General features: G+C 43.6%; 2 protein-coding genes and 1 long non-coding RNA gene across 12 annotated transcripts; 1 reads left to right on the forward strand and 2 right to left on the reverse strand.

The window, feature by feature from the left end:
- Positions 1-42,131: 42,131 nt before the first annotated feature.
- PCBP1 (poly(rC) binding protein 1) lies at positions 42,132-43,778 on the reverse strand. Its single transcript, XM_079940996.1, has one exon. It carries the CDS (start codon positions 43,543-43,545, stop codon positions 42,475-42,477), a length of 1,071 nt encoding a protein of 356 aa, XP_079797122.1. The 5' UTR covers positions 43,546-43,778; the 3' UTR covers positions 42,132-42,474.
- A 507-nt stretch (positions 43,779-44,285) lies between these two features.
- Positions 44,286-121,689, forward strand: LOC307195983. Of its 10 annotated transcripts, none has more exons than XR_013831005.1 (11): positions 44,286-45,766; positions 51,061-51,174; positions 65,701-65,761; positions 69,125-69,306; positions 80,076-80,182; positions 83,984-84,062; positions 85,189-85,322; positions 99,707-99,828; positions 117,240-117,363; positions 117,940-117,993; positions 119,287-121,689. It is a non-coding gene; the product is annotated as an uncharacterized lncRNA (long non-coding RNA). The 10 variants fall into 10 exon arrangements; XR_013831012.1 differs by lacking the exon at positions 117,240-117,363 and having other exon boundaries at positions 44,286-45,262; positions 45,680-45,766; XR_013831004.1 differs by lacking the exon at positions 117,240-117,363 and having other exon boundaries at positions 51,043-51,174.
- On the reverse strand, positions 114,796-116,717 carry LOC307195982 (histone deacetylase complex subunit SAP25-like). Its single transcript, XM_079940687.1, is given in 2 exon segments — positions 114,796-116,355; positions 116,358-116,717. Coding segments are annotated over 2 exon segments (600 nt in total). The 5' UTR covers positions 116,524-116,717; the 3' UTR covers positions 114,796-115,921.
- Positions 121,690-121,896: the final 207 nt, after the last annotated feature.

Genomic DNA, 121,896 nt, shown 5'->3' on the forward strand with positions numbered 1-121,896 from the left:
TCTTTTCTTTTTTTCTTTTTACCTTTTTGACTGCGTCCGGTCTTAGTTGCAGCACACAGGATCTTTGTTGAGGCGTGTGGGATCTTTTGTTGTGGTACACAGGCTTCTCTCTAGTTGTGGCATGTGGGCTTCAGGACGTGTGGGCCCAGTAGTTGTGGCGCTTGGGCTTGGTTTCCCCGCAGCATGTGGGATCTTATTTCCCCAACCAAGGATCAAACCCACATCCCCTGCATTGGAAGGCGGATTCTTTACCACTGGACCACCAGGGAAGTCCCTGAGTTTGTCAAATATTATTGTAAATTTGGTCCAAGGCTGTTTAAGTCAGGGCCCTGGGAATTCCCTGGTGGTTCAGTAGTTGGGACTCTGTGCTTCCACTGCAGGGGACGCAGGTTCGATCCCTGGTCGGGGAACTAAGATCCCAGAAGCCTTGAGGCACAGCCAAAAAAAAAAAAAACCGACAGGGCCCTGCTGCTCAGGATCCATACATGGAACCTTCCCCAAGCCATATTCCTTGAATCAATTCATACCCCCCATGTTCCCATGTTCTTCTTTACCTGGAAGAAAATCTACCTGTTATTAATGGAAATGGGTGATTTTCATACGTGCTTTTGAGCTGTCTTTTGCAAGCTGACAGATTTCTGAGATTCTCAAGGACACAATCTGGCAGTTTCCCATCTGTCGATTAGCTTATATTTTTCAGTGACAAACTGTGTTTCAAGCCAGGATGTCCTGACAGGAAACCTGAGAAACACAACACTCCTTCCTGCCAGTGTGTTTTGTATGTATCTGTGGAAGCCACAGTGGTGCAGTAGCTTCTGGCTGCTGCTTTCGGTCTGTGGCGTTCCTTATTCTCAATCTGGTTGGGGTTTTCCTCTGAGAATAAGCCAGCACAGAATGAATCTCATGGTAGCATTCGTGGTGATGCTGTACACCGTGTAATAGGGAGCAGTCCTGCAGTCTCCGTAGGGCCTTCTGCCCCGTGTTCCCAGCAAATTTAGCATCACTCGCTCGATGGCAGCGTTCTGGCCCAGCACCCTCAGGGGAGGTATATGGTATGGTTCTAGACACCTGACTCCCTGCCAAGCTCAGTGTCACTGAGAATGACTTGCTTTTAGACTCACATTTGATTTGAGCAGAACCTTTCATTGAATGCACCTGACATATGTCTCAAATTTCCTGCATATGAGCCAAGGAATTATAGCTAATGAAAGCTGAACGCTCTGACACTGTTACAACTAATTAACACCCTAAAAGGTTAGAGAATCTTGTGTGGAGTACATTACCTAGAGTTTGAACTCTGACTCTGATCTTTGTAATGTAAAAGCTATTTCCCCAAAATCTTAAAAAAGGGAGAGGCTGGAGAAAGCCATTCTTGTACATCATATTTCTGACACACAGCTAACCATGAAAATGTCCACAACTTCGTGGTATACTCGTTACCTTGCAAATGGATTTAAAGAACAAAACGAACGAGTCCAGACACATTAATGAACTGAAGGTGCCCTAACAGGGTTATTAGAGATTGAGGGCTGGAGCTGAGTGTCATGTTTGTTTTTGTCCCCAGCCCAGGGCCTCGGACAGCCATGGATACATATTAGGTGTCGATTGACAGTCACTGAATTACTAAATGGAAATTTACTGGGGCCCTCTGCTCTGCTAAACTCCACACACAAATAGACCTGCCCCGTGGGATTCTTAGCAAGAGCAGATATTTTATGAGAGCTGTCGCTCCGAGTTGATTGGATAGACAAAGTGGAACCAAGGGATTGTGTTTTTAAAACCAAATACATTTACTCTGCTAAATTTTACAACTGGGATGTTCTACTTTGGATGAAGTTGAACATAATGACCTCTAACTTGAGGTTTGTAGGTTCAGGAAAATATAGTTGGGTTTTTTTTTGGTTTTGTTTTTTTTTTTAAGACACTGAAATGAACCCAGCAGGCGAACTGGCAGGAAGTCAGACTGCAGCCCTTGCCTGAGAGGATGACACAGGCCAAAGGAGAGAAGGAAAACAACAAGGCAGCCAGAGCTAGTAAGTCCTTTTACAAAGTTTTGCAGAGCTTTCCAGGTTTTTCTGGAAAAAGGAAGAAAAGAAAGAGTAAAGGGCAGGAAGAGGATTGGTTAACAGCTGGCTACAGAAATGCTGATGAGAGGATTTGTGTATTGGTTTTGTTTTTCTAAGTCAGGGATAAGGAAAGAGGTTGTGCTTGGCTTGGCGCAGTTTGCTGGCCAGGCGGTCTTCCTGGTCTGTGTGCTGACGCTGTTGTTCTAGCCACCGGAGGAGTGCAGAGGCCTGCTGCCCTGCGTGTCTCATTGAAAAGCGGATGCAGACTGCCTTCCAAAGATGTCTAAGGCATGTGGAAGAGCAGAAAGGACAGGAGTTTTTTTAAATTTTATTCTGCTTTTAAAATGTTTATATGTATTTACTTTTTTGGATTGGTAATTCATATACATGGCTCAAAACTAAAATAGTATAAAAAGGTAAATAGTGAAAAGTCTCTCTCCTGTTCCTGTGCCCCATCTGTCCATTTCCCCCATCCCAAATAGATAACTCTGTTACTAGGTTTTTGTTGATCCCTCTAATGATGTTTTTATGCATATACAATCTAAAACAGGCATATACTCTTCTTTACTCCATTCTAACATAAATGGTGCCATGCTGTGCACACCTCCTGCACCTTGCTGGGTTTTCCCCTGACTTAACACTTATGTCTCGGAAACATTTCCTTATAAGTGTATAGAGAGCGTTCGCATTTTTATTTTTATGGCTGCAGAGTTTTACATTGTATGAATGTACTGTAATTTAACTGGTTCACCTGATGGACAGTTAGGTTATTTCCAGTCTTTTGGTATTACAAATGACGGCATGGACCTTAAAAACAGACGTACCGGGCTTCCCTGGTGGCACAGTGGTTAAGAATCAGCCTGCCAATTCAGGGGAAACGGGTTTGAGCCCTAGTCCAGGAAGATCCCACAAGCTGCGGAGCAACTAAGCCCGTGCGCCACAACTACTGAGCCTGCGCTCTAGAGCCCACGAGACACAACTACTGAGCTCGCATGCCACAACTACTGAAGCCTGCACACCTAGAGCCTGTGCTCCGCTACAAGAGAAGCCACCACAATAAGAAGCTGCGCACCGCAACGAAGAGTAGCCCCTGCTCTCCGCAACTAGAGAAAGCCCGTGAGCAGCAACGAAGACCCAACGCAGGCAAAAATTAATTAATTAATTTTTTAAAAGCAAAAAAAACAGATGTGCCTTCAAATCCTAGTCTGATGCTTGATTTTAGGCCTTCAATGCCTCATCCATAAAATGGGGATTATTTTATATTTTTATTACCTGTCCCATAACATTATTGTGAAAGATTAAATAATATACAAAGAACTTGAGAGATAGTAGGTGCTCAGTGAAAAAATATACCTTACAACTGGGCATATTAGAATTTAATCTTGAAAAAGAAGATACTTTGATTGTTCCTAATTAAATAATCACATAAATTTAAATACTGTTTTTCAGAACCAATGCACGTTTATTGTTTAAAAAAAATCCAGATGAGTAAAAAGAAGAAAATATAGATAGCCTATAATTGTACCACTGAAACAAATTACTGCTAACTTTTGATCTGTCTTTCAAGTTATTTCTCTAACCAAATGTGCATATAACATACAATTCTGAATGGAATGGTACCGTACATGCTTTTTTGTTGCAATCATCTCTCCGTGTCATAAAATATTTTTCTCATTGTTTTAAATGACTGCCTAGTATGTCATCCTTTGGATTTACAATAATTTATTAAAAATTCTCTCTGGGTAGATATTTTTACACATAAATATTTAGTCTTTCTGGAATTAATGGTGATACATGGTATGAGGTAAGTAATCTAAATTATTATTTTTTTTTTACAAATGGGTAGTTAGCAAATTGCCCAGCATCACATCCTTTACTGAACAAGCCACACTTACCCCACCAGTTTGAAATGCTGTCTTCATCATATTCTGAATCCTTATATATGTATAGATGGATTTGACTTTAGACTTTATTCTGTTCTGCAGATTGGCTTCTCTATTCTCATGTAGTAATCACAATTTCATTAACGTACACTTAAATATCTACTGGTATAAGTCCTTCTTCATTACAGTTCTTTTTTCAAGAATGTATTGGCCATTTTGATTTTCTTATTCTCTCAGAATGTTAGAATAATTTTTCCAGATTCCAGAAAAATGGAATTGGATGAAAAATTGAATTATATTTAATTTATACATCCATTTGAGGATGTATTTGTTTCCTATGGCTGCTATAACAAATTACCACAGACTTTATGGCTTAACAACAACGATGAGAAATTAATTCTCATCGTTCTGGAGGCCAGAAGTCTGAAATCAGTGTCACTGGGTAGAACTGAAGGTGTCAACAATACCACACTCCATCTGGAGGCTGTAGAGGAGAATCAGTCCATTCATTGCCTCTTGTTTCTGGTGGCTACTGGCCTTCCTTGACTTTGAAGATACTTTGATTGCTCCTAATTAAATAGAATAATCACATAAATTTAAATACTTTTTTTTAGAACCAATGCATGTTTATTGTTTTTAAAAAAAATCCAGGTAAGTAAAAAGAAGAAAATATAGATAGCCCATACTCGTCCCACTGCAAAAAATTACTGCTAACTTTTGATCTGTCTTTCAAGTTATTTCTCTAACCAGATGTACATATAACATAAAATTCTGCATCACCCTGATCTCCGTGGTCACATCATCCCCTCCTCAGTGTGTGTCAAATCTCCCTCTGCCTCTATGTCATAAGGGCACCTGCGATGGCATTTGGGGCTCACTTGGATAATCCAGGACAGTCCCCTCATCTCAAAATCCTTAATTTAATCACATCTGCAAGGACTGTTTTTCCAAATAAGGTAACATTTACAAGTTCCAGAGATTAGGACGTGTATATCCTTTGAGGGCACCATTTCTCAGTTTACCACAGAGAAAAATTGACATCTTTGTAATTGGGTTATTGTGATTTATAATAAAAAAATATATTTGTCTTCATCCCATTTCTAAAATGCTTGGAATTTTTTTCTAAATGATAAGAGCAAAAAAGTGTCTTGTCATTCATAACAATCCCCTTTGAACCACACTGGAGTTTATGTGTATTTGTTTTTTTTTTTTAAGATTTTTTTGATGTAGACCATTTTTAAAGTCTTTATTGAGTTTGTTACAATATTGCTTCTGTTTTATGTTTCGGTTGGTTTGTTTGTTTTTTTTGGCTGTGAGGCATGCGGGATCTTAGCTCCCCGACAGGGGATCGAACCCACACCCCCTGCATTGGAAGGAGAAGTCTTAACCACTGGACTACTAGGGAAGTCCCCTGGAGTTTATGTTAATGAGGTGACTTTTGGAAGCATCTAAGGATGAGGGCTGGTTGCCAGGGGAACCAACCGAGTTATTAGAAGGTTGGAACTTTCAGTCCCACCCACCAGGAAGGGGAGAGGGGCTGGAGGTTAAGTCAATCACCAATGGCCAATGATTTAATCAGTCATACCTATGTAATGAAACCTCCATAAAAAGTCCAAAAGGATGAGATTTAGAGAGCTTCCAATTTGCTTAATCAGAATGTATCTATTTGCCAGGAGGGTGGCATATGCCAAACTCCACGGGCACAGAAGTTTCTGTGTTCTGGACCCTTCCAAACCTTGCCCCATGCATCTCTTCATCTGACTGTTCATTCCTATCCTTTAATATCCTTTGTAATAAACTAGTAATCTAGTAAGTGAATTGTTTTCCTGCATTCTGTGACCCACTGTAGCAAACTAATTGAACCCAAGGAGGGGGTCATGAGAGCCTCCCAATTTATAGCTGGTCACTCAGAAGCGCAGGTAGCAACCTGGACTTGCAATTGGTGTCTGAAGTGGGAGCAGTCTTGTGGGACTGAGCCCTTAACCTGAGGGATCTGATACCACCTCCAGGAAGATAGTGTCAGAATTGAGTTAAATTGTAGTCAGTGTCCACTAAGAATTAGAGAAGTATTTGGTGGTATTGGAAACACACACATTGGAATAATATTTAGTTTTTCCATGCAAATCAGAATGTTTCTCTAGTTATTCTTTTAAGTCTTTAGGTAATGTTTGATAGTTTTCTTCACATAGGCTCTGCATGTTTCTGAGGGTTTTGGGTTTTTTTTTACCATTATATTTTCTAACTATATTATTGGCATATAGAAAATCTATCACTTGTGTATGTTTATTTTGTAGATATTTTGTAATTGGGATATACATAATCAAGAATTTGCCTATTAATGCTAGTGGTTTTTCAGAAATTTTTCTAATATTTTCAGGTAAAGTAGCATATCATCTGAAAATATTGACACTTCTGTCTTCTTTCAAATATCTTATTTCTTTTTCTTACTGCAGTGGCTAGAATTTCTAGAACAGTGTTTTAAAATAGTGAGCATTCTTTCCTTGTTCTAGCCTTTAAAGGAATAACTCTAGAATTACTCCATTGAGTATCATCAAACTATTGGTTTGCAAACTTTTACAAGACAATTCTATGATCTTTCAGGCATAAAAAAAGAGGTCTTCTGTCAATGCCTTTGCTTCTAGATTTGAAATTAATTAGACCAGTGCTAAACAAACAAACAAACAAAACCCAACTAATTCACTCTTTCCTGCTTTGTTACTGAATTGTAACAAATTGTTACTTTTAGAGCTTAGACTAAAGCAAGAAGTGCCTACTCTGTAACCTATACTTTAGAGGACCCCATGTATCACAAACACATAAAATAATAAATTATTTAAAGAACTCACAGGAATCTCTGTCACTCAGGATCCTGTATTCAGTTCCAGTCCAGTCCCTCTCATAACCCTAAACACCTACTCTTATGACTAACTGTATTCAGGCCTTTGGAAACACTCTTCTCCACCTGTTAACCTGTGTCCTCAACACAAAAGGGGATTGCATCCAGATGCTCTGAAGGTTGTGGGTTGTGTGCCTCTGTGTTGGAAGATTGCTTTGGGGTTCAGGGAAGATATGAGGAACAGACCACTTTATTATGAGAAAAAACAAATTAATTGTTGGATCCTTCTCAGCTAGCAGGAGTATTAGTTTCCTATTGCGGCTGTAACAAATTACCGCAAATTTAATGGCTTAAAACAACACAAGTTTATTATCCTACAGTTCTGGAGATCAGAAGTCCTGAAACTGAGGTGTCAGCTGGTCTCGGTTCCTTCTGGAAGCTCTAGAGGAGAATCTGTTTCCTTGCCTTTTCTAGCTTCTAAAGGCCACTTGTATTTCTTGGCTTATGGCCCCATCCTCCATATTCAAAGCCAGTGATGTATAATCTTCCAATCTATCTTTCTCTCTCTGACCTTCCTGCCTTCTCCTCATAAGGACCCTTGTGATTACATTGGGCCCACAAAGATGATCCCCCCACTCAGGATCCTTACCTTAGCCACACTTGTAAAGTTTCTCTTGCCATAAAAGACAACATATTCACAAATTCTGGGGATTAGGATAAGGCCTTCTCTACCATCAACATACCATAGCAGAGATACAACAGATTCTTGCAAAATAAAGTACGGTTTCCCAGTAGTGCAGATTATCAATTTTCTTTCTTTGTGTTCTAGTTCATGGTTACAGACATAGTCATGACTTACCAAATATTCACAGCATTGCATATGACACCTTAGGAAATGAACTTTTGCAATATTAAAAGACTCATATTACTCTTAAATTTACATAAATGTATTTGTAACATGCATAATTCTTTGTAAGTCAATATATATATATTCCTAGAATTATAAATAGTTCTGGTTTTATAGAAATATGTCATTATGTTTAAACTTTTAAAAAATTAAATAAAATTTTGAATTCATTTAAATAATTTTGACTTCAGTGTTTGATATTCATTAATTATAATTTATATTTTTCCTTTTAATTTTAATATTTTTCAATATCTTAGAAGAAATATTTGTAAAAACATGAAAAATAATTTTTTAATATTTTACATTAGTTTAAAATTTTATGAATTATTCAAATTTTATACACTTCAAATACATTTTAATTTCTAATCCTTAGGTCAGCACTATGCAACAGAAATATAACACAAGCTAAAAACATAACTTTAAATTTTCTGTAGCACATCTTAAAAAGTAAAAGATATAGGTGAAATTAATTTTAATAATATATTTTATTTAACCCAGTGTATCCAAAATATTATCATTTCAATATGTAAACAATACAAAAATTATCAATGCGATATTTTGCTTTTTTTTTTTGTAAATGAGTCTTCAAAATCCATGTGTATATTTTACACTTATAACACATCTTTAGAGGTTTTGCCAAAATGAGTACAAGAAAAATAATTTTATGGAACGTATGATAATTTAAGAATTAAGTTTCTGTTTATTACTTTATATTACCAGTCTATCAAAGTATACTCCAATATATGTAAAAGTAATTAAATTCAGTCGACTTTGGTGAGACTTTCAATTGTATAAAACCATAGTTTCACTCATATTTTGCAACTTTGTTGTCATGAAGGTATGTGGCATATGCTATATGGGCCTCCATTTACATGCTTGTCCCAAGCCCCACACATGCTAGGAGTGGGCCTGATGACTTTGTCTCCACCGTGTGACCAGGTGCAATCGGAGGGGAGAATCTTTAGGCAACTTAGTAGAAGCCCTCTATGATAATGCTTACCACTGTGCTTTCTTATTCCTGAATTATCTTCCCATGTTCCCTTAACCTTTTCCCTTTCAATGAAATAAATATTGATATTATTGACGAAATAAATTCATGTAGGTTATTTTTGCTATCTAGAAAGCCTTTCACATATATATCTACTTGATGTACAGTAAACCCCATGAGGTAGGAAATAGCAGATAAGGAAACAGGCTGAGAAAGATTAGGTGACGTGACCTAAGTTTAACGGTTAGTAACCAGGCCTTCTCATTCTAAGCTCCTGCTCTTTCTACTTCATTTTTTTTGCTACTCTATATAAGGCTCTGTGCTAGGCCCTGGAAGATGCAGCCATGGGAAATCAACTCTTCTTGCCTCAAGATTCTGCTTCATTAGGAGAGGTAAGACAAAACAAGATGAGTGGCTCAGGTACACATTGAGGGCTGTGATTCTTTAGAGAAGAAAAAACAATTCAACTATTTGGGAGAAAAGAAAGTCTTCATGGAATAGGAAGGATCTGAGTTGGGCTTTGATTTAGACTGGGAGAAATAGGAGTTAGGAAAGCATGTTAAGTGGAACAAACAGTATGAGCCAAAAAAGAGAAAATAGTGGTTCATTTTGGCTGAAGCTCAGGGCCTGTGTTGAGGAAAAGTAGGATATGTGGGAAAGGACAGGGCTGTTTTGATGAGGCCTTGGATGTCAGGTTTGGGATTCTGCATTTTATTCTGGTGATAGTGGTGAACCCCTGAAGACTTTGCAGATAAGAAAAAGGCATGCTGGGAGCTCTGCATTAAAAAGAGGAAACGCCAGAAGCATGGAAACCAGATAGAAGGCCTTTTAGCAGTCCAGGAGAGACTCAGCCAGGGTGGAGGTGGGAATGAAAATAAAGAGACATCTGTGGGACACAGCCTGGCTGTAGAATCTATAGAAACTGACCACTGATTGGCTATGGAAAGGCAGGGCCATGGGTAATGAGTCAAACAAACCATACTTTTTATCCTGGGAAAGAGTGTTTATGCTCACATAAGCATTCAAGTCAGGAGGATAAGGTGGTCAGGAGGCATGAGGCAGGATGGGGTGGGAGTGATGGAAAGTTAGAGAATTGTTTTCTTGGACCATATTAATTGAGTTACTGTAGGACATCCAGGATAACTGGTCAGTTGTTGGAAAATCAATTATGTAAGCCAGGAGAGAGTTTTAAACTGGGGGTAGGATTTCAGAGACTTTTGCACTGTGGTGGCATTGGACTTATGGGAGTGAAGGAAGGCACGCAGGAGAAAAGAAGAGGACCAAAGGAAAAAGCCTCAGGAGATGTCATCTTTAAGCACTGAGAGGAGGAAGAGGAGGAAGTGGGGAGGTGGAAAAGTAGCCAGGGAAAGGGGAGATCCTTTGTGAGTGATGAACCTGAAGACAGACACCAGGAGTCTTACCTTTTGTCCCCATATCCATTACTATGCCTGGCATACAACAGGCACGATTGAGTGAATAAACAAATGAATGAACCAGAATACAGATAATATATCCTCACCCCCTGAAAAAGAGGAAAAAGGCTTTTCAGAAGATGGTTAATAATGTAAATGCTGCCAACAGGAAAAGAGTGATGTTGACTAATAAGCAGCCCTCAACTTTCTCACTCTTTTTCTCAAAGCTCAAGTGGTCACAGGAACATGGTCCAGGTGGGGCAGAGGGTCACCATAACGACCAGACAGGAGGGAGCTCTTCCAGGGAAGAGTTGAACCCTAAGAACACTGCAGGGGTCGGGGAAGTTGTCAGAAAGGACACCAAATGAGGTCAGCTTCGTGCTTTCCCGCCCCCCCGCCCCCGCCGGCTTCCTCTTTGGTTCATGTAGTTGCCAGTGTTGGGGTGTTAGGCCCATCCCTCTGAGTCAGGAAAGAATCATTTCTTATCCTTTGGCTGACTAACGTGAGAGACCTGCATTGGTTTCTTTTAATGCTGGACTTCCAGGGAGTGGGGGAGGCAGGGAACACACATGTGTAGAAACTGGCTTTACAGGAAGTGGGAGCAACGTGTCCCACTGAACTGTAACTGAAGGCATCCTCCGCCCTGGCTTCCTACATAACTATCTTTTACTGAATGTACAGAAGGCTTTTCCCTCCAAAGTAGGGGCCTGGAAGTGCCTGAAGAGAGGCCTCTTGTGATGCAATAAAACAGGATTTTAGCTAACTGTCCTCTCTCCTATTTGAGCCCCTGAACAGTCTAGGAACTTCCTAGAAGTGTGTGAAGGGAGGCAGAATGGGGTCACCACTGTAAAGACTGGCCGGCCATCCACAGAGATTCCCCGTGGTGTCAACTCACCTCAGAGCTTAGTCTGACTGGCCCTCAGCCTTGCCTGGCTCAAGACCTGATTTATTAACACGCGAAGAGTAGATCAGCTCTCCGGGGGCTGACTCATTAATCCAACTCTCAGACACTGATGGACGCGCAGGGATAATATTTTGACCTCCTAACCGACATATTTTTTTCTCTGTTTCCTGTTACCCTGTAACCCTCCCTCCCTTTGAGATGACTGCACCATGAGGCACCTTTCACCTCCATGTACGGCTGTAGAGCAGAATGCAGAGAGCAGAAGACCGACTTAGATCAGTCTGAGTTCGTTTCTTCCCCTACCAGAAGATCAAGTTTTCCCAGACTGAGAATGCAGGGCCCCAGGCACCTGTGAGGGTCTGCATTTGCCCCCTGAGTATTCCCATGCCTGAGAGTGCCACAAAAAAAGAGCAAATAAAAAACACAAAATAGCAAAATAAATAGCAAAAAATAGCAAAATAAAAACCTGTTATGACAGGTTGAGAGAGAGACTGCAGAAGAAAGGGAAAAGCATTTTTTCCTTCTTTTATGAAGAAGGGGTCCCACGTTTTCATTTCACACGGGGCCCCACAAATATGTAGCTGAACCTGCTGGCAGATAAAGCATTCCTGAAGGAGTTAGCCGAAGCCTAAGAATATTCTGGGGGTTTTGTGGCTTAAGTAGGAATGTCAGTTAGCCCTGCCCAAATGTGGAATAATGTTGGGGCTATTTCAAGCCACGTGAAATGTCAACAACAGTGGTAAAGGACTATTAGCGAAGCAAATATGAAGTGTGCACATGTGATAAAGAAACATAAATCAAGCTTGCTTGTGTTTGCGGCTGTTCAGTTTCACCTGGAAGAGGGAAAATGTGGGTAGAAAAGGGTGTCTGGCTAGCGCCCCCTTGAAGCCAGAACTCAGCTTGTTTACCCTGGCAATCTAGGATCAGATCTGAGGATGGAAACTTCAGAAAATCTTGATTTGAATAGAGAGTTGATCTCCTCACACCGTCTTCAATGTTAGGTGCCACCAGATTCTGGTTGTTGCCATTTGTTACTGAACAATGGTATTATGTGTTTATTTTCATCCAGTCCCTAGGATAATTGAACTTAACTTCAAATGTGTCTTCCTTTAAAAAACAAAAACAAAAAAACTTCAGATGTTTGTGTCCTTTTTTGTTTTTGTGTGTGTGTATGTTTTGTTTTGTTTGCGGTACACGGGCGTCTCACTGTTGGGGCCTCTCCCGCTGCGGAGCACAGGCTCCGGACGCGCAAGCTCAGCGGCCATGGCTCACGGGCCCAAGCCGCTCTGCGGCATTTGGGATCTTCCCGGACCGGGACACGCACCCGTGTCCCCTGCATCAGCAGGCGGACTCTCAACCACTGCACCACCAGGGAAGCCCTGTGTCCTTTTTTCGAATTCCCCGGTCATATTCCTCATTTTATTTGCAAGCACTTCCTACATATCGAAAATAACATATTGCTTATCATATATGTTGCAAATAAGTTTTCCCAGTTTGTCCATTTCTTTTAACTTTGTCCCTCTGGACTGTCTCCAAAGCACAGCATCTGATGGGAATGAATGAGGTCACGCTAACAGTAACACCAAAATCTCATTAATTCAAATTAATAATCACCTAATTTCCCACTAATAATAATCAACATTTACTGAGCACATACTAAGTGCTTCATGTGCCATTAATCCTCATAATTACCCTGTAGGGTGGGTACTGTTGTTAGTTCCATTTTATAGATGAAGAAACAGCTAAGAGAAAACAAGTAATTTGTGATTACACAACCTTAGTAAGGGGTGGAATATGGGTCTTGATATCTGTCTGACACCCATCCCAGGTTCCAGCCGTGCCCGGTCCAGTACAGTAGCCATATGTGGCTACTGAACACCTGAAATGTGGCCAGCCTAATTTTGAAGCTCAAGTATGAAAGAATGGGAGAGATCTCATGATTAATTTTTAAATCGATTATATGCTGAAATAATAATTTTTAATACATTGGGCTAAGTAAAATGTTTTACTGCTTAAAAAAATTTTTTGATGTGGCTACTAGAAAATTTTATTTTATATTATATTTATTTTTTTTGGCCACGCCACATGGCTTGCAGGATCTTAGTTCCCTGACCAGGGATCGAACCCGTGCCCTCGGCAGCGATAGCATAGAGTCCTAACCACTGGACTTCCAGGGAATTCCCTATTTTATTTTATTGTTTTCCTCTTTTTTTTATTTTTAGAAAATTTTAAATATGAATCACTTTATATTTTTATTGACAGGACAGTTCTAACCATTTTCCTCCACTGCCATCCTTCACTTGGGTGAAGAGTCTTTGTGGTCCCTTGAGTCTTTTCCAGTCACATCACATTGTTGGCTTTTTTTTTTTTTGATGATGTAAACAACAAACTTTTATTTCTCAGTTTTGGAGACTGAGAAATCCAAGATCAAGGTGCTAGCAGATTTACTGTCTAGTGACAACCCTCTTCCTGGCTTGCAGATGGCGAACCATCTTCTTGCTATGTCCTCAGGTGAAGGAAAGGGAGCCTGTTGTTGGCTTTTAAAAAATTTGTTGTTAACGTAAAACCTCCAGGGTTTTGAGGGTTTTTTTAAATGTCTGCCGTCCTTTTATTTATTTATTTTTAAAACATGAATTAAAATCATCCTAGGACCTCACTTTCTTGAATATTCTTAGTTTCCTCTACTCTTTCTTATATATGCTTTCTCCTATGACCAGGTTTTTCATCCTCGTTATCCACATCTGGATATTCTCCAGTGTATGGCTTTGTCCCCCTCAAACCCCCAAAGAAGGAACACGGGCAATTGCAGATACCCCACAAAGGTGATGGATGCCCTAAATTCACAGAGACTAATTAGAATGGTGGTTGCCAGGGGTTGGAGGACTTACTGTTTAATGGGTACATAGTTTCAGTTTGGGATGATGGAAGAGTACTGGAGATGGACAGTGGCGACGGTTGCGCATCCATGTGAATGTACTTAGTGTCACTGAACCGTACACTTAAATTTGGTTAAAATGGTAAATTTCAGGTCCTGTACATTCTACTGCAAAAAATAAAATAAAATAAAAAATAAAAGGAATGAGGGGCTTCCCTGGTGTCGCAGTGGTTAAGACCGCCTGCCAATGCAGGGGATACGGGTTCGAGCCCTGGTCTGGGAAGATCCCACATGCCATGGAGCAACTAAGCCCGCGTGCCACAACTACTGAGCCTGCACGCCGCAACTATTTAAGACTGTGCGCCTAGAGTGCGTGCTCCACGAGAGAAGCCACCGCAATGAAAAACCCGCGCACCATATGGAAGAGTAGTCCCTGCTCGCTGCAACTAGAGAAAGCCCTGGCACAGCAACGAAGACCCAACACAGCCAAAAATAAATAAATTAAATAAATAAATTTTAAAAAATAAAAATAAAAAATAAAAGGAATGAAATCCTCATATACGTTACAATATGAGTGAATCTTGAAAACATTATGCTAAGCAAAATAAATCTGACGCAAAAGGCGAAATATTGTGCGATTCCTTACAGGAGATACCTAGAACGGGCAAATTTGTAGAGATGGAGAGAGTAGATAAGAGGTTACCGGGAGCTGAGGGGCGGAAGGGAGAGATTAAAAAAAGAAAAGGGGGGGAGAGATTTTAAAAAAAGGGGTGCGGAGCAAAGGGCCGGTCGGAGGGAAGCGGGGCGGCGGGCGGCGGGCGGCGGCAGGAAGAGGGGGACAGAGGGCCGGCGGGGGTGCATGCGGGGCCCCGGGGCTCCGCGCCCGGCGCAGGCATCTTTGTCTGAGCAGGAGGCGGCAGCTGCCCGGCGGCGGCGGGGCGCGGGGCGGCCCAGGCAGGGGAGCGCCGCCCGCGGGGAAACGCTAAACCGGGCACAGGGCCCGGCCGACGGACAGCGGGGCGAGGCCCGGCAGGGTCCCGGACTCCGCCCGCGCACCCTCCCCTGCCCTTCCCCGGGCGCAGGCGGCGCGGCACGCCCTCCCCTCTTCACGTCCTCCTTAACAAAGAGCAGGGAGGAAGCCGGCACAGCCGCCCACGAATTGGAAACGACGCTGCCGGGCGCTTCCACTGCTCTGGTGCTCCTCTGACTGCGCCCCGACCCTTGGCCTCAGGGTCTTTATCGCCGATCTCGGGTCCTCGGTAGTTTCTGCTTTTGTTTTGCACTTGCTTCTTTTACTGTGTAAGTTGGAAGGATTTTCCCCCTCTCCCTTCCTCATCTTCCACTATCCCAATTTTAATCTATATACTTACGTGATTTTTCCCCATGACCACGTAAAATCAGACGCGCGCGGGCGCGCGCGCGCGCACACACACACACACACACACACACACACACACACACTCTCTACTTCCTTTTGTTTTCCAAAATGGCTTCATATAATCTACACTACTCTGCGTCTTGCTTTTCTAGTACCTCATGGAAACCCCAAATCCCAGTTGGGATTCACTCTAATAATGGCTGAATATTAATCCACGGTATGAAAGCACCTCGGTTTGCTTAATAATTCTGTTGTTTATGCTCTTCCCTTTGTTTCCTGTGTTTTACCACCATAAACGGTGCTGTCTTGAATATCCAGCCCCCAGAGCCGGAGCAATTCCCGTTTTCACCAGTGAGGTCTGAGAGGTCGTTCTCCCCAGGCCCATGAACGTTTTGCCGGCCCGCCGGGTGTCAGTGTCACCTCATCACGCCTGCTTTCTGAGATGGAATCCGCCGGCAACGTTCCTTCCATTTCCCTCCCTTCCACCCTGCTCGTCCTGAAGGTCTTTTCTCGTCCCTGCCAAGACTGACTTCCTCCTGGGCCTCGGAGCTCTCTCCCCCCACTCCACTCCCGGGCCCTTGTTCACCTCCCCCTCCCCCTCCCATTTTCAATTTCATCTTCCAAAGGTGCTCAAGTCTCCCTTTCCTTCGGAAAAAAGAAGCTGTTACTCCTTTGTGTTATCGTCCTACTTCTTTCCTTCCATTTTCTACACAACTTGAAAACCTTTTTCTAATTTATTTTGCTGTTAGATATTACATGCCCATGGCTCATTGTCCAACGGTATAATCTAAAAGGGACAGACTACAGACCCCTGTCTGTTAACCACCCATTTTTCTCCCAAGGCCCCGAGTGATACCACTTCCTTGCGTATTTTTCCAGAAGAATTATAGCAACATATCTATCTTTCACAAACAGTAGCCAGAGGCACAGACTGCTCGACAATGCTGCAGGATTTCTTGGCAGTCTACCTCTTCTCTCTGGCTTCTCACCTGACTTCTCACCCCCTCTCCGCTTCTGGTCTCCTCACACCACCGAAGCTTCCTTCTCTGAGGGGCTGGAAACTCAGGTCTAGTCCCTTGCTCTGGATTGCCTCCCTTATCAGATTAGGTGCTGGGTCCTGGCAGCGTGACCTTTGCAATATTTATTTCTCTGATCCCTCCTCTTTGTTCCTCTAACTCCTCCTTCTTCGGGCCTCATCTGTCACCCTGCCAGGCCACTGCAGTAGCCTCCTGGCCGTCTCCTCCCGAGCTCTGGTGCTGTGTTCCCTCATCCTGCTGCGGGCCGTTGATCCATCGCAAAGACTATGCCATGGAAACGACCCCTTAGTTTCTGGAGATTGATAAACGTCTCTTGCATGGAAGGAGCACTGGCCTGGGTGACCAGAGACCAGGGTAGAAGCGAGACCCTGCCCTTTCCTTGCCTGTTACTGCCTTCAGCAAATTCCTCCCCATCTCTGATTTGCTCACCAGATGAGCTCCAAGGCCTTTCTGTCTCTAGCCTCTGTGAGGCTACAATTACCATTCCATTCCTCCATCCCCACCCCATCTTCCACTCCCTGTGCTGGTCCTTTCCGCAATCAGCCACACTTTCCTTTCCCTCTCACTGTGCCCCTAGAAAGCCCCCTTCTTATTCTAAATATCCAGATCCTAATCATCCTTGAAGACCTGACTTTTAGTCGTTTTTCTCTAAAGGCCTCTATAATGTCCCCCAGTGAGAGGAACCGCTTTGTCCTTGCAAGGCCGCAGTTGGTAGCACTTTATCTGTATCTCATCAATGGCACTGACCACTCTGTTTTGTACAGTTGTGCCATGCCTGTCCTTCTTGTACTGCTGTCTACCTCTCCCCCACGACCCCCAGCATAATACTTTGTATATCGTAGAGGATATGGTTTTAGGAGTCCCAAGACCTGGACCCAAGTCTCAGCTCTGACACTCAATAATTGTTATCTTCAACAGGTCACATAGCGTTTCCGAGCGTCAATTTCTCCAAATGTAAAGTGGGAGTAACAACCTGTTTCATAGTGTTGGTGCGTCGATTAGATGACGTGTGAAAAAGTGCTTTGTGAACCGTAAAGCTATATACAGATCTAAATAATAATAGTAAAGATGATATTACTCGGATGCTGGCAAGAGTGATTGCCTTTCTAAAGCAGAAAAAAAAAAGTGGGGAAATCTTTGGAAAATGAAAGAGCTTCGTTGCAGTCTGCTCTCGGTTGCAGTCTCAAAATTTGGGGACGGCATTCTAATTCTTCCTTTTAGATCAAATATATGGTATTAAATATTGTAGTAAAAGCTAGAAATAATCTAAATTTTATTTCTTTTTTTTTATTTCTTTTTCATTTCTTTTTTATTTCCCCCCCTCCCAGAATAACCTAAATTTTAAACAATGGGGGAATGACTAAAGGATGGTTAGGTAGTGGGAATAATATGTAGTCATCAAAATTATATTTCTGAAGAATGTTTAATGACATGGGAAACTAGTCATAATTTGACATGAAAGTTTAAAAAGCAGGATACTAAATAGTGCATGTGGAGAAGAGGTGTAAGAGGGTAAGAGGCTTTCCCTACCTCTTTTCTAGGCCTCCAAATTGGGCGCCTGGTGCCGGAGAACTTGGGATACATTCCAGGGCCAGAGTCTTACACAAATAGCTCACTCCCTGCCTCCCCAGAGTTAGGGATTCAGGACAGATGAACCTGGAGCCAAGTGCCTCAGGGGAGGCCACAGCCTGTCCCAGATCCAGGGCCGGCCTTCAGCCTGCCTGTGTCCCCCTGCTGATATTCCAGGTCATCTCTCCACCACTTCTTCCAGTTGGATGGTGGCCTTCAGACAAATAGAACCCCTCAGGGCCTGCTTTCACAGCTTCCAGACTGGGTTTACAAGACCACTCCCTCTAGCCAAAACGCAGACTCCCGCGCACAAACACTAGTGAACTAAGCTCCAAGAGGAAGGGCCACGGGCCACAGGAATGGGCAAAATTAGCCGTCACAGGGGATTGGGGAAGCTCAAGGGACTCCAGAGAGAAGGTAGCATTTATGTTGGTCGTGGAAGGGTGGTAGCAATTTGGCAAATGGAGATATCATTAAAATAAAGCCCTATGGTTGTTATTTTACCCACATTTTATATCCCAGAGTGGGGGAAGAGAGATGTTTCGTTTAAAATCTCTTACCCCCTTATTACAACTTTTATTGTAGAAAATAAAGGTTAAAAAAGAACAAAAGTCTCCTATTACCTATACCAACTTAGAGCAGTGGTTTTCAACCCTGGTTAGAATCTCCTGGGGAACTTTCAGGAAATATCATGAACTATCTGCATGCAGACGATCTGATTCACTTGAGATGAGGGGCGGTCCCAATGTAGACACACACACGCACACACAGACACACATAAGCCCACATGTCTCACCTCATCCATTAGCAAATCCTGCCAGTCTACCTTCAAAATATATCTAGGATATGAATACTTCTTACCACCTCCTCTGCCGTCACCCTGGTCCAAGCCACTGCCTTCTGCCTGGGTTATTGCTGTAGCCTTCTAACTAGTTTTCAGCTTCTATCTTTAGCCCTCACACCTGACCCCTAAGTCTATTATCTACATTGCATTCTCTAGAGCGATCCTTTAAAAGCGTAAGTCAGGTCATGACCCTTCTCTACCCAAAATCCCACCGTAGCTCCCCAACTCACTCAGAGTAAAAGGCAAATCCTTAGAATAGCTACAATGTCCTACTCTCTCACTCTCCCCTTGGCTCACTGCACTCCAGCCATACTGCCTCTTTGCTGGTCCTCAAATACAGCAAGTGTGTTGCTGCCTCAGGGACTTTGCACTTGCTGTTCCCTCTGCCTAGACTCCTTTGGTAGTTCTCACCTTTCCTTCAGGTCTCTGACAAATGTCAATCCATTAGAGGGGTCTTCCCTGACCACCCTAAATAAACCTGCAAAGTCCCGCATCGCCCATACTCCCTATACTCTCTTATCTGCTTTACTTTTTTCCAGAAGAGTTTTCACCACCACACCTATGATATCTTTTTCGTTCATCCCAGGCAACAGTTTAAAGTCTCACAAAGTCCCTCATGAAAACAGCTTTTCTGCTTCTGTCTCAAATCTCTCTTTCCATTGATATTCAACAGTCCCATTGTCTGCCTTTCCTGGCCCCCAATCCTGTGTTCCCCAAACTCCTCCTTCCTCCTGCCTTCACCTGTCAGCTCAGGAAAATGAACTCCCAGAGGAGTTACCAGCCTTCCAGCCCCACAAATGGCCCAAACTCTAAGCCCAGGCTGGGCTTAGCTAGGAGTCTCTGCTATGTGTGTATTTATTTATTTATTTATTCAAGTTTTACACAAGGGAGATCATAACATTCCTATTATTGGATAGTTAGGGTGTTTTCCCAGTTTTTACTATTGTCGGTAACCTTGAACACACCCATGATTGTTTCCTTGAGATAAATTATTTGAAGAGGAATTATTGAGTCAAAGGGTACACGATTTTGAAGGCTTCTGGTGTGGATTGCCAATTTTTCCTCCAGTTTATCTAATTATAGTCCCACCAGCTGTATGTGATGCCTTTTATATTCTTACATCTTTGACAAAACTGGCTATTTAAAAAACACTGGGAGGTGAAAAAATGATATTTTGTTTTAATTAACATTATTGGTGAAGTTGTACATATTTTCATTTATTTCCCTTTTTTAAATGGTTTGCCTCTGCCCTTTTTCCTTCTATTGGGTATTTAGACTTTTTTTTGATTTATAATCATTTTTAAACATTTATTTTATTGAAGTATAGTTGATTTGCAATGTTGTGTTAGTATAGTCATTTTTATATTAAGAACGTTTACTCTGAAATTTGTGTGCAAGTATTTTTTTTCAGTTTGTTTTTTACCTTTCAATTCTGTTTTACACCTTTTAACGTAGAAAATTTAGACATATTTTCAAAACCAAGTTTCTAAATCTTTTCTTTGCAGCTTTTGGTTTTGGTTTCATGCTTCTAGGTGGCAGATTTGAAATAGCCCCCATGATGTTCCCTGACAGCTGAGACCTAGTATTAAGTGGAGAGGATTATAAACCTAGGCATTCCAGCTCAGTCCGCCTAGCCAGTGGCTTTCAAACTTTTTTTTTTAACCGTGACTCGTAAAAAATAAATTCTACATTGCAAGCCACTACCCACAAAAATGTTTATTTTAAAAAATTATTTTAGTGAATTCCCTGACAGTCCAGTGGTTAGGACTTGGTGCTTTCATTGCTGGGGCCCAGGTTGGATCCCTGGTCGGGGAACTAAGATCCCACAAGCCGCAAGCCACAGCCAAAAAAAAAAAAAAAATTTAATTAATTAAAAAAAAAATTGGATTTTAAAAAAAGTATATATTTTAAAGTGTTTCATGAAACATTACTTACCCTGACTACATGTGATATAGTCTATTTCCTGTTTGACTAATTCTATTCTATTTCATTTAAAAAAGGTGTCAGTCTTGACTCAGTAAATTGACTTAACCCATCAGTGGAGCCTGACCTAGAGTTTGCAAAACACAGATCAGAACCATGAAGAGGCTGATTTTCACTCTCCCCAAATCTTACCGACTTCCATGCCACTTTCACTCATCTCCCACACCCAGGGGTGATGGAGAGGCCAGACAATCATCAATCCATAGAGAACACTGAAGACCTTGTGTTTAAGCACTGAAGCTGAACTAAGCTTTGATTGACATCTAACAGGCAAAAGCAAAAACTGGTTTTGGATTTCAATCCTGAGGTTTAGAATAAAGTTCTTTCTAGTTCCATGGTCCTGAAATCCTCACCCTAACGATACTCACTTTAGTCCTAGAAAACTCCTCTTGTCTGCAGTGTAATCCGGGATTTGGCAACAAATGGTCAACAGGATCTGCTCCAGCTCAGCTGTTCTTGCAATTAGAGCCCAAGAAAAGGGTGACACTATTTTCTTGGGCAGAGAAGCTAATCCAATGCATTCTTTAAAGGTACCCTGGCATGGAGAAGCCAGTCCCTCTGTGTAAAGGTGAAGTATCATTAGGTAACATACTCTGGTGTTAGAAGACCTGAATTCAAGTCCTCAGTCTATCTGGGGTTCCCCAATATGCTGTTCTAGGGCCAAGTCAAAACTCCTCTGTGCCTCCTCATTTTTCTCATCCATAAATAGTTGTAATAATAGCTTTCTCAGGATCGCAGAGGCATGAAATTGAACTAGCAGTAAGGTGCTGTGCAATGGTAGTTGCTGCGGCTGTGTATTCACACACAGGCCTTCCTGACTTTGAGAGGCTGGCTGAACTACTGGCCATTTAATGTGGTTACTGGTTTGTGCCTATAAGCTGAACTTGAGTTAGGGCTAATGGTTTTAATAGCCTTAAATGAGTTTTAGAATTTAGGCCAGGCTTGGTTATTGCTTGATGAGACTGTCTGTGTGGGGCAGGTTTCTATGCAATGAGCCCAAACACACAGTTAAATGGAGTCAAAAGCATGACATACATATTAATTGTCTTTTTTAGAGAGCCCTCAGGGGGTCCTGGAGAGTGAGCACAGCCTGCCACCCAGGCAGCTCTGAGCTTTCTGGATTGTAGGCCTTCATTTCTTCCTGCCCTGAACAGCTCTCTGACCCACTAAACCCCCTACGGTTACTTTGGAAGGCAAGCTCCAGGACAGCCACCTTGGCACAGGTAAGATGAATGTTAACACTTTAAATCCGCTGAGGTCAAAATTGCAGATATGCTGCCAAAGTCTGTAACTCCGGATAATGATGAAACTGTGAATGGAATGATATGCAAAGCTTAGGCTAAATTTATAGCTCAGAGCATTTCCACAGGGGCCTCTCGGGGTGCCAGGGTACTCCTGTTGCCTTCTTACCTCCCCCAGGAAATTTCCTTCTGAAGACACACCTCGGGGTCTGCCTGGCCCACAGGGACTCCCCCCGTTCTCTGAGAAGAGCCAACACCCAGGATGAGCCCCAGTGGCCAAGACTGGTGTCCAGTCCTCCACTTCCCTGGGCAGAGCTGATTAATAGGGCTGTAGACACCTAACCCAGGCAGGGAAACCGATTCTCCCTCCTGGGAATTTGAAACCTGAACAGAGAGTCTCTGAGCCCGGCAAGCTCAGGTGTGTGTCACATGAACTGCCACATTCTAGAGAGAAGGTCCCCCAGCTGCCCGGTTCCTGCCAGTCTGGCCCCGTTTGCTAACTGTTCCTTCAGTTCTCTGAGCCCAGTCTCCTTCCAATAAAGTCCCATTTGGAGCGGGTAGTCAAAGTTATTTTGGGAGGACTCAAAACAAAAACAAAAATAAAAACCACACAAACTACTATGTATAAAATAAATAAGCTACAAGGATATATTGTCCAGGGAATGTAGCCAATATTTTATAATAACTTTATTTATTTATTTTATTTTTGGCTGCGTTGGGTCTTCGTTGCTGCAGGCGGGCTTTCTCTAGTTACCGCGAACGGGGGCTACTCTTTGTTGCAGTGCGCGGCCTTCTCATTTCCGTGGCTTCTCTTCTTCCCGGACCAGGGATCGAACCCATGTCCCATGAATTGGCAAGTGGATGCTTAACCACTGCGCCACCAGGGAAGTCCTTATGATAAGTTTAAATGGAATATAATCTGTAAACATTTTGAATCACTATGTTGTACACGTGAAACTAATATAATATTGTAAATCAACTATATCTCAATAAAAACGACACAAAACAAAACAAAAACCAAACCAAGCGAAACAAGAAAGACATTATAAATATTATAGCATCCAAGAAGTAGAGGCATGGTGAAGTAGAAAGAGCATGAACTTGGGGTTTTTTTCTTTTTAAAATCTTTCCACGTCCAGAGTAGTCTTGAATCTTGGTTCTTCAACTGGCCAGCTGTATAAATGTAGGCAAGTTACCCTTTCTAAGCCCCAATTTCCTTGATCATGGAGTGGAGATGATCACCTACCTCATAAAATCGGCTCTTTAATTAGTCTAGTGACGTTTACTGTGGCCGCTCAGAGGCTATTTTTGCTTATTTCTTAGTCCTGGCCTCCGTGATAGATAGTTGAAGCTTCTGGAAATGTGTGATATTAGGGTACTTTGAGTATCACTGTATTTGAACATTTTATTAAACCAGGAATCCTCTCTTTCTCCATTTTCTTTAAGAATAAAGGTTTTAATACCTTTCCTACTCAAAGGGGTTTTTGTTTGATCCCCTTGAAATCTCACTAGACAGAAGGGCTAGGGGCATTGTGGTAGAAACTGAACATTCAGAGAGGTCCTTTTTCAAAGTGGTGGTGAAGAACACGTAACATAAAGTTTACTGTCTTAACCATTTTTAAGTGTACAGTTCAGTGGCATTAAGTACGTTCACGTTGTTAGGCAACCATAGGACTTACTAAAAATTTTTATGATTTACTAAAAATAAACAAAAACTTTTAAACCCTTTGTCAGACCACTTGTCTCTATTTTTCTGGATTGGAAACTGCAGTGACCGTTATTGAGCTCGGCCCTGAGGAACAGTTCTCAGAAGCTAGTGCCAGAAGAGAATTTAGGAATTGTCCAGTACAAGGGCCTTCATTTACATGGTTGCTCATTTAGTTGGTCATTCAGGCATCAAACCTTAACTGAGCCCGTGTCCCAGGAACTGGGATGGGTGCTGGAGGATGGACATGGCCAGAGGGGCCCAGCCACTGCCCTTCCTGGTGGAGCTCATGGCTGTACAGAGGCGGATATGACACACAGGATGGTAGGGCAACAGGTTCAGTGGTCTGGAGAGCAGGAGAAAGGGCGCAGATCTGCAGATGAGATAAAAAATGCATCCTGGGACCAGATTTTGAAGGGCTTCAAAGGACATAGAGAAGAGTTTAGATTTTTTTTTCCTGCTGGTCATGGAGGCCGCAGGGTAGGAGTCGAGCTGGAGACTGATCCTAAACTAGGGAGGAACATGGTCAGATGTGCATTTCAGAGCAAGCACTGGCAGCCGTGCAGACAGATGGTGGGCTGGAGGGACTCAGGGGCTCAGTGAGAGGCCTGTTGCAGTTAGTAGCTTGGAAACTTGAAATGTCTTTTTTTAATGATACAGTGAGAGAGCCAAGTCCATAGCCCAGTCCCAGGTTCTTTCTGAGTGACTGATGTAAAGGATTTTTCAAATCTTTGCATATCAGAACTCACTGATGTTTCCTTTCAAAGAAGACTCCCTCCTACCCTGTCCTTGTTCTTCCGTACATTCCATCACCAGTTTCCCCAGGGCCTTGCTCAAGCAGGAAGGTCCCTTCTCTGAGAATACAGTAGCAGTGAAACTTGCTAGAAGAATGTGAAGCATTCCGAACCATGCCACCTCCACACCAGCATCAGGCTTTGCAATGCTATCTTTGTGCCTTCAGATAAAGAGATCAAAGTTTCTCCAAGATCTGATTCCCCAGGCTGATTTACATGAGGAGGGTGGGAGTGGGGAGGGTGGGGATAAGCAAGATAGGATGCAGAAGAAAATTTCTTTTTCAAAAGTGAAATCTCGGGGCTTCCCTGGTGGCGCAGTGGTTGAGAGTCCGCCTGCCGACGCAGGGGACGCGGGTTCGTGCCCCGGTCCGGGAAGATCCCACATGCCACGGAGCAGCTGGGCCCGTGAGCCATGGCCGCTGAGCCTGCACGTCCGGAGCCTGTGCTCCGCAACGGGAGAGGCCACAACAGTGAGAGGCCTACCAGAAAATAATAATAATAATAAAAAACAAAATAAAATATGCTCAGCCTTTAAGAAGCTCTATGATCTTGCCCCCTTCCTTGTACTGAGCTCTGTTCACCCCAGCAGCCCCTCGTAATGAGTTCGGGACATGAGCACACCTTCAGCTGATCAGGTGGGCAGAATGAATCAGAAGAGAGCAAATGAGGGAGTCTGGGGTTGGGGGATCCAATCTCCATATGGACCAGTTAACGTTTTACTCCAATGATTCTCATCCATGACTGCACATTAGAACCACCCCCTCCCTGGTTTAAAAATCCCCAAACCCAGGCCCCAAACCAGACTAATTACATCAGAATCTCTAAGGATGGGGCCCAGACATCAGCATTTCCCCAAGCTCCCCAGCTGATTACACTGGGTAGCCGAGGTGGAGAACCACTGTTCTCTCCCCAGGTCACATCCTGAACCTCAGAGAAACTGACCAGCATGTCAAAAAAGTTTGGCAATCTTTGTAAAAAAAATTGGGAAAGAGAATGCAGATAGATGGCTGTGTGTTTCAATCATGTTAAAAAAACATTTAAAGTGTATGTGTTCCTGAGGGTTGGTTTTTAACTTGGGTGTTCTCGGCTTCACACAGCCCTTCTATTATGTTGGGGCAGGCATCTGTGATGCACCCCAACTATACCCCAAGGTCTTTGCCACCAGGAAGGCAGTTTGGCCAATTGGTTAATAATGGGGATTTGGGAAGCCAGTGTACTTTCTTAACTAGGGCAAGTTACTAAATCAGTGCAAAGTGCCTGGCAAGTAGTCAGCCTGATAAAAGCTGGAGCCATTATTAATATTATATGGCTTCCTTGGGCAAAGTGGGTGTCCAATAAAAGTTCACTGGGTGAAGGGCATAGGGCAACACTGTCCAACAGAAACATCATGGAAGCCACAGATGTGATTTCAACTTTTCTAATAGCAACAATTTAAAAAGTAAAATGAAACAGATGAAATTAATTTTAATGAAAGAGGTTACTTCATACGTTCAAGTATTATAATTTCAATGTGTAGTCAGTATAAAAAAAAGTATCAATACGTTATTGATGAGCTATTTTACGCTTTTTTCTCCCCCTGTATTATATCTTTGAAATCTGTTGTGCTTTGTACATCTAATTCAGACCAGTCACATTTCACGTGCTCAACAGCCACACGTGGCAAGGGGCTCTGTGTTGAGCAGTTTCCTTCATGTCCCAAAACCTGCACATTGAAAATGTCCATTAAATGTGCTCCTCTAGGGACTTCCCTGGTGGCGCAGTGGTTAAGAATCCGCCTGTCAATGCAGGGGACACGGGTTTGATCCATGGACTGGGAAGATCCCACATGCCGCGGAGCAACTAAGCCCGTGCGCCGCAACTACTGAGCCTGAGCTCTAGAGCCCATGAGCCATAGCTACTGAGCCCACGTGCCACAACTCCTGAAGCCTGCGCACCTCGAGCCCGTGCTCCGCAACAAGAGAAGCCACTGCAATGAGAAGCCCGCGCACGGCAATGAAGAGTAGCCTCTACTCGCCGCAACTAGAGAAAGCCCGCGCACAGCAATGAAGACCCAACGCAGCCAAAAATAGATAAGTAAACAAATTAATTTTTTTAAAAAAAAGGACTCTTCTGGGCCATTTCTACCTCCTGACCCCTCCTCACAGGGGCATCCATGCCCTGCAGCCCTTCTCTTGTTCCAACCTGAGCCTGTTTTGAAAAGGTCACAGTTTTCCGCCTAATATTGTAAACCCGACCCTTGTGTGAACATCCCAGGGCTTTGCAAGATCACTGGCCTCATCCTTGCTTCAGCTTGTCTGCTTGCACCAGAAATTTGTGGCCATAAGCAGAAAGTTACATTTTCTGTCTTAGTTTTTACAAAAATATTTGCTTGACCCAAAAGGCAGCCTGCCCAGGGGCAGGGTGGAAAGTTCACAGGAACTGCTGTACCTGCTGCTCTTCCCACCCAGGCCCCACCCCACTGGGAGTGGCAGCCTCCTGGTCTTTGCAGCCAAGCAGCATGACTCATCCTGGTCACTTGTTCAACCTCCCCTCCAGTCTCAGAGCCGCTTTTGTATTTCAGTTGAATAGGACGCCTGAAACACACACACACATACAGGCACACACACTAGCAGTGAGCCTGGCCGAGGGCTTGGTTCTTAAGTGGGAAAGCGTATTGTTCGCCATAATTACCGTCATATTCCTCAACCTGGCCCTCCACTGCCATTCCAGGGCTCCCTGGGTCTCTCTGTCAGGGAAACTTTCTGTGGTTTAACTTCAGGCAAGAGGTTGGAGAGGAATTCAGATCCTGACCAAAGGGCAGAACAAGTCAGGAATCTGTCCTCTTGTGACTGGGGGGATGCCCGCAGCCCCACAGGACATTGAGGCTTCAGCCAGGGTAGCTGAGCCTCTCCTTGTCCTCCCCGCTAGGTTTGGAGTCTCTATATGCACAAAGGTACATTTTTGGGTTTTTTTGCCATGCCGCGTGGCTTGCAGGATCTTAGTTCCCAGACTAGGCATTGAACCCTTGCCCCCTGCAATGGAAGTGCAGGCTCCTAACCACTGGACTGACAGGGAATTCCCACAAATGTACTTTTTGACCCCAGCATTTCTCAACCATGGTTGCATGTTAAAATCACTGGAGCAGCTTTTCATTTTTAAGTTATTATTTTTCTTTTATTTATAAATTTTTAATTTTTATTCTATTGAAGTATAGTTGATTTACAATGTGCTAATTTCTGCTGTTCGGCAAAGTGACTCAATTATATATATATATATAATTTAAATTTTTTTTTAAATTTATTTTTGGCTGCATTGGGTCTTCGTTGCTGCGCACGGGCTTTCTCTAGTTGCAGCAAGCGGGGACTACTCTTTGCTGTGGTGTGCAGGCTTCTCACTGCGGTGGCTTCTCTTGTTGCAGAGCACAGGCTCTAGGCACGCAGGCTTCAGTAGTTGTGGTGCTCGGGCTCAGTAGTTATGGCTCGCGGGCTCTAGAGCACAGGCTTAGTAGCTGTGGTGCACGGGCTTAGTTGTCCCATGGCATGTGGGATCTTTCCGGGCCAGGGATCGAACCCATGTCCCCTGAATTGGCAGGCAGATTCTTAACCACTGCGCCACCAGGGAAGTCTCTATACTTTCTTTTTTATATTGTTTTCCATTATGGTTTATCTCAGGATATTGAATATAGCTCCCTGTGCTGTACAGTAGGACCTTGTTGTTTAACCGGGGCAGCCTTTTAAATTCCGATGCCCAGGCCCAAAACCAGACCAATTAAACTGGAATTTCTTGAAGCTTTTACTCTGTGACCAGGTGGGTTTATGATTTCCAGTTTGAGCTGGAACCCTAAGTTCTGCCCAGCAGCCCCTCAGGCCTCCCTAGTCAGCAGGCCCAGGCTATGATTCCACACCTCCACTGCCCTCTGGACTCCCATTCTCCTTCCTCTGCCAGTCTAAGTGGGAAAGGACAGAGGTGGGAAGTTACTGTCTCGGGAGGCACCAATCCTCACCCATCTTATGTCCTTCCCACTTCAGAGAAAGCAGAGACCGAGGCTAACAGGGTCCCCACCACGGGAGTCCAGCCCTTCCACACCCTCTGCGTTTTGCTCACCTTTATTTTTCCTCTGTCTCTTTCTCAGACTTTTAGTCTGCTTCACTGTCTTTTCATTTTCAGCTTATAAACATCCTCGTGTCACTACCACCTGAAAAATTGGAATCCCTTCCTCAATTCTGCCTCTCTTTCAATTTAGTACTCTATCTCTTTGTTCCTCTTCCTCGCTAAGCTTCTTGAAGGAGTCCTCTTCCTCATGGTGGTCTGCACTCTCTCACTTCTCCCCAACCCCCCACAGGTGAGCTCAGCTCCATCACAATGCTGACACTCGCTAAGGTCACAGGTGACCTCCTAGACACTAAATCCTTGGCCTATTTTCCATCTTCCCCTTCTCACTCTTTGGCTGTGTTGATCACCTCCTCTCCCTTGAAATTCATCTTTGGTCTCCTGTGACTCCTTTACTGATTTCCTCTCATCTCTTTGATGGTTTCCTGTTCCTCTACCCAGCCTTGAGATTGGTGTTCCCCAGTTCTATCCTTGACCTTCTCTCTATGTGACTTTATCTATCCCAAGGCTTCAGCTCCTACCTATATGATGTTAACTCCCAAATCTTTGTCTCTAGCCCAGATTTCTTTCTTTTTCTAAAAAAAAAAAAAAACCTCTTTATTTTTTGGCCATGCCGCACAGCATGTGGGATCTTAGTTCCCTGACCAGGGATCGAACCCATGTCCCCTGCATTGGAAGGGCAGAGTCTTAACCACTGGATGGCCAGGGAAGTCCCTCTAACCCAGATATCCTTTTTTTTTTTTTTTAATTTAAAAATTTTTTTGGCTGCGTTGGATCTTTGTTGCTGCATGCGGGCTTTCTCTAGTTGCGGTGAGCTGGGGCTACTCTTCGTTGTGGTACGTGGGCTTCTCATTGCGGTGGCTTCTCTTGTTGCAGAGCATGGGCCCTAGAATGTGCAGACTTCCATAGTTGTGGCACGTGGGCTCAGTAGTTGTGGTGCGCGGGCTGTAAGGCATGTGGGCTTCAGTAGTTGTGGCACATGGGTTTAGCTGCTCCGCAGCATGTGGAATATTCCCAGATCAGGGACCGAACCTGTGTCCCCTGCATTGGCAGACAGATTCTTAACCACTGCACCACTAGGGAAGTCCCTAGCCCAGATTTCTTTTCTTTTCTTTTCTTTTCTTTTTTTTTTCTTTTGCGGTGCACGGGCCTCTCACTGTTGTGGCCTCTCCCGTTGCGGAGCACAGGCTCCGGATGCGCAGGCTCAGCAGCCGTGGCTCACGGGCCCAGCAGCTCCGCGGCATGTGGGATCTTCCCAGACCGGGGCACGAACCTGCATCCCCTGCATTGGCAGGAGGACTCTCAACCACTGTGCCACCAGGGAAGCCCCCAGATTTCTTATATGTCCAGCTGTCTACTGGGCATCTCCACACTAATACACCTCTGAACACGTCCAGAATGGGACTCATTATATTCTTTCCATCAAATTTGCTTTTACTCTAGTAGTCATACTTAACAGTGAAATACTAGAAGTATTACCATAAAAGTTAGGAACACGAAAAAGGTGCCCACCGCCATCACTATTATTTAGGATTGTTCTGAAAGAACAATAGAAACCTGAATAGAAAGATCTGTTCAGTTCAATAAGTCTTAGAAGAAAAGTCAATAAGAACAATACAGGTTGGAAAGAAAACAATTATCAATATTTGCAAATGTGGAAAATTCCAGAGAATCACTTGGAAAACAAAGCTAATCAATAATTCAGCAAAGTTCCTGTTACAAATTAATGACACACTAAGACAATAGCATTGCTTTATGTTCACTTACTTAGAAACGTATAGGGCCTACGATGTGGAGCCACTGTTTCTTAAGCTGTAGCGCTACAGTTATGAATGAAAGATATGTAGTCTCTGCTCCCATGAGGTTTTCATTCAGGTAATGAGAAGTTAGATATTGTATTAGAAAAAAGGTCTCACCACAAATATAAAATATCTAGGAATAAACTTAATCAGTAATGTGTAGGACTTAGAATAAAACTATTCAGAAACATAAAGGGAGTCTTTAAAAATGGAAAGAAATACTATGTATCTAGATTGGAAAATCTAACATGAATTTTAAGTTTTAATTAATTTATTTTGGAGGTACTTTGATTCAATAAACTTGCAAGTTTAAATGAGAGAAAATATTCAAGAATGTGTTGCAAAGGGTGTAAGCCTTGTGCTACCAGTTATTACCGTTTAGTGCATAGAAGTAATAAGCAAAGAGGGTGGAGAAGGCACAGGAAAAGACAGGCATATAGATAAGGCAGAAAGGAAAGTCTAGAATAAAAAAGAATGTATTTTCTAATAAAGGCCTCTCACGTCAATGGGGAAGAGGAAGGATTAGTCTAGAGAATGATAGAGTTTCATCTCGATACTAAATGTCACAGGTAGGAGTAGGAGGTGGCTGCCTGAAGTTCTAGGAGGGCTGTGAGGCCTAGTCTAGGCTTAGCCAGGAGTTCTGCGTTTGATTAGAAATGTCTTCTAGGGGCCCAGGAACAGAAGACTACACTCAGGCCACATATTTGTCATTCCTGGATTATTCAAGAAATATCATTGGGACAACTAGCCAGCAATTTTGGGGAAAAAAATCATTAGCTTTTCCTACCATATATACCAAAATAAATTTCAGATGGATTAGATTTAAATGTAAAAAATGAAAACATAAAATACTAGAAGAAAAAAGAGGATTTTTTTTTTTTATAATTGTGGTGAGGAAAGGACTTCCGAAGCGTGACGCTAAAGACAGAAACCATAAAGTTAAAGATTGATAGATTTAGCTTCTTAGTCATTAGAAACTTCTGCAGAGCAGAAGCTGAAAGGAAACTGACAAACTGAGGGAAAAAATGCAGTATATATGATGAAGTGTTAATATTTTACCATATAATGAGCTCCTCAGTCAATAAGAAAAATACGAACACCCCAACAGAAAAAGGTGAAAAATGTGTTTAATAGGTAATTCACCAAAGGAGAAATGCAAACAGCTGAGAAATGTATAATTTTTTTTTTTTTTTTTTTACTCACCAGTAATCTAAGGAATGAAAATTAACACAATGCCATGACATTTGTTTTCACCTGCCAGATTGGCAAAGAAAAATCTCTAGTGTGCTTAAGAACATGGGAAACAATCCTGGGAAAATCCCTGCTCACTGGGCTTAGTCATCTTGGATGCAAAAATCCACTTTGTAATGGTTTCTGATTACTTTTTTCAGAGAGCAGTCAAGCTCTAGAAGGTAGCATTTACTGGAGAGATTTGCAAAAAGTTGCGAAAGGAGATCTCTGTAGCTAAGCTATAATTCTGTAAATTTGTGGTTAGCTAGAATATCCTGTCAGACTGTTAAGTTCTAGTTTCCTTTTCTTATTTTCAAATGGCTCTTCCTAAGAAATGGGTCATGAGTGCTTTAGCTATTGTCCCCTAATAAAGCTTTAACTTCCGGAGACCCGAATCCCTTGCTAAATTTTTGGGTATAAATTGGCCCCATCTCAGGTACGTTGAGACAGCCCCCTGCTGGGCACCACAGCGTTGGCATGAGGCCAGGAGCCCACCCAGATGGGCCACCTCCTCCCCTGGGAGGAACAGGAGACTCACAAGTCTCCAGACTTCTGAGCAGGTGAGACCCACCTTATCAGACACGCAAACAATAAAACTTATTTCTGTCACCTTGTTCTGGGTGAGCAGGAGTTTTCTCCCCAAGGACACTTGGTTGGGAGATGTCCTGGCATGATGACATCAAAGGTCATCTTCGTTCTGGCTCAAATGTGATTTCACGTTCATGGTGTAATACCCACATAATCAATAGAATAAAAATAAGAAGATGCTATTAATACTATAAAAGTGCTAATCTGGTACTTCCTGATGCCTTCCTAGGCCAAACAGGCACATTCACACTGCTGGTGGGAAATTAAATTAGAGGATAATTTATTTGACTTTAGGTAGGGCAAAAGGAGAGGACAAAACCATGAAAAATACTGGTAAGTTTGCCCATATAAAACAAAACAGGGCCATCCCTGGTGGCGCAGTGGTTGAGAGTCCGCCTGCCGATGCAGGGGACACGGGTTCGTGCCCCGGTCCGGGAGGATCCCACGTGCTGCGGAGCGGCTGGGCCCGTGAGCCATGGCCGCTGAGTCTGCGCGTCCGGAGCCTGTGCTCCGCAACGGGAGAGGCCACAACAGTGAGAGGCCCGCGTACCAAAAAAAACAAAACAAAACAAAACAAAACTCAGGCACATCAAAAACACTTCCAACTTTCATGACAAGGGGCTAATATCCTAAATATAGAGAATGCTCTTACAATCATTAAGATAGAAGATGTTCATCTCAGGAAGAAAACGTGCAAAGGATATGAAAAGGCAATCTATAAAAGAAAAATATAAATTATAAAAATCATGAAAAGAGTTTCAACATTATGAGAAATTACAGAGTGCAAATGCAAATCATAAAGACAGCCTGCTTTTTGCTTAACAAATTAGCAAATGTTAAAAAAAATGTGTAAAACAATTATACTCCAATAAAGATATTTTAAAAAATGATGTAAAATAGATAACTAACAAGGACCTACTGTATAGCACAAGGAACTCTACTCAATATTCTGTAATACCCTAAATGGGAAAAGGATTTGAAAAAGAATAGATACATGTGCGTGCATAACTGCATCACTCTGCTGTACACCTGAAACTAACACAAAAAATAAAAATTAAAAAAAGAATAAATAAAAATTTTTAAAAAAAGTGATGATGCCCACTGTTGGTGGAGGTGCAGGGAAAAAGGTACAGTCATAAGAATATACTTGGTAAAATCTTTCCACAGAGCAGCATTTCTCAAAGAGTGGTCAGGGACACCTAGCACTCCTTGAGACTCTTTAGGGATCTAAGAGGTCAAAACTATTTTTATGATATTACTGAGATATTATTTGCCCTTTTCATTATCATTCTCTCATTAGTGTGGAGTGCAGTTTTCCAGAGGCTAGAGGATGTGGGATATCTCAGCCAGCCTGATATAGAAACAGATAATGAGACTCCAGCATATTCTATTAAAACAGATACTAAACGTGTCTGCACAAACGTCAAACAGCCGCTTTTGTCACTAAATGTTTTTTGTTGTGGAAAATGCTATTTTTAATAAAAAAAGTATCATGTATGTTAGCACTTAATGGGTTCATGATAGTTATTTTGCAATGAATATATAAATGTTTAAATCTGTTTAATGTTTTAATTTCTAAGACAGTTAATATGAATAGAATAACCCACACAAACAAAAGCCTGTTGGGAAACGCAATAATTTTTGAGTGTAAAGGGATCCCCAGACCAAAAAGTTTGAGAACTGCTGCTCTAAAGTAAGGTGATGGTATGCATCTAAAGCCTTGAAAATAAAGCTGCCCTTTAATCCTTTCCTCTTTTGAATAATTTATCCTAAGAAAATAATCAGAGATGTATCTCAAGATACTTTTCTAAGTATATTCACCACTTTATTTAAGACAGTAAAATGTAAAAACAATTTAAATGTCTGTAAATAGGAGATTAGTTAAATAAATTACATGAGTGTAATGGAGCACATATGGCTAATAAAAAATGCTACTACAAAATAGTATTTATTGATTTATCACAGTGGAAAATATTCACAGTTTATTAAGTTAAAAAATAGGATATAATGAGAAAGTTTTTCAACCAGTGGTGCTGGGACAACTGGATATCCACACACAAAAGAATGAATTTGGATCCCTACTCAGACCATAAATAAGAATTAGTTCAAAATGGATCAAAGGCTTAAATCTAAGGTCATGAAGATTTATACTTATGTTTTAAGAGTTTTATAGTGTAAGACGTAGAACTATAAAACTCTTAGAAGAAAACATTAGTATAATTCTTTATGACCTTAGATTAAGCAATGGTTTCTTAGATATGACACCCAAAAGCACAACAAAGAAAAAAATAAACTGGACTTCATCAAAATTAAAAACATTTTGGGAATTCCCTGGAGGTCCAGTGGTTAGGACTCGGAGCTTTCACTGCCAGGGCCTGGGTTCGAGCCCTGGAACTAAGATCCCACAAGCCATGTGAGGTGCGGCCTAAAAAAAAAAATTAAACAAAATTAAAAACTTTTATGCTTCAAAGGACACTATCAAGAAAGTTAAGAGACAACCCACAGAATGGGAGAAAATATTTGTGGTCATCTATGAGATAAGAACCTAGTATATAAAATATATAAAGAACTCTTACCGGACTTCCCTGGTGGTGCAGTGGTTAAGAATCTGCCTGCCAATGCAGGGGGCACGGGTTTGTGCCCCGGTCCGGGAAGATCCCACATGCTGTGGAGCAACTAAGCCCGAACACTGCAACTACTGAGCCTGTGCTTTAGAGCCCGCGAGCCACAACTACGGAAGCCCGTGTGCCACAACTACTGAAGCCTGCACGCCTAGAGCCCGTGCTCAGCAACAAGAGAAGCCACCGTAGTGAGAAGCCCGTGCACCACAATGAAGAGTAGCCCCCACTCACCGCAACTAGTGAAAAAGCCCGCACACAGCAACAAAGACCCAACACAGCCAAAAAAAAAAAGAAATCTTACAACTCAACAAGAAGATAACCTAACTTCTTAAATGCACAAAGTATTTGAATAAACATTTCTCCAAAGAAGATATTCAAATGACTGATAAGCACAAGAAAAAATTCTCAGTGAAGGAAATGCAAATCATTAAGGAAATCCAAACCAAAATCACAATGAGGTATCACTTCATGTCCACTAGGATGACTCAAAAAAAAAAAAAAAAATGAAACTAACAAGCATTAGCAAGAAGGTAGAAAAACTGGAACCCTCATACACTGCTGGCAGGAACGTAAAATGGTGCAGCCCCCATGGAAAACTATTTGGCAGTGCCTCAAAAAGTTAAACAGATTTACCACATAACCCACCAGTTCTACTCCTAGGTATATACTCAAGAGGAATGAAAACCTATGTCCACACAAAAACTTATACAGGAATGTTCATGACAGCATTATTAATAATAGCCAAAAAGTGGAAACAACTCAAATGCCTATCAACTGATGAATGGATAAACAACTTGTGCTATAGCCATACAGTGGAATATATTCAGTCATAAAAAGGAACAAAGTTTTTTTTTTTTTTTTTTCCGGTACGCGGGCCTCTCACTGCTGTGGCCTCTCCTGCTTCGGAGCACAGGCTCCGGACGTGCAGGCTCAGCGGCCACGGCTCATGGGCCCAGCTGCTACGCGGCACGCGGGATCCTCCCGGAACCGGGGCACGAACACGTGTCCTCTGCATAGGCAGGCGGACTCTCCACCACTGCGCCACCAGGGAAGCCCAGGAACAAAGTATTGATATGTGTGACAACATGGACGAAGCTTGAAATCATCATGCTAAGTGAAAGAAGCTAGACACAAAAGGTCACATATTATATAATTCTATCTATATGAAATGTCCAGAATAAGCAAATCCATAGAGTCAGAAAGTAGATTACTGGTTGCCCGGGAATGGGGTAGATGGGGTGTGTGAGGAATGAGGAGTGTCTGGTAACAGGTATGGGTTTCTTTTTGAGGTGGTGAGACGTCTGGCATGAGATAGTGGTGATGAATGCACAGCCTTGTGAACATACTAAAACCCACGAAACCGTACACTTTAAAATGGTGAATTTTATGGTATACGAATGATATCTCAATTTAATAAAAAGGAAAATAGCATACAAGTTAGTGTGTAGAGTATATCCATTTTTAAAAGGGTAGTATATATATGCTACTTTATTTTTTTTATTTTTTAAATAAATTTATTTTATTTATTTTTTGGCTGCATTGGGTCGTCACTGCTGTGCACGGGCTTTCTCTGATTGCGGTGCACGGGCTTATTGCGGTGGCTTCTCTTGTTGCGGAGCACGGGCTCTAGGCGCACGGGCTTCAGTAGCTGTGGTTCACAGGCTCTAGAGCGCAGGCTCAGTAGTTGTGGCGCACGGGCTTAGTTGCTCTATGGCATGTGGGATCTTCCTGGACTGGGGCTTGAACCCGTGTCCCCTGCATTGGCAGGCGGATTCTTAACCACTGAGCCACCAGGGAAACCCCATATTTGCTACTTTAAAAGAGTAGTATGTAAAACAGAAGACTAGAGGATGTTAACTTCTAGTTAGCAATATGTAACAATATGGATTTTCATATGTATTATCTATTTATGTATGTTCTACAAAAATATGTATTGCTGTGTTAACTGAAAGATTGGGCAATAAAAGTTATTAAAGACAAAATGAAACAATTAGGTTCTCCCAGGGCAGTTTTTCTGGCCTTGTGGGACAGTCCAGAATGGTGGTTAGAAAGCAGCTTGGGAGCTACATTACTCATGCTCAAATACTGTCTCTGCCTCCCACTGGCTCTGTAAGCTCGGACAAGTCACCTCACTGCAGTGTGCCTCAGTTTTCTCACCTGTAAAGTGGCATCAGAATAACTGTACCTCATAGGGCCCTGTGGATTCAAGGAGTTAATTCATTTAAAGTGCTTAGAACAGTGCTTTGCACATAGCAAGCTCTTGATAAATGTTAGCCAGTCCTGGAGATGTTGCTCGAGTGGCTCAGGTTGCAGGCTGTGGAATGACCACATCTGACCTCACTGACGTCCTGTCAGGAGCCAGTGGGAGAAGGTTCTCTTAAGGGCTCACTGAGCAAGCCCTGAAAATGTTTTCTGAAATAGAGGTAAACTAACAAATGAAGGCACGGGTTTTCATCTACAGGGAGGCAGGTTTAAGAAAGTTCATCTGTCTCCTTGCTATGGTCGAATGGCTCAGGGAGTAAGCAATTTGGGGTCTTCCACCACCTGAGTGACTAACTGGGGAATGTGTTTGCTGTCACTGAAGCAGAGTTAGTTGCCTCAACTCCCCATCAGGGTGGACTCAGCCTCGTGGCAGATGTCTGGAGTCTTAATTGGCTGCTGGGAGGAGAAGGGGGCAGCTATAGTTACCCTCTCCCTACTTTAGTGGACATGGGTCCAGGGGGCACTCAGGGGAGCCAGAGCCATCTCACAGAGCCCTCACTGTTAGGGCCTAAGAGCAGGGGAAGGAGGGGGACAGGGCCTGGGTCTGCTTGGAGGCCTAGCTCCGCCTGCCTGCATGTAACCTTCTCTGGCATGCCCCCTTCACCTTTTCCTCTACTGCCCTCTCCTCTTCCCCAGAAAGTCTAAAGCGGACAGCGCCTTCAGGGATATTCATAGCAAATCTCTCTGGTAGGTTCCTTTCTGCTTCCTCCTCAATCAAGCCCTGGTTGAATAGTTACCCAAAATGCCAAGCTGGGGTTTGCTGTGCCAGTTTTTTGTTAACTTCCGTTTTTCTCTCTTAGAGTGTTTACAGAGGGCCTGTGTGTCAAAAGTCAGCCCTGTCGCAGGAGGCAGAAGCAGGGTTGGGTGCCCACGAAGGCAGTATTTCCCAAGCAGCCATGGATATTATCTTACCCAGTTAGCTCCGAGGGAGGACTGTGACCCGGGAAGGGGGAGCAATTTGTCCCCAGTCACTTAGAGCCAGGACTAGAACTCAGGTCTCTGAACCAAGAACCAGCAGAGTATAACTTTCCTTGCAGAATTTTGATGCTCAAGAGCAGGAACCCCAGAATCCCAGGCAGGTAATGAAGAAGAGGACAGCCAGGGTCAGAATTACGAAGAAACAATGATTTCCCAAATGCAAGGATGCCCAAACAGAATGACTTTGGGGAACTGCAAGAGACTAGCAGTCTTTGCACTGGTGAGGCTGGTGGGAACAGATCCTGAAAGGTCTGGAAACTCTGCTGAGAAGTTTGGATTTTCTTTTGTAGACCACGGGTAGAGGTGAGACTTGATGGCCTTTACGCAGGGGAGTGACGTGGTCAGATTGGAATCCTCAGGTGGCCAGGCCAAGCAAGGTGGCCAGAGGACTCGGCAGTGGACAGCTTCTCCGGTGGTGACTACCTATGTATATGTTTGGCTGGGTGCTGCCTTTTCGCAGATGACAGGCCCAGCGATGCTGGACCGTATGTGGTTCACTACTTGGGGTAGCCAAGAGAAAGGGGAGGAGTCTTGAAGTGCAAGTCCCCATAAGAGAGGGGACAAAGTGAATTTAACTCTAGTAGTCAAACTGGCCTGGCAACTGATAGTCACTGCTCCAATGCCCTCTTCTATTTACAGTCTTCTTAAACCTGTAGCTTTTATTTTTAGCTTTCTATTGCTTCCTTATTACTCTGCCTTTAGTGAGATTCCTTTCAAAAACAGCAAAACAACAAAAAACCTTTCCCCCAGTTCTCCCCCAAGTCACTGTCCTGTCTTTCTCTCCTTTGTACCACGTATTTGAGCCATCTATACTCCTGTCTCCATTCCTCAGCCCCCAGGCCCTCCCCTCCTGCTGCAGTCCGGCTTCTCCCCATATTTCTGAAATTCTGCTCCCTAAGGATACTCAGGACGTTGAAATAGTCTTCTCCGGTATCCCCTTTAATCTCTAAAATGAATGGGGGGAAAGGGAGTAAAAAAAAAACTATTAGAAATTAGATTTCAGTTTGTTTTTATCTTAACTGTTAACATTTAAGTTTTAAGTTTTTTATGTTTTCTAATATACATAATATTTAGAATTATGCTTTATATTATGTATATAGTTTATAAAAAGCATGACTATAGACATATGCGTAATTTATAAATAAATGAGCATGTAATAAGGGTATATGCTAAAGACTTTTTACAGAAGGGGTACACTTTAAGAAAATGTTTGGAGATGACTGGTTTTCAAGATAAAGCTTAAACCCTTATTTTGGCATTCAAAGCTGTTTATAATTTAGCCTCAAATGATTCTGCGGCTTCCTCCCCCTCCCCTTCCCTCCCTTTACCAAGTAACATGCTCTAACTACAATGGACTATTACACATCTCCCAACTGTACCAAAACTTCAAGTTTTCGTTCAAATCTATGTTTGCACATAGATGTTCAATCAAACCTGTTAAATCTCACAATTGCTGCATTATTGTCATTCCACTGGCCTTGAAACCTTCCTCCTTGACTACTCTCAAGGGTGCTATCCTGGTTTTTCTTCTGCTGCTTTGACTATTCCTTCTTCATTGGCTGCTTCCTCTATATTTATTCCACAAATACTTATTGAGCCCCTGCTGTATGCCAGGTATGGTGACAGGCACTACAGATACAGTGAACAATTTGACTAGGTCCCTTTACCCCCAGCTTATACCCCAAAGCTCAATCTCTAGCCCTCTCCTCTTGTTACCTGTCTCCCTGTAGCTCTGATTTCTCTTCAGAGTTTGTCTCCTATTTCAAGCTACTTGTTGAATATTTCTGCCTGCAAATACTCCAGTCACCACGTCTGAATTCACTGCTCCCCTTCCTTACAGCTCTTTCTCTGGCCTCCTCATGCAGTTTCAATCTCTCTTGCATTGGTCCCTTTCTATATGCATTTCTATTGATACCGCTTCCCAACCAATATTAGAACCTACTTACCTGAGGTAGTTTTCTAACTGCTGTTCCTGCCTTTATTCTCTCCAAGTTGCCATTCTTCCCATCCTATCCTATCCATCCTTGCTGCCTAAATCATTATTTTACATACTATTGCCGGCTTTGCCTTTTAAGGGGTGGGGATGGGGTTTGAGGAAAATTTGAGGCCTACTTTTTTTTTTGCGGTACGCAGGCCTCTCACTGTTGTGGCCTCTCCTGTTGCAGAGCACAGGATCCGGACGCGCAGGCCCAGCCGCTCCGCGGCATGTGGGATCTTCCCAGACCAGGGCACGAACCCGTGTCCCCTGCATCGGCAGGCGGACCCTCAACCACTGCTCCACCAGGGAAGCCCTGAGGCCTACTTTTTATAGGGTATTGGAACCACTTCCCCCAGCAAGTTTCAAGGATATCTCACAAACCATTCAACGTGGTGTTTGAGGGTCCAACCTAATTATCCCCTTCTGCTCTACTCTACACAAACTTATTTGTGCTCATTGTTTCCAGAAGACATCAAACCCATTGCTGGGTCTTCACTAGTGTCTCCCTTACCTATCCTGGCTCCTCAAGACAACTGTCTTCTCTCAGCTTATCATTTAGTACACATTGCTTTCTTTCAATATTTCTCTGCCCGAAGACATTGGGGGCAGAAATGGGCCTTTGGCTTTTTGCAATCTAAAGTATATTGAAGTTTACTGTGTTATAAGCACTATTCTGTTTTACACATGCTTTTTTTTTTTCTTTCACAAGCCCAGATGCGTACTTCAACACCTCCATTTTATACAGAACTTAATTTGCCCAAGGCCAAGTGGCAGGATTCAAATTTAAATTCAGGTTTAACTTCAGGACTTGGGCTCCCTTCAGGGACTAACTGCCTGACTCTGCAGTGGGTATAAAGCACATGGTAAGCACCAATCTTACCTCCAGGGACCCTCGGAACTAGGTCTGTACCTCCAAAAAAAGAGCAGATGCCCTGTGGAGAAGAAACCTCAACAAATATTTATGGTGGCTAATACTCCCCTCCCACAGGAATTTCTGCTGTTGGTGATCTCCCACAGTGCCTGGTTTGAACAACACACTCTGGCACCTAATCGTCTATTGTCCTAATCTGCTGTTTCTAGTGTTTTTGCCTAATGGTGGAAAAATTTTCTTCTCTCATCAGTTTCAGCCTAGACCCACTGGCTGACATGAGGCTGCTAGGCCTTTACAGCAAGATCTTCCTACTCCACTGGTGAAGAGAATCAGTGGCACTCACATCTAAGGACCTTTTGGAGTTTTGCTGAAAATGCAGTCTTCTGATTAGATTTGGGGTGAGACCCAGGAATCTGCATTTTTTAACACTGAGGTCATTCTTAGGCGGTTGTCAATGATCAGCCTACATTCCTGCCTGTGTGGACTGCCCCGTTTAGGCAGAATTATTTCCTGGCACAATGATTTCTCTAAACATTGCACACAGCAGGAGAATTAGAAGCTGGCCTCCTTTGTTTCTGGGTAGCCACTTGGCAGGTGTAATAACATCCTCTTGACAGGCCGCTTGCCACAGGTGCATGCGCGACACATGCGCCCCGCTGCTACCATCCCCCATTCAGTCTTGCTGCCCAACCAAGCCCCCTATCCCTACCACCACCCTGTAGCAGCTACCCTCTCCCAAGCCCTTAGACCCACCCAGCCCCTTTCCCTTCCCCTTCCCCCACCTCAGCCCCTCCCTTCCCCCCCAGCCCAGCCCTTCCCTCCCCCACCTCTTCTCTGGGTCCCCCAGGCTCCTCCCACCTCAGAACGTTTTTTGTTCCTGGCTAAGAGTTTTGCACGTGAGATTGAGGGCGGGGCGGGTGGGACTAGAGGACACACTGCCATTCATCAGAGGTCCTACCGAGTGGGCATACTTTTCCCATCTGAGAAACCCCTTATGTTTTCTACCAGAGAAATGGGCAGAGGCCTCTCTCTGGAACCTGGCTGGAGGGATGTCACTCTCCAAGAGACCCCCACAGTCTCTGCAAACGTCCCAAAGCAGGCCCAGCCTGCCGTGTTCCTTTGTTGGGATGGAAAGGGAATGGAATCTTACCAGTAAGGTGAAAAGGGCTGGAGAAAATACCAGGGACGGGCCCACCCTTCTCCCTACAAAAGCCTAACACTAGAAGGGAAGAAAAGAAATGCACCAACAAAGAGTTTAAGATAGTAGTTCCCAGCTTTTTCAAATATGAAGCATTTTTTAACCAATCCACTTTTTAATTTTTAAATTCTTGACATTACAGAACTAAACTGAAATTTATTAACATTCCACTCTTACATTTCTTATCGACAAACAGAAATAAAATTCATGACCCAAAAACCCAAAACTAAAAACAGGGAAAAGCTTATAAAACTAAATATGGATCCCAGCATTAACAGCTGAACAGAGAATGTGATTTTTAAATTCTTAGCGGATGATAAAGTTGTGTAGAAACCGAACACTTACAAATTATTTAAAACCTGGAATCACTGACCAGAAATTACACAGTTGGATCATGGGAAAACAGCAGAAAGGGGTTATGAGGGAACCTACACTGTTCTAGCTGCACCCCATGCCCTTCTCAGAGGAAAGCCTGGCATTGATTAGATATTGGGCCAGACTAATACTGGCAGCAGAACCAGTGATAGTAACCTGCCTACCAGAAGAGCCTTCCACTGGGTTAGCAATTTTGATCTGGGCCCCGGACATCTGGCGGATCTCATTAATGTTGGCGCCTTGGCGCCCGATTATGCAGCCAATTAAGTTATTTGGAATGGTGAGTTCATGGGTAGTTTGAGTAGATGCATCCAAACTTGCCCAATAGCCTTTCACCTCTGGAGAGCTGGAGTCAATTCCGGCGAATCCGGTCCCGCCGTGCATCATGGCAAAGTGAGACTGTTGTCTTGCCACCTGGTTCAGCTTGGCCAGATCGAGCGGAGAAATGGTGTGTTGTCCTTGAATCGAGTAGGCATCTAGAGGTGGTCCCTCCAGGTCATGGGTGGCGTGAGGGTAGCCAGCAGCGTCGCTGCACCGATCTTGACCGCCCGCGCAGATCACTGGAGAGCTGGCCGGCATGGGCTGGTACGGAATGGTCATGACTCTCCCTTGCGGAGACTGGGAGAGCGTCTCCAGCATGACCAGGCAGATCTGCTTGACACACTCGGTGACAGACTGCGGCACGCCAGCAATGGTGATGGCCCGCTCGGTGGAGTTGGGCAGCATATCCCCCGCCACCTGGACCTGGGCCCCGGTACTCTCGCGGATCTCTTTGATCTTACACCCGCCTTTCCCAATCAGGGAGCCGCACTGGGTGGCCGGCACCACCAGCCTCAGGGTGACCGGGGGCCTGCTGGCCGCCGTGCTGTTGGTCATGGAGCTGTTGATATCTTCTTCCAGCTTGTCGATAATCATAGCGAAGGCCTTAAAGATGGCATTGGTGGGGCCGGTCAGAGTGATGATTCTCTCCGGGCAATTCCCCTCCGAGATGTTGATCCGCGCGCCACTCTCCTCGCGGATCCTCTTAACCGACTCCCCTTTCTTCCCAATGATGCTTCCTACTTCCTTTCCGTGCATAAGCAGCCGAATGGTGAGAGTCACATTTAGTCCACTTTCAGTCACACCGGCATCCATGGCGAGCGGCGGGCGGCGTTCGGGGGAGTTGGGCTCGTTACGTGGTCAAGTCTTTGGTGGCTGGCTGGGGGAGGGGAGGTGTAGGCCCAAAACTGCCGGCGCGAGGCGAGCGAGGGCCGCGGGAGCGAGCGGGCGAGGGCGGGAGGCCGCGGCGTCGTCGCAGGGGCGGGCGGCGGCGGCGGAGGGGGCGAGCGGGGCCGGGAGCGGCGGGCGGGCGGGTGGGCGAGGGCGCGGCGGTGGCGACTCCGGCGGCAGCCTCGGCGGTCTGGGCGGGGCGGGAAGCCCGCTTTCAACCCCGCGTACCCTCTGACCCCGGAAGTGCTTGCTGCGCAGGACCCCTTGAAAAAAAATGAGGACCCATCCTTTTTAGGTCACAAGATTGCGCCAACCCCCATAGAGTAGTTTTTAAAATACACTTTTAACAGCCTAGCATTGAAAAGAAAGCCCCGGTAGGCAGAAGCTGTGAGTCCGGCAAAGTTTTAAAACGAACATGTATTTTATTAACCCCAGAGGCGCCGGCAGATGTTTGGAAACGGTAGTGTTCTGCGCGGAGGCGACACATTATTTTCCCGCCCTACAAAAGCGGTTTAAGCGCGGAGCGACACGGGCAGCCCCGGCGATAACTGCAGGCGGATGCTAGGACGCCGCGGATTTAAAACATGCGCTCGAGGCGGCCAGAGCGCGTGCGTGAGGGTGTGGGGAGGACGGGAGGGGCTGCCGCGGTCTTCCGGGGGGGAGGGGCGGCGAGGCGAGGCTTGCGGGGCGGGCGCCCGCCCGGGCGGGCACGTGGGGCCCCTTCATGTTCGGCGTCGGGGCGCCCCACGCCAGCCCCCACCCCCGCCTCGGCCCCGTGGCGGTGGTCGGTTGGGAGAAAGACCAAAACCCACCACGCGCCGCTGTCAAAGTCACGGCTCTGCTCATGGTTTCTGGGAAGTGCTAGAAACATGGCCATAAAGAGAATGGCGTCCATTTACATAATGCTTTGTCTGCATTTTGCAACTCTTTCGTTAAACCTGCAGAACCCCCACCTCCTGCGCGGTGTCGTTTTAGTCGCTGCCGCCTCGTCAGACATTTAACACAATGGCGTGCATTTTGGGGGACCGCATTTACCCCTGCTCTGGGGAGCTCCTGCGGTTTTCCCTGCGCGAGTTACTCTCCCGCTGCTGCTTTTCGGCCCTTTCCCCGCTCGGTGCAGCCACGGCGCCCACGCTCTCCGGGGGCGGCCCCCAACAGGGCCCGCCATCTTGGAGGGCCTTTCTTGCCGTGTGTGGAGCCGCGCGTTCCTCCCGGTAAAGAAAGGTCTCTGGGGCTCTTGGGGCGCCAGTTGTGATTTCTGCCCCTTCTCCTTTCCTTCGGCTGAGCCAGACAGAAAAGGCCGAGTGCACGGGGTGCTTTAGGATCCTTCAGGGAAAGCGGCTAACGTGGCGGTCCTTCCCTCCCCCCCTTTCTTCCCCGTGGGGGTGGCCGCCATGTTTCCTGAACACAAAATGGCGACACGTGGCCTATATTCGTCGCTAACGAGTCGGGCCGAAAGCTCTAGAACGCGGCCGCCCCCCCATTCCCCCCTCCCGTCCGTGAGCCGGGGCCTTCCCCGCGCAGCGAGTGCGCTGACCAGATTGGGATGAAACCCCGCAGGCTGGTCGCAGCCTCAGCGGGGGAATTTTAATACATTTCTCTCGTTAATTTGAAACGGGAACGCAAATAACTGTAAAACATAGTCATCATACCGAGTCTCTCGCTCATTTCGTTTAATAATGGATGGAGGGGGGCAGTACCAATGCATAATTTGGGCACTCAGTACCAAAACATTTAGGAATCACTACTTGTAAAGAATGAGATGGGAAATTATTTCTTTCCTAGACTTCTAGAATAGGCTATTGTGCTAAAGAGGTAAAGAAATGGTATTATAAAGCTTCTTTTAAAAGAAGGCAATTTCCATGAAGCGACTGGGATGCCTATGAGTTGGCCAGTGAACCTCAGTTTGCCGTAGTTGTTGACTTGGAGGCTAGAAGGGACAGACATTTACTGTGCATTTACCAGTGCCAGATCCTGTGTTAGCCATTTTACTGCATAATGTCTTTAATTTTTACAATGACCCTGTGAGGTACGTCTTATCTCTCTTTTTTTTTAGCAGATGAAATCACTTAGGCCAGAGAGATGCAGTGACTAATTCAAGGTCACACAGTGTTGAGGATGGAATCCAGACCTGATACAGTTATTGGTGAGCACATTTCCGAATTTTTCTCTAAGTCAGGGTTTTGAATTTAAATGCTATTTGGACGTTTAGGTGGGCTTGTTATTTCAAGGAATCCCTCAGGTAACTTTTTGTTGCATAGTCACCCCCTGTTTGTATCTTTTTGGGGATTCCCAGTTTTTCCTGGTGTGAGCTATGCCTGTGAGGAGCTCAGAGGCTATTTTTTTTTTTTTTTATGAGTTGCCTGGGTGAGGATAGAGAGAAGTGATTCAGCCCTGCATAAAGGCACAGGTATCTGTCAGTCCAGCCTGGTCTGTGGCGCATTTGAGTCTACCTGGCTCTGTGGGAGTAGGCAATTTCTCTGACTCACTTGCGTCCTTCAGCTACCCATGGGCATGACTTTTGCCTTCCCCATCCCAACCTCCACCCAGGTAAAAATAAATAAATTTACTCTGGCACCATGCCTCTATTTCTCTGCAGATATTGACAGAGCATGACAGAGTGGTAGATAAGTCATGGTCTGTGGACTTTTCAGTTCAATGTAACAAATAACTTGTGGACCAAGCAACAAATATGTGCCGAAACAGGGCTATGCTTGTATGGGTATTAAGAGGTGGAGAGAAGGGCTTTTTGCTTCCTTTAACTTACACTAATATTGTATATTAGACTTTCCAAAGTGCTTTCATATTACCTTAGGTAATCCTACAAACAACTTTAACAGGTAGGTACATAACAGCAGCAACGACAGTCATAGCACTAGGTGCTTACTCTGAGGCAGGCACTGTTTGAACCTTTATTTCGTGTGTTAATTCAGTGGTTCTCACATTTTTAAAAGCAAACCACCATGAGAAGTATATTTTATGTAATTGAAACATATATGCACACATATAGATAAAGGAAACAAAATTTTTGCAAAACAGTACTTATTCATACTACATGCAATGTACTCTGGTAAATTCTGTTGTCTTCTTTACATTAAAAAAAAAAGAGGCACACATCACACTAAAGGATGAAAAACCCATTATTAGGTTGTGACCATTATGATTAATCTACACATTTAAACCTCACAAATCCTCCTGAGTTGGGGGTGATGTTATTTCCATTTAAACAGAGGTACAAAGAGAAGGATTTATCTAAGGTCACACAGCTGTTAAGTGGTAAAACGAAGATTTGGATCGAGGCAATTTGAGCCCAGAGCCTATATACTTAACCACTAAGGTAGACCGTCTGTGGTCTCTTGAGAGGGCCTTATCTTGTAGAGAGACAGTTGATCTTAGTAAATGTTAAAAACTTAGGAGACAATAAAAGGACTAAATTGCATATAATCAAGAATTATCCTGATTCAAAGCATTCTGGTCCTCTAAATCTGTCACCTGTTTCTTTTCCCTAAAGAAAATTTTACCCACTGGGTCTGTCTTCCCAAGACTGCAATTTTAAGCCTTTTTTGGCAGGCATATTTTTTTTTTTTAACATCTTTATTGGAGTATAATTGCTTTGCAATGGTGTGTTAGTTTCTGCTTTATAACAAAGCGTATCAGCCATACATATATCCCTATATCTCCTCCCTCTTGCGTCTCCCTCCCACCCTCCCTATCCCACCCCTCTAGGTGGTCACAAAGCACCGAGCTGATCTCCCTGTGCTATGCGGCTTCTTCCCACTAGCTATTGGTATTACATTTGGTAGTGTATATATGTCCATGTCACTCTCTCTCACTTTGTCCCAGCTTACCCTTCCCCCTCCCCGTGTCCTCAAGTCCCTTCTCTAGTAGGTCTGTGTCTTTATTCCCATCCTGCCTCTAGGTTCTTCATGACCTTTTTTTTTTTTTAGATTCCATATATATGTGTTAGCATACGGTATTTGTTTTTCTCTTTCTGACTTACTTCACTCTGTATGACAGTCTTTAGGTCCATGCACCTCACTACAAATAACTTAGTTTCGTTTCTTTTTATGGGTGAGTAATATTCCATTGTATATATGTGCCACATCGTCTTTATCCATTCATCTGTTGATGGACACATAGGTTGCTTCCATGTCCTGGCTGTTGTAAATAGAGCTGCAGTGAACATTGTGGTACATGACTGTTTTTGAATTATGGTTTTCTCAGGGTATATGCCCAGTAGTGGGATTGCTGGGTAATATGGTAGTTCTATTTTTAGTTCTTTGAGGAACCTCCATACTGTTCTCCATAGTGGCTGTATCAATTTGCATTCCCACCAACAGTGCAAGAGGGTTCCCTTTTCTCCACACCCTCTCCAGCATTTATTGTTTGTAGATTGTTTTTTAATTTTTATTTATTTATTTATTTTATTTTTGGCTGTGTTGGGTCTTCGTTGCTGTGCGCTGGCCTTCTCTAGTTGCAGCGAGTGAGGGCTACTCTTGGTTGCGATGCACGGGCTTCTCATTGCGGTGGCTTCTCTTGTTGCGGAGCACGGGCTCTAGGCTTATGGGCTTCAGTAGTTGAGGCACACGGGATCAGTAGTTGTGGATCACAGGCTCTAGAGCGCAGGCCCAGTAGTTGTGGCACACGGGCATAATTGCTCCGCGGCATGTGGGATCTTCCTGGACCAAGGCCCAAACCTGTGTCCCCTGCATTGGCAGATGGATTCTTAACCACTGCGCCACCAGGGAAGTCTCTAGATTTTTTTGATGATGGCCATTCTGACTGGTGTGAGGTGGTACCTCACTGTAGTTTTGATTTGCATTTCTCTAATGATTAGTGATGTTGAGCATCCTTTCATGTGTTTGTTGGCAATCTGCGTATCTTCTTTGGAGAAATGTCTTTTTAGGTCTTCTGCCCATTTTTGGATTGGGTTGCTTGCTTCTTTAATATTGAGCTGCATGAGCTGCTTGTATATTTTGGAGATTAATCCTTTGTCAGTTGCTTCGTTTGCAAATATTTTCTCCCATTCGGAGGATTGTCTTTTCGTGTTGTTTATGGTTTCCTTTGCTGTGCAAAAGCTTTGAAGTTTCATTAGGTCCCATTTGTTTATTTTTGTTTTTATTTCCATTTCTCTAGGAGGTGGGTCAAAAAGGATCTTGCTGTGATTTATGTCACAGAGTGTTCTGCCTATGTTTTCCTCTAAGAGTTTTATAGTGTCTGGCCTTACATTTAGGTCTTTAATCCATTTTGAGTTTATTTTTGAGTTTATTTTTGTATGGTGTTAGGGAGTGTTCTAATTTCATTCTTTTACGTGGAGCTGTTCAGTTTTCCCAGCACCACTTATTGAAGAGGCTGTCTTTTCTCCATTGTACATTCTTGCCTCCTTTATCAAAGATGAGGTGACCATATGTGCGTGGGTTTATCTCTGGGCTTTCTATCCTGTTCCATTGATCTATATTTATGTTTTTTTGCCAATACCATTCTGTCTTCATTACTGTACCTTTGTAGTATAGTCTGAAGTCCGGGAGCCTGATTCCTCCAGCTCCGTTTTTCTTTCTCAAGATTGCTTTGGTTATTTGGGGTCGTTTTGTGTTTACATACAAATTGTGAAATTTTTTTGTTCTAGTTCTGTGAAAAATGCCATTGGTAGTTTGATCGGGATTGCATTGAATCTGTAGATTGCTTTGGGTAGTATAGTCATTTTCACAATCTTGATTCTTACAATCCAAGAACATGGTATATCTCTCTGTCTGTTTGTATCATCTTTATAATTTCTTTCATCAGTGCCTTATAGTTTTCTGCATACAGGTCTTTTGTCTCCTTAGGTAGGTTTATTCCTAGGTATTTTATTCTTTTTGTTGCAATGGTAAATAGGAGTTTTCCCTTAATTTCTATTTCAGATTTTTCATCATTAGTGTATAGGAAGGCAAGAGATTTCTGTGCATTACTTTTGTATCCTGCTACTTTACCGCATTCATTGATTACCTCTAGTAGTTTTCTGGTAGCATCTTTAGGATTCTCTATGTATAGTATCATGTCATCTGCAAACAGTGACAGTTTTACCTCTTCTTTTCCAACTTGTATTCCTTTTATTTCTTTTTTGTCTCTGATTGCTGTGGCTGAAACTTCCAAAACTATGGTGAATAATAGTGGTGAGAGTGGACAACCTTTTCTTGTTCCTGATCTTGGTGGAAATGGTTTCAGTTTTTCACCATTGAGAATGATGTTTGCTGTGGGTTTGTCATATATGGCCTTTATTTTGTTGAGGTAGGTTCCCTCTATGCCCACTTTCTGGAGAGTTTTTATCAGAAATGGGTGTTGAATTTTGTTGAAAGCTTTCTCTGCATCTATTGAGATGATCATATGGTTTTTCTCCTTCAGTCTGTTAATATGGTGTATCACATTGATTGATTTGTGTATATTGAAGAATCCTTGATTCCCTGGGAAACCCCCCTTGATCATGGTGTATGATCCGTTTAATGTGCTGTTGGATTCTGTTTGCTAGTATTTTGTTGATGATTTTTGCATTTATGTTCATCAGTGATATTGGCCTCTAGTTTTCTTTCTTTGTGGCATCTTTATCTGGTTTTGGTGTCAGGGTGATGGTGGCCTTGTAGAATGAGTTTGGGAGTGTTCCTCCCTCTGCTATATTTTGGAAGAGTTTGAGAAGGATAGGCGTTAGCTCTTCTCTAAATGTTTGATAGAATTCGCCTGTGAAGCCATCTGGTCCTTGGCTTTTGTTTGTTGGAAGATTTTTAGTCACAGTTTCAATTTCAGTGCTTGTGATTGGTCTGTTTATATTTTCTATTTCTTCCTGGTTCAGTCTCGGAAGGTTGTGCTTTTCTAAGAATTTGTCCATTTCTTCCAGGTTGTCCACTTTATTGGCATATAGTTGCTTGTAGCAATCTCTCATAATCCTTTGTAATTCTTCAGCGGACATATTTCTTTAATCTCTCTGTGTCTGAGTATCTCCAGGACTCTTCTCACTTTCCCAATGAAGTCTTCTCTTTCCCAGCTCTCAGCACTGCCTGCATCAGTCTTACAGCCCCTCCCTTGGGTAGCCCACATTTAGGCTGTTGATGAAATTGTAATGTGTCTTGGTGTTGATAATGTGTTGTAAGGGCCTCAGGTGCTTTGGGTGACCCTGAGATCTGGCAAAGAGGGTACTGGACTTGAGAATTGGTGGCTCTGGCCCCTAGCTCCAGCTCTGCCACTAACTAGCTTTGAGAGTTCTACAATTCAGTTCATTTATCTGGGCCTCAGTTTTCCCATCTGTAAAACAAGATTAAATGCTCTCTAAGGCCGTTTCTAATTCTGTCCAGGGAGTGATGCTATTTGATGATCTTGGTTATTTATCCCTGGTAGGGGGGGTTGGGTAAATGTTTTGCTCACTTATGGTAAATTCTCCACTCCCTTCCTCAGACCTACCTTATCTTGCAGATATGTGAGTGAATTCCACACCACCCATTTTACAGATGAAGCCACTGAGATACAGAGCAACTGACTAAATAGTCACCACCCCACTCCTGGATCCTCACATGACACTTCTCCCAGGTTGGTTAAAGGGTTTAACAAGGTTGGGAAGGTGAGTCAGGCTTACACTTTAGAAGTTGAACCACAGTATTTTTGCTTCCTCTTACCACATTGGCATGTTATATAAAACTTTTCAAAGTGTTATTTAATCATCACAGTCAACTTTGCCAGGGAGATATTATTATGCCCATTTTATGAAAGAACCGTCTTTGGATCAGAGTAGTAGAATGACTTGCCCAAGGTTACACAGCTTGTTAGGACCTGAGCTAGGCTTCTTGACTCCTAGTTGTGGATTGTTCCTTTCCTTGGCTTCTGATGTTTGTGGCACTGACTTTAACACATGGAATAACTTTATCTTAAATTCAAAGAGCTTTCTATCCAGTATTTATTTTTCTGTCCCTGAACATCCAATTCACTTATGTTAGGTTACTGACTCTTTTGGTTCAAGAGACTCTCCTCTCTCTGGTTCTTTAATGTTTACATTTATGGGTTTGGGAAGTGGTAGGAATGAGACTAGGTTCCCTGGGGGCAGGAGCCACCTTTTCCCCCCCGCCCCAACCCTACCTGGCCCAGCAATTATCCTGTAGCTTTTGAAATTTGTCCCATCAGCATGCAGCATTTTTCCCCCAAACATGGTTTCTTTTCCTCTTTGCCCTTCATATTTAGCTTCCCATTTCTCTTTTATTTAAAATTATTGTAAATTAAGAGGACCTTTACCCTATTTCCAGGATACTAGAGAGTGAAGTTTAGAAACATGTCTTACCCACTGTGGATAGTAACAATTTGACCTCATATGCTGATAACCCTGTGCTGCTGTTAGGGGGTCGCTACTTGGTTTCCTCAGAAACAGCAGAAATATGTTGGTGTGCTTTACAGAAGTGACCAGGATATACAGCAACATCCTTGGCCTAAGTTCTCCCAGTTGGGCAAAGCATTGCTCATGTATTCCTCAGGGTCATTTTAACTAAAATAAGGCCTGGAGAACAGAGTGCAAAGAAAAGTTAAAAGGAAAATGAGAACAGAATGCAAATGCAAAGTATAAAATGAGAAGAAGTGGGAAAAGGTAAGTAAAGCAAAGAGAGAAAAGGATAGGGCAGAGGGGACTTCCCTGGTGGTCCAGTGGTTAAGAATCCACCTTCCAATGCAGGGGACCAGAGCTCGATCCCTGATCAGGGAACTAAGAGCCTATATACTGCAGGCCAACTAAGCCCATGTACCATAACTGGAGAGCCTGTGTGCTGCAACTACAGAGCCCACACGTTCTGGAACCTGCGTGCCACAATTAGAAGCCTGTGGGCCACAACGAAGTATCCCATGTGCCACAACTAAGACCCGAAGCAGCCAAAAGTAAATAAATAGATATTAAAACAAAACAAACAAAAGAAGAATAGGGCAAAGATGAGAATACAGAATCAGTGGAAGGGAGGTGAAGAGAGCAATCCAGAGGTCCATTAGCTTCTCGTATGGTGTGGGACAAATCAAGGAAGAGCAGCTAGTGTGATAACTCCTCCTGATCTGATTTTGACCAGCACATATCTTTTCTTATCCTCTATTTCCAGTGTCAGGTAGGGGAAATTTCTGTTTCTGCTATCAATTGGGGATGTGAAGAGATGCCAGTAATTTTATTTTATTTTCTTTCTTTTTTTTTTTTTTTTTGTATTTTGGCCATGCTGAATGGCATTGCGGGATGGTTCCCTGGCCAGGGATCAAACCCAGGCCTCTGCAGTGAAAGCACTGAATCCTAACCCCTAGGCCGCCAGGGCACCCCCTGTTTTATTTTTATTGACGTATAGTTGATTTACAATGTTGTGTTAGTAAGAAACTGGTATAAATATGTATACATTCTTTTTTATATTCTTTTTCGTTATGGTTTATCACAGGTTATTGAATATAGTTCCCTGTGCTATACAGTAGGACCTTGTAGTTTACCCATTCTATATGTAATAGTTGGCATCTGCTAACCCCAAACTCCCAATCCATCCCTCCCCCACCCCCACCCCCCCTTGGCAACCACAAGCCTGTTTTCTGTGTCTGTGAGTCTGTTCCTGTTTTGTAGATAGGTTCATTTGTGTCATGTTTTAGATTCCACATATAAGTGATATCATATGGTATTTTTCTTTCTCTTTCTGGCTTACTTCACTTAGTATGATAATCTCTGAGTCCATCCATGTTGCTGCAAATGGCATTATTTCATGCTTTTTTATTGCTGTGTAGTATTCCATTGTGTATATGTACCACGTCTTCTTTATCCATTCAGCTGTCGATGGATAGTGACGTTGTTTCCACGTCTTGGCTATTGTGAGTAGTGCTGTTGTGAACATAGGGGTGCATGTATCGTTTCGAATTACAGTTTTGTGTGTGGATATATGCTCAGGAGTGTGATTGCTGGATCATATAGACGCCAGTAATTTTAATATTAGCTTCAGTTCACCTGATTTATCAAGGAAAATATGCTACAAAAATCACGTAAGGTATTCTGGGTCAAGTTTCATGTTATTCTTTCATTCAGCAGACACTTGATTGTTTGATATGTTTCAGACACTGAGGCTATAAAAATTAATGAGATATTGTCCTTGCCCTCAAGATGTCTATGGTCTGGAGAGGTAGACAGAGAAGTAAACAGATTCACAGTATAATGTGTTAAAGTATTGGGATATGAGTAAGCTGTGGTGCTTACCAACCTGTGGTGTTACGGGTTCAGAGGAGGGCCCTTGATTCAGCCTTGGAAGGGATCTGGGAAGGCCGCCTAGAGAAGTTGTCATTCAGGCTGAGTCCCAAGTTGGCAAATTGCACGGTGGAGGGCAGGGAAGGGTATTCCTCCCAAAGGCAGAGAGCTCAGACCTTTCAGAAGTTGTAGCCATTTCATGAAGACATGAAGGATGTTTGCATGATCCAGTTTTTGGTGATTATTGTTCTGCTTCAGAAGTGTAGATTATTGAGACATGACTCTGTTCGCTAGAGCACTGGTCCCCAACCTTTTTGGCACCAGGGACTGGTCTCGTGGAAGACAGTTTTTCTACGGATGGGGTGGGGGGGAATGGTTTCGGGATGATTCAAAAGCATTACATTTATCATGCACTTTATCTCTATTATTATTATATTGAAATATGTAATGAAATAATTATACAACTCACAATAATGCTGACAGGAGGCAGAGCTCAGGCGGTAATGCGAGCGATAGGGAACAGCTGTAGATACATGTGAAGCTTCGCTCTCTTGCCCGCCACTCACCTCCTGCTGTGCTGCCTGGTTCCTAACCAGTACTGGTCTGTGGCCCGGGGGTTGGGGACCCCTGCGCTAGAGCACGGAAGGTTAAAGTACTTATTTTGTAGCAATAATTCTCTTTTAAGGTGAAGACACTAGAAATCGCACTTCCTATCTAGAGATTTTAAGGACAAAATGTAAACAAAGTACAGCCTATGAATTAGCAAATAATTACTAACCCTTTGTACGGTAAAAGCAGCTACGATAGGCAGCATATCCCTTTCTCATCCAACTTTTGGATTTTATTGTGTTCTGCTTTGTTTATAAGGGGGTGTGTGTGGAAATTTAGGGTCTTTGTTTAGCTGCTTAGGATGTTTGAGTTAGGAAGGAGGAAAATGAGTTGAAGAATAATTGCTACTTTATGGCAGAACAAAAGAAATACATTTAAATAGCTCATTTCTCTGATCCCACCTACTGAACACAAGTAAGACTTGGTCGGGGACATTGTTTCAGAGAGACAGTTACTTCAACCAGATAAAGCATTTACTCAACATTATTCACTGTGTAAAGTCTGCTGTGTCCATATTAAGAGCATTGATTTTGTTTTTTGAGATGCAGATATAGCTGCATTAAACAGAAACCTTATGTGTATTCGTTGGACAATACTGGGATTTTACCTAGATTAAAAGAAAAAGTGTTATGTGTGGATTAGGGAGGAATGCTTAGAAAATAGTACATAGATTCAGTGGTCATTTCTTAGTCATCTTCTTGATCTCTCAGTAGTATTTGACACTTCCTCCTCACACACTAGTTTCACTTGGCTTCCGGGATGCCACTCCCTTGGTTCTCCTTCTACCTCAGGAGCCCCTTCTTCTCAAACTCCCACGTACCGCCCCGCCCTTTTGGCTGTTTTCTTATCTCCTCAGCCTCCAATGATGGAGTACTCAAATCAGTCCTTGGATCACTTCTCTGTCTACACTCATTTACTAAGTGCTCTCTTTTAAGAATTTAAATATCATTTATATCCTGAGAATTCTCAAGTATATATTACCAGCTTGAATGTCTTCCTGTGAACTCAGGACTCTTCTATTCAGCTGCCTACGGGATATCTCCACTTGTGTATGTAATAGCTTCTTTTTTTTAATTAATTAATTTATTTTTGGCTGTGTTGGGTCTTCGTTGCTACATGCGGGCTTTCTCTAGTTGTGGTGAACAGGGGCTCCTCTTCGTTGCAGTGCGTGGGCTTCTCATTGCGGTGGCTTCTCTTGTTGAAGAGCATGGGCTCTAGGCACACGGGCTTCAGTAGTTGTGGCTCGCGAGCTCTAGAGCGCAGGCTTGGTAGTTGTGGCACAAGGGCTTAGTTGCTCTGCGGCCTGGGGGATCTTCCTGGACCAGGGCTCAAACTCGTGTCCCCTGCATTGGCAGGCGGATTCTTAACCACTGCGCCATCAGGGAAGTCCTGTAATAGCTTCTTGAACTTAAAATATTCAAAACATTAATCCTGGAACTTCTCCTCTCAAACCTGTACCTCTGGCAGTTTCTCCCCGTCTCAGTTTCAGTTATATTGAGGACTCTCCCTTGACTCTGTTTTTTCTCTTTCTCTCATCATCCAATCCACCAGCCAGTCCTGTGAGCTCTACCTTAAAATGCACCCAGGGTTTGAACACTTCTTACCCCCTTCCCTGCTACTATTGGAACAGCCTTCTAAATGTTCTTCCTCCTTTTGCTCTTGGTCTCCCCCAGTCTAATCTTTTTTTTTTAACATCTTTATTGGAGTATAATTGCTTTACAATGGTGTGTTAATTTCTGCTTTATAACAAAGCGTATCAGCCATACATATATCCCCATATCTCCTCCCTCTTGCGTCTCCCTCCCACCCTCCCTATCCCACCCCTCTAGGTGGTCACAAAGCACCGAGCTGATCTCCCTGTGCTATGCGGCTTCTTCCCACTAGCTATTGGTATTACATTTGGTAGTGTATATATGTCCATGTCACTCTCTCTCACTTTGTCCCAGCTTACCCTTCCCCCTCCCCGTGTCCTCAAGTCCCTCCTCTAGTAGGTCTGTGTCTTTATTCCCATCCTGCCTCTAGGTTCTTCATGACCTTTTTTTTTTTTTTTTTTAGATTCCATATATATGTGTTAGCATACGGTATTTGTTTTTCTCTTTCTGACTTACTTCACTCTGTATGACAGTCTTTAGGTCCATGCTACACTACACTACCTCACTACAAATAACTTAGTTTCGTTTCTTTTTATGGGTGAGTAATATTCCATTGTATACATGTGCCACATCGTCTTTATCCATTCATCTGTTGATGGACACATAGGTTGCTTCCATGTCCTGGCTATTGTAAATAGAGCTGCAGTGAACATTGTGGTACATGACTCTTTTTGAATTATGGTTTTCTTAGGGCCCCCAGTCTAATCTTAACAGTGACCAGTATAATCTTGTTACGTGTATATCACATCATACCACTCTGCTGAAAACTATCCACAGGGTCCCAATCAGATTAAAAACTAAGGTCCTTCAAGTGATCTACAAGGCTGCATGGGATCTTCAACATCACCCTCTCCCAGCTGCTCTGACCTCATCATCTATCACTTTCCCTTTGTGCTCTGGCCACACTGGTCTCCTTGCAATTGCTCCAACATGCCAAGCCTTGGGACCTTTGTAGTTGTTTTTTCTGGAACACTTATTCCAGATGTCAATGTGGCCTCCTCTGTTACCTCCTTCAGGTTTCTGCCCAACTGTCACCTAATCTAAGCATTCCTTAGCCATACTATTTAAAGTAAAAGCCATCTCCTGCTCTCTGCCTTCCTTGTTTCCCTTCCCTGCTTTATTTTTCTCCACAGAACTTATTACTATTTGACATACTATTCATTCATTCATTCATTCATTCATTATTTAGATATTTTGAGTGCTGCCTACTGTGTGCCAGGCACTGTTCTAGGAACTCTCTACTATAGTTTATTATTTGTCACCCATGACTAGAATGTAAATTTCATCCACTTTGTTTTGCTCATTGCTATATCCCCACCTCCTAGAACAATACCTAGCACATAGGAGTTGAATGAATAAATTTATTCTTTTTTTTAATTTATTTATTTTTTGGCTGTGTTGGGTCTTAGTGGCAGCATGTGGGATCTTTCTTTGTGGCGAGTGGACTCTTCATTGTGGCGCACAGGCTTTTCCCTAGTTGTGGCACATGGGCTCCAGAGCGCGTGGGCTCAGTAGTTGCAGCATGCGGGCTTAGTTGCCCTGTGGCATGTGGGATCTTAGTTCCCCTACCAGAGATTGAACCCACGTCCCCTGCATTGGAAGGCGGATTCTTAACCAGTGGACCACCAGGGAAGTCCCAAATTTATTCATTTTTAAACAAAAATGTATTGAATAAATAGAAGGTTGTGTACCAGTTAATGAGGGAAAGATCTGTATGAACAAGACATTGTTCCTGCCCTCAAGTTGCTCACTCTAAAAAACACTTACTTTGAACTGTGCTCTCTAGCAGGATAAAGTGATACATCATTTTGGAATTGGGGAGGTAAGAACTGGTGTGCAGGGGTATGGTATGGATATCTTCAGAGATGAAGTCCTGCTTTGTTAGGCTTATCAATAATTTGCACTGTTTCTGGGAGGGCAGGATTGATGATAGCTCACTGCATTACTGGCTTTTTGGGTTACAACATCTCTTCTTACCTTGTTAGAGCAAGAGTTTCTTAAAAATCCCATTATCAGTCTTGGTTCTTTTTAACCTTCAAGGAACCATCTGTCATAACCACTTCCTCTCAGGCTTAGAGAAGAAGTTTACTATCTTTACCTTCCTCCATATCTGAAAGTTCTTTTCCAGAGACCCTGGACATCCACTTACCAGCTGTACGGTCGTGAACCTCTCTGAACCTCAGTTTCTGTGCTTGTCAAATGGAGATAATGATGAATGATACCAATCTTACTTCTTGTGAGGATTAAGTGACTAAATAATCTACTGGTTTTGAGAACAGCAGAGTGGAAAGGGGAAGGAGGTAGAGAACAGTTTTTTAAAAATAGTATATATCTGTGCTTTATTTATTTTAAAAAATATTTATTTTTCTTTTTGGCTACGTCAGGTCTTAGTTGCAGCATGCGGGATCTTTGTTGCAGCGTGTGAGCTCTTTAGCTGTGGCGTGTGGGCTCTGTAGTTGTGGCACGTGGGTTCCAGAGCATGTGGGCTCTGTAGTTGGGGCACGTGGGCTCTCTAGTTGTGGCGCGTGGGCTTAGTTGCCCTGCGCCATGTGGGATCTTAGTTCCCCAACCAGGGATCTAACCTGTGTCTCCTGCATTGGAAGGCGGATTCTTTTTTTTTTTTTTGGAAGGCAGGACCACCAGGGAAGTCCGATCTGTGCTTTATTTTGAAAAATACAATAAGCGTGTGTTTCTTTTCTAATGAGAGTAGTGAAGATTCTATTTTTTAAAAACAGACTTTAATATATATTTTTTTATAGAGTAGCAGGTTTATAGAAAATATTTCCTTGCCTCTCCACCCAGATACTTACTGCTGTATTACATGAGGGAAATGAAATACTAGAACCTCACTGCAGGCTGCCCAGTGAGCTGGTTGGTATCTAGGTAGGAAAGCAACCATTTCCCTTTAGGTGAAATTAGAACTCAGGAGGTAGTAGTATTTGAGAGTCTCAAAGGGATTGATGATGATGATAATGACAACAACAGTAATAATGGTAATGGGGAACCTTGATGAACAAGGCCCTGCGCTAAGCACCGTATATGGATTGGCTTATTTTTAACAACGTAACCATATGAAGCTGGTACTATGGAGAAGTAGAGCAGCGTGGGAGGAGGGAGCATAGACTCTGAGGTCAGACCTCCTGTATTGACATCTCAGCTTTGCCAGTAACTAGCCATGTGGCCTTGAATAAGAAGACTGTGCCTCATTTTCCTCATCTGTAAAATGGGGGTACTAAGGTACCAGCCTCATAAGGTGTTTGTGATGATTAAGTAATGTAAGCCATGTAAAGTGCTTAATGTTGCGCTTGGCACATAGAAAGTGCTCACCAGATGTCAGCTGTTATCATAATCAAAATACCTGTTATTCTCATTTAACAGATGGAGAAATAAAGACTTAGAGAGAGGTAAGGTAATTTGCTTAAGTGATACAGCAAATAAATGATGGAACAGGAATTTGCATTTCAGGCCGTCAAACTCCAGAGCTCTTGTTCTTAACCTTTACACTATACCACCCGTCATGGGTTAAGAGGAGGAGACTGGACCCACAAGAATTGCATTTTGGGTTTGGACCTCTCTAGCCTTTATTTGTGATCTTAAATATCTTATCACTATAGCATGTACTTGGTTATTCTCTGAGTTGACTCTTTCCTAGATCCAAAGAAATGAATGAGTGATGGGTTAGTTGTAGTCTTCCCCTGCTAGGGATTGGGTGTTCCTGGCCAGGACAAGGAAATGGAGCTAAACAAATACGCTTGTTCTTCCCAGCGCTCTTTGGACCAGAAGTAGGGGCTTGTCTGGTCTCATTTGTTATTATGATTGTTTCTTCTTAATGCAACTGGTAATGATGAGAAACAGAGGAAGCAGTATACACATCGAGCACTTTCTGTGTGCCATGCATTTTACATGGATTATCTCATCATATCCTTAAAATAACTATAAAGTAGTAACTCTTATCCCTATTTTATAGAAACAGAGAGGTTAGGAAACTTGCTTAAAGTCACGGTAAGTGGTAGAGCTGGGATTTGAATAAGCAGTCTGGCTCCAGAGTCCATGCTCTTAACCTCTGCACTCTACTGCTTCTATTTCTCTTTCACCTGTGTAAAGTACGTAGTGTGGGTCAGTAGCATGGGACTTAGGAGGGCCAGTCCTACTGAAAAATTGGAAAACTTTACTGGGCTAGGAATGAGGAGGCCTGCAATCTTGTCTTGACCCTGCCACCAACTTGCCACATCTAGGACTTCACTTTTCTCAGCCTGTTGTCCTCATTTATTAAACAAAGGGGTCGCTCTACATGGTCTCTGAGATGGTCCTTCTGACTCTGATATTCTGTAATTGATCATATGAAGTGACGAGGATAATACCTGCTCAGCTCCTTGATCTGGAGCATTGGTATTTGTGAGGTTTTAGGGAGCCTGCTTTGTGCAAAGGAAGATGATAGATTTCAGGGCAGAGAATGAGCTGCCTTCCTGAAGAAGGTAGAACTGGGCTTTTTTTTGAGGCTGGTTGCCAAGGGAACCTAGCCTCTGGCCAGCAGCAGCCAGGAATGCTTTGGTTGAGGGTTGGGAACAGATAACTAAAACAAGCAGCACATTTAGGTTTCACTTTCCACCCCCACTCCCATTCACCACAGCTACCTGCTAGTTGTGTACACTTTCTTTGTTAGGCACTGTTTTAAGTACTTTATAAAGTATCATATTATTTAATCTTCATAGTAATCTTATGAGATGGGTACTATTATTGTTCTAAATTTACAGACAATAAGAGTGAGGCAAATAGAGTTAACTAATTTGTCCACATTTACTTAAGTGGAAAGTGGTATCAAACCCACTAAGTTGTACTGGCTTCTTGGTCGGAGCTTGAAAAAAAATGCAGAGGGAAAACTCTTTAGTTATTTATTAGTGGTTTTTGTTTTGTTTATTTGTTTGCATTTTATTTAATAGAATGACAGACACTTGGAATTGGAAAGGGCCTTTGAGGTAATACAATCAATCTCCTTGTCTCCAGACTTCCGTTCAGTTACAGAATTGCTTTATATAGTCCCCTGACAGATGATCATTTAAATCAGGGGTCCCCAACTCCCAGGCTGCGGACTGGTACCAGTCCTCGACCTGTTAGGAACCGGGCTGCACAGCAGGAGGTGAGCAGCGGGCAAGCAAGCGAGCGAACCTTCATCTGCTGCTCACCATCGCTTGCATTACTGCCTGAACTATCCCTCTGCCACCTTCCTTTCGTGGAAAAATTGTCTTCCATGAAACTGGTCCCTGGTGCCAAAAAGGTTGGGGACAGCTGATTTAAGTTATTTTTGAATACTTCCATTGCTGGGAAGCTCATCATTTCTTGAGGAATCCCATTATAGTTGTTTTTCTTTTTCTTTTCCATTATGGTTTATTACAGGATACTGAGTATAGTTCCATGTGCCATACAGTAGGACCGTGTTGTTTATCTGTTTGTTTTTTTGTTTTGTTTTGTTTTTTGCGGTACGTGGGCCTCTCACTGTTGTGGCCTCTCCTGTTGCGGAGCACAGGCTCCGGACGCGCAGGCTCAGTGGCCATGACTCATGGGCCCAGCCATTCCGTGGCATGTGGGATCTTCCCGGACCGGGGCACGAACTCGTGTCCCCTGCATCGGCAGGCGGACTCTCAACCACTGCGCCACCAGGGAAGCCCTGTTTGTTTGTTTTTAAATTTGGCTGCGTCAGGTTTAAGTTGTGGCATGCAGGAGCTTTCGTTGCAGTGAGTGGGCTTTTCATTGTGGCATGCGAGCTTCTCTCTAGTTGTGGCGTGTGGGCTCCAGAGCGCGCGGGCTCAGTAGTTGCACCACACGGCACAGTAGTTTAACCCGCGGCCTCTGGGATATTATTAGTTCCCCAACCAGGGATCGAACCCGTGTCCCCTGCGTTGGAAGGTAGATTCTCAACCACTGGACCACCAGGGAAGTACCCTGTGTATCTGTTTTATATATAGTAGTTTGTATCTGCTAATCCCAAACTCCTTATTTATCCCCCTCCACCACCTTTCCCTTTTGGTAACCATGAATTTGTTTTCTATATCTGTGAGTCTTTTTCTGTTTTGTAAATAAGTTCATTGGTATCATATTTTAGATTCCATGTGTAAGTGATATCATGTGGTATTTGTCTTTCTCTTTTTGACTTCACTTAGTATGATAATCTCTAGGTCCATCCATGTTGCCAAAAATGGCATTATTTCTTTTCTTTTTTTTTACAGCTGAGTAATATTCCATTGTGTGTATATGTACCACATCTTCTTTATCTATTCATCTGTGGATGGACATTTAGGTTGCTCCCATGTCTTCGCTACTGTAAATAATGCTGCTATGAACTTTGGGGTGCCTGTATTTTTTTTTCATTGTCCAGAAAAATTTAACAGGTTTATATATAATTGTTATAAAATTGAACTGCTGAAACTTGTTTACTGAAACATTTTGACTTGCATTAATGCTTTATGTCCCCGCATTTATACGAAAAATTCACACACAAATGAAAATGGAAAAATTGCCAATACCTGATTTCTGCCCCCTATTTTTCCACTTGCAATCATATACTTAGGTACCTTTTGACCCCATGGGGAAAAAAAATCTAATGTTCAGAACTACCAATAACAGGAAGAAGAGAAATTCTTTTTTTGAAGAAAGAAGTATTTCCCATCAGAGTGAATTCTTAAGGGTGTTTTCCACGTATGCGGCGTGCTAGCTGGATGTCGCTTGGCATAATTGTTACACGTTTGGCATGGATAGCACACAGGTTGGTGTCTTCAAAAAGCCCAGCCAGATAGATCTCACTTTCCTCCTGCAAAGCACCAGTAGCTGCACTCTGGAAGCGCAGATCTGTTTTGAAGTCTTGAGCAATTTTCCGTGCCAGATGCTGGAAGGGAAGTTTGTGAATCAGAAGTTCAGTAGACTTCTGACAACGTCTGATTTCGCTGAGTGCCACGGTACCAGGCCTGTAACGCTGAGCTTTCTTCAGCCTTCCAGTAGAGGGCACACTCTTGCAAGCGGCTTTTGTAGCCAGTTTCTTTCTTCCTTGGTGCTTTACCACGGGTCGATTTGTAGGCAGCCCGCTTTGTACAGACCTCCTTACTTACCCCACTTCTCCTTCAGCTGGAGCTTGGCTGCCTGTATCTTTTCAAATTAGAGTTTTCTCCAGATATATACCCAGGAGTGAGATTGCTGAATCATACGGCAACTCTATTTTTAGTTTTTTAAGGAACCTCCATACTGACTTCCATAGTGGCTGCACCAATTTACATTCCCACCAACAATGTAGGAGGGTTCCCATTTCTTCATACCCTCTCCAGCATTTGTTATTTGTAGACCTTATTAGTGATGGCCATTCTGGCTGGTGTGAGGTGATACTTCATCGCAGCTTTGATTTGCGTTTCTCTAAATAATTAGCGACGTTGAGCATCTTTTCATGTGCCTGTTGGCCATCTGTATGTCATCTTTGGAGAAATGTATGTTTAGGTCTTCTGCCCATTTTTTGATTGGGTTGTTTGTTTTTCTGTTATCGAATTGTATGAGCTGTTTGTGTATTTTGGCAATTAAGCCCTTGTTGATTGTATTGTTTGCAAATATTTTCTCCCATTCTGTAGATTGTCTTTTCATTTTGTTTATGGTTTCTCCCATTATACTGTTGAGTAGCTCTCACTAATAGAAAATTATTTCTTGTTTTGAATTGAAATCTAATTGAGGTATCTTCTCATCAGTTATAGGCCTGTCTCCTGGACCCATACAGGGTAAATGTAATCCATCTTCCACATCCAATCTTGTGAATGTTTGGAGATGTTCTTCCTGTTTATAAGGAGTATTTGCAGTTTTCTCATAGCATCTAAACTTGGCTTTCAGTTCAGATTGGTCTGCACAAAAGCATTCTCTGTCTCTCACTATTTGTAAGTGCAGCCTTGCAACAAATTATGCTTCACTTCTTGTGATTAGTTAGCACAAAGTGTGGACCCTTCCCACATCCTTGGAGAATGGATGGTTAGTGAGCTGAATCTATACAGTTCTATATGAGCCTGGAGGGTTTGCAGTTCCCTACTCAGAATCTCTAAGACATCAGGCTGCTGCCCCGTACACACTGTCAGAGATCACAAAATGGCTGGAAGTTTATCCGGGCACTTGATGAAACTGCATTTACTTCATCAGGCCACTAGGTGATGTACAACTCGCAAACCCAGACTGCCAGGGACGGTTGTGTATAGGACAGTTTCTGTTTGTACGTGGAAATGCCATCAGAAGTCACTTGGTACAATTTCACGAAAAGGTTTTCTTAGGGGGAGGGAAAACATGTCTTGCGTATACTTTGTCTTTCTCAGCTTTGTTCCAGTTTTAAATATTAATTTGACTAGGATACTTTGAGTGATTTTCTTAGACAAAGGGACATGGATGGTCCATTTATTTATTTACTTATTTATTTGTGTGTGTGTGTGTGTGTGTGTGTATATCTTCATGTATGAATGATATCTTGGCTGGGTTTAGGATTTTTTCTTTTTTTTCCTTTTTGGCTGTGCCACACGGCTTGTGGGATCTTAGTTCCCCAACCAGGGCTGGAAGCTGGGCCCTCGGCAGTGAAAGCACAGAGTCCTAACCACTGCACCGCCAGGGAATTCCCAAGGATTCTTGAATAGTAGTCCTAGTCTCTACAAAGTATGCAGCCTTGTACTGTCCAGTTTCTAGTAATACAGATGAAAAATCCACTGCCAATAGGTTTCTCTTTCCTCTGTAAGTAATAACCATTTCTCTTTGAAAGTTTGTAAATTTTTTCTTCATGCTTAGTGTTTCATCATGATAGGCTTAGGTTTGATTTAAAAAAAAAACAAAACTCTGCTTGTCACTTGATAAACCTTTTAGACTTAAAAACTTAAGTCTTTTCTCAGTTCAGGGAAGTTTTATTGCTTTCCTTCTGTTTCCAACCTCCTTACTTTATAGATGAGGAAACTGAGCCCAGAAAGATTAAGTGACTTACCTAAGGGTCACTCAGGTAGTTAAAATGAACCTCAAGCAAATAACCTGACTCCTTTAATGAGGTACACTTTCATTGTATTGAATATTGCTCTAGTGAGAGAGCCATTATGAACTAATTAGAAATTTTTTAGTGAGACAGGAATTTTTCCAAGGGGTCATGAATAAATGAAGAAGGAAGAGGAGATGATAGAATTCGTTAGGATTAAAATATGGCCCATATGAAGGACTGCAAAATTCAGAAGTTCACCCCCACCCCCAGTATCCCAGTTATTGGAGATACCCCAAAGCTCTAAAACTTAATAAAGCCAGGAAGTTGATTGAACATTTGGAGAATTAGATATTTAGTTGTCAGAAGTTGGATAAGTGTGGTCATGCCCTGTTATAAATATTGGAAAATATGTGAATGGCATCTGAAGGCTTGGAGACAGATACCATAAACTGTCTTATCAGTGGTCTGGTTTCTGTTCTGAGTTCCAGCTTGGGACCCTTTTCTGCTGGGAACCACCTGTTCCTGGCTCTGTTGATCTTTGGATTTCCCTAGCCCTTCTGTCCCTTTCAGTTTTGAAATGAAACCTACCCCAGAGGGTGAGGTCAGGTACCGAGAGGACTTTGACAGCTCACACCAGATTGTTTTCTTTCCAGAGCCGCCCAGTATGTGACTGTGTGAGGCATGAGGCGCAGCAGGCTGTGATACAGACTGATGGTGAGTCAGCTGTTGGGTAAGACCTCAGCTAGGCAGTGTCATCTCTTTGGGTAACCAGGAAAACATGTAGACCAAATATGTTGTCTTTCAGGCTCAGAAAGTTGAAAGTTAAGAGCACGGTCACCAGAGATCTACCATGATCTCTCTGCCTTTGGTTTACTGAAGAAGGAAAGGCTTTATTTCAGTGTCTTTTCTCCTCTTTTATAGAACCTTCTTTTCAGGAAGAAGCCAGTTTCTAAACTTTTATACTGTGCCTCCTGGAATTGCTGCTTTGATGTGGAGTGATTCCTCTAGATAATCCCTAGACAACCCCCCACCATGCCCCCAACCCCTTCACAGAATGCAGCTTCCCCTCTTCCTTTTGTTGTAAATGTGGTTTCCACCATATTATGGCACTTCACTTGGAATCTTTATAAGTGGAACTGGCTGTTTCTTCAACTTGCCCGTACCACTTCGCCCAGTTTTGCCTGACTGCCCCCCAGCCTTATCCTCCAGCACTGCAGAGCTGCTTCCAGATCTTTAAATACTTTTTCCCCTTTGAGACTGCTGCTGGCTTGTAAGGCCACCTGATCCCTGTCCTTGAAGCTGGCATCTGTACTTATTCTCCCATATTTGTTTAGGACTTTGGTATTTGACCCCCCTTCCTGGGGTTCTGGCCCAGTCTAGGGGATCTGTGGCCAAACTTGGCCTGGGGCCAAGGATTCAGGATGGAGCTTGGAATTAGGGGGCTTGGTGTTAACTTCTCAGACATGGGCAGATGGCAAGCCAGAAGATCTAAACATCAAGCCAGTCGGGGATGGAAGGAACAGAGAAAATTTACTATCTGAAGTAAAGGATGTCCTTTGTAGCCTCCCTCTTTTCCCACTTTTCAAAATTGAGTTATTTTTTAGAACAGTTTTAGGTTCACAGCAAAACTGAGTAGAAGGTACAGAAATTCCCATTATTTTTTCAAAAATTCATCTTTAATTTTACAGAGAATATAGTAATCTAAAAAAATCAAAACACTGTAGTCTTTTTTTTAAAGTTCTTGAATGTATTTTACTTCAGATTGAAAAATGAACAGCTTCCACACTGTTCGTTGCAAGATACACAGTATCTTTTACAATGCTGGCCATTTGAGGAAATGTACACACCTCAGTTTCTCCTTCATGCTTCTCTTTTAGAAAGTACTGTTTACCAAAAAGAAACTTCAGCAGTACAGGAAAAACTATTTTCCCAATGTATGAGAAAACCTAAGATTCCCAACGGAATCAAGATTATCTTCCTGCTACCACTACCTTAATATAATCACATGTTTTTTGGAACACTAATATCTGCACCCTAAGAGTCCATTTACTTTCAGCAGTGAGGGTGATTCTTTTTTTTTAAATAAACTTATTTATTTATTTATTTTTGGCTGCATTGGATCTTCGTTGCTGCGTGCGGGCTTTCTCTAGTTGTGGCAAGCGGGGGTTACTCTTCGTTGCAGGTGCGGGCTTCCCATTGCGATGGCTTCTTTTGTTGTGCAGCGCAGGCTCTAGGCACGCGGGCTTCAGTAATTGTGGCGCAGGGGCTCAGTAGTTGTGGCTCATAGGCTCTAGAGTCAGTAGCTGTGGCTCACGGGCTTAGTTGCTCCACGGCATGTGGGATCTTCCCGGACCAGGGCTCGACCCATGTCCCCTGCATTGGCAGGTGGAGCCTCTTTTTTTTTTTTTTTTTTTTGCAGTACGTGGGCCTCTCACTGTTGTGGCCTCTCCCATTGCGGAGCACAGGCTCTGGACGCGCAGGCTCAGCGGCCATGGCTCACGGGCCCAGCCGCTCTGCGGCATGTGGGATCTTCCCGGACCGGGGCATGAACCCATGTCCCCTGCATCTGCAGGCAGACTCTCAACCACTGCGCCACCAGGGAAGCCCAGCAGGTGGAGTTTTAACCACTGCGCCACCAGGGAAGTCCTGAAGTTTTTTTTTTTTTAAAAGACTCACCCTTGGGACTTCCCTGGTGGTACAGTGGTTAAGAATCCACCTGCCAATACAGGGGACACAGGTTTGATCCCTGGTCCGGGAAGATCCCACACGCCGTGGAGTAACTAAGCCCGTGTGCCACAGCTACGGAACTTTTGCTCTAGAGCCCGCGAGTCACAACTACTGAGCCCGTGTGCCACAACTACTGAAGCCTGTGTACCTAGAGCCCGTGCTCCGCAGCAAGAGAAGCCACCGCAATGAGAAGCCCACGCACCACAACGAAGAGTAGCCCCCACTTGCCACAACTAGAGAAAGCCCGTGCGCAGCAACCAAGACCCAACACAGCCAAATAAATTTAAAAAAAAAGCAAACAACCAAAAACTTCAGTGTAGTAAGTGTAACATGGGTCTCTGCAAGTATTAAGTGTCTGAAATAGGCAGCTAATACTGGATTTAATATTATTTTATAAATAATTGTTCCCATAGCAATAAACATAAGTCTACACATTCACAATAGTCCCAGAAAATAAATACTATGATTATGCACAGTATGTATGACAAACTAGTTTCAAACAAACCAGTTTTAGCATCTTGATAAAAATTCAGATCAGAATAAAATGTGACTCTAAAATTTAAAACATTGTCAAGATAACATCACATTTAATCTTCCACGGTTTACACAAGTATTATGAATTTTCAGTTTTGCAACACATTTTTCTGTTGTGAATTAAAATACGAACATACTGACAACTGTTAATTTCAGAACATTGTAGATACTTTGAATACTCCTGCTCCCCGCTCCCCTGTTTCAATTATTTCTGTATTTCCAGAGGCAACCTGTTAGTGGTTTAGAGTGTACCTCCCACACTCTGTGTGTGTTTGCATACATACGTATGAACCCAGAAATTTTTTTTTTTTTTATTTTGGCCACACCATACGGCATGTGGAACTTCCCCGACCAGGGGTTGAACCTGTGTCCCCTGCAGTGAAAGCGTGGAGTCTTACCACTGGACCACCAGGGAAGTCCCAGAAAATATTTAAAATGCTATTGCCGTGTTTTATTTATTTACACAAATGGGGTCACATTTTATGTATCATTTTTATATTTCTTTCTTTGATTCAGTAATGTGCCTTGACAGTATTCCATGTTGGTACATAAAGATACTTCTCATTCTTTTTGGCTACTGTATAATATTTCATAGACTAGATATACTGTATTTTATTTATCTGTTTTCCTATTGAGGGACATTAAGGTATTTCCAGTTTTTTGTTGTTGTTAATGATTCTTTTTGTGTTAAAAAATTTTTTTAAATTTTCCTTATGTATTTAAAAAATTTATTTGTTTATTCAACTTCCTGTGTTTTAAATATCAGCAGTCTGTTCCTAGGCTTTTTTTTCTTTCTTTTCTTCCTGCTCCCCGTAGGTGATCTCAACTTCTGTGACAGCTTCAGTTACCATCTATACGTGGATGATGACCAAATCTCTCTCCAGACCAGAATATCCAACTGTTCACATGGACAGCTCCACTGGGATGTTTTGAAGACTCAGCAAAATGCAGCCTTCTGCTCTTCCCCTCTTGCTCTTCCTCCAGTGTCCTGTCACGTGGTAAATAGCACCACCACCCATGCAGTTGCTGGGCCCAAGGCCTAGTAGTCATTCTAAGTCCTACCCCTTCCCTTCCCACAGCCGACAACCAGCCTATCATAGGATTTGTCCTCCCCAATATTTCTTGGATCCAGTTGCTTTTTTCTTCTTCTTTTTATTAATTTATTAATTTATTTTTGGCCGTGTTGGGTCTTCCTCTAGTTGTGGCAACTGGGGGCTACTCTTTCTTGCAGTGTGCGGGCTTCTCTTGTTGCGGAGCGCAGGCTTCAGTAGTTGTGGCATGTGGGCTCAGTAGTTATGGCTCTCGGGTTCTAGAGCACAGGCTCAGTAGTTGTGGTGCATGGGCTTAGTTGCCCCGCAGCATGTGGGATCTTCCCGGACTAGGGCTCGAACCATGTCCCCTGCATTGGCAGGTGGATTCCGTGCCACCAGGGAAGTCCCCAGTTGCTTTCTTCTTCATTGCCACTATCCTCTACCTTAGTTTCCTAATTTATAAGATACAGTATTTGTGAGGTTTAAATGAATTAATATATAAAAAATGCTTAGAACAATGGCTCGGCAGCTAGTATGTGCTATGTGAGTATTAGCTATTATCATCATCCTTGTTACTGTCCCCTTCTTCCTCTTCTTCACGTTAGTCTACATAATCCACTCTCATCTCTGTCTCCAGTCTTAATCTTATTCTCCCCTACCTCCATTCTGTTCTCTACATTGTGGCCAGAGTGATCTTTATAAAATGCAAGAACAATCATGATCTAACTCCTCTGCTTAAAAAAGCTTCAGTGATCTTACCATTGGGCTTTTGTATGTGTGTATTGTTAACCCCGCTTAGAATGCTTTTTCCCTTGGTCTTTGAATGGCTGGTTCCTTTTTATTTAGATACCTACTTTTAAATGTCATCTCCTCAGAGAGGCTTTCCCCTGACCACCTAATGATTATAAAGTAACCACCCATATACATATTTTCTAGCATATCACCTATTTTAGTTCTTTGCATAGCACTTATCAATAAGTGATATTTTTCTAGTTTAGTCACATACTTGTTTATAGTCTCCTCCAATTAGAACGGGAATTCTCTGAGAACAGGGATATTGTCTATTTCATTTACTGTTATAAAAACATAGGACAATGCCTGGCATATTGTAAGCACTCAGTGAATACTTGTTAAGTGAATGATAAAACAGCTTCATATCTTATGAGACCCTTCTTGGTCTCTCCAGCATCATCTGTGCTGGTATTCTCTCTACCTTGACCTCCCCAGCTCATCTCATCTCTTCAGATATGCTTTCTTGCTGCAGGGCCTTTACATACGCTGTTTCTTCTGCCTAGAACATGCTTCCTTAAATGCTCTGCCACTGCTTGGGTATCTCCTGTTGATCATTCAAGTTTCATCTTAGGTGTAACTTCACCTGACTGGCCTTCTTAATCTTACAGCTCCGCATGCATTGCCTTTAACTATCATACATGTTGGGATTATTTAATTGTCTTTCTCCTTCATTAAACTGTAAGTTCTATCAGACAAAGGCCTATGTGTTGCTCACCGTGTATTCTTAGTCCTAGCTGCTGTGGGATAGAAGGATCCCTTGAGGTGGAGGTGGTGGGCAGGAGGGATGGAATACTAGGGATATCACCTGAGGGCTAAGAAGGTGTGCCTTAGAATGTCAGGGGGAGGTCTAGACATTTGACCTGGCTCATTGTCATTCTCCTTATTCCACCTTTGGTGATTCCAGTGTTTGCCTGGATGAACCAACTAACATACTTGGGATGAACCATCTAACATGGCTTGTCTCTCTCTGGGACATCTTCATAAAGTAAGGGTAAGCCTGGCAGGGGACTTGGCTATGAAGGGGGCATGAATGCCTAGGATCAAGGTTGAGGATCTGGATAGGCAGATTATTTGTTCCGAGTGGCTGATGGCAGAATAACTGAGTGGAGTGCAGTCCTAAGCAAGGAAGGAAGCAAAAGACCTTAGGGATAAGGTGAGGGAAAGATGAAACAGGAAGCTAAATCATTAGGTCAAAAACCTAGAGAGCCAGGATAGTGGGTGGAGTATAAGAAGGGACAGACAAGCAGTTCAGGATTTTAAGGCCATAAATAATCTTTGGGATTACTAAGATCATCTGCCAGCAGTCTTATTTCTTTAGTGTGGAACCAGCTTTTGGATTATAGGAACAATCAGGTAGTTGACATGTAAGGGTTTGAGCTAAATTTTGTATTGCTTTGTATTTTATGTGCTATTTAAAGTCAAATCCCCAGAAATCCTACCTTACCTCCCCCAATAACCCAATTTAATTTCTGCTCTGAAGAGCCTCCCTTCCCTCCTTTTAAATATACTGGGTTCAACTTGCTCATATTTTTAAAAAGTCTCCCCGTACAGAGGCCTGTAGCAGTCTTGGTGCTCCCTTCAGGTAGGCGGAGGATATTCCCTTCAGGTAGGGTAGGCACTCCTTCAGGTTACCTCCTCCCACCAAACTAGGCATGGGAGCTAGCCTCAGAAGTTCAGGACTCCCTGCCTAACCTGAACTTGTGGAATTTCTCTCTGAATTTTGGGGAGGGACATGGGAGTGTAGAATATAGGTCGAGACTCTCTTGGTGAGGCATAGTAAGGAGTAGTAGAAGACTGGCTGGGTATGCATGATGGTAGGATCTGAAGTTTCTGACCTGGAATTGTCCTAGAGTTTATGGCAGCATTAGGGGTCTCTGATGTGCCAAGCAGAGAATCTTGGTGAGTAGGGCCGGTCATTACCCCTTAGAGGTGTTCTGTATGTTTTTCTACTTAGCCTGGCGCTCTTCTACAGACTGACCAGTAGCTGGCATCATGGTGGATGCTGAAGGGGAATCATTGGGATAGAAACAGTACTCACTGAGGAGGAGTGTCATTCTCTTTTTGATGGTTGGATGGAGTGACTGTGTGCACATACTGGGCAGTCAAAGGCCCGGTAACCTGGCCTGTGTGAGGTGAAGCATCTGCACTCCCTTCCTAGTGCTCCACTGGGGAAACCAACCTAAGGCAGCCGGAGATCATGGCCATTGTTAGTGATTTCCCCAGGAGTGCTCCCTGTCTTTGATTCCTCTGCTCTCTAATCCCCATGCTCTGATGTCCTGCCTTCTATTTTCTGCTTTGGAGGCCTTCAAATTTCATAATCCCTTCGGACTCCTTTTTCTAGTTTATTTCATGCCCAGCTTGACTCTTGGTTCTATGTAGTCCCCTAATTTCGACGTTGCCATTCACCCTTAAGTGAGGGCCTTCCTCTATTAGCCCTATTCCTGGAGCTATGGTTTTGAAGCTTTAATACATCAGAATTACCCATGGGGGCAAGTATTGAGGGGCTCGCTACTTATTTAAAATTCAGATTCCTGGTCTTTACTCCTGCTCTCCTGACTGAGTAGGTATGGGTGGTAACCAGGACTCTGCATTTTGATTGGCCTCCAGGTGACTCTCACACCAGTCATCATCTGCAGACCATATTTGAAGAAACTCTGACTTAGAGGACTGTGTTGACCCCCTGCTCCCCTAGAGGGAAGGAAAGGGTTTTTTTTAAAAAAAATTATTTATTTATTTTTGGCTGCGTTGGGTCTTTGTTGATGTGCACGGCCTTTCTCTAGTTGTGGTGAGTGGGGGCTACTCTTCATTGCAGCGTGCATGCTTATTGTGGTGGCTTCTCTTGTTGCGGAGCACGGGCTCTAGGCTCACGGGCTTCAGTAGTTGTGGCACGCGGGCTCAGTGGTCGTGGCACAGGGGCTTAGTTGCTCTGCGGCATGTGGGATCTTCCTGGACCAGGGCTCGAACCCGTGTCTCCTGCATTGGCAGGTAGATTCATTTTTTTTTTTTTTTTTTTTTGCGGTACACGGGCCTGTCACTGTTGTGGCCTCTCCCGTTGCAGAGCACAGGCTCTGGACGCGCAGGCTCAGCGGCTATGGCTCATGGGCCCAGCCGCTCCGTGGCATGTAGGATCTTCCCGGACCGGGGCACGAACCCATGTCCCCTGCATCGGCAGGTGGACTCTCAACCACTGCGCCACCAGGGAAGCCCAGGAGGCAGATTCTTAACCACTGCACCACCAGGGAAGCCCCAAGGAAAGGGTGTTGAACCCTTTACTTGGATCCTAAGGTCGCAGGAACCTTAATCTGTCACCTGTCTTCCGTTGAGGACAGTGGATAACTGTCCCTATGTACTGACACCTCATCTTCTCATTGCCATAGAAGGCAAAGATCCCAGATGAGGTAGAGGGCCTTAATGATTCCCCCTGGCAGGTCAGTACTTCTGGAGTATACTGCGGACTTTGACTTTGGACTCAGAAAGCAGGCTAGAACACAGTCTTTGAAGGCTGCCAATTGCACTTCAGATTTGCCTCTGGGATGCCTCTTTTTCTGTACACAGTGACCCTGCTCTAAAGTAGGCTGTTTTTTGGTCTCCAAGCTGTCGTCACTCCCTATTGCAGCTGTCCTCTAAACAACTTCCACTATCCTTCTATAAAACAACCCAGCCTTGTCTCTCTCCTTTTCACATCCTCTCTTGTATTCCTGTTACCTGTACAATCAAGTCCAAATGTCTCAGGTTGGAATAAACAGTCTTGCACAATTTGACCCAAATTGTGGCCTACAAGGCCTAGCAAGATCTGGCCCCTGCCTGTATTTTAAGTCTCATTTCAAGCCCCTTTCCTCCTTATCTCCTGCATGCACCCTCACCTGCTTGCAGTTCTTTCAGTTCTCTGGCTTCATGGACTTGGCCTAGAATACTCTCTACCCTGCTCTTCACTTCATTAATTATCACTTGCCTTTAAGTTTCAGTTGAGCATTATCTTGTTTTGGAGGTATTTTCTGGCCTCTCCATACAAAGCAACACCATGTTATTATCTTAGCATCTGTTTGTTTCCGTTAGACCACTTAATGCTTTTTACTGGTTTATCTTTCCCTCTTACTGGATTATAAGCTCCATGAGGGCAAGGACCTTCTTGCTCATAGTTTTGTCTTCAGTGCCTAGTGAGTACATAGAGGTACTCGATAAGGATTTGTTGACTAAATTGCCTTTCACCTTCTTGTCAGTAAGTGTGTTGGTGCTTTGTGGCTCTGCAGAACTCTCACCCTCTGTGCATGTGTTACCTCTGCCAGAGCACCCTTTCTCTCATTGACTGGTCCGATTCCTTCTTGTCCTTTACCACTTCTCTAAGCAGTTCTTTGACTTCCCCAGGCAGTGCTAGTTCAATAGAGATAGCACTTTGGTCCTCTTGAATGGACTTTTCACCCTGTGTGGCGATCTTCCCTATGCAAGAGATAGATGGTATTGCCCTTGGTTTACAGATGACAAGACACAGGCTCTGGGAGATGGACTAACTTGGAAATGGCAGAAACGGGATTCAAACCCTGATTCAGGTGGTCTGTACAGCCCTCACTCATTCTATTTCACTGTGCTTTCTCTAAAAGAAACCAAATAGCAGACCCAGACACATTGGGTGAAAGAGGTGTTTTTTATTTTTGTATTATTATTTTTTTGCGGTACGTGGGCCTCTCACTGCTGTGGCCTCTCCCGTTGCGGAGCACAGGCTCCGGACGCGCAGGCTCAGCGGCCATGGCTCACGGGCCCAGCCGCTCCGCGGTCTTCCCGGACCGGGGCACGAACCCGTGTCCCCTGCATCGGCAGGCGGGCTCTCAACCACTGCACCACCAGGGAAGCCCGAAAAAGGTGTTTTTTTAAAAAAATTTCTTAAATAATGAAAGTATGTGTGTGTGTGTATATATTTTTAATTTTCTCAGAGTTAAACACAGTAAAGGGTAGACAGTAGTTCCTCCTTATCTGAGGTTTTGCTTTCCACAGTTTCAATACTTGAGGTCTGAAAATATTAAATGGAAAATTCCAGGAATAAACAATTCATAAGTTTTAAATTGCACACCGTTCTGAGCAGTGTGATGAAATCTTGTGCCATCCTGCTCCTTCCCATCCAGGACGTGAATCATCCTTTGTTCAGCATACCCATGCTGTGTATGCTATAGGAAAAAACAGTATATATAGGTTTCAGTACTATCCATGGTTCCAGGATTTGGAACGTATCCCACGTGGATAAAGGAGGACGGCTGTACTATTGACAAACCATTTATAAGGATGATGGAGTAAAGGGTGACCATAATATTCAGAGGATGGTGTGTATTTCATGTGCTCCCTTGATCATACTGTTGGTGACTCCTTGTGACAATGACAAATCAACATACAACCTAGTAGAAATGAGCCAAGGCGAAACACTATTAAATTCAAACTAAAGCAAATGTCAGTCATCATTTATAGTTGCTTGGAAGTATTATGAAGAGTGAAATCTAAACATTTTTGTTGAGGGGGAAAAATGTGCAAAATCAGTGTGCAAAGCCTTTAACACATTTTGCTTAAAAATACATCTTACTATATTGATAAGGGACTAGTTGAGTAAATTATGGTGGATAGCACCGTATTAATTCAGCAGTTAAAAAGAATGAGACAGGTACACCCACCCTCACACACACACACTCACACAGTGATATGGAACAATCTCTAAGATCTATTGTTGAGAGAAAACTAAAGCAAGCAAAATAGAGTTTGTGGCATGCTAGTATTAGTATTTGATTGAAAAAAGGGGAGGACTCTATATACTTGTTATACCCAGACTACCCCTGGAGGTTTGTTTTTTTTTTTTTTTTTTTGATATCTTTTTGTGTTGCTGAAATTTTTTTTAACCCATGTGTGCATTGCCTTTTTAAAAAATTGTGATTAAAAAACACATAAAATTTACTGTCTTAACCATTTTTAAGTTCACAGTCCAGTAGTGTTAAGTATATTCATATTGTTGTCCAACAGATCACCAGAACTTTTTCATCTTGGACAGCTGAAACTCTTATACTCATTAAACAGCAATTCCTAATTTTTCCTTCCCCTTTGCCCCTGAACCACTCTTCTACTTTCTGTTTCTAGGAATTTGACTGTTTTAGATACCTCATATAAGTAGAATCATATACTATTTGTCTTCTTGTGTCTAGCTTATTTCACTTAGCAGAAAGTCCTTGAGGTTCTTGTATGTTGTACCATGTGATAGGACTTCCTCCTCTTTTAGGCTAAATAATATTTCATTTTTTGTTTGTACCACATTTTGTTTATATCTGTTCATCTGTCAATATATTGCCTTTTATAATCTATTTTAAAAAGTACTTTGCTTTACCCTGTGAACCTGAAAAGTTGAACGTAAACGTTGTGTGTATATGGGGCAACAGGAACATGTGTTGGGGGCAGGTTAAATGGTATCTCCCTAAACTTGACAGCAAAGAGATCGGTTTTTTCTAGTGAATGATTGCCAACTTTATGTATTGAATTTTTGCATTTGAGATTTTTCTTGAAGTGAAACATATTTCTACTAAGAATAGAACAAAAAAAGAGGAGATTGTGTTGAAATTGAAGATACCTATGTGTACCGTGTGTCTAACATCATTTATCCCTCCATTTGTGTTACTAGCACCACTCTTGCACTAGAAATCTTAGAGCCCCTCCACCTTTATTGAAGTATAGTTGATTTACAATATTATATTAGTTTCAGTGTATAGCAAAGTGATTCAGTGATTTTTGCAGATAATACTCCGTTGTAAGATAGCCATTGTAAGATAATGGCTATAATTCCCTGTGCTATGCAATATATCGTTGTTGCTTATCTATTTTATACATGGTAGTTTGTATCTGTAATCCCTAATTTGTCCCTCTCCTCTTTGGTAATCACTAGTTTGTCTTCTGTATCTGTGAGTCTGTTTCAGTTTTACATATACATTGGAGTCCCCCTTTTCAATAACATGTTTCCTGTGCGTTGATTTTGTCTTCCTAAACAGAGTAAATTCTTGAGGGCAGGAGGCATGTCTTATGATTATATCCTATAGTGATAAGCATAATAGAAGTTGCTCAATAACTACATATTCAAGAAAGACAAGAGAGAAATGGATAAAGAGAGAAAGAGACTTCTCTGCCGAAGAGATGATTGCTTTGGTTTTTCTCTGATTCACCTTGTACTCTTCCCTACTGAAGAATTTCTTCCACTTGCAGACTAAGGGCATTGGAGGATTTGTGTGTGTGTGTGTGTGTGTGTGTGTGTGTGTGTGTGTGTGTGTGTGTCTGTTTGTGTGTGTTTGTGTGTGATGTTCCCTGCTGAAAGCCCAGGAGAGAAAGCAGAAGCTGGAATGGGGCCTTGAGGCTGTGGCCTGATAGTATGCAGTGAGACTTCTGTGTCGTAGCCTCAAGGGAAGTCTTAGATTTCTACCCTCTACCTAATTTCAAGCTTGGGTATTCAGCTGTCAGCAGGGCAGCTGGACCTGTACGTGCCTTAGGTGTCTTAAATTCAGTAGCACATAATAGGAATGTTTGATAAAAGTAATTTGTCTATTTTGGTGTAAGTATATGAAAGCACTTAACACGAGGCCTGGCATATAGTAGGTATCCAAGAGGTGACAGAGAGTGTTTGAGAAATATTTTGACATAGTCAAATCTTTCCCTAGGTCCCCTACCTCTATTTGTGTGCCTCCACTGCTCCCTCAGGCTAAAGAAACAGGGAATAGCAACATGGATTCTACCTTTATGAAGTTGCCAATTTCTTGTGTGTGGCTTTATGCTCAAGCAAGAAGTGTGTTCTGCTCCCACATATTTGAGAGCAAATATATCTGGATCTAGGGATCTACTTGAAACTGCGTCGCAGCTGAAAATGTTTCAGTGTACACTAGCATGGCTGGTCACTTTGGGCAACTTTCTTGGTAGGGACCTAGCCTGAGAATCTTAGTGGGGAAATCCGAATCTCTAGGGTAGTCATGGTATAGCCAAGGACAGCTTGTTGGGTGCAGGCATGGAGGAAGGGATAAGGTAAGGGGCAAAAAGGGCTCATCTCTGTGTCATTTTCTGCTCAAAGGAAGATGTAGGCACTCATGTACCAGGGGTAGTGTTCTGGCCTGCTGTAGCTTGTCACCTCCCTGTGAATGAGTCAGTCTTGCTCCTGGCTGCCCCGTAAGGCATTTGGGGTTTAGTAGGAGATATGATAGGGAATCTAAATCAGATAGCCTTGCTTCAAATCTTACAGATCTGCATGGAGGAAGTATGCCTCCCAGGATGTTTCCCATGTGCTGCAATAAGAGGAATCCCATCCAGATCTGTGGGGGTGTCCCTCCATCCGTCTTATGTCCACTCAGCTTATCACGATCTTAAGCTTTTATCCCTTTCATCCTGTCACTGTCCTGCCTTCTGGGAAGAGCAGGGAAAAGGGTGAGGGAGGATGGGAAGAGTTAAAGAACTTGCGGTGTATGTAGATTTGCTGTCGTTAAATCCTTTCTGGAACAAAGTGTAGATGTGGAGAGGGGGATGAGTGAGCAGGTAGGAGAACAAACACATGCTGCCTGTACCACTTACCTGGCACTCAGCCTGGACCCTTGCTTGGTATTATCAGTCTCTTTCTGTGTTGTTTCTCTTTCCCATGTAAAGCATAAGCATGTATACACATGTAATTTCAAATCAATGGACCCATAACTTAATACTGTTTTTTTAAAAATAAATTTATTTATTTTATTTTTATTTATTTTTGGCTGCGTTGGGTCTTTGTTGCTGCGTGCAGGCTTTCTCTAGTTGCGGCGAGCAGGGGCTGCTGTTTGTTGTGGTGCGTGGGCTTCTCATTGCGGTGGCTCCTCTTGTTGCAGAGCACGGGCTCTAGGAGTGCAGGCTTCAGTAGTTATGGTGTACAGGCTCAGTAGTTGTGGTGCAGGGGCTTAGTTGCTCCGCAGCATGTGGGATCTTCCTGGACCAAGGCTCGAACCTGTGTCCCCTGCATTGGCAGGCAGACTCTTAACTGCTGCGCCACCAGGGAAGCCCTGGTTTTTTCTTTAATACTGTTTTGTAATATTTTTTCACCTTTTTTCCCAGCTTCATTGAGATATAATTGATGTGAACATTGTGTAAGTTTAAGGTGTACAGTGTGATGATTTGATACATATATGTATTGTTAACTGATTACCACAATGTGGTTAACACATCCATTACCTCACATAGTTACCTATTTTTTGTGTGTAGTGAGAATCCTTTTTCATTGGATTGTGTGTTATAGACATCTTTTCAGTAAATACAGAATTAATGGCTGAATTATACTTCCATGTGTGGATATACCATAATGCATTTTATTCTCTTAGTGTATAATCTGTTTATCTCATCTCTAATCAATGATGCCTTCCCCGACCCTTACTTAAAGTTGTGACAACCTTCCTTTCCTATCTTCCTTCTCTCCTTTACTTTTCTTTATAGCATTTAGCCGCACATGCCATACTACATATTTTTCTTATTTGTTTATTGCCTAACACGCTTCATTAGAATGTAGGCTCCATGAAAATAGGGATTTTTTTTTTTTTTTTTTTTACTCTGCTTCTCTGTAACTAGAGCTTAGTACCAGTTCCTGGTACCTAGGTGGTGCTCAATAAATATTTGTTGAATGAATGAATTTGTTGGATTTTTGGTGTGCCTGTTGGGATTTTTATTTGTAACATATTTGTTATTATGTATATTCTATAGTAAATACCTTGGTAAATAATCTTTATACACTTGTCTATGTATCTCCTTAGGATAAGTTTCAAGAAATGGAATGGCTGAGATAAAGGATATATGCACAGTTAGAATGTTGATTCATGAAGCCAAACTACCCTTAAGAATGTTAACTTATACTAACAGTGCATGAGATTGCCTGTTTCTCCATATCATCAGTAACACTGGCTTGTGTGTTTTTTGTGTTCCTCATCTGACAGGTGAAACATTGTCTTGTCACTGTATAACATGGTAGTTGAGAATGTGACTCTGGAGCTAGCCTGATGGGACCTGAATTCTGACTCAGCCACTTACTATGTGACCTTGGGTACGTCATTTAACTTCTCTGTACCTCAGTTTCATCTTTGGTAAAGTAGGGATAATGATAGCACCTATTTCATGAGAAATAAATCAGTTAATCCAAGTAAAATGCTTTGAATAGTAACTGAGACATAGCAATTATGATTTAATTTACATCATATTTAGTCATTAAATATGATTTAATTTACATTTCTTTGAATATTAAAGATTAAACATCTTTTCAAATGTATTTTGGACAGATGTATATATTTTTTGAATCACTTATTCATGTCATGTCCTTTGCACATTTTCCCAGTAATATTTTCTTAATAATTTGTAAGAGCTAAAGTGTTGATGGTTGTATATAGTGCAGAATTGTTCCCAGTTTGTCATTTGTTTTTCACCTTTGTTTATACAATTTTTTATCTGTCTGCAAGTTTGACATTTTTAAGTAGTCAAGATAATCTTTTCCGTTATAGTTTTTGCTACTAGTTCAATGTTTAGAAAAGGCATGCTTCCCTACCTCAAAATTATAAAAATAGTTACCCATTCTTGTTGAGTACTTTGCGTGGGTGTGTATTTTTCAATCTTTAAATTTAAATCTTTGATTCATCTGGAATTTATTTCGATATGAAGATAGCAGTTGAGATCTGGTTCTGTTTCTTTTTAGTATGTCCCAAACCCCTTTATTGAAGGAGCAAGAGCAGGAGCCTTGAATCTATTCTCCCCTCCCCCGATTTGAAAGTAAGCTATCCTAGCTATAGCAAGTAGCAAATCTCCATTTTAGAGAATGAACTTAATATTTGGACTCAGTCAGTAGTCATTCATTTGTTAAACTATGGGATGAATATGCTGTGTAAAGCAGTTTGGGATCAGAACTCACAGTTGATTCTAAATGATGAGGCTGCTGGGCTCACTGGTGCAGCTTCTCTCCTGGCTCTGGAAGCTCCTCCTAAGTGGGTCCTAATTTGAGGACTTCTTTGATGGGGCCATTGTTAGTTTGGAGTGGTAAGTTCTCTGTTGTTCAAAAAACAAATGATGTGACTGTAGCAGATATTTCCTCACTCCAGCCTAGGTGTATTGATAGGGTATTGGTAGAGGGAGTGTTGAATGGTAATAAACCCATTGTGTTCTAGCTCTGTCCTCATCTTCTCTTTTTGGAACTCTAGTCCCACCCAGTTTTTTGCCTCTGACTCAAGATGGAGGGAGGATGATTCTTATACAACAGAGCATCCACATATTTCATGGCAGCTACTATCTGCCAGAGATAATGAAGAAAGGTAGCTAACTCATACATGGCATATATTATCTACCAGGAACTGTTCTAAGCATCTTATATATATCAACTCTTTATGTGGTAGGTGCTCTATACTGGGTTGCATAGTGTCCCCCTAAAAATTCATATCCACCTAGAATCTATGAATGTGATCGTATTTGGAAATAAGGTCTTTGTAAGGTATAATCAAGTTATGATGAAGTCATAACTTGATTGGGCCCTAATCCAATGCCTGGTGTTCTTATAAGAAGGGGGAGACACTCACAGAGGAAAGATGACCATGTAGAGATGGAGGCAGAGATAGGAGATACGCTGCCATATACAAAGAATGGCAGGGATTACTGGCGACCACCAGAAGCTGGAAGAGGCAAGGAAGGGTTCTTTCCTAGAACTTTCAGAGGGAGCATAGCCCTGCTGACACCTTTATTTTTGAATTCTAGCTTCCAGAACTGTGAGAGAGTAAATTTCTGTTGTTTAAAGCCACCTAGTTTGTAGTATTTGCTACAGCAACCCTAGGAAACCAGTGCACGCTATTGATTATCATCTCTGTTTTCAGATAAGGAAACTGAGGCCCAGAGAGGTCAAATACTTGGAAAGCTCTTTAGGCCACTGCTCTGCTGGCTGGGCACTCACTCTGAAGCTCTTGCTATTATTCTTATCAGCTCTTCACCTTTACCACAGCCTTCCCACTTCTGGTAGTGCTGAGGCTGAGCTGCTCAAATAGCTCCTTTCTCTAACACAGCAGGCTGCAGCATTTCCCCGTCCTTGCCCACTTTACACCCTAAAGCAGAAATGCCTCTCAGGAGGCTTCTGGTTGTAGCCCGATCATTTCAGCAGGTCTCTTCCTGACCCCACCCCTCCAGGTGAAATCAGGCGTTTTTTTTCATTCCCTTGTAATGTCAGAAGTGTCAGTGACAATTCAGGGGAGGGTCACCAAGTTTCTTCTGGCGACTGTTTTTATGCTTCCCATTTCTGGCCCACTATATTTCCTAGAATTCCTGTCAGTAGACAGCTCAAGTCTTGTTTTCCTTTGGAGATTTCAGGATCTCACACACAGCTCACATGGCACATGTCACAGTTCATGGCTGTGAGCAGAGAAGGAACAGCTTCATGGTAGCATTGGCTGCGAGGGCCCTGGTCACTTGTTCTCGATGAACTCAACCCACAGCAGTGGCTCTCTCCCCTGCCAAAAAGAATGGGAGGATAAGGGTATTATTTGACCCAGCTCATCTCCCTGAACAGCACCTTGTCAGCCGTGGTCTCTTCTGCTGGCATCCCAGAAGAGGTTTCCTCCCTCTGCATCCCATTGCTGGCTACAGAATCTTGCCTGTTTTCTAATATAGACCTTTTGCTTTGGATCCTGATCTTATTCTCAACTCCTCTCACTAAACTGTAGCTCCGGGAACTCAGGAACCATATCTGTTTTGTTTGCTGCTGTATCCCAGGACTGAGTAAAGACTTGGCACTTATTGGCCCCTGAAGAAATGTTTATTGAATGGAAAAATGAATATTGACCATGAAGCTTTGGAATCCTGGTTTTTCTTGCTTCATGCTGAAGTCAAGAACCAGATTAAGACCTTTAGAGGCCTCGGGGCTTCCCTGGTGGCACAGTGGTTAAGAGTCCACCCGCCAATGCGGGGGACACAGGTTCGTGCCCTGATCCGGGAAGATCAGTTGCCGCGGAGCAACTAAGCCCGTGCGCCACAACTACTGAGCCTGCGCTCTAGAGCCCGCGAGCCACGGCTACTGAGCCCATGTGCCACAACTACTGAAGCCCGCGCGCCTAGAGCCTATGCTCCACAACAAGAGAAGCCACCGGAACGAGAAGCCCACACACCACAACCAAGAGTATCCCCTGCTCACCACAACTAGAGAAAGCCTGCGCACAGCAACGAAGACCCAACGCAGCCAAAAATAAATAATAAATAAATAAATTTATAAAAAAAAACAGAAAAGAACTTTAGAGGCCTAAGCAATAGGAAGATTATGATGTTCCTCGTAATTTTAGCCCTCAGTATATATTTCAAAAACAATATTAAACACAAAATAAGTGTAAGGAAATCTAGCAAAGTATAAGGAAAACCCAGCAAAATTTTGATATTTACCATGGTGACTACCTGGATAAATATAAAATAATTTAAAACATTTGTTATTATTGTTTCTGCTTTGCCAGTTCCCTGAGCATGTGCTGTCAGATAATCCTGCCTGGACCAGCCCCTTCCTTACCTTGGACTTCACCTTCATTTCCTCTTAACTCCATCTGCTGAAGCTGCCAGCCAGCCCCTTTCACCCCGCAGTGGTGTCCAGACCACTGAGAGCCCAGCCTGGGCTATGCTCCGGGCTCCCTGGGGCCTTGCCAAGAAGGTCAAGTAGAACATGCGCACTGCTAAAGAGTCCCTCACAATGAGAACTCCCATGCTGAGTTGTGATTTATAGTCAGCATAGCATTTTGTGCCGCGTGATTACACTTCAGCCGTTTTTAGTTGTAGTAATCTGCTTCAGTGATCCTGGATGTGGAAAGTCCAGAAATTTTCCTGTGTTCCTCCTTCCTAGATCACTGAGAGAGAAGTCAAGATGCAGGCCCACTTTGCTTCCTGTATTAACATGGGCCTTGTTGAGACCATTCAGTGAGGTAAGGTATGATTCTGGAAGTGAGCCCAGGCCTCAAATAGGCTGTTCCAAGGCTGTGACCCATAATTAAATCCTATTACTGCTTGTTTCCATAGAGTTTAAAATAGTGTTGGAAACCTCCTAGGGAAAAAAGCACCACCGTAACTTCTTGGCTAAGGAAGTAGTGTGTGCTGGCCAGAGCAGAAGAGGTAGCCAAGGCTCCCAGGTTCTCTTCTGGACCTGTTGATTTGAGGTGTGACATTCAGCGATCTGAGATGGTGTCCTGTATCTCTGATGGTTTCTCATCTTTACCACAGAGACTGTGCTTGCAGGGAGAGAGGCCAACACACGGATCCCCTGTCCTGCAGGAGAGTTTCATCATTAGAAGTCTTTTCTTTCATTTGAATTTCCACACACACCCCTTTCCCCCCCCTTTTTTTAAAATGAAGAAATATCTCCCACAGAGTTAATATAGGAACCTAGCAATATCGTCCACGTTTTACTTGACTTCATTTTATCAGAATTGCTTTCCTTTTAGCAGTGTGATTAGATTAGCTTTTGTAAGGGATGGGAACTTTGATAGGGTTTAGGAAAAGGAAGGGAAAGTTTGTGTGTGGCACACACCTTGGACAACCAGAGCGTAACATGAGGGGACCAGGTACACGATAAACTAGATTGGGAAGAACAAACTTACATCCCTGGAGAGCCAGGCATATATTAGATGTCTTTGCATATTTTCTTATTTAATATCATAATACAAATCAATAAGTTATCATTTCTATTTTTGCACGTGGGCAAGCTGAAAAAGAAATTATGTAACTTGCCCAAGGTCAGACAGCTAATACAAGGCTGAGCTATGATTTATTTCTCCTCAGGTCTGTCCAATTCCAAAGCCCATGCGGTTTTTATAGAGCTCTTCTGTCTCTGACAAGATGTAAGAAAGGAGGGTGGGGAAAGAAGAGAAGATGGGGAGATACCATCTTTCTTTATCTCACAGTTTTGCTTGTTTAGACGTGTTTAGCCAGAGCGTCCTGTTTATAGACTAGTACTAGGTTCTATATATAGATATGGTGCAACAACATATGTGGGAAAGATAACCAATTGACTGTAGGGGAGGATTAAAAAAAGTCTTTGTTCTTTACCTCTAGGTCTTCATTGTAGTGTAACTCACACTATCAAAACACCACTGGTAACTCTGGTGTACTGTTTAAGAGGCCCTGTCATATCATCCAAATAAAACCTGTTGATGTGTTCCAAGGAATAAGCCATGATGGCGGCAGAGGTGAGGGTGTGGTGTGGCCTTACTGCGTGAACTGGGAGGTGGTGGCACCTGTTATGTGGCTATTACAGTGAATTATTACTGAGTAAACAAGAGATGTCTCCCTTTTGCTTTTTCAAGGGAGACCAGATGGCAGTGGGTGTTGGCCCAGATCCAGGGGAGCCTGGCCCCTGGCTGGCAGAGGAGACAGCTTAAGGGTGTCAGGTGATGGAATAAGAAGAGACAGGGCTGGTCTGTTAAGTGGTATAATTTCAGGGGGCACCAAGAATATGTCTTGACCCTCAAAGACTTGCCTTAGCTATTTGCTGTTGCTTGGAATTCCACAAGTGAAATTTCTTTCCCTTAAGTCTTTTGAAACCCTATTAAAAATGAAGAAACTCCAGGAAAGGGTTTGATTATGTAAGGGTTTGGTCATGTAAGTAGAAGTATGAATGAGTTTATGAGATTGATTTCTGAGAACTAGACTAAGGCAGGGACAGAGAGGAGAAAGCATAGTGCCCCCAGTCATAGTGACGGGAAGGAGACACCACTGAGATTGAGATAATGGCCCTGAGAAGAGAAGTTGGGTTCCTAAAGAAACACCTTGTTTTTTTTTTTGTTTTTTTGTTTTTATTTATTTATTTTTGCGGTACGCAGGCCTCTCAGTGTTGTGGCCTCTCCCGTTGTGGAGCACAGACTCCGGACGCGCACGCTCAACGGCCATGGCTCACGGGCCCAGCCGCTCCACGGCATGTGGGATCTTTCCGGACCGGGGCACAAACCCGTGTCCCCTGCATTGGCAGGCGGACTCTCAACCACTGCGCCACCAGGGAAGACCCAGAAACACCTTGTTTTCTTCACAGTTTTGCCTGAGGAAAGATAAGGAGCTGAGAGTGGGGGGAATGGAGGCTCTTGAACTCCAGAGGGGGTGCTGGGTAGAGAGATTTCCCCACCAGTGTGCTGGATATGCAGTCATGGTGTTATCTGGAGAACAGCTGACAGGCAGAATGTAATAAGGAGTGTAGAACCTTTGAGTCTGTGGTTTGCTCTGATGTCCTCAGACAAGACCATCACAGATCTTAGGAAGCAGGAGGCAGCTTCCCATAAATGATGTAAAATGGTGGCGCAAAAGAGGCCACCGATGACAACATGGGCAGGGTACTTCCTCAGTGGCCGCTGGTCACAGACAGCTTTTGGTCTTGATTTCCCAATGAGCTGTGCTGCGATAGGACTTTACCAGAAAGTAAATAAGCCTTGTCCAAAGCAGTGACAAAGCACTTGGGGTATCCATGCAAAGTGCAGTTCCCTCTTGTTCTCTATCTTTGTGGAGCCAAAATAACTAAGCCAGAGGTGCCAGCATAGCACCTGGGATTCAATCTTCAACTTTTGTGGATTAAATTCGCTACTGGTTGACTGTTCATCTTTCATTTAGCAGTGCTCCCAAACTGCCTTTGTGATCTGAATTCTCACATCTTTCCTCCCTCAGGGAGTCTGACAGAGACAGCTCAAATCTCAGTGCCTTTCCCAGCTCCTCACAGTTGGGTTCATGGATGTCCTTTACCCTCAGGCTTCAACTTCTACTTTGTCCACATTTCTACCCTAAGTCTGGAGCATTTTCTTTGGATCAGACTTTCGGCTTCATTCAGGCCTCTAAGGCTCTCACTTCTTTCAGCACATTTTCCTAGAGAACTACCTGAAGAATGGTCTCTACCCCTCACCTCCTAAAGTTTGACATAATGTGGACCTCCTTCCTTACTGGAATCAGCACAGTTCTTTGGAAATTTCTGGATATACCACACCCCTACCTCTCTTCCCAACCACCTTAGCCTCATACACAAGATCTAGTGATGTAGCTGGATCTGCTGATCACCAGGATTTTGGAGCCAGTGCCCCCAGCAGGGAGGAACTCCTGGGCATGTGCCCTGAGTGACAGTTCTGTCCACCAGTCTCTGCCTCTCCTCCATCTCACCTTTTTTTTGGCTTTTCCCTGAGAGGACCCCCTAGCCCTGTCCAGGAGTGTAACCCTGCTGTCAACCCCTTATCAGGGGCTGTGACCTTTGCTTTCCAATCTCTTCTGGGCCAGGTCCCTTCTCCGATACTAGAGACTTTTCCTACAGCTACGCTTTGGTAAGTAGAGTTCTGCCCATGCACTGATATCCCAGTGTTGACCACCTTGAACTCTGTCTACTGCTCTTTGGGCTGATTGGCTGTCTTGCTGGTCTGTACAGCTATGCTTCTGGAACAAGGCTCTTAGGCTTAGTTGAGCCCCTGTCCTGAATTTCATGTTAGCTCTCCAACTGCCTCTGCCTCAAAAAGAGCTTTTAATATGCATTTATAAAGCTCCAAAAGGGAGATAGAGAATATAACATTTCCTAGACTTATTTAACTAGAAAACCTTTTTTTTTTTCTGGCTGAAGAAAATTGTTAAGATCTGACAGAGTATGGTGCTTGGTGGAGCACAGTTTTGGGAAGTACAAGGCTTTATCCTAAAGGAATGGACATCAAATGGAGTAATTCCAGGTAAAGGTAATGTGACAGTCAGTGAAAAAAATTCTTTGGGGATAGGAAATGTCTCCTGGGGCTCCTCATTCAACAAGTGCCCACTGAGCGCCTGCTGTTTATGTCTTTGCTGGAATCACACCATGTGTGTGACTACTTAACTGTGTGTCTGCAGAAGGCCGGCTCTGATCTGGAGTGGAGCCCAAGGTGGAGAAGGAGGTAGGGTTGCTACATTCTTTCTCCCATGTTTAGGTCCTCTTCCCCTTTCCTCCAGTGGAAACAGGAAATGGTGAATGGGGTGATGCCATCATGGCCACAGATACATCAGCTTTTGGATCCAAGGAAGGAGGGCTTCTCTGAGGCTTCTTTCCCTAGGTTTGACCTCTTCCAGGATTTCTCTAGTACTTTTGGGCACCCCATCTCTCCCACTCTGGGACTGTTCATCTCCACGTTAGTCCCAGTTCTCACTGCTGGTTCAAGATTTTGATTTTACATATGGGCATCAGTGCCAAGTGGTGTGGAGGTCATTTTTATGGAATGGGTGTGACATTATAAATTTTCTACTTTGCCTATGAAATCCCTCTTCTTTTATAGCTCATGGGCAGTCCAGACTATTTTTTTTTTATAGCTCATGGGCAGTCCAGACTAATTTTTTTCAGTCCTTCAGTGAAGATAAACCCATGTCTGGGAAGGGCAGTCTTGCAGCCATTTAAATCTGTCAGGGTGGGTGACTAAGTGCCAAGGGCATAGCGGGTAACCAAAGTGGAAGCCATCACTTCCTCTGAATGTCATTCTCAACCAGGACAGGAACAGATCCCTTGAAGCAGATAGAAGTCACTAAGGCTCTTGACTAAGGCCTTTTGAGACCCTGGTATATGGATCTTTCCTGTCATGAGTGAGATCTTTGTTTGGCTGATCTTAACTCAGTTGGCTTGAGCTAATCATAGAACAAACTAGATGGAAAGGCTCAGCGTTGAACTTTCCCTTAGGTATGGTGTTCTCTGAACATCAGCAAATAGCATCCTCCCACCTTAGGGGCCTTGGCCTGTGACAATTGTCCATTTCTGCCACTTCCTCTGAAAGACCATGGTTTTAACTGTGAAGATCAGTGAGTGAGTTCACTTGCAGGAAGGTGGAAAGAGGGCTTGAAATGGGCATTTAGAGATCTTAAATAGAGCCAGCCAGTTACTTGTTCATTCTATAGGTGTTTATAATTATTAGTTTGTCTATAACTGCAGAAGGCTTACTTTCCCCAACTAGTCTTTCCTAACAGGCTCCCTACATGAAGACATTTCCTAAGATTCTTTCCTTAGACCTGTTCTCTCCTCCCTCTATAAACTGTCCCTGGGTGATGTCATCTGTGCTTATCAAAAACTCTCAGATCTCCATCTCCAACCTAAACCTCTCTTCTAGTTCCTGACTCATGATGACCATACACTATTGATATTATAACCTGGGTGTCTTAAGCCAGATTACGTTCTTCATCAGCCCATCCTCTTCTCCCTATTCCTGCATTCCTTCCTGTTTTTATTCCTCTCACTTTGTTCCTTGATTCAGGAGCATCACCATCTAGGTTGATTAGTAAACTTGCTTCTGCATCAGTGTCTTGCACTGTTCCACCACCAAGAATGTAATAGGCTCTGAGTGTAATATAAGATGTTTAGGATGTGTGTAGGTGGCTTGTTTCTTTTCTTTTCTTTTTCTTTTCCTTTTCTTTCATGTAATTCTCATCTGCATGGCATGTACAGTTGAATTCCACAGAGAAATTAACAGATAGAAAAAATAAAGGTTAATCTGAGGTTTAGATTTTAAGTAAACTGGAAATTCTGGAAAGGAAACATCTGAGGGCTAAAACCTTGGGAGAAAGCTTCGTGGAAGAGGTGAGAGTCGACTGAGGACACCTTAGGTGGGGTAGGGACCGCAAGACCCCTTTGGGAGCATGTGCAATGGTGAAGCGACAATCCTCAGCTTGTTTCTTGTGCAAGCAGAGTGATCAGCACCTCCTCTACCAGCTACTTCTGTTCATCACTGTTGTACCTCATGCAGTTTGATTCTGTTTAAGAGGTTCTGAGAATTGAATATCATAGTGTAACACATTAGTTAGCTGGAACCATCTTTTCCCTTAAACTTTTGGCTCAAGGTGTCATTCTGCAACTTGTGGAAACTCTGATTCCTTCACCCGGAATTCACCAGTTTCTTGGGAGCTCATGTATTTATAGTCACTGATTTTGATCTCTTGCTCCCATTAAATTAGTTCAGATTATAGACAGTCTTATTGTCTCAAGAATGCTGTTCCTGTTTCCATCCACATCGAACCAGATGGTAGAACTCAGAATCTATCTCACAGCTTAAAGCCTTTTGTGTGTAGCGGACTTTATTAAAGTTTGGGTAATAGAGAGTATTTTACATTGCAGCAAAGTAAGCAACTTGAATTCTCATACTGGCTATCCCTTTCCCTTAAAGTAATTTGCCCACCTTTCCATTAGGGATTCATTAATATCACCCATATATGTGGCCTTGGTGTCTCTTACAATCTTATCTTTCTTTCCTTTGCAAACCTTCCTCACTCTATTGCCACTAAGCCTCCAAATACTTCTTACTTTATTATGCAAAGCAATTGAACTCTAACTTCGCCTCCCAGGTTCACCTCTGTATATCCAAGGTCCACTGAAGGGCTCTGCTGAATAAAAAGCTCATCTACTTCTTAGCCACACAAAGGATTTGTAGAACCTCTTATGTGTTCTTCTATATTATCTTCTCTCTTTTGGAAGTATTTCTTGTTTTATTTTATTTTATTTTATTTTTTTATTTTTTGCAGTACACGGGCCTCTCACTGTTGTGGCCTCTCCCGTTGCGGAGCACAGGCTCCAGACGCGCAGGCTCAGCGGCCATGGCTCACGGGCCCAGCCGCTCTGTGGCATGTGGGATCTTCCCAGACTGGGGCACGAACCCACGTCCCCTGCAACGGCAGGTGGACTCTCAACCACTGTGCCACCAGGGAAGCCCTGGAAGTATTTCTTGTTTTAAATAGCATTTACTACTTCTTACCCCAGAAATGATTTTGCTTTGAAGGATCTCTGGAGGGAAGGTAAGAGACAATGTAAATATAAACAGCAACCTACATAAAACCTATTGTGGGCAATGAAAAAACTCATCTAACTGGGAAGAAGAATTCTTGTTGGGGAGTAGAGCTCAGAATAGATTTGAATGACCCAAAACAGACTTAGGTTTCAGTGGCAGATGATACTGTTTAGGACAAATGGCTAACCATTTAAAAGAAAATCTGTCACCTTCTAGTAAAATAAATTTTAGATAAATATTTTTATTTTTAAAATTATTATTATTTTCATTTTATTTTACTTTTTTAAATTATTTTTTATTAGAGTATAGTTGATTTACAATGTTGTGTTAAAGATTTTTACATAAAAACTAAAGTGATAAGTGTACTAGAAAATAGTTTTTTTAGTGTGGTACCAAAGGCAGAAACCATAAAGGAAAAAGTGTGGTGGATTAGCTTAAAAAAAATCACAACAAGTACCATAAACAAAATAAAAAGTAGGTGTCAACTGGTTAAAAAAAGTTTTCAACATATCTCTAATGTGTACAAAGCTCTTACAAATCAATAGGAAAAAAACACAAAAAGAAAAAGGGAAAAGTCATGGAAAACTAAATATGGCCAATAAAGCATATAGAAAAAAGCTGTTATTTATAATTCAGAAAACAAACAGAAATGAAATATCATTTTTCAACTGTTAGATTGACAAATATTAAAAAGAAGAAAATATTTATTACTGTCGAGGACTGGAGGAAACAGGATCTCATACTCTGTTGCTGGGAATAAATATTAATCCATTCTCTCTGAAGTTCAGTTTTGGCAATATGTAACAGATTTAAAGTACACATGCTCTTAAACCAGCAATTCAACTTCTAGGTATTTATCCTAAGGGCAAGTGTACAGAGATGTATGTGTGATGATATTTATTACAGAGTTTATAAAGCAATCAAAATAGCCATTGATAGGGGATTGGTCAAATAAATAGTGGTATGTCCATACAGCGGTACATGAAGTAAATGTATAATTATTATCACAGAAAGATGGCTACAGTATATACATGAAAAAATACATAGCATATGAACCTATTTCAGTTGAGATAAATATAGCCATAGCTGTGTGTATATATTTTAAAAATCATACAACACATTGTTAACAGAAATTATCTTTTCTAATTCAGAAAAAGAAAAGCCACTTTAAAAAAATAGGGGACTTCTCTGGTGGTGCAGTGGTTAAGAATCCACCTTCCAATGTAGGGCACAAGGGTTCGAGCCCTCGTTCGGGAAGATCCCACATGCCTCAGAACGACTAAGCCTGTGTGCCCCAACTACTGAGCCTGTGCTCTAGAGCCTGCGAGCCACAACTACTGAGCCTACGTGCCACAACTACTGAAGCCCGTGCACCTAGAGCCCGTGCTCCGCCAACAAGAGAAGCCACCTCAATGAGAAGCCTGTGCACCACAATGAAGAATAGTCCCCGCTCACCACAACTAGAGAAAGCCCGTGCGCAGCAAATAAGACCTAATGCAGCCTAAATAAATAAATAAACTTATTTATTTAAGAAAAATAGGAAATAGATTCTGACTTGAGGGTGGTAGGTGGACTGAAACCAGACAATTTTCTTTTAAACCTTGATGGGCTAGGTAATGAATAGTGGTGATAAAAGTAGGAAGGTTTTATGGTATGAATGCATGAAATGAATGAAATGAAAAATGAGGTTAGGGAAACCAGTTAGGAATCTATAGTGGCAGTTCAGGCCTGTAATATGAAAATAAGGTGTCAGCTGGGGTAGGCAATGGGATTATAAGGAAAAGAACCAATCTGAAGGACATTTCATAGAAGAAACCACTAGTCTGGTAGTCTGTCAGGCAGGAAGAGGATAAAGAAGAAAGAATAACAAGTCACTGATAATGCCAAAGTGTTTGCCCTGTGAAGTTGGAAAATTACTCGTCATGACAAGTATGGGGTAACTGGAAAGGAGAACCACTGTTCTAGAAGGGGAGACAAATTTGTTTCTTGGAGTTGAATTTGAAGGGCTAGAGGTATATCTGAAAAGAAATGTTCTTTAGGGTGGGGATTCCCATTTAGAGAAAAAGTTACCTGTAAAAATAGAGGTAATAGGTAGGAGTGGGAACTCTCTAGATTTGACACCCTTGAGATTCTTGAAGGAGGGGTGGGTCATATCTTGGTTCTCCCTTTCCTGTTGGCAGTCTTGGCAGACTCTGGAGAGGAGTGTGACATTGGTCTCAGTTGGAACCTGAGAGTAGAGCTTGAGGAGAGGTAGGATTGGGCAGTAATCATAATAAAACAACAGCCACAGCATTATTTTAAAATCAATCTGCCGTTTACAAAGGCCATTATATACAGCAGCTTATTTAACACAATCCTGTATACGATGCTTTATTACTTTACTCCTTACTAGAACTGAAGTTCAGTTAGAGAATTAGGACTCAAACTAAGGTATTCAGGACTCAAATTCCATTTCTCACTTCTCTACTCTCCATCTCTTAGAGATGAATTTTCCAAGGAGGGAAAGATTAGAGCAAAAGCTGTAGCCTGGAGCTAGCAGTACCCACAGTTAAGAGGTGGGAGGAAGAAGACAGCCAGGGAAGACAAGTCACTCACAGTCACCGCCCTGTCCCCTGTCCCTTGTAGGCCCTGACATTCCTCTAACCAGAGAATGTTGGATGTTCCACAGAATTCAAAAGGAAAAAAAAAGTCCTAATCTATTCATAAATAGCTTGAGGTGTTTTAAGTAAGGTTGTCTAGTTTGATTACAGCAGAGTTAGGGTTGTAACTTAGTGGTTTATTGAATTCTGGCTTCATTCTTTTGAGAGCAATACAATAAAAACATATTGACTTAGACCTATGAAGGAAGGGTTTGTCTGAATTAATTATATGAAAAAAAGATTTTTTTGTGAAGTCATTAGGTTTGTTTACTTTTGGAATCACATGGTTAACTCACTTGTGTATGCATTAGCTTGTAGAGATCCTAAGACCTGGTTTTTGTTTTTTTATTTTTTTTTACATCTTTATTGGAGTATAATTGCTCTACAATGGTGTGTTAGTTTCTGCTTTGTAACAAAGTGAATCAGTTATACATATACATATGTTCCCATATCTCTTCCCTCTTGCGTCTGCCTCCCTACCACCCTCCCTATCCCACCCCTCCAGGCAGTCACAAAGCACCTAGCTGATCTCCCTGTGCTATGCGGCTGCTTCCCACTAGCTATCTACCTTACGTTTGGTAGTGTATATATGTCCATGCCTCTCTCTCGCTTTGTCACAGCTTACCCTTCCCCCTCCCCATATCCTCAAGTCCATTCTCTGGTAGGTCTGTGTCTTATTCCTGTCTTACCCCTAGGTTCTTCATGACATTTTTTTTTCTTAAATTCCAAATATGTGTGTTAGCATACGGTATTTGTCTTTCTCTTTCTGACTTACTTCACTCTATATGACAGACTCTAGGTCTATCCACCTCATTACAAATAGCTGAATTTCGTTTCTTTTTATGGCTGAGTAATATTCCATTGTATATATGTGCCACATCTTCTTTATCCATTCATCCGAAGATGGGCACTTAGGTTGTTTCCATCTCCGGGCTATTGTAAATAGAGCTGCAATGAACATTTTGGTACATGACTCTTTTTGAATTTCGGTTTTCTCAGGGTATATGCCCAGTAGTGGGATTGCTGGGTCATATGGTATTTCTATTTGTAGTTTTTTAAGGAACCTCCATACTGTTCTCCATAGTGGCTGAACCAATTCACATTCCCACCAGCAGTGCAAGAGGGTTCCCTTTTCTCCACACCCTCTCCAGCATTTATTGTTTCTAGATTTTTTGATGATGGCCATTCTGACTGGTGTGAGGTGATACCTCATTGTAGTTTTGATTTGCATTTCTCTAATGATTAGTGATGTTGAGCATTCTTTCATGTGTTTGTTGGCAGTCTGTATATCTTCTTTGGAGAAATGTCTATTTAGGTCTTCTGCCCATACTGCTTGGATTCTAAATCAGGAGTCTCTCAGGCGCATCCCTGGCTTTTGCTTACCCAGCCTGGCCCTGCCCTTTGGCTGTGTGCCATTGGTGATTTTATTTTAGCACTGCTGGAAATTACACCCTCTACAAGGGTAAAGCAAATTGGGAGGTTCTGGTACTGGCTCTAGAGGGACTGGGGCCTGTCACCTGGCCCTGCCCTGTGTTTCCTGGCATGCTTTCCTGGCCGCCTTTTTACCCTTACACAGTCCTCCAAGCCCGTATTTCTGCCTGGGTGAGGATTAAAGACTGGCTTCTTCAGCAGGACTGTGGGGGCAGGAATCAGTGCTTTGGAAGAAGCTTCTGACACCAATCTCCATGTTCTGCTTTAGGAGAATTATTGATTTCATACAGATGATCTAACAGTTACATTGAGGGTGGTTGGGGGATGAGGACATGGAGATTCTTCATATCCACAAAAGGATTTACCACTGGGTTTCTTTAAGCACTGAACCTGCTTTTCAAAATCAAATTTGATTTTTATGCTTTAAATAATGTGCAGTTATTTGTATCAGAGAAAAGCTTTTGAGATTTTCTAGGCAGACTTCCTTGTTTCAGAAATGAACACACTTCGGGAGGTCCGGGAATGGCAAAGCCGTGCCTGTGCCAGGGAACTGAACACTCAGATCTTGTGAAGGGGCTGAGGCAGAAGGGGCAGACGGTGTGAGAGGGCGTCTCCTTCCCTCCTGGAGGAGCATCTCTTGGGCTGTTTTTCAGGTGAGGCAGGGAAGATGCACTCCTTCCCCCAGAATGCCCTGCTCACATCCCTCAGATTGGGTAATTCCTGCCTCATTGACTTCTACCTTAGTCTTTTCAGACTGAACACCAAATGACATGGTAATGCCTTAGTATTTGATATTTTTAAGGTACATTTAAATAAGTGAAAACCTAAATTACAGGATGTGAATGACTGAATGTAACTTTGTGAAATTCAATGTGTAAAAAAAGCCTAATACTAAGCAAAATGTCAGTGGAGGATCTTCACGGGGCCTGATTTAATTGGTTGAGTAGATCTATTATTAGAATTATCCAATCTATAATAATAAGCATTCATTTATTAATTATTTATTAACTGCAGAGAGTTTTATGATAATTTGATATAAACTGATAGGATATGACAGGTATAAGACTAATGCTGTGGGAACTCAGAGAGGAGAGATGATTTTTACCTTTGGATCTAGAGAATCAGAATTTTGTGAAAACACGTTTCTTTGTCTTAACACTTTAAACGATCTTGCTTATACCTTAGTCAGAAGTAGTGTTGATACAAAGGAAAATCTGTTCTTTTCATTTATATTATTAAAGTTCTGAATTAATCGCAGCACAGTGTATTTCTTTTCACCGTGTTTCTTTGCTAATCTCTAGAGCAGTTTTCCGAAGAGCAGACCGTTGGTAAATAAGAGCAGTCCACTCTCTTTTATTAGATAGTATCTCTGCAGCTAGCAGATGGAGGCAAGGGTGTGGACCCCATCAGGGAGGCCACTCTTTCAAGAAGCTTGTCTGTGAAGAGAGGAGAGTTGGTGAAGGGGGGACTCAGGATCTAGGGAGGGTTATTTGTTTTTTGAGACCCAAGCATGACCTTGTGCAGTGGGGAAAGAGCTAGAAGAGAGGGAGAAGTTGAAGACAGAAAAGAGAAATAAAAATTGTTGAGCAAGGCTCCAGGCGAGAAGGGTCTACTGTATCCTAAGAATCGGTAGAGAGATTAAACTTGAACTGAACAAAGGACAAAGCCATCGCTGATTTTAACTGCATCACCACCACATCACCATTTATTGCTTTCCTACCTTTTGCTAGTACTCTCTTGAGCACTTTACAGGCTCCAGACACGCAGGCTCAGCGGCCATGGCTCATGGGCCCAGCCGCTCCGCGGCATGTGGGATCTTCCCAGACTGGGACACGAACCCGTGTCCCCTGCATCGGCAGGCGGACTCTCAACAACTGCGCCACCAGGGAAGCCCTCTTGAGCACTTTTAACTCTCATTTAATAGGGGCGAGGGATGTGATGGGGCAGAGGGATTTGGTATTTTGAGGAGACAGTTTCTTTCTGTTGGGCTTTGTTTTCTCTGGGCAGAAGAAATTGAAGTCATCTGCTGGGAGCAGGTGGGATAGTGGGGACAGTGGCATGTTTTTTAAAATCCGTTGTGCCAGTGGCTGTAATCTGCAGACACGGAGGAGGACAGCTGAGCCGTGCTAAAGACCCAGCTAATATTGGAGACAGTGACTTTCTAGAGGAAGTAGCCCTCATGATAAATGATTGCTTTAGCAGTGCTCAGCAACTTGGGGGTTAAAGCAGAGGACATTCATATTCAAACAGGAGCTGTGTTTTGTGGGGTAAATGGAAGACTTGGAGTAAGGGGAGTCTCGGATATTGGTAGTAGAGTGGTTGTCTACTTGACTAGAGAAAGAAGTGAATCTAGGAGAGGACTGATAGGCAGCAAAGCGATGAGGGGGGTGGGTATCGAGAGGCTGGAAATCTCAATGAAGTTGAAGAAGAAACTGTAGAAGACAAGACAAGGAGAGGTAGAAATACAGGAGGATATAGGAGACCATGAGCAGGCAAAGGTGTGACTTGGAGTGGAAAGGCAGACTCTGATCAAGGGGCCAAGTCCTTGATGACCAGGAGGTCAATAGCTTACAGAAGTGAGGAGGAGCGTTGTTGCTTGGTATAGGCCTCAGCAAAGGAAGGACTTTTTTTAAGGTTATAGGAGTAATGGTGTTAAAGCAGCATTGAGACAGACCATCTGTTTCTCCTTTTGGTACCACTGGATACTGAAGGATGATCTTATGGCAGAACCTTCATTGTTTAGAAACCAAGTTCCTTAAGGACTGTCAGGTTTCAGCTAGGGGAAAGGAGGCCAGAACCATCTTTTAGGCCTGTCTTCTGCACAGCTGGCCTAAATACTGTGGAGTTTCAGTAGTGGGGCGGCAGGTAGTTCTGGCCAAGTGGGATGACCTCCACAAAGTATTGGGCCTGTAGGCACAGTTTGCAGCAACAGGGACTAAGTACTCTTGCAGGCAAAATCCCATTTGGCCACTAGGGTTTTTTGAACTGTTCAGGATCAGATTGGGGCCAGTGCTAATCATCTGTGAGAGGCTGAAGGGAAACTCTAAAGGTTTCTTGCTTGAAACTTTAGGAGTCATTTGACTCTTGAGCCTTTCTGTTCCTGTGGGGTCTGGAATGTATTTTTCCCTCCACAGTGACAGCAAATAGTGCCCTAAAGCCCACATTTGAAAGGGTCTGGAAATACTCAGATTATTGTTTATAAAGATGTTTTTGGATTTTCAGTGGCTCAGGATTTCTTTGACATTGTTAGTACATGACTCCAAACATTTAAGAAAGAAGCCTCCAAATAGATGAAAACGAGCAAGCAAGTAAAATCTTCACAATTCTTTTGCTCCTTCTTAACTTGATTAATTTACACCGCCACCTTGGCTGTAAAACCAGACGTGAACAGCTCAGAAAATGATTGCCTAACCAGCCATTTCACCACAGGAACCTACTAAGCACAGCTATGTGGCCCCTAGCAGAAGAGGCTGTGTGGCTCAGAGCTTGGAATGCATTGCTCCCATGGCAGTACTTTCCAAATTGTTTGTAATTGGTTTTGTCACATAAAAATGAGAAACTTCTGTATGGCAAAGTCATCATAAACAAAGTTAGAAGAGAACCAACAGGCTGGGAGAAAATTTTTGCAATGTATGTGATAAACAATGGATTAAGGGACTTCCCTGGTGGTACAGTGGTTAAGAATCTGCCTGCCAATGCAGGGGATGTGGATTCGAGCCCTGGTCCGGGAGGATCCTACATGCTGTGGAGCAACTAAGCCTGTGCGCCACAACTACTGAAGCCCGTGCACTCTAGGGCCCATGTTCCACAACTACTGAAGCCCGCACGCCACGACTACTGAGCCTGTGTGCTGCAACTACTGAAGCCCATGCACCTAGAGCCCGTGCTCCGCAACAAGAGAAGCCATTGCAATGAGAAGCCCGTGCACCACAACGAAGAGCAGCCCCCCACTCGCCATAACTAGAGAAAGCCTGCGCGCAGCAACAAAGACCTAATGTAGCCTAAAAAAAAAACCAATGGATTAGTATTTATAATCTATAAAAGGTTTCTAAAAATCAGTAAGGAAAAGACAACAAGTCCTATAGAAAATGGGCAAAAAATACAAATAGGCAAGTCACAGCAGGGCAAACTAGAATTTTTTTTTTTTTTTTTTTTGCGGTACGCGGTCCTCTCACTGTTGTGGCCTCTCCCGCTGTGGAGCACAGGCTCCAGACGCGCAGGCCCAGCGGCCATGACTCACAGGCCCAGCCACTCCGCGGCATGTGGGATCCTCCCGGACCGGGGCACGAACCCGTGTCCCCTGCATTGGCAGGCGGACTCCCAACCACTGTGCCACCAGGGAAGCCCCCAAACTAGAATTTTGTCTAAAGAAGTGCGTATCCTTGAGCACAGAGTTCTCTGGACAAGAATGTTTACTGCATTGGTAAATATCCACGAGTAGGGACTGTGAAATGCTATGTGGCCATGAAAACATTGAAGTAGGTTCTGTATCAGTGAAAAGAGCAAGTATACCCTACAGGACTGCTATAAAGAGCCTAGTGAGACTAAGGGTCCTGAGTTTTCTGGGGACAATTCCAGCTTTATTTTCAGTCAGTACATTTTGTTAAATATGCCACAAAATGTAACCTTTTTATGCCTTCATAAGGCCTTAATGTAAATAAATTCACATCCACCCCCTCCCAAAAAAAAAAGAAGCAAGTACAGAGCAATATGAATAGAATGTTCCTATTAATTTTTCTTTCTTTTTTTTTTTTTTAGGTAAGAAGTGGATTTATTTACAGAGAAACACACTCCACAGACAGAGTGTGGGTCATCTCAGAAGGCAAGACTGGCCTTGGGAGAAACACACTCCACAGGCAGAGTATGGGCCATCTTAGAAGGTGAGAAAGGCACCAGGGTATGGGGTTGTCAGTATAAAGCAGGTATACAGTAGGTAATTTCCTAGGCTAATGAGTGGGAGGAGTATTCCAGCTATTTTAGTAAGGGGCGGGGATTTCTAGGAATTGGACCACCGCCCACTTTTTGATGCTTATTGTTGGTCTTGGAACTGTCATGGCGCCTGTGGGTGTGTTGTTTAGCTTGCTGACGTGAGCATATACTGAGGCTCAAGGTCTAGTGGAAGTTGACTTGTCTGCCATCTTGGACCCATGTGGTTTTAATAAGTTTAAGTCATGTCCTCGGGCTATGTCATTCTCTCAAAGGTTGTGCCCTGCCTCCTTCCCTCATGTTTCATTCTCCCCTTCAGAGATTTTATTCCCATATTCTTATGGGAATCAGAAGGGCGATGGTCTGTCTTATGTAACTGCTTCAAGGCTGAGTAGGGGCATCAACCCTGCCTGTCAGGGAGTAAAAATCTTTGGATGCCTGATCTAGGGGCCCCAGGGGCAGGACAGCTCCTTGTTTAAGTCAGTATGGGCTGGAATCCTCGCATAGCCATCATCTTGGTGTGGAACAGTTGTAATTGTTTCCATAGCTTTTCTATGAATCTCCTTGATGGTGAAGCACTTGTTGTAACAGCATCAGAGTAAAAAATATGATTTTAGATGCTCTCCCTTCCAAGGTAGTCTCCCAACCAGGTGCTAGTGCCCAAAAAGTCACAAAGAAACGGCACAGAAGACGTCCCCAGTGGTGTTGATGATGAGCGGGAGCTGGTCTAGCTGGTCTCAGGACTTAATGAAGCTCAGATTCTTGATGTCTCATCACAGAAAGAATTCAGTGAGAGACAAAGTGATAGGTGAGAAGTGGATTTATTTAGAGAGAAACACACTTCACAGACAGAATGTGGGCCACCTCAGAAGGCAAGAGCGGCCTTGGGAGAAACACACTCCACAGACAGAGTGTGGGCCATCTCAGAAGGTGAGAAAGGCCCCTATTAATTTTTTTTTAATATTCCTATTTATTTGATTTGGAATGTGTTCATCCAGTTTTAAATTTTATTAGAGGGTTCCTTTAGGTTAAACAATATTTAAGGCTGTATTATTATAATTATGACATTAACAAATGAAACATCAAGTTTTGTCTTCTCTTCATGTAAGATAGAAGATTTATTTCCCATCCTCACCTCTTCCTCTCTTTGTTGAATCTGGTATTATAAATTTTAGCCTCTGTGAAGAATTTAGGGACCTCTCACTACCCCTCCCTTCCTGGAACGAAAAGGATTCCTGAGGAAGGCTACTGGGCCATGGTGCCTACAGTTGCAGTTTCTGGTGTGACGAACAAAGGAATTCAAAGCTCAGAATTCTTCTTGCCTAGGATTTTCTCCTTTTTGGTATATATAGCCTTGCAGAGCCTCTCAGCCTCCTGCCTCAGATGCAGTGGAAGGGACAGGGGCCTCCTTAGGGAGGCCTTTCTTGCTTCTTCTCCTTAGAAAGGGAAAATTACCTGAGTGGCCTAGGAAGGCGAGGGTTATTAGAGCTGCCCTAGGTCTTGGGAGGAAACCTGCTCCTTGCATTTGTCCTTACTTCTCCTTTGGAGAAGCCTCTCAGCTGGTTTTAGGCACCCACCAACCGAGGTGAAAGGAATCCTTGAAACTGACACCTTAGTTTTGCCTAGTTCCCTGGCGGTGGAAGCTCCAGAACTCCAGCCTGGAAACAGTAGGAATTCTATTGCAGGGTGGCACAAGGACTTACATATAACCCCTTTGTCCTTCTTTGGGTCAGAAGCACTGTGTTCCTTAATCACATTCTCAGTGTCAGTAGACCCCAATATGGGTGTATGGGAATTGGTTTAGACTTGTAATGTAGGCTTTTCTCTGAGCTGGAGAGTTCACATGGAGCGATGTAATAGAAACTTATTTAAAACCAAAACTGACTACAGCCAGTTCTGTTCTAAAAAGGGTAGTACAATTCATATTCTTAGGGGAAAAAAGCATTCCACCACAGAATGGTAGTGGTGAGAGAGTGAAAGTTCAAAACTTAAACTTCTTTATGTTCCATAGTGCTGGTCAGAGTGGAACCTGGAGTAGGTGGTTCATAGTGGGCTGACTCTAGCTATGGGTTGTTGGGTGTCAGAGGTAGGGGGATGGAGAGCTAAGTTGCTCTGAATAATATGAGGGGAATTTAGTTTCCTGAGGGAAGGGGAGACCCCTCCCAAATGAGAGAAGTGTCTGGAGAGGGTGAAGGAGCCAAGCAACATGGTAATATAAAACCCATCTGTCTTTTCATAACTTTAGGAAAGGCTGATGAACACATAGTGTTTTGATGGAGTTGGTATATGTGTATATTTTTCTTTTTGGTAAAGCATGGAGAAAGGGAAACAAGTCCCATATCTGGGATAACTCAGCAGAGGGAAGAGACCAGCTTCAGGAGGTGAGATGTGAGTGAGATTAAAAGTCCAGCAGGAGCTGGAGCCAGAGCCAGAAGGGACTGCTAAGAGTATTAGCTGCTGGGAATTTGCAGAAATTGCAAAAGGCTATTGGATAGGGGGATCCAGGCACTTCTGTAACATGCCCAAGGTGCAGGTGGTTGCAGCTAACATATGATTGCTGTAGTGCTGTGTAACTCACAGACTGTTTAACAGTGATCCACCCCCACCCCCGCCCCAAGCTCTTTCTGATGGAGGTCTGTTTGTTGGATGCTCCAGGAACTGTCCTGATACTCCCCTTTCCGCCCAAGGAAAGCCATTTTCAGTTTGGACTCCAAAAGGGAAACAAAACTTGCCAACAAAGGGCTTGTCTTTCACTTCCTTTCCTGTAATTTACACAGACCCTGAGGATGCTTGTTACAGCCGGAGAGCTGTGGCCTCCCCAGACACGCCAGCCCTGTGTAGGGAGTGAAGGGAGGTAGGAAAAGTTTTGCACGAGGTATTGGGACTTGAAGACTGCTCTGAGCAAGTACCTAAACAAATATTAAGGCTCCAGTGAGGGCCCTAAAGACGCCAAGTCTCCGTGTAGCTGGATTGGGAACAGGGCAAATCTACCCAGTGCCACACTAAATAAGCACTCTTTTTTTTTTGCAGTACGCGGGCCTCTCACTGTTGTGGCCTCTCCCGTTGCGGAGCACAGGCTCCGGACGTGCAGGCTCAGCAGCCATGGCTCACGGGCCTAGCCGCTCCGCAGCATGTGGGATCTTCCCGGACCGGGGCATGAACCCGTGTCCCCTGCATTGGCAGGCGGACTCTCAACCACTGCGTCACCAGGGAAGCCCTAAATAAGCACTCTTGCTCATTCCTTAAGGAGGAAGACTCAGTTGATGGAAGAACCTATTGTTTAGTCTTAACATCCACTGTAATTCCAAACTTTGAAGACAGTAGAGATGAGTGGGCTTTCACTGCCCAGCATCATTCTCCCGTCTTAGATAAGAGCACCTTGATTCACTCTGAGGGACCACCTCCTTCCTACTCTCAGATCAGGTTCTGGTGTAGTAAAGTCCATCCTTTGGTTCTAGATGGAGGACACATGACTGTGCCAGTCAGAGAATGGCAGTTAGCATGGGCATGGTCTGAAATTCAGGCCAGTCAGGACTCTGGACTTTCACTGGAACTGTTAAGTAGTGAATTCTCATTTCTTTTCCAACTGGATTGCCAATCCTGTAGAATGTACGTAATCCTGAGGCTGCTGGTGACCAGGGGGAGTTCTGAAGCCAACACAGATGAAAACTGAGCTGCAAGATCGAAAGAGATGGAGACTAAATGACATCTTTTGAGCACCAGGATCTAACCATACCTTAAGCTAGTCTAACTCTGGATGTCTCTTTTACATGGGTCTAGGCTTTCCCTTTTTTTTTTCCTTTTGAAAGTGTGATTTGGATTTTTGTCATCTGCAGCCGGTTGAGTGCTAATTCAGGTCATCATGAATTATATATAGTTCTCACTGTAAAGTGTGGTTTGGCTTTTCTTAACAGACAGTTTTGTCCTAAAGCACTAAATTGTAAGTTTGCTCTATGAAGCAGATGAGACCATAAAGAACCTAGTATCATCCTCTCTACATAGAAAAAAAGTAATTTTTTTTGAAGTAAATATTAACTACAGGAAGTAAGGAGGGAGGGAGGAAGGGGAACGGGAAGGAAGATAGGGCGCTGAATTAAAAGAACCCTGAAGTCCGTAGGTATCTAGGAACCCTCAGACCCTATCAGGTCTTCCTGTTCTAAATGCCCCTAGTGCCCTATACTTTTACCTAACCCTTCATCATAGTTAGTAATGATATATTTATGTAATATTTTGATTAATGTCTGTCTTCCTCACTGACCTGGCAATTCCACTAGGGCAGTGATTTTACTCAATGCTATATCCCCACAACTAGTTCAGCGTGTGGCATTCAGCAAACATTTATTGAATGAATTGTCACATATAGTTACCCAGATTGGACTGACCCTCCTTGATTATTGGGGTTAAGATTGTGGCAGAATTGGCAAAATCAGGGAAAGCTGTCCCTGTCACCTTTGTATCTCCTATACTACCCACACCCCCAACACATATACAGAGAATTTTTGTCTTAATGAGTTAGTTAAATCAAACCTCTAGTGCTATATTGTTGTAAGGTCATTTTATTGAGGAATTAAATAGTGTGGTTGTTGACTTAATATGTGGAAAGCCTTGCAGAGGAGTGGGTCAGATCTGTGTGATTAACAAGCAGTCTTCCTTGCTCCTTTGTCTTTATAAAATGGTCTATTTAACTGAGATAGTGCACCCTCACTCAGGCTTGCCCAGAAATGTGTTGGAGGCTGTAGGAAAGCCCAGGAAGTCGATGAGGGAGAGGTTGGGGATGCTGGAGACTTGACTCTCTAGCAAGAAACAGACGCAGTAAAAAGTGGCCCCTGGGAAGAGAGGGGGCGGATATCCTGAAGCTCACTCCTTCCTCCCTCCTGCTCTGGGCTGGGCCCAGCAGGAGCTCCAGTACACCATCCCACCCCCTGACTCGCCACACAAAGCATCCTCCTCCCAGATGAAGCTGTGGTTCATCCCTTCCCCCAGCCTGCTTTCCCTGAGATGGGGAGAGTGTTTCCCAAGGCCCACGTGACTTCCACTGGCAAGTGACGACTACAGACGGTTTACCAGTCAGTAAAACTGCCAAAGGCTTTTGTGCTGTAATAATCCTTTTCCTGTTTAAAACTCTGGGGATTTTCTACTGTTGCCAGTAGTTTTTCAAGTCAGCAATTACAGCGTAGATTATGTAATGGCTAGGTATTAAAAATAGAAAAGACCAGAGTTTGCATCTATTTTAACCAAATCAAGAGCAAAGGGAGGGGAAAGGAGGAGAGGGAGAGACCAGAGGAGGAGGGAAAAAGAAATTACGTGACAAGAAGCAGTGAGATCTCATCATGTGACTGGACAATCAGCCCACAATTTATTCTGCCCTTTTCCTGCCTTTCTTGGCCCCAGCTCCTGCACTTCCATCCAAGGCCTCCACAAGGGAGGGGACCCTGCCGAGAATTCTGAGGACTCAAGACCCTCTTGGATATTCCTCAGCTCAGCCTTGGGGTGTTTGCCTGCCCCTGACAAGCAGAGTGACTAAGACGGGAAGGAATTGAATTTGGTATTCTCCCCCAACCCCCCAAGTCCAGGAATCTTGTGTCTTGGTTTCTAAGGTCTTAGCGCTCTGATTGTTTCTCTTGTTGCAGTGTTACCGTCAAGGGGTGGTTTACGGGGGAGTCTTTAGCATCCCAGATCTCTATCAATCCCTTGCCAAAGCCGCCCCAAATAAATATTCAGTGTAATTAAAAACCCTGTATTCACTATGAAAAATGGCTTTAGATACTCTCAACCCTCCCACTTCCCCACCCCCACTCCTCTTCCCACTGGATTGCTACCTCTAAGCCTTTAATCTAGGAATTCAAGGCCTACCACTGGTTTGTTCTTTTGTGACTTCTCACTAATCCCCCACCCCTACCCTGAATCAAGAGGTCTTTTTGTTTTCCTAGAGACCTATTGAGTTACTTTAAGGACCTCTAATGGTGAAATTTTAGGTGCCAGGTGTGTCTGGAGCAGGGAGGATATTTTTGCTTTTTTACAACTTATTTTATTTTATTTACTTGGCTGCGTTGGGTCTTCATTGCTGTGCGCGAGCTTTCTCTAATTGCAGCGTACGGGAGCTACTCTTCATTGCGGTGTGCAGGCTTCTCGTTGCGGTGGCTTCTCTTGTTGCGGAGCACGGGCTGTAGGCGCATGGGCTTCAGTAGTTGCGGCACGTGAGCTCAGTAGTTGTGACGCACGGGCTTAGTTGCTCGGCGGCATGTGGAATCATCCCAGGCCAGCGCTCAAACCCGTATCCCCTGCATTGGCAGGTGGATTCTTAACCACTGTGCCACCAGGGAAATTCTTCATACCTGCTTCTGTATTTAGTCTGTTGTGATATCTTGCTTTGGTTGGAGTAGATCAATAAAATTCGGCTTCATACAGATTTGTAGTTGGAAAAAGTAGGAGTATTTTATTTTATTTTATTTTAAATTTATTTTATTTTATTATTTATTTGGTTGCACCAGGTCTTAGTTGCGACAGGCGGGCTCCTTAGTTGTGGCTCACCAACTCCTTAGATGCAGCACGTGGGCTCCTTAGTTGCAGCTCCAGGGCTCCTTTGTTCCGGCTCCAGGGCTCCTTTAGTTGTGGCTTGCCAGCTCAGTAGGAGTACTTTAATAGCCTTTTCAGATAATTGTGGGTATCTTCTTTGATATGTCACCAAAACTGGACAGATGGCAGTTTCTGAAAGGTTAGTTGCAATGTGAGATCTGAAACCATATCAATGAATTTCTCATAGTCAGCTGTGTTAAATTCCATTGGTTTTGGGCTTCCCTGGTGGCGCAGTGGTTGAGAGTCCGCCTGCCGATGCAGGGGACACGGGTTCATGCCCTGGTCTGGGAAGATCCCACATGCCGCAGAGCGGCTGGGCCCATGAGCCATGGCCGCTGAGCCTGCGCGTCCAAAGCCTGTGCTCCACAACAGGAGAGGCCACAACAGTGAGAGGCCCGCGTACAGCAAAAAAAAAAAAAAAAAATCCATTGGTTTGTCTTGCACTTTGAATAGGCCTTTTATTCATGACTGATTTTGTAACATCATGCATTGGTCATTGGAAAATAATGGCTCAGTGATTTATGCAGATCTTCCAAATGTAGACACAGTTCAGTTCATAATACCACATTTGTTAATATTATCACTGATTTCATCACCAAGTCTAGGTATTGGGAAGCTGTCAGGCTCATCCTGATTTTCACTTGACAGCTCAAATTTTATGGTTGGTAAAAAAATACTATCAGTTTTTCTTGATTTGACGAGTTCACTTCATTCATTTTCAAGAACATGTCTGCTAAATACCCAAGTCTGAATTATCATAGTTTGTCAATTGTTCTTTCTAATAAAAATGGTGTTCCACAAAAAAAAGCAGGTAGTTTAGCTCTCAATGCAAACAATAACGTAAATGTATCCCGTACTTCAGTATGCAGCAGAAGTGCTTTGTGCAAGGCTAATAACAAGATATGCACTCAAGTGTCACGTTTTAATAAAATTAATGATTATTGCTCCATTATAGACATTCTTATGTGAAGTTGGCCTTTTTGTTAAAATATAAGTGCTTGGGGGTGAAGAATATGACTTCGTAGACTTGCGTTAAGGCCCCAGCAGTTTTATCTACTGTTGCTTTTGTACTAGTGCAAATGTTAACAAAGTGAATACTCTAGAAAGTCTTGGTATTATTATAAAAATAGTCTTTACTTCTCTGACCACCGTGGAAGGGTCTTCGGGACCCCCCAGGAGTCCAGAGATCATAATTGATCTATGTGATCATGGGCAATGATAGCTTGTGGGCTCGAACACCTCAGTCAGCCTACCTGTGCCTCAGTTTTCTCAACTGTAAGGAGGGGCCTGGATGGGTTTTCAGTTTCTCCACATTGTTGGACCCTGTTCACTAGTTCTTGAAGCCCCTTCTCCCCCAGCAGCTGTGCTACTGCTCTCTTTTCTCTCTTCCTCTCTCATGTCTCCTTTTCTCTCTAAGGCTCCTCCTCAGCCCACTTCCTATAGGTGGGTGTCCTCCTTGTTTCACCTGCTCCTTCGCTCCTTGGGTGATCTTATCCCCTCCCTGGTCTTTAACCATCACCCGCAGGCTGAAAGCTTCCAAATCTCTATCTTTAGTCCAGATATCTGTCCTGGGCTCCGGTTCTGTGATTTAAGCTGCCCCTGGTACCTCTCCACCTGTAGGCCCTATAGGCATGTCACAGTCAACATGTCTAAACTGATTGCGTCATCTTCCTCCACACATAGCCAGTCCTGGTTCATCGTTCATCCACCTAACTAGTTAAGTCAGAAGCCCAGGAACTCCCCTTATCTGGCCCCCTTACTTCCATCATCTAATCACCCAGACCTATCAGTTCTGCCCCCTAAATATTTTCCCAAGCACTCCCTGCTCTCCAGTTCCGCCACGACTGCCTAGGACCGGGCCCTCATCATTTCTCACTCAAACTATTGCAAGAACCCTCTCCCTGATCCCCTGTCCTCCCTTTCCAACCTATACTTTACAGCTCAGGCTGGAAATCTCAAGATACCTTCTCACAGGTTTTTGGGTTTTTTTTCATTAAATAAATACATATTGTGTTCTTACTATGCCAGGCACTGTGCAGGCTGCTGGGGATGCAACACAGAACACAACAGACAACAGTCCCTGGCCTCCAGCACTCACAGTGTATGAGAGAAAAAAAATACAGGACACAGGGAATCATGACACAGCGTGATAGAGAGAAACGGGGGGGGGGGGTGCTTGGGAACCCCTAGAAGCCTTAACTGAGGGTTAGCTAAGTCCAAGGGGTGGCCAGGGAACACTTCCTGAAGGAAGCAACACTCAGACTGCACAACTGGGTGGGAGTTAGCTAGAAGTGGCGGGAGTGTGGTGGTGAGACAGCTTTCCTGGTAATTTGATCATCTCATTTCCCTGTTTAAAACACCCTTTTGAGCTTCACCACTGCCTGTAGTATAAAGTCCAAATTCCTTACCATGAAACACAACCTTTGTGGCTTCATCTGCTCTTCCCCTGTATTCAGCCCAAGTTGCTTTCAGTTCCCCCAAATCCCGGCTCACTCTCTCACAGTTCCTGGCCTTTGCATACACACTTCCTCATGTCTTCCACCCTTCCCATCCTTTCTGAGTTACCAGTGTCAGCCGACTCAGGAGACCTTCTCTGACCTCTCGCACATAGGCTTTGTGGCTCCGTCTCCTGTGCTGCCCACCTGTGCACACAGCTGGGCTTGTGTGCATTTATCACATCATTAGAGCCCATCCAAGTATGTCTCTGACTCTTGCTCCTACCTGCCAGTGCAGGATCCCAGGTCCTGCCTAGTTCCCACTCGCTCACCCAATGAACATTTTGGGCATCCCCGGGGTGTGTGTATCCCATGTGCTGGTGGATAAGGTTAGGCAGTTTAACCCCCTACCTCCTACCCCCACCCCTAGGTATCTTTTCCCCTCCTCCAGCTCTGCAACCTTTGCCCCTGACACACCCCATGGAGCTATCAGTTCTGCTGGACATTACCACACCCATCAGGCACCCCGCCCCTGCTAGGAGTCACTGACATTTTGGCATGAGGTCAGCCAGCTCCACTATCAGAGCAGGGCTGTGGGGTTTCTGGTGCCCCCATTGCCTTATAGAGCCATTGGCTTTGGCTCCACAGGTATGTCTAAATCACAGTTACCACCTTGGCTCAGAATTACCTCCCCCTTTCCACAGAGCAAAGCTTTTGTCTCTGGGTCAGCTCATTGTACCTATTTCCTTCTTCCTTTAGAAAGAGTTATTTCCCAACAGGCCTCCCAACCACTCATGAAGATAGCTTCCCAAGGTTCTGCCCACCAGCGGGCCAGACAAGTGTGACCTTCATCACCTTCCGTCTCCAGCCTGGAGGCAAAAAATGTATGGGTATTTATCTATTTAAAATAATGGATTATATAAGTAATACTGAATATAGCTTCATCATTAAAAAATCCAAGCAGTTCAGAAATACATAGAATAAAAAGGTAAAGCTCCTCTTCCACCCCTTCCCCTGTCTTAAAGCTTACACTACTGGTAGGTGCTGGTTGGTTAACTATTTGGTGGAAATGTTCAGACTTCTTGCTCTGCTTTTACACATGTGTATGGCTTGCATAATATTTGAAAAATTATCTCTTTTTTCCTCCCTGGATTTTCCCCTTTTCCACTCTCACATTCATGGAGCTTATTTCATCTTGAACCTGCTCTCCAGATTAGAAAATGGAATCCACCTTCAGGTGTCTCTGGCTTTTGTGTATCAAAAGCTTCCACACGTAGGGAAACTTCAGGATTTGCAGAATAGCTCATCGAAGGAAAAGGATCCTCTTGCACAGTCTGAATACTTTGACTAGAAACAAGATGGAAGAAGGATTTCACCCGAAGTGGCAAGACCCCCAACTCTTTGCAGCCTTCCCATCCCCCAGACTGGTTGGGGGCAGGAGACACGGGAGAAAGATCTGTGGTCTCTGGAGTCCCACCCTGCCTTCAAGCAGCTCACCTGGGCAGGCAGGAGTAAGATCCCAGAGAGCGGTGGCCACATGGTGGGACCAAGCTGTAGGGATGCAGGTAGCCTGGTCCTAGATTCCTCGCTGCCCACAGTGGCACAGAGCAGCAGAGGCTGCTAGACCTGGCCTCAGCCACCTTCACAGCCCCTTCCTGTGTCCCATGTCTGGCACTTCTCAGGGTTCAGACACACCTAGAATTAAGTTGCCTGTTGGCAGGATGGAAACTTACCATAAACATTGAGTTGAGTTATAGAAACTAAAGTTTGGTTTCTTGCTCACCTGAATTTTTGAACTGAGATTTCTTCCTGTTGCTTGTACCATTCATATTTTGCCACTTGTGAAAAAGATTTCACAATGTATCTTAAAAATGTTTCCATAGAAGTAAATATAGATTTATTCTTTTTAAAAAACAATATTATTTTTTTAAAAATAAAGGCTCATAGTAGGAAGTTCTAAAAATACTGAAGGAGAAAGCAGAAGTTCTCCAGTCATCCATTCCCATTCCCTAGGCATAATTACTGCTAACACCTTCTTGAGTGTTCTAGAAATTTCCTATGCAGATAAAGACATGTATTTATTTCTGTGTAGCTCTTCTTATATACAAATAATCTCAAACTACAGGTACTTATCTGCAACTCTTTTGATTCTTTCTTTAACAATTTGACCTTTATTGTTAAATAAATTCTATTATTTAAGTAGATATAATTTGACTTTATTTCTTTCAGTGATGCCCAGTATTCCATAGAATGGATGTACCACATGTGTTTAACCAGTTGATTGGCCTAAATTTCCAGATTTTTAGCTATTACCAATTAAGGGCACAGTGAACATAATAATAGCTAGCATTTACTGATCACAGACATAGTTCTTAGTATATGGTAAGTCACATAACCCTTGTAACAGCCCAATGAGATATAGGCCCTGTTATTGCCCCTGCTTCACAAATAAAGGGACTAAGCCACAAAGAGGTCAGTAACTTTCCCGTGGTCACATATGTGGTAGTACCAGGTCTGGAATTTGAATCAGGCATCAGGTCCCAAGCCTAAACTTTAAATTAGTACACCACAGTCCCTGTGTATATGCTGTGTACCTGTGCTCAGATATCCATAGAATACATTTGTAGCAGTGCAGCTGCTGGGTCAAAATAAATGCATGTTAAACTTCAGTAGTGCTAAATGGCTAGGAGTTTATTTTATGAAGAGAGCAGCGTGCTTCTTTTCGTAATCAAGTACAGAGCCCACCTGTTTCCTGAGAAGAGAAGGGCCCCACCTCTTGTGCCCAGAGACCTCACTAGGTAAGGGTGTTTTCTTTGCGGTGGCCAGGGCTTTAGCTCTGAATCCTATCTAGCCTTCTCCTCTCTGGGTTGGACTGCGCTCCCAGGAGTCTTGGTAACCATGCTTATGCCCTATTACTAAGGCCACAGCCACAAGCTGCCAGAGAATTCAGCCCCTGGACTCCTTTTCTTTCTGTACCCTGTTGGTCTCTCAAGGGCGAGGGTACTTAACAACTAGGAGACTGCCCAGATTCCAGTTTCCTATTCTATCTGCAAGAAGAGAAAATGGCAGCCACCTAGAGAAACAGTTGGCTACTCTTTACTTCCCCACCTGAAGCTCCTACATCTAACTGCAAGGGACATCAATGTGGGACTTCTAGGCCTGGATCCACCCCGGACCTGCACAGAAGTGGGAGGTCAGAGTATGTGGCATGGCTTCTGCATGGCAGTGGAGACAATGGAATCAACCTGATCTAATAATTCTACTTAAAGACTATAACCTAAGGATAAAAATAAGGATGTGCACACAGTCAGAATTATATATTGGCCAGCACTGTCGGTAACCTAAAGAGGCAATAACAAGGGATTAGTTAAATGATGGTAGCTACACAGTGAAATACAAGAGATCCATTAGTTTACAGACAAAACTGTCTGCAACTTACCGCTATGTCAGTGGTTCTCAAACAGGGGTGATTTTGCCCCCATCTGCACCAGCATGGGATATTTAGCAACGTTTGGGAATGTTTTTGGTCATCGCAACTTGGTGAGGGGGTTCGGTGGGGTGTGCTGCTGGCATCTAGTGGATAGGGAGAGGCCAAGGATGCTGCTAAACATCCTACAATGAATGCACAGGACAGCTGCTCACAACGAAGAGTCATCCAGCCCAAAATGTCAGTAGTGTTGAGGTGAGAAATCCTGGGCCACAGGAGGGCAGACAGTGCCCAGCATGTGGCTGTCACCATGACACTCTCCGTTTTTGTTAACAGGGGCAAACACTTACGACTTATTCACCTGTAGCTTGCCACGTTTTAAGTGGTTTACACCCATTAACTCATTTAATCCTCACAACAAGTCTGTGAGGCAAGTTCCACTGTGATCATCCCATTTACAGATGCGGAACTGAGGCATAGGGCTGTAAAGTACTAGTTCAAGGTTCCCATGGTAGCAGTCTAAGCTTGGCCTCTCACAAGTGCTCATGGCAAGTGCTCCAGGACTTCTCTCCTCTCTCTGCTTCTTCCAGAACCTTGGGAGCACCAGGGGTTGTTTATATCTATACAAAGAGGAAAAAAAAAAAAGCAGTCAACTGGTCCTTCTCTTTGATTCTGACATTTCCAGTGGCTTTTGTATTTTTTTCTTCAGAGGGTTTAACTGAAATGAGTACTGAGGGCAGAGATTATGGACAACCATGAAAATTTACTTGTTGAGTTTACACGAAAAAATCCTCCTGTCACTCCTGCAGTGGTCTCTTAGGACTCTTTCAGCCTCTGGGCCTGCAGTCTGGGCAGCTTGGATAGTAGATTTGCTTAGACATGAGAGCAAACTTTATCATCCAGGAGGACAAGAAGGAGCTGGTGAGTCCGTTTTGGGACACCAGGGACACAGGGCTGTTCTGACTAGGCCCATAGTTTGGATGAAGTGGGTACTTCTCCATAGGAGGCCTCCAACAGATGGGAAGTTGTAAATGGGGTGAGGATGGCAGAAGAAGTGGGGAGGGATCTGTTGGATCAAAGCCAACTTTTCACCAGAGGAAATACTTATTAATTATAGGATGCCATAGGATTGACTTTGCCTCTGAGTGTGGGGGTAGTAAGCTGTGCTTTAAACAAACAGCCCCATCCCTCAGCAGTAATTAGCAGCAACAATAGGCATCTTCACAGGACCAGATTGACAGGTGGCTCACAACACACAGCCTCAAGCCTGGCCTGGAACCAGGCTTGGATGCTACACCTGTGGAGCCCGTCAGTCCATGCTTGGGCAGCCTAAGAGGCACCGGCACAGAAGTGACATACCCATTCTTGGGCCATTTGCTGGAAACTTGCTATGTACTAGGCACTGAGAGGAACACAAAAGAAATGTAAGACACAGACCATACCCACAGTCAAGAGAATCGAGGAGACAAGATTAAGTTTGAAAAGTTATAGTAGCACAGAAATATACATAACTGTCCCCCCCTATCTGGGGATTGGTTCCAGAATCTTCCCCCCCCTTCACCCCGGAGATACCAAAATTCATGGGTGTTCAAGTCTCCCGTATAGAATGGTGTAGTATTTGCATATATGTTATGCACATCCTCCCATATACCGGTTTTTTTTTTTTTGGCCACGCTACGAGGCTTGCAGGATCTTAGTTCTCCAACCAGGGATTGAACCCGGGCCATGGCAGTGAAAGTTCCGAGTCCTAACCACTGGACCACCAGGGAATTCCAGTATACTTTAAATCATCTCTAGAGTACTTATAATAGCTAATACAATGTAAAGGCTATTTACATAGCTGTAAATACAGTGTAAATGCTATGTAAATAGTGGCTAGTGAGGGGGCAATTTCAAGTTTTGCTTTTTGGAACTTTATGGAATTTTTTTTTCTTGAATATTTTCAGTCCTTGGCTTGTTTAATTCACAGATAAGGAGGGCCAACTGTATATTACATATAAGGGATGTGGACCCTCAGAGCCAAATGGGAATTCTGGACCAGGTGACGGAAGGGAGAGAGGTCTGTATCACACTGGCATGTTTCTTGTAAAAGAAGTAGGAAACACAAAGAAGAATAAACAAGAAAATGAATCATATTAACACTTGTCAGAGATATACGTTGTTACTATTTTGGTTACATCCTTTAAGATCTTTTTTCTGTGCACATATATGGGTATAAACACACACATTTCATTCCATAAATGGGTTCATATGCTCATGTGGTACATACTGCTCTTTGTCTTGCTTTTTATACTTAGCGATAAGTTGTGGACAGTTTTCCTTGTCAGTAAACTAAAGGTCTCTTGTATTTCACTGTGTACCTACCATGATTTAACTAATCCCTTGTTATTGCCCCTTTAGGTTACTGACAGTGGTGGCCGATATATAATACCGACACCGTGCACATCCTATTTTTATGCTTAGGTTATAGTCTTTAAGTAGAATCAAAGAATATGCGCACTTTCGGCAGTTTTGGTACATATTGCCCAATTGCTTTTCAGAAAGGATATATCAACTTAGGCTCTCCAGTCCTATGAGAGTGTCTCTTTCACTACATCCTTCCCAATACTAGGTATTATTATTTTTAACTGCAAATTTGATAAGCAAAATAGTGTTTCGTTGTTACTGCTTTATTTTTCTTTATTATTATTATTTTATCACTTGGACTTTTATTTTTTTATAGGCCAATTAGTCATTGGTAATTCTCTTGACAAATTGTTTGATTATGTACTTAGTTTTCAATTGGAATAGTCTTTTTTCGTTTTATTTGTGCAGTATTTTATTATTATTATTTAGTGTAGTTTATTCTTTTTGTCTTACTGATTGATAAGGGTACTTGATGAATATTCAGTCTATTAACTCTTTGTCTTTTTTATATTACAAATATTTTATCCTAGATTGTCATTTGCCATTTAGTTTTGTTCACTATTTAAGCATTTGTAAAAGTGAAATGTCCAGGCAATCGAGGCAGTCTGTCTAGGCTTTCCGAACGACTGGGCTGGAGTGGCCATGACTGGGAGCAGGGAGGCCCATTGGTGGCCCCTGCACTGGTACCAAGGTGCCAAGACGAGGCCCACAGTCAGGGCCAGGCTGGAGAGGATGGAGCTGTGCAGTTCAAGACAGAGTAGAGGTGATCAAGATGTGGTGATCTTGAGTGGGGGAGTGAAGAAGGAGGGAGAGGAGTCTGGGGTGACTCACAGGGTGCTGACCTGTATGGCAGAGTGAGCAGGTGGAGGAAGAACCAGAATCGGGAATACAGGAAGAAGGGGGCTAGGGGTCCGGCGCAGAGACTGTTGTAATTCCTCTAGGGATTGTTGTTGGAGCCTCCTGGTAGAGAGCCCTCTTTGGTGTTTGAATCTGTAGGCCTGGCCTTGCTTCTGTCTCTGTGTCAAGCTCGGAGAGGCTTTCTCTGCTACAGAATTATAGATTTAAATAAATTCTCTTTTAATACTTTGTTTCATCTGTTTTTTTAGGATTTTTTTTTTTTTTTTTTTTTTGCAAACCAACACTGTTTTATTGTCAACAGAACCTGCCTGGGGAAGTAGGGGGCCCACTCTGCCCCCAGAGGGGCTATGGACCTTGGTTGTCTGGGGCCCATGGGAGAGATGGGTCTGTGCAGTGAGAACAGCTCTGGCCACCACTGGCACCTGGGTGGTCAGAGACAGGGTCTGGGGGGCCAGCAGGGGGCATGGGAGCCCCCGGGGAGCTGGATCTTGGCTCCCCCTGGCTCATCTGCAGGAGGCCAGTGAGGGCTATCAGCTCAGGCCCACTGAGCCAGGCGGTGGAGCAGCCAGAGGATGGGATGGGGAGGACCCAGGGGGACATTACTGGGGGTGGGAGCAGCAGTTTCAGAGAGCCCATCACCTGCTGAGGGGCCTGAGACAGGTGCAGGGGAGCATGCTGCCCACAGGGCAGCAGAGGGTCAGAAAGAAAGACGTCTTCACAGCGTGTCACTGGGAACCCTGCATCCCTGGGTGCCTGCTCTCCACTCTGATGTCCTGCTAGATGGGCCTGAGGCCTCTGCCTGATGCTGCCTTGTACAGAGGCCAGAATGAGGGATGGCATGAGGTCCAGCCTGAGAAGGAGGTGCCTGACCCACAGCTGGGTCCCCACACCAGCCGAGGTCCCGCTTGCGCCTCATAGTTGGGGTCCCAGGATGCCAGCAGGGTCATCTTTGACGGGGCCACCTCCCAGGTCGTCTGTGGGGAGTGGGGAACCGGGGCTCCCGGGGACCACTCGGCAGCCAGGCCTGGGGGCGGCCAAGGCAGCAGCTGCTCTTTCCGGTCCAGGAAGGCCTTCGGGACCAGGGCTGAAGGCTGTCCTGTGGGGTGTTCTTGGTTCCCCCAGGGCTTCCTCTCCAGAGTCCCAGGCCTGGCACCTGCTCTTCACCGGCACCCCACCGCCGAGAGGTCCAGGGCAACATGCCACATCCAGGGGGAAGGCAGGGCAGGGCCCTGCGCCGCCCGGCCCGCCTGCCAGGCCCCTCCCGGCTCCCACTCGGGCCCAGCTTCCCTCAGCGGCCCGTGCTGGCCTGTGCGCCCCTGCGAGCCCAGGTTGCGGCCCACCTCACAGGCTTTACATTTAAATGTGGATGGAATTTGTCATATTTTGGTGATTGTGAGTTAAAGATTTAACTTTTTTTCCCCTAAGTGACTAATGATTAAAACATCTATCCTTGCTCTTGTGATCTGAAATAACACCTGTGTCTTACAATATATTTCCATGTATATACCTGAGTCTGCTCTAGAATTCTCTGGTGTGTTCCACTGAATTGTCTGCTCCTGCACCAGCGCCGTTCTGATCACATTTTCTTTAAATATATCTAATAGGTGCTAGGGTAAGGTGTACTTCACACTTTTTTTCCTCAGAATTTCCTTTGTTCTTTTAGGATGGACTGCAAAATCATTGTAAGCCCTGCTCCCTTGGACTGCACAGTGGGAGCTGGAAACACGGGTGACCCCATTGGGACCCTTTGTATTCATAAGCACCAAATATACCAGGAACTGGGTTTGGTGAGCCTGGACTTTCTTCTTGATACAGAAATCACATGGGGCCTCTTTAGGAAGAAGCCCCTCACTGCCATTGACTTGGGGCATCGCCCAGTCTCTGGCCCAAAGACAGTCCTGTGGACCCTCAGAGCCCCTATGTCCTTGCTGCTGTGGCTGTTACAGCACCCAGCCATATGCTCCCCACTGTAACCAAGCCAGCCTATACTGGGGTTTTATTCTCCATCTTGCAGGCAATCCTGTCTCTAGCCTGTGCCCTCAGTGTGCTCTCCAAGCCTGGTGTCCTCTAATGATTTTCCGTAGGTTAGCTCTGAGGGTCTTTTCTTTTCTTTTTTTTTTTTTCCAATATTTATTTATTTGGCTGCCCAGGGTCTTAGTTGTGGCACACAACTTCATTGTGGCGTGCAGGATCTTTAGTTGCAGCCTGCAACTAAAGTTGCAGCATGCATGCGGGATCTAGTTCCCTGACCAGGGATCGAACCCGGGCCCCCTGCGTCGGGAGCGTGGAGTCTTAACCGCTGGAACGCCAGGGAAGTCCCTGGGGATCTTTTCTTAATCTGTTCTTAAATGTGTTTCTTCTAGAGAATTCATAATTGGCAGCATTGTGATGGCTTCTTCCTAGTTTCTTCTGTGCATGTAAGTTTTTCCTATTTCTCATTTGCTAGGCTTTTTCTTATTTAAGTGACTTTTTCAGGGTCTTTTTTATTGAGGAGTCATGAACATACCATAAAGTCACAAATCCTAAGCATACATCTCAGTGAGTTTTTATATATGTGTACACTGTGGATCCACCACCCTGATCAAGATAGGTGTTTTAGAGTTAAGAAGCTGTTGGTGGGAGGTTGGGTAGAGAGGGAAGTCATGAGTGTGTCCCCAAGTTGCCATCTTTTTCTAGAACTGCCTTTAAAGAGTGTTAAGGAGGGAGCCACATATCAAGTCTATATGGTATGTGGAGAGCAGAATGGTTAGGAGTGATGGGTCATGTTTTGGTCCTCCCCCTTCCTAGCCATGGGACTTTTGTGCCTCAGTTTCAACAGTTGTAAAAAGGGAGTAGGTGATAGCTCTTACCTCACAAGGTTGTCATGAAGATTACACAAGGAAGTACATGTAAGTGCACAAAAAATGTTAATTGTTGTTTTTGTTGTTATTAATAATGAGGAGGAGGAGGCAGTAGTTCTTAATGAAGGGCACACATCAGAATCACCTGGGGCACTTTTGCAAAATATACATTCTCAACCTGGCCAGATGTACTGAGTCAGAATCTAGATTTTAAACACCTCCCCAAGTCATCGTGTTGCTTATCTTGGTTAAGAACCACTGGGCTGGAGGTGGCCATGACAGGCTGCAGGAAGATCAGTGGGTGGCCCCTGCGCTAGTGAGGGCTGGAGGATTGAGCTGTGCAGATTCAAGGCAGAGTGGAGAGGTGGCCAAGATGATGACCTTGGGTGGGGAGCAAGGAGGGAGGGGGAGGAGTCTGGGGTGACTCACGGGGTGCTGACCTGAATGGCGGCTTGAGTAGGTGGAGGATGAGCCAGAATTGAGACTATCGGAAGGCGGGGTGGGCAGTGGGCCAGAGATTGTTATAATTGTCCTTGGGGCTATTGAGTGGAGGCTTCTGGTGGAAGCACCAAGTTAGTATTTGGATCTGTAGGCCTGAGCCTTTGGTGATTTTCAGGGAGTCATCACTGTGAAGGAGGTAGGTAAGCCACGGGTCTAGTCGTAGAGTGAGTGTAGAAGGCAGGAGAGGGCCAAGTTCACAAGCATCCACCTCTGGGAAGGCCTGCGTCCACTACTTCCTCCCTCCTTAGAGACAGAGAAGCACTTATTTCTCATTATTAATAGCCCCCTTGCTGAGGACTGTTGGGGAATAAAATCAGTCTTCTCACTTGAAGATGAATAATAACTACGGGTCACTTCCTTTCCTCACAGGTCTCAAGGGTTTCCACATCTGCAGACGGAAGAGCTTAATCTTCCATCAGTATCCTCCGACAGCACATTCAGTTGGGGGCAGTGTCTTATCTTCCGACGTCCGTTCACCCTCATGCTTCACACATACTCTGCCACTGATGGTTTCTTAGACTCTGGCTTTCTTCAGGCCCTTGATATCAACCAGTTACCCTTTGGTAAGAGATTAAGCCATTCCACTACTCTCCCAGAGGCATTTGCATTTAGAACTACAGGTATAATAGAAATAATGGAAGATGTTGCATTCCTGAGGGAAGGCGATCCTGGAATGAATTATTCATTTGCTCATTCTAGAACGTCCCATCCTTCTGCCCTGCCACCCCCTCTCTCTATTCCTGCTCGTGCCTTGGTAAACCCTACTTCCTCCAAGAAGACTTCCCCGACTCCTGTCCCTTCCAGGTGAGGCCAGTTTTAGGGCTCTGAACAGATTCCATTTGGCTTCCCAGTTGAGGGTGGAGGTGGCAGGGATGGATCTCAGGAAGATGTAGCTGCAGGATGGATGTGCATTGGGTCTCTGCATTTCAAACTTCCAGTGAAAAATATATCTTATGTCCCAACTACCGCACACACCTACATACAGATATATAAAACTGAAACAAAAATTTTGTAAAAATAACACTCACTACGTGTGATGCATTTGGATATTTTCTGTTCTATTTATTTTTTAAAGGAAAATGCTGGTTATAAGCCATTGAACTGATTTCACAGCCCAGTAATGGGTCACAACCCACAGGGTGAGAAATGCAGAGTGAGATCATTACTGCTCAGAACAACTCTGAACACAGCCAAGGGGCCCTGTGCCGATGTTGCCCTTTGGGTGCCTCGAAGAGCTTGCAGATGATGGCACTGGCAGCGGTGTGGTCCACCTGGTGGTGCTCTGCTTTCTCCGTGGAGTCTCCTTTCAGGGCCCCAGTTGGTTGTGCCATGAAGTGGCCACAGATGCTTTCTCGTGCTGTGGAAGGAGGTTGAAGTCTATAAAGCACTCCATACACCCCTCAGAAAGATGCTGGCTCAGTGTGAAGTGTCACAAGGCTGTATACCTCATCCCATTTGATGAGGCTCCTCATGGAGACAAAGCTTCCGGGCCCCGTGGGGCTCACTGGTGCTGCTCACCTGGGAGGGCTAATGGATAACAAATAGAATAAAAGCAAAACAGGGAGCTCTTGCCTGCAGCGTAACAGTGACAGAAACATCTTCCTGGTTAGAGGATGGATGATAAATATACGTAAGGAACATTCCAGGGGGCAGTGAGTCTTGAGCCCCATCTCCCTTTGGAACTGGAAGTTACTGAAAACCGAACCCACAGAAATAGCTACCTCAAAACCCCTGCATTTATCCCTCTGAGATCCTCAAAGCCTGTTGACATTTACTTAGTACACTTTTCTAAGAAAAGTGGCTATCTGATGTCTCAACCCACTGCAGAAGAAAATTGCCTGGAAGGGTGGTGGTAGGTCTTTTCCAGAGAGAGACATGTAGATAACAGGAAAGTAAAAGCCATGGGGAAGGATAGAGAAACAGTAAGAAGGGGACACAATCATGTTATTATCTAGTTCCTTAGGGAATGTTCCTAATGACCACTTATGTGGGGAAAGGACATTTTTTAAAGCATTAGAGAGCAGTGGACCACATTTTAGCAAGATTTCACTTTAAAGTGGTTGGGCATTGAAGTTTCACTTTTCAGGAAAAGTATTCATGAGAACCTCAGTGATTCTGCATAAATTAGGTGCTGTTGAACTGCCCCTGATTAGGACTAGTCATGGGTTTGAGGCATGCTGTAATCTCAGGTTCACGGGCAAGTCCTCCCCACCCAGCCCTAGTCAGCCTCATAGCCTGAAACCCCTCCATTACTGTTACTGTTGGGTTCCGTTGTTCACCTGTGTGAATTTGTGAATAAATTCTTTCCAATCTGAAAGCTTCTTGATAGTGGCTTCCGGATATTCTGAAGGTAGATGTAGAGAGAGAACTCTGATCTGGACCCCACCTGAGGATGGGGTGGCCTAAATGACCAGAGAGCAGGACAAAACCACTGGGATTTGGACTGTGGTGAGCTTTTAGGGAGGAGTGGGGGGCAGGCTTGGAAGCCAAGTTCCACCCTTTTCACTGCTTTCACTACTTGAGGACAGCCCACTCACTGAGACAGAGCCAGGCCTCTGTTTCTTCCATAGCCTGTCCCCTCGCGGCTCACTGGCCACCTGATCCCCAGATCTGCTTCTGTGAGTTACCCTGAGTGACTGCAGGGGTGCTCCAATAAGTAAGGGGACCTCAAAGAAAAGCCAGCTGTTTCTGAGACAAAGATCATTTATTCCATATCGTCTGAGAAAGCAACCTTTAAGTAGAAGGCAGTGGGGTTGGTGGTGTGTCACACCACCAGGAGGTTTCTGTCTTAACAGTAGATTGCTACATAGTGTGCGTGCATAATACATTACAATTCTAGTACTGATATTTCCAAATGCCCTGTGACTACAAAACGATGAAATTTCTCCCCGGGGGAGAATGACAACAATAAACTAAAGTAACAATACCAAAAGTCTCTGAAAAGATCTCAGGGGTTTGCGGGACTCCGGTGGTGGCGCA

Source organism: Stenella coeruleoalba (assembly GCF_951394435.1).
Source record: "Stenella coeruleoalba genome assembly, chromosome: 13".
In the NCBI taxonomy this organism is placed as follows: domain Eukaryota; kingdom Metazoa; phylum Chordata; class Mammalia; order Artiodactyla; family Delphinidae; genus Stenella; species Stenella coeruleoalba.

Bases quoted from the DNA above. Each gene is read 5' to 3' on its own strand.
- PCBP1 (XM_079940996.1), bottom strand. From the start codon at position 43,545: ATGGATGCCGGTGTGACTGAAAGTGGACTAAATGTGACTCTCACCATT.